Source organism: Elgaria multicarinata, chromosome 4, assembly GCF_023053635.1.
Source record: "Elgaria multicarinata webbii isolate HBS135686 ecotype San Diego chromosome 4, rElgMul1.1.pri, whole genome shotgun sequence".
Taxonomy (NCBI): Eukaryota; Metazoa; Chordata; class Lepidosauria; order Squamata; family Anguidae; genus Elgaria; species Elgaria multicarinata.
Genome location: NC_086174.1, coordinates 139197706 through 139341884, shown reverse-complemented (window position 1 = coordinate 139341884; position 144179 = coordinate 139197706). Strand labels below are relative to the sequence as shown.

At 42.5% G+C, this 144179-nt stretch overlaps 1 protein-coding gene across 4 annotated transcripts; it reads right to left on the bottom strand.

Annotated features, from left to right (window-relative positions):
- Positions 1–40043: 40043 nt before the first annotated feature.
- FBXW11 (F-box and WD repeat domain containing 11) lies at positions 40044–138480 on the bottom strand. Of its 4 annotated transcripts, XM_063125283.1 has the most exons (15): positions 138276–138480; positions 123756–123835; positions 109019–109120; positions 81302–81364; positions 78388–78613; positions 67566–67752; positions 66490–66580; positions 57156–57293; positions 55471–55589; positions 53839–54088; positions 51687–51805; positions 49779–49889; positions 49587–49665; positions 46576–46763; positions 40044–42477 (listed from the first exon to the last, which is right to left on the bottom strand). In XM_063125283.1, the coding sequence occupies exons 3-14, from the start codon at positions 109067–109069 to the stop codon at positions 46602–46604; spliced, it is 1596 nt and encodes a 531-aa protein (XP_062981353.1). In that variant the 5' UTR covers positions 109070–109120; positions 123756–123835; positions 138276–138480; the 3' UTR covers positions 40044–42477; positions 46576–46601. The 4 variants fall into 4 exon arrangements, with proteins under 4 accessions (XP_062981353.1, XP_062981355.1, XP_062981352.1 ...); XM_063125285.1 differs by lacking the exon at positions 109019–109120; XM_063125282.1 differs by lacking the exon at positions 123756–123835.
- Positions 138481–144179: the final 5699 nt, after the last annotated feature.

Genomic DNA, 144179 nt, shown 5'->3' with positions numbered 1-144179 from the left:
TGCAAAGGAACGCATACTTTTACCATTCCTCTCAGGCTGCCCTTGAAAGGTTACGATCAACCTAAGGCTAGAGTGCAACACAATCTTGACACAGCCCCTCTTTGGTCCCAAGATCAGCTCTATCCCAACATGTTCAAATATCAAAACAAACCCAAGGGTGCGCGAATGGGGTTTCCGAGGTTCATGGGAACACAGACGGTGCGAGATAACCAAGCATTTTGGAAATCCAGCGTCAAATAACTGGATTTTTGATTCTCATTCAGACTGGGTTGTTTTTATTCATCATCTCCTATAGCAGGGGTATAGAATCTCAGTCCCATGGACCAGATCCAGATCCCTTGAAGTCTTCACTGCCCTCACTTTCTCCACTGCTGATAGTTCGGTGGTTTTCCGGCATTTGCATTGATTCCCCCCCACCTATTCTAAATTTATTTATTTATTAAGACATTTGTATCCCGCCCTATATCACAAGGATCTCACTGTTGAAATGCCTCTGCTGAGGCTTGTTATTGGCAGTAAGAGATTTAAGATAACCTATGCTAATATTTGTGGTATGTTGCCTGGTCCCAAGTTCAATCCCAAGCATCTCCAGATAGGGCTAGGAAGGAATCCTGCCTGAAGGAAATCCAGCAGAGCTGCTGCCAGTCAGTGTCAACAATACTGAGCTAGATGGACCAAGGGCTGGACTCAATATAAGGCAGCTCCCTATGTTAGCAGTTTCTGCACTAGAAATTTTTTGGAATAAGACACAACCTGAGCTGCTGGTAGGTCATAAATACTAGGAAGATCACCCAAATTTAAACAAAGAATTAACAGTGAGTAACAAGACAACAGCTGAAGTTCCTGCATTAAGCAGGGGGTTGGACTCAATGGCCTTGTAGGCCCCTTCCAACTCTGCTATTCTGATTCCATGAAGTAATATAGCCACTTCTCTTTCTGGGGAAGTATAAAGTGTTGGTTATTACCTTTAAAGCCCTACATGGTTTGGGTCCAGGTTATCTGCGAGATCGCCTTCTCCCGTACAATCCGCCCCGCACACTCAGGTCCTCTGGGAAGAATGTACTCCAGTCAACAAAAACAAGGCTGACAACCATTACCCAGATGTCCTTTTCTTCTGCTGCTCCCAGATTGTGGAATGGCCTGCTGGGAGAGATCCGTCAACTTAAGTGTCTTCTGGAATTTAAGAAAGCAATAAAGACTGATCTCTTCCGGCAGGCCTACCCAGTTGAATTTTAAGATACCTTTTAATAATGTGCTGCCTTTTAATAATGTATTAGTTTTATATGTTTTAATCAGTTGTATGTATTTTATGGTGTTTGCATTTGTGTTGTGCCCCGCCTCAATCCAGAGGGAGAGACAGGTAACAAATAAAATTATTATTATTGTTGTTGTTATTTTTATTATTATTATTATTATTATTATTATTATTATTATTATTATTATTAAAAAGTAACAAGAAGGCAACAAGATTTGAAGTGTTCTGTTGAGCCTTATAATAACAAACTCCAGTCACAGTATCATGGCTCCCTAACAGCACTTAACAGCAAAAATAAAATAAAATAAAATAAGGTTTCTTTGATTCATTCATGCAGTAGTTAGGTTTAGCAACCCAGCCATGTAGTATTAGCTGTTTAGATTGCATCTGGATGTTTAATTCCAAAAGAAACAACTATCCCATTTATTTCTGTTCCATTTGCAGATTCTCTCTGCAGTGCTTTCAGCCACTTTCTGATCTTGTACTTATTCAGCACTTTCCAGATACAACGGAACTTCTTTAAACGCCAAATCCTATCCTCAGCCAGAGAAATATAACCAGCCAATTTGGAGGCTGACACCACAGCTGATCTCAGCACCCCTTTGCTATGCCAGCTCACTCACACCTCCAGGAGTCCTGCGGCTGGCCCCTTGCCAGACAGGGACAGCCAGTACCACCAAGGAAAGCAGAGTTTGCATCTTTCCCCCATTTTAGTTTAGATTATGGCACAGGCTTGAGCAAATGGTGCCTGGATCAGGCAGAGCAGATATTAAAACAGATGAACCTTTGGAATGAAATTAACACTCTAAAAGAAAATATATACAAAGCTATGCTAGTCAACCACCTGTTAAATGCTAGAACAGCCTTCCCAAACCTACACTACAGTTTTATAGCAGTATTGAAGTGCACTGATAACTGTCAGGGCACATTACACATCCCATATACTGCATTTATAGTGTTATTTCCTGCTTTTTATTCCACATTATCCCAAAGATCACAACAAATGACTGTGTGTGTCCTACGAGGCATAAATGCGCAAGAAGGATATAGCGTTACCATGACGGGATTGTAATGATTTGAACCAAGATGTAGATCTGAACCTGGCGTCCTCCAGATGTTTTGGGCCACAACTCTCAGTGTTCCTGACCACTGGTTGTGCTGGCTGGGCCTGATGGGAGTTAATGCCGCAAACATCTGGAGGGCACCAGGTTGGGGAAGGCTACCCTAGTCACTATAAAACAACCCAAAGAAAAACACTAAAATACTCAGTTCCTTTATTCGTTGTAGTACGTATCCTTATGGAGGTTCTGGAGCAGGCAGCAAAGGATCTAAAGGGCTAGAGACAGATAACATGGACTAAGATGGGCCAATTGCCAGGTTCCTGAGCAGGCGTGGCAGGGCTGTTCAGCCACTTCTCCCATAATGAGTAGCTCACACTGAGGAGCTGACTAGGATGTCAGGACTTCATAGGACATAAGAAGAGCCCTGTTGATCAGATCAAGGGACTACCTAGTTCAGCATTCTGTTCCATACAGTGGCCAAGCAGATTGCTCCGGACATGTGTAAGGACTGGGTGCAGGAGCACTCCAAATCGGTGTGGCATCAGAGTCAGAGGAAGAAGAGGGAGAAGGGGTAGTTGAGTTACCAGGGTTGCAGGAGACAGAACAAAGCCACAGTGGCAGAGAGATGCCAGCTAATCAGTTGGATCAAAGCCAGCCAGAAACCTCTCCATTTGTGGGAATGCCAGATCTTACAACAGGGATGGGTTGGGAGTGACAGACTCAAGAATCAGATGTCAGGTGAGGAGGGAGACACAACTTTGGGATGTGAGGCGTTCTAAAAGATTGGCCGCTCAGAAGAGGTCCCTAGGAGAAGACCCTTCCTGAGGACAGCTCTGGAAAAGCTAATCAGGTTTCGTACTCTCCACTGGTGCTAGTTTTCATTGCAACTTCCTATCATAGTGTAATTCATCAAAGGTAGCTTCTTGTAGTCTAATTCGTATTGTGAAAAGCTGTTGTCAATGGAGTGACTATTAGTGGTTCCTTTTGCTGCGAAAGGCCAGATCTACCCCAAGCAGGATATTACACTTTGAAAGCGGCTTGAAAACAGTTTATGAGATGTGTCAAGCGCCCCAACAGTTCTCAATACCATTATAAAGCAGTAGTGTAGATCCTGCCAAAGTCTATTCTTTTGGCAAAGAGATCAAGGGGAATCAAGAGGGTTGCACTCCCATTGTCTCTCTCCTGATAAAGGCCATCGATTGGGGAGGGGGGGTATGAGGGGGGCAACTAAGTCCTGACCAAGTTTGAAACCAGATTGGAAAGGGTCTAGATTACCCCTTTCCTCCAAGGGCGCCTGGAGCTGAATCACCTCTGCCCTCTCAAGCACCTTACCCCCAAAGGGAGTGTTTGTTACCAGATGGTAGTTATACACCTCTGGGTCCAGGGTGAGCTTCTTCGGGAGCAGACACACTAATGTGTCTTAAGGCAGACAGGCACTGCTCTGTAGGAAAGAAGGATTTACCATATCCTGGGCCCACTCTGTCTCCCCTGCACACCAGCCTCCTTGACCCACCCAGCCAAGATGGAAATGGCAGCCTGATATTAGGGGCAAGGAGAGTAGCCCCCTGCTTCCTGCCTTCCGCCTCTCCTCCACTTTCCCCAGACCTTGAAATCATAGTGGCACAGCAACATGGCAGCACTCTGCACTTTTATTCAGTCCAGTCCCCATTTCTCCCCTACCCCTAATTTCTGCCAACTACAGGGGTAGGCAGGTGGGCCTTGTCTAGGAGGACAAGTTGTAGTGGTGTTCTGTTGAATGCCAGGTGGCCACCATTATAATACCCACAGTGCCCTAGTATGCTGCATGCTGATGCCAGGCCTGATACAGGGAAACATTACACTATATAGGCAGCCTCCAAAACAGTCATTTCCAAATCCTCCATAAGAAACAAAGCCCATTCTTGCCATCTATCACAGTATCTGGGCCTTGATTCATCAAAAGTCCCCATGATTTCGATGGGAAGCATGTAACTCATCCCACACAAACCTCCCCTGTTGATCGCCCTCTTCGCTCACTCCCAGGAAATCGAGAGCCTTGCTAAAGATCTGAGGCCCTGATACCTTGATCCCCTTACAGCTGGTATCAGAGATAACTCCTGTTTAAACAAAACCTGTATTTTTATTGGCGGGGACATATTATTTTGTGACATGCCTCACATGCTAAATTTGAGAAGTTGTCTCTAGGGAAGAGGAAGTCATTTATCTCGACAGATAACAATATAGGCCATTGGGCTATTTTAGCTATATGAAAAACTTTTGAAATATACAATCAATTGTAAATGGTCTGTTAAACTATTGCTTATTTTAACATTATTATACTTAGCCTGTTCTTTTTTCCCCCTTGTATCTTCCTTGCTTTGTGTTTTTAGTCTGACGTACTTGCAAAAGGATGATCAGCTACTGAACAATAGACTATCCGTCTACAGCAGGGGTCCCCAACGTGATGCTTGAGGTATCATAGTGCTTTCAGGGACCTCCGGTGGTATCCACAAAACTCTCTATTCCCTACCCCCTTCAAAAGAATATTTTCAATTAAAAAAAGCCTTCCCAACCATCAGAGCACCACGTTTTCCTTCCTGTTCCTGAAGGAAGAGAAGAAAAGAATTGCTACTTCAGCCCACACAATCTTCTTCGGTCCACACAGATTTTCCCCCTTTGCTCTCTCTCCCAACTCCCAGCTTCTAGCCTTGCTATTTCTCTCCACCCATCCCTTTTTCTCACTATTTCTCTCCCTTCCCTTATTGCACCCAATATTTTAATATATCGTGACAAGCTAAAGACAATTATATCATAAAAGTGTAAAAATTGAAAATACGTTAAATAAATCAATTTGCAGTTTCTGAGTTAACTATTGAAACATTCCCAGGCGTTTTCTCAGTATTACTTAGGTATTTAAATAATTCTGGCCTTTCCAATGCAATTAAGGAAAATCCAGATAGTCATTAGATACACTGAGTTTGGAAAGTATGCCTCTTCCTAGGCATATTAGTATGAGGCAAGTAACAGATGTTAAGACTTGACATGTGTAAAGGGGGTAATGGGCTTTGGGGAAAGGAGGGGGGAACATTGAAGTATGGGGGGTACCTTGTAAATTCTTACACAAAGTAATGGAGCTGATTAAGGCAATCAGACTATCGTATTTGACCAAACTCAGACTTGTTGAGTTGGGGCTTGAAATATTAGTCACAAATGGAAATTGTTGTTTTTATACTTTTAGTGGTTTTAAATTTTGTATATCTGTTTTGAATGTTCATTTTTTTAACTTTTGTAAATCGCCCAGAGAGCTTTGGCTATGGGGCGGTATATAAATGTAATAAATAAATAAATTCCCCATCCCTAGCCACCGTTTTTCTCTCCCTTCCCAAACCCTAGATTCACTCTTCTTCTCCCACTCACCCATTTATCTTGCTGTTTCCCCTCCCTCCCAGCCTCCAGCCTCACTACTTCTACCACCACCACCTGTTTACCTCACTGTTTCTCCCCCCATCTTAGCCTCATTCTTTCTCTCCCCTCTATTCCTTTGCCTTGCTACTTGCCCGTCCCTCGCAGCCTCTAGCCTCACTATTTTCTACCACTCCTTTGACTAGCCAGGTCCCCATGACAGCCATTATGTAACCAGCCACATCCTCCATAGGAGCCATTTTGTAGTGGTGCCCATGGATCCAAAAAGGTTGGGGACCCTCATCTACAGAGTTCACCTGCCTTGATTACCCCAGTTGTAGAATGTCATCCTGCCCCCAGACCCATAATAACACCTGCTGCAGAAGCCAGTGAAGGAACAGGGGTACTGCAAAGTAAATTAATGAGTCCATGTAGCAGGAAGCGAAAAGTCTTCAGGAATGTATAATGGTGAAGAGGGAAAGGTGTCAGGACTGAGCCCATTCTCCCTAGGGTTGGGGGACTGGGTATCGAACTCGGAGATGATGATGATGATGATGATGATGATGATGATGATGATGATGATGATGGAGGAGGAGGAGGAAGAGGAGAGGTGAAAGTACACCAGCCAACACAGGAAGCAGGGGAGGAGATTCTCCAAGACTCTTCAGGAATCAATGATGAATCTTCCCAGGAACTTATCGGATAGGAAACCAAAGGCTCAGAGACAATTCTCCCCACGCCACTGAGACCTCAGCCTCTGTCAGAGTGGAGGGACATTGGAGTTGACAGTTCCCAGAGACTGCCACAGGGTCAAGTGGGTGAAGTTGAGAGGACATGAGAGGCAGTCCATTAGAATAGCCACTCCCCATTGGTTTCAGCTCAAGGACCTTCCCTGAAGTAGAAAAAAAAAAAGCCTGTTGGCATTGCAGGGAAACTGTCCATTTTAGATGATAGGCAACTGCCTTGCTTTGTTGGGTATGGTGACCAAATGAAAAGGAGGACAGGGGTCCTGTATCTTTAACAGTAGAAAAGAAAAGGGAATTTCAGCAGGTGCCATTTGTATGCATGCAGCACCTGGTGAAATTCCCTCTTCATCACAACAGTTAAAGTTACAGGAGTCCTCCCCTCTTTTGTATCTGGTCACTCTAGTATAGCTCCTGCAGCTTTAACTGTGGTGATGAAGAGGGAATTTTACCGGGTGTTGCATGCATACAAATGACATCTGCTGAAATTCCCTTTTCTATGCAACTGTTAAAAAGACAGGAGCCTTGTCCTCCTTTCCATATGGTCACCCTATTGTTGGGTTAATTAGTTTTAGAGGATACCTTCTAGCTTTCACACTCCATTCAGGTCTATTTACTGAACAGAGCTTTGTGGAGCGCACTGCGGACCTTTTTATTGTTTCACCGCCTGGCGGGAAGGCTTGGAATTACGGCAGAAGGGTTGCCATGTACACGAGAATGTCCTGGTTGCCACCTGTGAAATGGAGGAGCATCTGTGATCAAAAGGCCACTTTTTCTGTGATCTGATCCCACAGTCATCATTATATGACTTTTTAATCAGTTAATTAATCAGTCGATTTAACGTGCATTACATTCGCATGAAGAAAAAGTCTATGTTGTTTTTAGATCATGCCTTCAACACAAGCCCCATCCTTGCAAAGGCAAAACTCTCCCTGTGCAAGAGAAGGAAAACCACTATATGCAGTGCCTGCCATCCAAAGTTTTAAAAAGATAGATAGATAGATAGATAGATAGATAGATAGATAGATAGATTACAAATAATCACTTGCTTTATAAATATCTGCTGCCCAATTAATGTGGTAAATTAAAAAAAAATCAGTGAATCTAACTGATGAATTGACTAAGTGCTATGGCAAGTTCATTGAACTCCTATGGTTCCAAGGTTCCAACAGGTATATATGAAGTGGGGTGGGGGTGCCACGACACGGGCTCTGAACACCAGGCCTGGCTGCGGCTACTCCCTGCTCAAGCCAAGCACCACCGCTTGATACGCCTGAGGTGAGGGATAAAAACCACCTTCCTCCAAACTATGTGGAGAAAGGGGTTAATTGGAGAAGGATTTCAATATATAAAATAATGCGCTGTGAGTTATATGTGCTGAGGTGAATGATTGTCAGAGTGGGTGCTAAATGTGTAAACTTCAAATGATAAATGCCAAACAGACACGTGGGATTTTTGTGGTAGTTAAAAACAAAATAATTAAAATTTATTTTTAAAAGTTCACAAGCTTTGTTTCAAATAAACATTTAAAAAACGGTTTTGAAACCTTTCATCCAATCCTTTCACTCATTCACATACGCGCTTTCCTTTTTCTCCCACAATCAATCTTGAACTTTCTTTATTATCAGTATTGATTAATATACATCAACTATGTGCACACCACACTCCAAAGACACCACTCTCTACACTAATCCTCAAATTTCCCAGAACTTAAGTACCCTAAACACAGAGAGCACTAAAGACTCTAAGAGGACCTAAAAAGTCCCCCACGATCCCCTCACTCATTCCCTTATATATATCACTCCTCCCCTTCCCAAGACATTCTAACTCCGCCCACTCAGGCCAACATTCTAAAACCCACAGACTTACAAACTGCAGACATACATTTGGGAACTGACTTGTGGGGTGTAATGCCACAGGTGGGGGAGGAAGAGCTGGGAAGGAAGTGACCATAAAAGGTGAGGTTGACATTTTCTCTTCCAGTAAGCAACCTCTCCTTGGAGCCATACTTCTAAAAAAGCATACTTCACTCCAAACCACATAAACATTGGACACTGGGCCAGTGTATACATCCAGCCGAATCCAGTGGAAAAAGATCTTGCTGGGCTGTGACATTTCAGCTTGCAGGTGCTGGGATTCATGTTGCATGTTGTTGTTGTTTTAAAAAAAGTTTATTTCCCTGCACAAAGAAAAACAGCATGTCAGGGGGAAAAGGTGGTCTGGGCCATTCTCCCCAACATGCTAGATGTCTGCAGACAGGGAGTATTTCACACGACTGAGCATTCCAACATGCAGTCTCCCTGAAACCAGGAAAAGACCTGCCATGTCATCCTTCAGAGTGTGTAATAAATGGAGTCCATCAAGCACTGAAAGGGAGACTGGGAGGAAAGCAGGTCTATTTGGGCCGATTCAAAGAGGTGGGAATATATTTACAGGAAACGTATGGAATATGGAAGGAGGGAGACAGTAAGTCATACACTAGGAAGGAAAAGGAAGGGAACGCAATATGTTTGCACGGGGACAGGAAAGAACACACATGGCAGGGCAAAGTTTTCATCTGGCACCCACTGGCCCAGCTGCAGCAGCCCTGATGTTGGCTTACACCTGCTGAGGATCGGAGCCAAGCGATAGAACTCAAGCAATGTCGGGACGGCGACCCTTTCCCCCACCCTAACCAAACAGGCAGCACAACCTGTTTCCTGAGCTGGCTGCCGCCCAGTGGGAAAGCTTCCAAGCACCTGAACATTCCATGTGTTCACTGAGCTAATGCCATGACTTCGCCAGTCCAAACGTCTTTGCCAGGAAGAGGCCTTGGACCTTTTTCAGTAGAGAAACAATGACATCCAGCGGACAGTTCTGTTAATCACAGGGGTGGGGAGCGGTGGAGGCTTTCTAATTTTAAACAAGAAAAATATCGCCCCACCTAATCCTGTTCTCGAACTGGAAGCTTCTCTCCGCTGCCAGCAATACTTCACTCCTTACGAAAGCAAAAGGCTTTCCTGGCTGCCAGGAATCACCTTGGAGGATTCCCGACTCCCTTTCAGCATTCTTATCTTTGGCAGCTGGGTTGTTTAGGATGCAGGGGTAGGCAACCTGGTGCCCTCCAGATGTTTTGGCCTACAACGCCCATCATCCTTGACCATTGGCCATGCTGGCTGGGCCTGACAGAGGGGGTTGGACTCGATGGCCTTGTAGGCCCCTTCCAATTCTGCTATTCTATGATTCTATGATAGTCCATAATATCTGGAAAGCACAAGACTGCCTTTCCCTGGGCTACCATGAATATGTCACACTCATATTAAGACAGGGTGAACATATGTAGAGCATTTTGTAGAGTGACCAGATACAGAAGAGGGCAGGGTTCCTGCAGCTTTAACCGTTGGGATGAAGAGGACATTTCACCAGGTGCCGCATGCATACAAATGACACCTGCTGAAATTCCCTTTTTTATACAACTGTAAAAGAGACAGGAGCCCTGTCCTCCTTTCCATATGGTCACCCTAATTAAGAGAGCTTCACTGATTGCCAGTTGCCTTCCAAGTGCTCGTAGAACTTAACTTAAAGCCCCAAAGTGTCTTGAGACCACAAGAACCTTGTTGGGTCAAGTCAAAAGTCAATCTAATCCAGCTTTTCCCCACCTGGTGCCTTCCAGGTGTTTGGGACTACAATCCCCATCATCCCTAGCCAGCATGGGCAATGGCCAGGGTTGATGAGAGTTGTAAGCCAAAACATCTGGATGGAACCAGGTTTGAGAAGGCCTGAACATCTTATTTCCAAGAGTAACCAACCAGATGCTTTGCCCACAAGCAGGGCACAGAGACAATAATCGTCCGCCATTATAGCCCTCCAGCAACTGGGATTCAACGGTTGGCCCGCTGCCTCTGGACCCAAAGGTTCTATTGAGCCATCATCAGAGGTGAGTGTCTCTGCTTATGTAGCCAAAATGGTGTCATCCAAGCACAAGATGGAGGTATCAGCAGGCTTGGGGGAACCCCAAGGTGTGTAGGAGTACAAACCATCTTTAGGAGGGAAAGGCCCTAAGGGGAGGACCCCTAAAACAGCCCAATGAGGACTGAGCATGTTCAGTAGCCGGGCTGTTGGTGGGACTCCTTCAGTGGAAGTCTTTCCCTAGGGAAGAGCATCCGTACCATTTTACATCTGCTGTTAGACATCTGGTGGAGACATTTCTTTATTTTAAAAAGCAAACAAAAAAACCACTTTTAGTTAATACAGGCATGCTGCTGGGCTTTTTTAAAAAAATGCTAGCTTTTAAAAATGACATTGTTGTTTCTTTGTGTTTATAGTATTTTTATGCTGTGAATAGCCTCGAGGGCCTGGCATGAGCCAAAAGGGTCAGTATAAATTCATCATTTAAATAAAGCAAAAAGGCTCTCATCCAGGACACAGTTCAAAGGAAGTGGATAGTCCAACTCTGACAAAGATCCGGGATGGGGAGTATTATCCCTCCTCCCCCTTCCACAGGCAGTTCCAGGCATTCAAAAAAACCAAGATTATGGCAACCAGCTTGATTGATAACTGGCAAATAGAGGGAGAAAACGTGGAGGCAGTGACAGACTTTGTATTTCTGGGCGCAAAGATTACTGCAGACGCTGACTGCAGCCAGGAAATCAGAAGACATTTACTTCTTGGGAGGAGAGCAATGACAAATCTTGATAAAATAGTTAAGAGCAGAGACACCACACTGACAACAAAGGTCCGCATAGTTAAAGCAATGGTATTCCCCGTAGTAACCTATGGCTGCGAGAGCTGGACCATAAGGAAGGCTGAGCGAAGGAAGATAGATGCTTTTGAACTGTGGTGTTGGAGGAAAATTCTGAGAGTGCCTTGGACTGCAAGAAGATCAAACCAGTCCATACTCCAGGAAATAAAGCCAGACTGCTCACTTGAGGGAATGGTGTTAAAGGCAAAACTGAAGTCCTTTGGCCACATAATGAGAAGACAGGACACCCTGGAGAAGAGGCTGATGCTAGGGAAAGTGGAAGGCAAAAGGAAGAGGGGCCGACCAAGGGCAAGATGGATGGATGATATTCTGGAGGTGACAGACTTGACCTTGGGGAAGCTGGGGGGGGGGGGGGCGACAGCCGACAGAAAACTCTGGCGTGGGCTGGTCCATGAAGTCACGAAGAGTCGGAAACGACTGAACGAATAAACAACAAATATACATTTATAATATTCCCCCTTCTCTAAAAGCAAATCTGAGGTCTGGGAGGGGGAGGCCTGAGCGTGGGCCAGTGCCTTTCCCCCCCAATCCCCCACCAAATGCAGCTTGTGAGTTGAGAAGTCCAACACACGCTTTCACTCCTTCTGAGGGCCTCGAGCAACCTTCCCCAATGTGGCACCCTCCAGATGTTTTGGACTACCGCTCCCACCATCCCTGACTACTGGCCATGCTGGTTGGGACTGATGGGAGCTGTAGTCCAACACACCTGGAGGGTGCTAAATTGGCCGTGTTTGGTTTAGGTTGGGATAGGCAACCAGGTGCCCTCCAGATGTTTTGGACTAAAACTTCCATCACGCCTAACCATTGCTTATGCTTAGCAGACTTTATGGGAGTTGTATAGATCATCCACTAAGGCAACCAAAAGGGTAACCAAAGCCATTTCTGTCTCAAAGCAAGGCCAAAAGCCGGATTGCACAGGAGCCAAATAACCAGTCATCAGGTGCAAAACCATTGTGTAGACTGAACTCAAACAAATCCCATTTCTAGTAGCAGTGGAGCTAGGGACTGAGGGGAAAGAGAAGTGAAATGTGAGCATTTTATAGTCTGTTTCTGGTATAATAACTTAATGGTATTATGACTGCTGCAGACCATACATTGTAAAGGAGATTGCATGCTAAAAAAAAAAATAGTCCAGGAAATAGTTGGAGAAATCTCTCTCACTTTCTCTCCCTCTCCAAGTTTTCAAATATGATTCCCATCAGAGCTCAGAAAAGGTGACAATTTTTCAGCTGAAGGGAGGGGGCAGTAAACACGTAGCTCAAAGCTTCTTGTTGTTGGTTCAGAGCTGCTTGTCACACTGAGCTTCCTGCCTGGGCATGAAGTCATAGGCAGGGTGACCATATGAAAAGGAGGACAGGGCTCCTGCATCTTTAACAGTTGTATTGAAAAGGGAATTTCAGGTGTCATTTGTACATATGGAGAACCTGGTGAAATTTCCTCTTCATCACCACAGTTAAAGCTGCAGGTGCCCCGCCCTCTTTTAAATCTGGTCACTCTAGTATAGCTCCTGCAGCTTTAACTGCTGCGATGAAGAGGAAATTTCACCAGGTTCTCCATACAAATGACACCTGCTGAAATTCCCTTTTCTATGCAACTGTTAAAGATACAGGAGCCCTGTCCTCCTTTTCATATGGTCACCCTAGTCACAGGCCACAGTTACAGGTGCATGGACACAAAGTACATTTGGTTTCCACGGGGACAGGGAGAAGGGAGGGGACTGCCTATCCCAATACCTTGGATGTATTTGCAGCTGCCTGACTCCCCAGGCCTCATTCAAGATGCACAGAAAATGGATTCTCTCATCTGTAACTTAAGCACCCCACAAATCAGCTCAGTCAGGGGTTTTGGTCCTGCTTCAAGCAGTGTCAAGGCAGAGAGGCTAGAAAACAGCACAGGTAAATACTGAGAGCAAGGTCCAAAGACACAGCATCCCATAGAGAGCAAGGTAACCAGGGAAACTGAGAGTGTAATCAGATGGGGGGAATCATGTTTCCTTACCGTTGTTTTCCTCCCTGCTTCTGTCCTGTGCTACTTCCTCTTTCTTCACACAGGGGGAAAAAGAGGAAGTAAACAATGACCAGATGGCCCATTCAGTGGCTGTTTATATCGCGCCACTTTTCCTGCACACAGCAGGAAATGGCGGCACATTCTGTTTGGGGGGGGGAACAGATTTAAAGGGGTCTATTTTGTAACAAAGTAGGTAAGCAGACGTCATCGTCAAAAGGACCTGCGAACATCCATAAGCGGGGAGTAACAGCATGTGATAAAACGGTCGCTTGGAACTGGTGGCTTTTAAGCGTGAGCATTCAGAGCTCACCTAGGCACAACCTCCAGCCAATGGAGTCACCTGAGGAAGGTTCATCTGCACGAGGAGAATCTTAGTCATGAATAAACTCTTTACTCACAAGGAGTCTTATTCCTGAGACGGGAACTTCTTCACCTGGAGGCTGACCCAGCCTGCACCTTTAGGTACCTGCACTCCCTCATATTAGGCAGTAGCTCAGATTCTGCCTCCGAATCAGAAAAGGGCCCTCCTTCCTCTTGAGGGGCCAGTTCAGATACTGCCTCTCCTGAGGGCCCAGGATCCTCCTGATGCTCCATGGTCCCTGGCACCTGTTCCTCCAGGGTTGCTCCAGAGGAGGCATGACCATATTATCAACCTCATTACTAACTTGGGGGAGATGCCATGAACAATTTATTGTATACGGTGACACTTGGGGTCAGTTTTAAAAGAAGGGGACTCCATGGCTTCCATATTGCCTCTGCTAGTTTTAAACTCTCCATCACTTCCCATCTAAGCCTCTCTCTTCCCAAGCAAAACAATCCTTAGCTTTTGCAATTTATCCACATACATCAACCCCGCCCAGACCTCTAACCATCCTGTGGCAAACTCTTGTCCAATTTCCAAGCCAGAAAAGGTTTCCAGAACAAACCTCCAAAACGTCTGAGGTTTCCCCATCTCTGCAAAAGCCACTTTCCAAAAGCACACTCCCTGCAATTTGGGATGCCGCCTTATACACTAAGCAGATTGTAGTCAGGAACATGTCTGGTTATATTTTATAATGAACATCTATGTTCTTGGGAAGTATTAAGCAGCGATGGGCAAGCCTCAGACACTTCCAATTCTTTTTTCTGTTTTGATCTGAAGTTCTCACAAAATGGCAGTCAGGTGGTGATTGCTTGCTTGCATGCAGTGAGACTTTTTCAGTTGACAATACTGGAAGGCTATTCTCAGACCCTGCTACCAACACGTTCTCCTTGGCTGCTAGTTTCATCAGTTCAAGTGGCACTGTCGATACAGAAAAAAACATACTCCTTGGGATATTTTCTAAGGTGAAGTGGGGGACCTGTGGCCCTCCAGATGTCATTGGACTACAAATGCCATCATGATAGCATTCTTCAAATACTTGAAAGGTTGTCACACAGAGGAGGGCCAGGATCTCTTCTCAATCCTCCCAGAGTGCAGGACACGGAATAACGGGCTCAAGTTACAGGAAGCCAGATTCCGGTTGGACATCAGGAAAAACTTCCTGACTGTTAGAGCAGTATGACAATGGAACCAGTTACCTGGGGAGGTTTTGGGCTCTCCCACACTAGAGGCCTTCAAGAAGCAGCTGGACAACCATCTGTCAGGGATGCTTTAGGGTGGATTCCTGCACTGAGCAGGGGGTTGGACTCAATGGCCTTGTAGGCCCCTTCCAACTCTACTATTCTATGATTCTATAATCCCTGACCATTGGCCATGCTGGCTGGGGCTGATTGGGGGTTGGAGTCAGATTCCCCCCCCCCATTTTAAGAGAATACATGTGTCCTTATATTCCTTTCCCACTGGGAGCTCAAAACCTTCCCAGCATATCTTGGTGCTTTGATGTTCAGGCAAATCCACCCAGGTATTGCTGATTGAACCTTGTAGAACAACGTTATTTTGGCAGGGGACTCGTAGGGAGCAAAATTGCCTTCTCTCCTCTTCCATTAGCAGAGAGATCTACTGGATCAAAAACCCTTCCACTAACTGAAGGGCACAATTGCATCCACACACAGCCATGTATCTTATCTCTAAGCAATTTCTTTGTTTCTTCATAGCACCTTTGATACAAATATATGCAGCTGCCTTACATCAAGTCAGATTACTGGAGCTGATCAACCCTAAATGAATACAAACGACACCTGCTGAAATTCCCTTTTCTAGACAACTGTTAAAGATACAGTGTCCTCTTTTCCACATGGTCACCCTAATGACTGTGCTTTTCAGGGGTTGTCACACAGAAGAGGGCCACAACTTGTTCTCTGCCATCCAGAATTGTAGGATGCAAAATACTGGGCTCCAGATTCAAGAAGGCAGTTTTCGGTTGAAAGGAAAGGAAAGGAACCTCTCGTGCAAGCACTGAGTCATTCCTGACTCTTGGAGGGACGCCAGCTTTCGCTGACGTTTTCTTGGCAGGCCTTAAAGCAGGGTGGTTTGCCATTGTCTTCCCCGGCCGTTATTACCTTTACCCCAGCTAACTGGGTACTCATATTACCCACCTCAGGAGGAAAAATGTCCTAGTGATCAGAGCAGTCACACACTGGAACCAACCGCCTAGGGAGTTGGTGGGCCCTCCATCGTTGGACAACCCATCTGTCAGCGATGCTTTCAAGTGGATTCTTCCACTGAGCAAAGGGCTGGACTTGATGCCCCAAATGGCTCCTTCCAACTGTATGATTCTATAGTTGAAGGCTGATTCTGTAGTGGAGGTGCAATCTGAACTGGGCCTGTTCTGACGTGTATCTCTCCCTCATAGCAATACTACCTAGACAGTGCCTCCATTCCCACATGCCAGATCTTGGCACATTAAGGCCACTCCCGCTGTGGGAAATGTTCTGCCTCTAGAGCCCTCTTCTACCTGAATCTCTACTCACCAGCTGGTGTTCCAAGCTGTTTAAGCAAGATCCAGTCATTTTTTTAAAATTATCATGAAGTCCAGCTGAACAATATCTGGTTTCTAATTTTAACTTGGGATAGGAACTGTTCTGTTTGGCCTGGCCTAGGCAGACAGGCATTGGCTAGTGACTGGCGGTGGTGTTAATATGTCAGGAATTTGGGCTGGCATCTGATACCCTTCTGAAGCTCTGGTGAGGATTTATTGCTTCTCGGCGAACTCTCACTTTTCCTGTCTGCTTCAGGAGGTGGCCTGCAAGAATGTCAGAGAACAGGACACTTCTAGGGGTCAAGACACAGCAGTGTTCCCAAAGTACTGCACACACCGGTGAATGAACTGTTTTGCGTGCCTCTAGGCCAGCTCCCGGACCTCAGGTGAAGCCGAGGTCAAGTTGGAACAGAGCGATCTGGGTAATGTCATGTTGTTTAATTTTGTCTCAGGGGTCAGGCAAATGTTTATTTTGAGTTTTACAAAACTCAGATTGAACATTCTCCTTTCATGATGTGGAAAGAGAGAGAGAAAGAAAATGTTTGAGTTTGTTGTTCTAGCTGGACAGTTTTTCAACCATGAAAGAATCTCAAGGTGGATTCCCACAACCACTTTTCTTGAACTTGGTTTAAAACTACCTTTGAATGTTTTTTATTATTATTATTTTATTTTATTTATTACATTTCTATACTGTCCAATAGCCAAAGCTATGAATCCGTTATACAATCAAAAAGTATGTGGTTTTCCTGTATGAGGTAAATGCACACAACGGGAGGAAAAATCAGAAAAACCCTCAGCCCCATGGAAAAATTAATGGCTACAGGATGAAGCAGTTCAGTTTGGTCATACATAGATACAGAAAATGAAATCCAGTGTTTAAACCCCAGCGCAGTCAAGGACTCTAGGCTACTTTGGACCAAGCAGATTTTCCCCTTCATTTTCTCATGATTCAACTCATTTTCCATTATTAACAGCCCAGTCCAAGGGTCTTTTCCCCCTTCCCAAGAAATTTCACAAAGAATCCCTCTTACCACTTAGCCAGCCACAGAATTCAGTATCTGCATCATAGTGGCCCCATTCAGACGACACCGGGCCTGTTCAGAAGACACCTTAAACCCTGCTGGTTAAGGCTTTTGGTTAAGCAGCAGGGTCTAAGGTGTCTTCTGTGATGCATTTTGCTAAACCCTGCTCATTCACTAACCACAGTTGGACCACGTGCAGCAGGGTTAGCAGCTCTAACCATGGCTTAAAATGTTGTGTATGACAGCACGGCGTGTGGTTAGTGCTAACCCCAGAAAAACACAGTTTCACTAACCACAGAGCCTGAAGTGTTGTCTGAACAGGCCCACTGTTAAACCCATGCTGTGGTTTAACAGTGTTGTCTGACACACATTTTCCCTAATGATGTGCTGCCGCTAACCACAATGTGGTCAGTCTCGCTAACCATGTTGTGCAACATGGTTGGTAGCACTAACCATGGCTAAAAGTGTTGTCTGACACATGTGTATGGCTAAGGGGCCAAAGACAAAGAGCGTCCAGTACAGAGGGGCCTAACTAGGCAGGGTCGCTCTAGCCAGTGTGCTCTATCACTGCTCTGGACTGCCGCTTGACTGATATGCTCGCTGTGGCTGCCATTTCATGCTTTCACTTTAGTTTTTTGAGCGATATTTGGTCTTCATAGCAGAGCATGATTAATGTATAACTTCTTAAATCCCCACTGGCAATTTCCTAATATGAAGCAGTCATTTCTCCTAGGGTGACCATATGAAAAGGAGGACGGGGCTCCTGTATCTTTAACAGTTGCATAGAAAAGGGAATTTCAGCAGGTGTCATTTGTATATATGGAGAACCTGATGGAATTCCATCTTCATCACAACAGTCAAAGGTGCAGGAACTATACTAGAGTGACCAGATTTAAAAGAGGGCAGGGCACCTGCAGCTTTAACTGTTGTGATGAAGAGGGAATTTCACCAGGTTCTCCATATATACACATGACACCTGCTGAAATTCCCTTTTCTATGCAACTGTTAAAGATACAGGAGCCCTGTCCTACTTTTCAAATGGTCACCCTAATTTCTCCTACCTCATTGAAGCACCATTACACCCCTCAGGTTCTGCTTGATGACACGGCTTGCATGTGTGTTTTGGAAGACTCCCACCTCCCATGTGATGACTGTAAAGATATAGCATGCACTTGAAATTGACTGCCCTCTCAAAATGGTTGACGGAATTGCTCACTAAATGGGCTGATGCATGTAAGTAATTGCTGCATGCACTAAAATGGCGGGCACACCTGCCAGGACTCCTAACGCTAGGGCTGATGGGATACAGGTTGAATCATTTGGAAGACTCAGGTGCTCAACGAACCAGTTTGCAGTTAGCGTGTGGTTAAGGAATCCTTAGCCACAAAAGAGTTAAATGTGTCGGCTGCAAGCATTCTGCACATGCTTTGCGTTAACCATAGCTGAACATGGTTAAGCTAAACAAAGCCCTGAGTGCTGTCTGAATAGAGCCAGTAAAACACAACACAACACGATTTTATTGTAAACTGTTCTCTTTTATAACTTGTGTATAATGGCTAACTGCTTGTAACACAATAAACTGACTCTGGCTCTGATGTAATATGGTGAGAGGTTAGGATCTTGCAATTATGTGAAATTTGGAAACTTGCACATTATAAGTGCAATAAAGGTGTCTTGTAATCCCCTTGTCTTGAAATTGTCTCTGGCACTTTTAGACTGGCAGCTGAGTGATCCTATCAGCAAGTTCCGGCCATCCCCCGCCCTTGTTAGCATGGTTAGGGTAGGATACAAACACCTGATGTCTCAGTTGTCATCTTCAATTGCCACATGGGCGGGTTCCAATTCCTTCATTGAATGGAGATGTCTGCCGAAATAGACAAAGGAAATGAAGCATCCACTTACAAGAAGTATGGAAACGAATGAAGGGACACAAGAGCGAATATTTGTAGTAGTGCCGTACCAATCATTTCTCCCACTTTTTTTTTTCAACCATTCTCAAAGCAATTGCTTTTGAAAAGAAATTCAAAGGGGAAGGATGTTTCAGAGAATTTCTCATGGGGTGTGCTTGCCTTACTTATGAAGCGCACAAATGTCCTGAGATACATTGTGCATTTGTATCTCAAGGCAGCCAATTGACTCCTCAGCTTCCCACACTGCAATAAAAGCCCAGGGGAAGACATCACGAGGTAATTCCTCCCGTAGGGCTCCTGGCAATAGTGTAACAAAGAAAACACACACACCACACTTGGTTCCCTCATAGTAACTTGGTAAGCTCAACATATATATATTCATTCATTCATTCATTCATTCATTCATAGAATCATATAATAGTAGAGTTGGAAGGGGCCTCTAAGGCCATCGAGTCCAACCCCCTGCCCATTGCAGGAATCTTCCTTAAAGCATACCTGACAGATGGCTGTCCAGCTGCCTCTTGAATGCCTCTAGTATGGGAGAGCCCACAACCTCTCTAGGTAACAGGTTCCATTATTGTACTGCTCTAACAGTCAGGACGTTTTTCCTGATGTCCAGCTGGAATCTGGTTTCCTGTAACTTGAGCCTATTATTCTGTGTCCTGCACTCTGGGAGGACTGAGAAGAGATCCTGGCCCTCCTCTGTGTGACAACCTTTCAAGTATTTGAAGAATGGTATCATGTCTCCCTTCAATCTTCTCTTCTCCAGACTAAACATGCCCAGTTCTTTCAGTCTCTCCTCATAGGGCTTTGTTTCCAGACCCCTGATCATCTTCGTTGCCCTCCTCCGAACATGCTCCAGCTTGTCTGTGTCCTTCTTGAAGTGTGGAGCCCAGAACTAGACACAATATTTATTTATTTATTTATTTCATTTTTATACCGCCCAATAGCCGAAGCTCTCTGGGCGGTTCACAAAAATTAAAACCAAGATAAAACAACCAACAGGTTAAAAGCACAAATACAAAATACAGTATAAAAAGCACAACCAGGATAAAACCACACAGCAAAATTGATATAAGATTAAAATACAGAGTTAAAACAGTAAAATTTAAATTTAAGTTAAAATTAAGTGTTAAAATACTGAGTGAATAAAAAGGTCTTCAGCTGGTGACGAAAGGAGTACAGTGTAGGCGCCAGGCGGACCTCTCTGGGGAGCTCATTCCACAACCGGGGTACCACAGCAGAGAAAGCCCTCCTCCTAGTAACCACCTGCCTCACTTCCTTTGGCAGGGGCTCACGGAGAAGGGCCCCTGTAGATGATCTTAAGGTCCGGGTAGGTACATATGGGAGGAGGAGTTCCTTCAAATAACCTGGCCCCAAACCGTTTAGGGCTTTAAATGTCAATACCAGCACTTTGAATCGGGCCCGGACCTGGACTAGCAGCCAATGAAGTTGTAAAAGGACTGGCGTAAAGTGATCTCGCCAGCCAGTCCCTGTTAGTAAACAGGCTGCCCTGTTTTGTACCAGCTGAAGCTTCCGGACCGTTTTCAAAGGCAGCCCCACGTATAACGCATTGCAGTAATCCAAACGAGAGGTTATCAGAGCATGGATAACTGTAGCTAGGCTATCTCTGTCCAGATAAGGGCGCAGTTGGTATATCAGCCTAAGCTGATAAAAGGTGCTCTTTGCCACTGAGTTCACCTGTGCCCCAAGTGACAGTTCTGGATCGAAGAGCACCCCCAAACTATGGACCCGATCCTTTAGGGAGAGTGCAACCCCATCCAGGACAGGTCAAACATCACCTCGCCGGACAAATGAACCACCCGCTAACAGTACCTCCGTCTTGTCTGGATTGAGTCTCAGTTTGTTAGCCCTCATCCAGTCCATTACCGTGCCCAGGCACTGGTTCAGAACAGCCACTGCCTCACCTGGGTTTGATGAAAAGGAAAGGTAGAGCTGGGTATCATCCGCATATTGATGACACCTCAGTCCACATCTCCGGATAACCTCCCCCAGCGGCTTCATGTATATGTTAAACAGCATAGGGGATAAGATAGAGCCCTGCGGAACCCCGTGGCTTAGGTGCCACGGCACAGAGCAATAATCCCCCAGCACCACCTTCTGGAATCGGCCATCCAAGTAGGAGCGGAACCACTGCAACGCAGTACCTCCCACTCCCAGCTCAGACAACCTATCCAGAAGGATACCATGGTCGATGGTATCGAAGGCCGCTGAGAGGTCCAGGAGAACCAACAGGTCGCACTCCCCCGTCTCTCTCCCGACAGAGGTCATCCCACAGGGCAACCAAGGCATTTTCCATTCCAAAACCAGGCCTGAAACCCGATTGAAATGGATCTAGATAATCCGTTTCATTCAAGAGTGCCTGGAGTTGTCCAATACTCAAGATGAGGCCTAACAAGTGCTGAATAGAGAGGAACCAGTACCTCACGTGATTTGAAAGCTATACTTCTATTAACGCAGCCCAAAATAGCACTTGCTTTTTTTGCGGCTACATCACACTGTTGGGTCATATTCAGCTTGTGATCTACAACAATTCCAAGACCCTTCTCATTTGTAGTATTGCTGAGCCAAGTATCCCCCATCTTGTAGCTGTGCATTTGGTTTCTGTTTCCTAGGTGTAGAACTTGGCATTTATCCCTATTAAATTGCATTCTGTTGTTTTCTGCCCAGCACTCCAGCCTATCAAGATCACTTTGAAGTTTGTTTCTGTCTTCCAGGATATTAGCTATCCGACCCAATTTTGTGTCATCTGCACATTTATATATACACCCTGAGAAAGAGGCAAAAAATTGAAAGCCTCTTTCACAGGGAAGAAAAGTTTCAAGAAATTGGAGGACAGATTTTGGCACAGCACTCGCCTCACCTCTTCTCTGGAGCTGGACACAGAACTGCCAACCTCATACCCTTTATAAGGCTTTAGGGGAAGTAGTGATATTACAAACATCTGCATTAAAGACAAGATCTACAGTCACCCCTCAGAAATGTAATGTTTGGAAGACCCAGGAGAAGGTGCTGAACCCCAAAGAACGACAACTATAGCGGAAAGCCTTGTAGTTGGCAGGGTAAGAAGGCACCGCTGTGCAGGCGTGGATTGAGAGGCTAGATCTGGTGCTGATAAAAATGATTAAAATCTTTAATAATTCTTGTCTGTGTCTGGAATGCTCAACGTTTCAGATTAGAAATAATCCTTCTTCAGGAGCTACAATCAATCAGATTAACACAGTTTTAAAACCTATTTACAAAACCAAACTCACATGGGATACAACACCTATGGTATTCTTAACATTTCAATAGCTGTTTATTGCCTATACAATCAAATTTAGAGTTTTTTTAATATATATAAAAAACTCTAAATTTGATTGGCATATATATATATATATATATATATATATATATATATGCCAAAATTTCTCAGAAGACATTTTTCTTAGAAACATTGACCCTGTTCAGATGACACACTAAACCATTTTGAGCTAAACATTATGGCTTAGCGTGTCATGTGAAACATTCCTAGCCATGGTAGGGTGACCATGGAGGACAGGACTCCGGTATCTTTAAGAGATGTATAGAGAAGTGAATTTCAGCAGGTGTCCTTTGTATGCATCCAGCACCTGGTGACATTCCCTCCTCATTGCATCAGTTAAAGCTGCAGGAGCCCTGCCCTCTTTTGTATCTGGTCAGAGAGCAGGGCTCCTGCAGCTTTAACTGTTGTGATGTAGAGGGAATGTCACCAGGTGCTGGATGCATACAAAGGACACCTGCTGAAATTCCCTTTTCTATGTAACTATTAAAGATACAAGAGCCCTGTCCTCCTTTCCATATGGTCACCCTAAACTATGGTGGTTGTAGAATCACAATTTAAAAATGCTTGCTAGCCATTTGCTGCCAAAGGTGGCCTAATTATGGCTTAGCATGTGGTCTGAAGAGGCCCATGGTTAGGTTTTTCTTTTCTTACCCCCAGCCCTAGAAATAACAAGCTGCATTGCAGAATTTCCTCTGAATTTTCTTCACCTTTGTGGTGGTGGTGGAGGGGCTGCCTTCCTGTGGGTCAAGGTGCCAATACCATTGCTCGTGTTGCTACTTAGAATGGCCGTGCCAAACGCACACACACAGAGGAACAAAAGAAAGAACTGGTGCTAAAATCCCTGTCAAAGGTGAGCCCTACCTGTGAGAAACTGTTGAGAATTTCTCCTCCCACTAAGAAATTCAGTGAAATTGCCTCTGCCCTCAAACAGAGTGGAGAATTCCGAGAGGTCATTTGCACACAGCTCTAGTTTGTCGAGTGAACAAAGTGGGGGAGAAGAAATGAGGGGTTTAGGGACAGAAAAGGAAGGAAGAAGGCCAAGAGATGCTCCCGTTATGGCTTCTTGCAACATGGCCCAGAAGAACTCTTTCCATGTTTATCTTGTGGTATCTTAGCCATCATTAACACAGCCTGGAAAAGCATCTGCCACTCTAAGCCGAGAGACTGTGATGGATCCAGGAAATATTAAATCCAACGGCTGTGGATAAAATGTGTTTTATCAAAAACCAAAAAAATCCATTTGATTTATCGTCTAGACTTGGAGCCCAGACGAAAGCACTAAGCTCTGCTATCTAATGTGGTCGGACGTGGACTTCTGTCTGGGCATTACTCACTATGTTTGCTTTTCTCCCTTCGGCCGTCTTACTCATTTGACCCCTCCTTCCTCATTATTGCTTTGGTCTACTTGATAGATCATAATTTATATGTTATGAGGTGAGGCTTTCGTGCCTTTGTCTGTAACTTGAGCTGAGGAACCAAGTTATTTTTGCCCATCCCTTCTTGCCCGTCTGGTGCTCACATCAACTGGAATCTTACCTACACTTAGAACTTACAGCTATGAAGCAGTAGCCAATAACTTCACAGGGTCATTTAAAAATCTGCTTAACTTCCATGGACAGAATGTGTTAGTATTGGATTCTTCTTATTGCCATGACTTAGCAACTCTAATTCATCATAAGGAGATAGGGTAACACAACGTGAGTAAAAGACACACTGTTTGCCCTTCCCTCCCCCCTCTCCCCTCCCCTAGCAATTATCTCTGGGCACAAATACATAGAGCTTCTCTACATGACTGATTTATTGCATGCTCATGATTGGTCATTCATGGACGTTTGCAGGTCCTTTACATAATGCCATCAACCTCCAGAATGCCTTCCCCCAGCAATCTCGCTTTTAAAAAGGTCAGAGATAATGCAGTATTTAAAATTATCATGGGATATTGCAGGCCACTAGATGGTGCTGTTTTGTTTAACTTTATGGAACAATTGCCAAGAGGGGAAGTTTTTGATTACAAATCATTTGGTCGCCATTTGAAGGAGCCACAGTCAATGTAGAAAGACCCCAGAAGAAGAAAATGTAAGGGTCTGGGCTTTTACCTTAATGTAGAGATGCTCAGAGAGTTGTATCCAGTGTTAGTATAATTTAAGTCCTATTCATTTCAATGGGTGAACTTTACATAGGACTAACATTGGATACAACCTGTAGGAATCTGACTTATTCCAAGTCAAACCATTGGCCCCTCGAGGCCAGTATTTTGTAGTTGATTTGCAGTGGCTCTCGGGAGTATCAGACAGAGCTTTTCTCCACCACCTGATCCTTTTTTAAAAAAAAATTGAGAGAGATGCCATTGATTGAACATAGGAGGGATGTCATGCATGTGTTCTACCTCTGTGTTATGGCCCCTCCTAGGGTGACCATATGAAAAGGAGGACGGGGCTCCTGTATCTTTAACAGTTGCATAGAAAAGGGAATTTCAGCAGGTGTCATTTGTATATATGGAGAACCTGATGGAATTCCATCTTAATCACAACAGTCAAAGGTGCAGGAGCTATACTAGAGTGACCAGATTTAAAAGAGGGCAGGGCACCTGCAGCTTTAACTGTTGTGATGAAGAGGGAATTTCACCAGGTTCTCCATATATACACATGACACCTGCTGAAATTCCCTTTTCTATGCAACTGTTAAAGATACAGGAGCCCTATCCTACTTTTCAAATGGTCACCCTAGCCCCTCCTTCCCCAGGAGCACAGCTGTTATGAAGTATGCTTTAATTTACATGGACATGCATCTCACATACATGTAAACCAAACACATACCTCAGAGATCTTTTGGCATTGAACACTGAAATCCCTAAAAGCTAAGAGTCAGAGACCACAACAAGGTCTTTCAAAGCAATTCTTTTATTTATTAGAGAAGAATTTTAAATGAATTAAAATCACACATCTGGGGAATTAGAATCATACATACGTTTGGGGAATTTGAATCATACATCAACAGTGAGAAAGTTCCAGATAATCAAGCAGTTAAAGTCGATATTGAAATTTAGGTACACTGGGATGCATAGAAAAGTGTGTGTGTGTGTGTGAGAGAGAGAGAGAGAGTTTAAAATAGGTTTGATAGAAATGCAACAAAGAGCTGTTTTGACTCTTAACAAGGTATGTGTGTGTGTGTATAGCTCATTATGGGGAGGGAGGGAAGAAAGAAAGGCCATATGGAAAGGAGGACAGGGCTTCTGTATCTTTAGCAGTTGTACAAAAACGGGAATTTCAGCAGGTGTCATTGGTACGCCTGCAGCACCTGGTGAAATTCCTTCTTCATCACAACAGTTAAAGCTGCAAGCGCCTGGCCCTCTTTTGTATCTGGTCACCAACAATGCACAAAACAGAGGCTTAAAATACCTCTGCTGCGGTCACAGAGGGCCTATAGAACTGGACCATAGAACTGAAATATGTGGGCTGTGAGCAACCCCTGAAAAGTTAAACAGACATTTTTAATGGACACCCTGTGGGTGAAAATTGGTTCAGCCTGAAAAAAAGACAGACAATACTTCCTGCTTGAAGGGATAATGCAATTTACACTAAGTTAATCCTTTTTAACCTCTCTCTCTCCTCTGAAGGAAACGTATATGTAACCTCATGCAGGATCAGCCAAAGGAGAACTAGATTTGCTATTTCTATATCTATATTCCTTAAAAAATATATATTTTAAAAAGTCTCTCCGCTTTATTAAAATCCTGTGGGATTGCCTTTTTCTGTTCTGCCAGGAATATTTCTTCCTATGGATAAGTAACATACAAGAAAGTGCTGCTTCAGAACCAGTCACCCATTTGGATGCCCATTTGTTTGTTGATTGCAATATCTATATCCTGCTTTTTCTATGCCAGGGCAAACATACAGAAAAAAGTGGCATGCAGAATAATAATTTTTAAAAAACTATAATGAAATGCAGTCTAAATAATTCCAATAATTGCAGCAGCAGCAGTAAACAGCACTTTAAAACACACCAGCAAACAGAGGATCAAACAGTAATGCTAATAACATTTTGTTGCAAAGGAATGCAACAAAACAATCTAAAGAGCTCACTTAAAATTGGGCAAAGAAGGGCACAGATGAGCCTCTCTTGGGATGCTATTTCAGACTTTAGGTACCACGGCTGAAAAAGGGCGTCTTCTGGTGGTCTCCGCCAACCTTCAGCTGACAAAGGTATAATTAGTAGGTGAAAAGCTTGAGTAAGTTCATATAGGAGGAGGCGCTTCCTGGGATAACCTGATCCCAGGCCACTTAAGGACTTAAAGGCAAAGGCAAGACTTTCAATTGGGTTATTTACTCCAGAAACAAATTGGAAGCTGATTCCACTGGTACAAAGTTGGCATAATTTCATCTGTCATGCTGACCCCTGACGACATTCTAGTTATCACGTTCTGAACTACTTGAAGCTTCCACACTGTATCACATAAAGCACATTACAGTGATATTTTATTTATTATTTTGTTTATTGAATTCATTATATTTGTCACCCAATAATGTACGTTCTCTGGGCAACATATAATTGAACCATTTAAAAAAATTAGAACATAGAATCCATAAAACACAACCACAATAATCACTGCCTCCTTCCCCCACCCTGCCATCCACACACTTGGTATCTTCTTTGTTTAACCTGACTTTGCTGCAGGTGATGCATTTAACATTACATCTAGTTTGGCTTATTATTATTATTATTATTATTATTATTATTATTATTATTATTATTATTATTATCCTGCACTTACATGGGTCTCCCATGCAAGGTACTGATCAAGTTGAAGCCTGCTTAGCTACGGCACCATCAGAAGAACATACAAAGAGCCCTGTTGGATCAGACCAAAGGTCCATCTACTCTAGAGTATTGCATCCAGTTCTGGGCTCCACAATTCAAGAAGGACACAGACAAGCTGGGGTGTGTTCAGAGAAAGGCAACCAGGATGATCAGGGGTCTGGAAACAAAGCTCTATGAAGAGAGACTGAAAGAACTGGGCATGTTTAGCCTGGAGAAGAGAAGACTGAGGGGAGACATGATAGCACTCTTCAAATACTTAAAAGGTTGTCACACAGAGGAGGGCCAGGATCTCTTCTCGAGTGCAGGACACAGAATAACGGGTTCAAATTACAGGAAGCCAGATTTCAGCTAGACATCAGGAAAAAATTCCTGACTGTTAGAGCAATATGACAATGGAACCAGTTACCTAGGGAGGTTGTGGGCTCTCCCACAGTAGAGGCATTCAAGAGGCAGCTGGACAGCCATCTGTCAGGGATGCTTTAAGGTGGATTTCTGCATTGAGCAGGGGGTTGGACTCGATGGCCTTGTAGGCCCCTGCCAACTCTACTATTCTATGATTCCATCATTCTGTTCACGCAGCTGCCCACGGGACACCCACAAGCAGGTCACAACAGCACCCTCCTGCCCATGTTCCTTGTTCATCACGTTCCACATTCATCAGCTATTCCTAGATCAGCCTTCCCCAACCTGGTGTTATCCAGATGTTTTGGACTACAGCCCAGCATTCCTTGCCATTTGGCCAGGCTGACTGTGGCTGATGGGAATTGAACTCCAAAACCTGTGGGAGGAACCAAGTTGGAGACAGCTGTCTAGACCATTCACTGAGTTTGAGCATCAAGTTCTGTCCACCAAAGCCTAGATATCTTTACTCAGAAGTAAGCCCCACTGCATCCAATGGTGCTTACTCCCAGGTAAGTGGCTGGATTGCAGCCCTAATCTGATGGGTGAGAGTTTGAGCTCCTGCTCAGGCACAAAAATTAAGCCTGGCCTTTCTTTCTGGGTGGTTCTTCTATGTTCTTACTGGCTAGGCGGCAGCCTGCCTCTAGATGTCACAGATTTTGCCTTCATTGTCCTACCTGTGGCATTCCTGGAAACATCTAAGTGATCACCACTGGAAACAGGATACAGGGCTGCAGATGGACCTGGCAGGGCTCTGCTTATGTCAGGGACAGGGAAATTATGGCCCTCTGGGTGTTACTGGGCTGCCACTCCCATCATCTCTCACCACTGGCTATACTGGCTAGAGCTGATGGGACTTGCAGTCCAACAACATGTCTGGCAGGCTACGCATTCCCCACCACTGCCTTATATTCTTGCATTCAACATTTCTGGGCTTACTAATTTTTACTGCATATTAACGCATCGGAAAATGACAGCAATTTCTTATCAAAGGCTGAAGATATTTTAGGGTCCCTGTCCCTTATTTTTAAGGGGAAACATGCAGAACATTTTATTTATTTATTTATACACACAAACACACACAAACAAACCCATCCCCACTATATCTGCATTTGTTAATTTGTTGGAGCATTTCTCTTTTAAGACTGAAAGCATGGTATGTGTTCTTAAAAATATTTCCATATGCTGAAGGTATGCAAGCTTATGCCAAAAAGACTGGCTAGAACAGCAGACCAAAGGGTGGCTTTTTTTTAAAAGGGTGGAGAAAGAGAGAGAGAGAGAGAGAGAGAGAGAGAGAGAGAGAGAGAGAGAGAGAGACTAGGTATTCACAGAGGAACTAAACCAACCCTAACTACAGTCACCTCGAGATGACCTACAAATCCTCAAATTACAAAAATGAAAAGGTTATTAGTAAATCTGAGGCCAATTAGGGGTTCTTTTTCCTGGAGACATGATGAAATTTCCTGAAACAAAAAACTTTTAGCAAACTCTATAAAACATTTCTAACTTTGGTGGAAAAATAAATAATCACCTTCTTCTTCTGTTTTTTATCTTCTCATTCCTGAGGTGCAAAGCTAGCCCGTTTCTGTTTATGCAGATGGAGGGGAAACACCCCAAGAAAGAGCCAAACTGCAAAGTTCTTGGCATGAGCAAATCAAAATGTGAAGTTATTTTCAGGGCTGCCTATTTGTCGCTGAAGCAGGAATCGTTCTGTGATGAGGGTGCTGGGGGAGAGAAAGGCACAGGGGGATATAATGGAAGGTGGACAACAAGTTCCACAGCCAGTATTAAGTATTCACACATCCAACTATTACGATCTATTCTTATTTACACCCTAAATTCCCTTCAGGGGACCTAAGGCAGGGTACACACTTACCCTTTTCCACCCCGTGTTATCCTCACAACAATCTATGGAATTTCCTACCACAAGATGTAGTGATGACCACCAATTTAGATGGCTTTTAAAAAGGAGATCGGACACATTCATGGAAAATTGGACCAATTCTTGGGAGGGGCCATGGCCCAGTGGAAGAGCCCCTGTCTTGCATGCGGAAGTTCGTGAGTTCAATCCCTGGCATTGCAAGGTCGGGCTGGAAGAGCTCCTGCTTGAAACCCTGGAGAGCCATTGCTGCCAGTCAGTGTCGACAGTTCTGGGTTTAGATGGACCAATGGTCTGACTCAGTATAAGGCAGCCTATGTTCCAATTAGGATAAGGCTAGGAATGACTACTAGTCCTTCTGGCTCTGTGGTACCTCCAATATCAGAGGTAGTATGTCTGTATACATCAATTGTTGGGGAAGATGAGTGGGAGGGTGTTGTTGCACTCAGGTCCTGCTTGTGGGCTTCACATTGGCATCGGTTGGCATTCCGTGCAACCAGAATGCCAGACTACATAGCCCTGTGGTCAGATCCAACATGGCTCTACTTATGTTCTTATTCCTGTGAGGTAGATTAGGCTAAGTATAAGAGATGGTGACTGGCCCAATATTAAACCAGATGTTTCATGGCTGAGTGGGAATTTCAGTCTGGGTCTTTAATCACTACATCATACTGGTTCTCTATCTGAACCATCTGAATTAATCACATATTGAGCTCCAAGACACCTACTTTTTTTCCTGGTATGCACCCGCGATTTTGACCTCCGTTTCATTAGCGCAGCCAATGCTGGTCCCTTTCATGATTGTTGCTGTACCAGGGGAGTCTCTTTTCACTTATTTGCTCCCCCATTGTTGCGCCTGCCCCACCCCGCCCCTTCTCCTTCCCTCTCCACTTCATTGGTCCTTGTCGGGTGATGGATGTGGGAGCCTCTCCCCCCCCCCCCCGCACGCCCACTCTGGCTTTGTTGTCTTCCAGCTACATATGATTAAATCAGTTTAACCTCTCTTTCCACATACTTACATTTGGGGGGGGGGGGGGAGAAGAGAACCGAAATCTATCTATCTATCTTCCTTCCTTCTGGATTTGGGAGAGGAGAACTAATAGCAAATCTAAAGGGGATGGAGTGTGCCAAAAGAGAGTAAGGTGGTTCCATTTGTTTGGAAAGATCCAGGCAACAGTTTAACGTTTGAGGGACTTGTCCCTTTGCCCAATTGTGCACGTTAAAATTACCAATACGGGAAACCTTGCAAAAAACAAAACAGAACAAAATGGAGACACATCCTGTCTTTCCCCCGGGTAAAACTTCGGGTGCGTTTGGAAATGGCAAAATACTCAGGCAATCCAATGGATTTGCTTGGCGGAGAGTGGGTGCTTCTGGTCTCTTGTTCAGCTCAGCTCTTTACACCCTTGACGAAGAAGAAAGTGCTTCATTTGATAGCTTTGGGGAGAACCAACAGTCCGTTTTAATGGGCTGGGCACCATTTCTGCAGGCAAGGAGGGTGGAGTTGAAGCAGCAAAAGCCCGTTCAACCAGCTCAGAACAACCCCACCCCCCTCTTTTGCCAGCAAACATATGTTCAAAGCACACCCACCCAAGAAATGATGTAACACAAGGATGGCAATGCAAGGGGGCAGAAGGGTGCTTCAATCCCGCTTGGAGGAAATAAACCTGACTTTCCCTGCTCCAAAATAAGACGGAAAAAGGAGGGGAAGAGGCAAGATAAGTGCAGGACAGTGCTGATGTCATGTGACTGAGTACCACGTTGCAAAACCACAAACCAGGCATGGCGAGAGTGTGATAAAACGCTGGTGTAATGGAGCCCAGCATCTCATGTGTGAGCATGACTGTACATGCATGCATGCGCGCACACACACAATATATATATTCCAAGGGTGCCATAAGAAGTGAGCAGGAGCAAAGGATGGAAATGTACCTTGATTGTCTGCTCAGCAGATATCCCATTCTATGGTGGTCTGATCTATCAGGGTCCCAGATGTCATGCCACCACTGGAGTCTTCTTCAGAGGAAGAGCCACAACCATCAGAGCCAGTTGGCCCCTCAGAAGACCCTGGCACTAGCCAAGATGGTCCGGGACCCTCAGGGGTGAGGCCTTTGAATCTGCTTCCTAGAGAAGCCAAGAGTTCCGCTTCAGGGGCAGAGGAAGTACGACAATGGAACCAGTACGACAATGGAACCAGTTACCTAGGGAGGTCGTGGGCTCTCCCACACTAGAGGCATTCAAGAGGCAGCTGGACAGCCATCTGTCAAGTAAGCTGTAGGGTGGATTCCTGCATTAACCAGGGGGTTGGACTCGATGGCCTTTTAGACCCCTTCCAACTCTACTATTCTATGATTCCAAGATGCTGGGCCACCACCTAGCCCGAGAACACTGGTGCCTTAAAGTGCATGAGAGGATGGTCGCCAGGCAAAGGAGTGCTCGCCTATTGAAAATGAATACTCATGAGTTGGGCCTTCTTCATGAGGAGGACATCTGACCAGCCTCTAATGCGAAGCAGCTGATTACTGGGTGGTGTTCTAGTAGCTTTAGCTATATCAGCACCCACTGAGCTGCTGGAAATAGTGGCTGTGCCAGTTCCAGTGTGGGCTACCTTGCTTCCTGTGATGGATCTTCTGTGCCATTGACCCTTGGGCTGTTTCTTGAACTGGCTTCTGTACCAAGCAATGTAGCTGATGGATTGACTGTGCTTGACCTTCTGTTTGTTACCTTAATCCACTCCTGCTGTTGCCTGATCCTCATTGACTGACTGACTGTGTTCTGACTGCTGCTGGCACTTTTGACCACTCTTGCCTTAGCCTAACCCTCATTGGACTAAACCCTGTTTGCCAAACTGACTATTCTATTGCCTAGGTCTCTGTCTGTGCTTGCAAAGAGCCAGGACTCAGTCTAGAGCAGGACGTGATCTCTCTGAAGGAATAGCAGGATACTACTATAACTGAAAACACACAGAGACACAGAGTTGTCCCCCATCTTCCTTTGTTCCATTTTAGCACTGTGTTAGACATATAGTGTCTCTGAACATGATACTTTGCTTTATTGCTCTTTAAGACCTTTACATAACCATTTTATTGACATTTCTTGCCTGTTTTTCCTCTTAAAAACCTGGGCTAGATCTACACTAGTGCTTTTTATTAGTATTGGAAGTGCACTGATAAGTATTGGGGCACATCATGCATTCTGTATATTACTTTTCCAGCATTATTTTCTGCTTTTTATTCTGTATGATCCAAAATACCACCTCAAATGTTATTGTGTGTGCTATGAGGCATAAATGCGCATGAAGGATATAGCATGGGATTGTGTCAATATGACATGAAGCATAGATCTGGCCCTGATTGCCTTCTGCCCCTGCCTGATTTCCCTCCATCCCCTTCTCCTGCTGTGGCCTGGATTTTTCCCAAGGACCTTTTCTTGTAAGGCCCCCTGACCTTGCCAGAGGCTTTGGGGGCATGCAGGGGGTTGGGAAGAAGGAGGTGGGGGAAACCTGATCTCATTTGCATATTTATCTTTTTTTTCAATACAGGAAAAGGCTGTGAGTAAAATTGTGATTGCACTTGATGTAGTAATCCCTGCATTTTAATAATGCTCTACCGAAGAGATCAATCAATCAATCAAGTTTATTACGGCAAACAGCCAACATGTCGGAGCAAATGAACAATAAAATACAGTTAAAAATGACAACAGTAAAATAGAGTTAAAATTGAGAGATGAAAAGTCAAAATATACAGGCACCTCAGGAGAAACATGACAAACCCATCTGTAGAGCATTTAACAATCAGAGCTTGCCATTTGATTGGTCAAGGGGTTGTCTATATGCCCTGTGGCTGCACAGTGGTGCTGTGTTGTTTATATGATGCAGCCACCACCTTGCAGCCACCACGGGCTTTCCCCCCAAAACTGCCATTTTTAAACATGCTGACTTACTGTGAGTTTTTCCTTTGCTGCAAGGTCATCGCCTTCTTTCCTCCGTCTGTTGGTGATGACCTCACTTCAAGTGGAGGCTGTGAGCATTCCTGGGGGTGGATTGAAGCCCAGGGTAGGTAACGGGAAGGAAGGGTAGAGGACAACTCCATGTATGGCTGCTGGCACTGCGGCTTTTCAGGCCAGATAGCTCACACTCCCTACTGCCATCGGGATTTATTGTCCCCACCCCGCTGCTGTGATGCTGCGAATTTTGTAGGAACAAGCATCAAAACAGCATCATAAAGACATCCCCCCCAAGTCCCTAGTTTTCAAATACCTCACATTTTTAAAGAGGATTTGATCATTCTAGACCAGTTCATTGTTCAGGAACATTTCCCATTTTCTTAGGGGAGCAGTTTCCACATTCATTACTACTCACACTTCCTCTGAGTTTGAAATCCCATGGAATCCCCCTCATCATTCCTAGCCAGGGAGTAGGAACCTCTGCCAGACCATGCCATGCTTAGGAGAGGCCATAACTCAATGGTAGAACAGCTGCATTGCATGCAGGAGGTCCAACGTTCAATTCTCATCGTCTCCAGGTAGGGCTAGGAAAAGCTCCTGCAGAAACCCTGCAGAGCTGCTGCCAGTCAGCATTGACAATACTGAGCTAGATGGACGGAGGGCTTGACTCAGTACAAGACAGCCCCTTGTGTTCCTATGCTCCTTGTCTTCAGAGTCAGAACTGGAGAACCGCCCAGAGAGCTCCAGCTATTGGGTGGTATAGAAATGTAATAAATAAATAAATAAATAAATAAATAAATAAATAAATAAATAAACAAACAAACAAACAAACAAACTTGCCTTAGCTGTGAATGTTCCTTCCGCTTGAACACCACCCAGTGGTCCTGGCACAAGCATGCTCTCTCTGTCCATCTCTCTGCTGGGTGTCAGGTGTTTGTTGTTGTTGTTTGTTTGTTTGTTTGTTTGAAGAAAGACTTGACCAGGGCCTGCACTGGGAGGCAATTAACAGTTCTTCCCTTGATCCAGTCTTTCTCCTGCCTCTGCAGGGAACAGGGCCAGGTTCTGGGCCTGGTGAGCCAATTCTTTCTGATGAAATCTTTCTTTCTGCACATCATGCCAGGTTCATTCAGAACCTACTCGCATCTCCTCCCCTCATACCTGACAAAACATGTGGCCAGCCTCCACCTCTTGGTCCTGTAATGTAATGCCAGCATTTAGGGTGGCCATGTGTCCTACTTTGCAGAGATCAGTCCTCTCTTTGAAGAGCAGTCAAAAGACAGTCCTCTCTTTGAAAGCATCCTCTGTGTCAGGGGGTGGGTAGTGTCAGTGTGGTGCAGTGGCTAAGGTGTTGGACTGGGAGTTGGGAGATCCAGGTTCTAGTCCCCACTCAGCCATAGAAACCCACTGGATGACTTTGGGCCAGTCACAGACTCTCAGCCCAACCTACCTCATAGGGTTGTGGTTGTGAGGATAAAATGGAGAGGAGGAGAATTATGTGCACCGCCTTGGGTTCCTTGGAGGAAAAAAAGACAGGATATAAATGTAATAAATAAATAAATAAATTTGTGGCCTTCCAGATGTTCTGACCTACAACTCCCATTATCCCTCCCAATTGGCTATGCTGGCTAGGGCAGATGGGAATTGTCGGCCACAAATTGCTTGCCCCTTCTCTGTTTGGCACCATCCAAGTCCAGTTTAAAGAGGAAGAGCCATAATAAGGCAGAGCAGGGAGGGGCCTAGAAGCTGTCCATCAACAGTTTTAACACCTGGACAGCAGACTAAGCAGGCCCACAATTGATTGTATTTTTTGAAACCACCCCCATGGTAACAAATGCTCTTACAACTCATCTGGCCACAGTCTTCCCCATTATGGGGTGATGTCTTGTGTTTCTATTTACATCCTCATAATTCTTTCTCAGTTTGTATCTGTAGCATATAAATTATCCTATGCACATTTTATGTAAGTTGGTGCCCTCCCTAGTCCATTTTTGTTTTTGTTTTGTTGATGCGTTTCAAGGAGCCATCATACCTGCATTTTGACTTTGGAACATGCACATGAGATCCCACTATAACCATTTGCAGATCTGCTGGGTAGATTTATTTTTATAAGCCTGAACTAGAGAAGAAAACCACTTGCAACCTGGGCAGGTCGAACTGCATATGCTGTCGCTCCCACACCCGCCATTTCCTTAATTTTTCACCAATTATACAGGCTGAGCTGGAGCTGTTCAGCTGCAAGTGCAATTCGCTCCATCATGCTGCCTCATAACTGGCGTAAAGACTGCATGATCTTGCCCTCCACAAAACCCTGGGCTTCCAGCTCCTGGCACATAGATTTAGCCACAGATTTCCTTTACTGGGTCTTGGTGGTGGGCAGCTTGTGGCTCTCCTGATGTTTTGGCCTACAACTCCCATAAGCCCTAGCCAGTGTAGCTAATGGTGAGGAATGCTGCGAGTTATAAGCTACAACCATCACAGGAAACACGGACATGAAAGCAGCAGGTAGATCACCCTCTTTTCAGACTGCTTATTCATCTCACTGTAAGCAGTCATCTACCATGGTTGGACTTTCAGTGGTGCTGAGCTCCACCAGCTAGAGCAGCTAGCGGCTGTACTGAAGGATGCCAGTCTCTTCCAACTGCAGCTGAGGAGAGAGCAGGATAACCCCAGGTGAGCACCTGGCCAAAGACCACTTTGTAAATTCAAACAGCCAAAGTAGGTAGCTTCTTCTTCTTCTTCTTCTGCCATTGGCCTGTTGGGATTCATTCAACATTATATGAGCGCATAAGAGCTATGCTGGATCAGACCATCTAGTCTAGCACCAGCTGTTGACCAGGGAACCACAAACAGGACATGAGTGCACCAGCACCACCACCCCTGCCCCATGTTCCTCAGCAACTAGTGTATACAGGCTTACTGCCTGATACTGAAGGTTGCGCTCAGCCATCAGGACTCATAGTAAAGCAGCTTAACGTCAATTTCTGGCCAAATCATACACATTGTGATACAAGTGTGAAATTTGGTATGGTGGCATTTATTACCATGTAGATTAAAATTAGATATAGGAGGCATCTCAGGAAATCATCGTAACAGCCGCCATCTTGGAAAATGGCACTCAAAATTCAGTTTTCTCACAATAACTGTTATTTTTAATCCCACAGAAAAGAGGTCTCAGTCGCAAAATGAAAGAGCATAAAATTTGCTACAGAAAAGCTCCCCATCAATCTTTTCTTGGAGCGACCGTTACCGAGATAAGGTTTCATTCCTACCCGTTTGTCTGAGAAAACAAGAAGATGCATCCTCTCACCCTCATTTCAATCTTGCACTTTGTGTTGCAAGCCTGAAACTTTCAGGGGTCACATTTTACACCTTTTGGAACAGGAATATGTATTGAGGCATCAAGGGGGTGGGGAGATTGTGAAAATAATGTGACATTTCCATAAGAGGCTGCTTTTTACTAGGGCTGTGCACGGACCCACTGATCCGCTCCTCACCTGATCCACAAATTCCGGATCGGGTCCACTCCGCCCCACGTCGATCTGCCTATGGTCCGCTCCGCTCTGGAGCTCTGGATCCGAATCGGAGTTCAGCAGCAGCAGCGGCAGTGGCAGCAGCAGGTAAGGCCCCCCTCCCTCCTCCCCCCTTACCTGCATCCATCACAGTCCATCAGCTGCTTCAACTGAGCCCAAGGACTCAAACCAGAAGACCAGGACATAGCCGCAGCCTGGTCTTCCGGTTTGAGTCCTTGGGCTCAGGTGAAGCCACTGCCGGAACGCGATGGACTCAGGTAAGACCCTTTCCCCCCCGCCCCCTTACCTGGCTCTGCCGCCGTCACCACACGGACTGCGGCAGCGCCAGGTAAGCCCCCACTTACCTTTTTTTTCAGAGCTCCGGATCGAGGCGAAGGATCCGCTTGGTCTCAATTCTCTTCGCCTCAATCCGCAGCCCCCCAACCCGCTTCGTCTCTGCCTTTGTCGGAGGCAAATCAGGCCGAAGCAAAGCAGAGCACAGCCCTACTTTTTACTTAAGATTGATCTCAGGTATAATATGATGTATTCTTCTTATTTTTAACTTTTCTTTCTTTTTTCTTTCAGATTAGATCACAATGAAGTTTACAATGGAAAAAAGTGCCAATGGGTTACTTATATAAGGTACATCCAGATCAGGCCCGCACCCTGACAGAAGTGAAATGGATTGGACAAAATGCATGTTTTGCCAAGAAGACAGTTCCTATGATCTTCAGCGCCCTGCTAATTCCAAAAGAAAAGATAAAGGTGCTGGTGATAAAACAGATGCTGAAGAGCTGATTTCATTTGATGAACTAGGAGCTTTACCACATAATATTACACTCACAAGATTGATTGATTTTATTACAGTCATATACCAGTCAGTCAGCACTTTTCTGTGTGATTAAAAATAACAGAATTATTGTGAGAAAACTTAATTTTGGGTGCCATTTTCCAAGATAGTGGTTGTTATGATGATTTCCTGAGATGTCCCTATATCTATGGGGAAGGCAACGGCAAGCCGCCCCGCTACAAAGTCTGCCAAGAAAACGTCAGCGAAAGCAGGCGTCCCTCTAGGAGTCAGCAATGACTCAAGTGCTTGCACGAGAGGCTCCTTTCCTTTCCTTCCCTATATCTAAATTTAATCTACATGGTAATAAATACCACACCAAATTTCACACTTGCATCACAATGTGCATGGTTTTGATGCTAAAGCACTCTATTATAGTAAGCCATTGATAGCCTTCTCCTACAGGAATTTATCCAAACCCCCATCCCTTTAAAGCCATCCAAATTGGTGGCCATCACAACTTGTGGTTGTGAATTCGATAGTTTAACTATGCGCTGTGTGAAAAGGTACTTCCTTTTATATCTCCTAAATCGCCCTCCAATCAGCTTCATGGAATGACCTCAATGGGTTCTAGTATTATGGAAAGGGGAGAAAAATGTCTCCCTATCCACATTCGCCACCCCATGCAAAATTGGGCGTACACATGCCTCCCCTTAGCTTCCTTTTTTCCAATCTGAATCATCTCAGCTGTTGTGACCTTCCCTCGTAGGGGAGATGCTCCAGCCCCTTGATCATTTTAGTTGCCCTTTTCGGCACTTTTCCCAGCTCTACAATATCTTCTTTTTGGGGTGGTGCCCACAGTATTCGAAGTGTGGTCGCACCATAGATTTGTATAAAGGCAGTATGATACTGGCAGTTTTATTCTCAATTCCTTTTTTGTAATGCCTAACATGGAGCTTGCCTTCTTTACAGCGGCTGCACACTGGGTGGACATTTTCTTTTCATCAAGCTATCCACCGCAACCCCAAGAACTCTTTCTTGGTCAGTAACCACCAACTCAAGTTGGGTTGTTTCTCCCTCCTACGGTCCCCCAAATCTGTTCTAGAAAGTCCGCCTAATCCCCTGGAGCAAATTTGGGGGGTCAGGGAGGGCAGGTGGAAGCCAGTGGGGATTTGGTGGAGTCCGCTGGCATCAACTCTAGGTTGGGGAGGGTTGTGCACTAAATAGATGGGGGCTAGGTGTGTGTGAGGGGGGTTGGGGTAATCCAGTGAAATGGGGGATTTTTGAAGGATCCTGAAGAGGTGTTGGCGTGACATTTTGTGCACTTGCAGTGGAGGAAATGGGGGGCATATGGGTGAAGGCATGATTGGTACATTGTGTGTGTGTGAGAGAGAGAGAGAGAGGGAGCACATGTGTGTGTGGCTGGCGATATGGGTTGAGAAAGAAAAAGCTGGGGGGGGGGTTCTCTGGAAGAGCTGGAAGAGAGAAAATGAGTTTGCCTTCTGTGAAATAAGTTTCTGTCGGCACAGAAAACTGTGGGTTTAAAGGAGTAGCTTTGTGGATTGGGGCTCAAATGTTTTGCTCAATTTTATGTTTAAGTTATTTGCCCTTTGTGACCAACTGCTCATAGCACCATTTTGGGGTGGTACCTAGGAGAGCTTCTCAAATTTCCAAATGTGGCTTGACAACTTAAGTCTTGAGTCAACACTTTTTATATTTCTCTGCTTCAGTTCTAAGCTTCTCACCTTCAATGTATTTTCTACCTTTGCTGTTCCTCCTCCTTTCCCTCCCCACCAGGTTTTGCCCATTTCACAAGCTCCCTCTGTGCTACTCTCCTGAATTGTTCACCTCCTCTTCTTCCTGTTTTTTCTTCTTTTGCCTCATCAGTGAGGTTACTTCTCTTTGTGAGATTCCTAAACTCCACTTGCCTGTTCACTCAAACCTATCTGCTTCCAAGTCTTGTTTTCAATCAGGAATGTAACTTATCTCCTGCCACACCCTGGTTTGATTCTTCAGGTTTGTGTTCAACTGTGATTGAAGCTGTTCCAAAGTTGGTTGTAATTCAAAAATGGAAGACAATCATTTTTGCAATCCATGCATGCAGGTTCATCCATCTCCCATTGACTCAAATCCTTCAACTTTATGTCAAGACATGATTTTACTTTTATGCTTATTTACTCCAAAGAATCAATGTAGATTTGGGGCTGGGATGCAAAAACTTGTTCAAAACTCTACAGGAAACACAAGGAACATCTTATTTCAGCTATCGGAAATAGAATATTCAATTCATACAGTTTAATTGTGTTTCCATCTAGCTAGAAATATGGACAGTGAAGTTTAGATTTTTTTTTATTAAGCACATTCCACAGTACAAAGCCTTATATCATGAACAATATCTGTACAATTCAACATTTGTCCAATAAGCTGTTCATACACAAACTTTCCAAACAGGTAACTGGCAAACATAATTACAAGTTAGAATAAGACTATCCCAGTGCTTTGAAACATTAATCTAGCAGTAACATACAGCTGCTCAGTTATGATTAGCGAAACAAAGTCCAGAGTACAGCCAGTACTATCATTAATCCCAGGAGCAAAGTTCCTTGGGTGCCAGTCACAAACTCCACAGCTATGTTACACCAAGCACAATCAAAAGTAGTTTAGGCTGCATCTTCAAATACCATTATTTCCCATGGAAAAAAACATGAATTTCATCTTACACATGCATTAAAAAAGGATAGTTCTCCATAAATATCTGTGTCTTCAGGGACTGCAATAGGAAGTCGTTCATATTACAGCTATTTGATGACACGGGGGGGGGGGGGGAGAGGCAGGGGGAAGTAATCCACTTCCACAACTGTCAACAGTATTAAAAACTGAGAACATGGGAATGTGTCCTCGTACAGGTTCTGTGAGATTTGATCATATCCACGTCACAAGTCTTATTTTTGCGGTGTCCATTCAGAAGGGGAATTTACGAGCTCAAAACAGTAGAATTGTAACTTGTAGGGAGGTAAAGAGTGGAATACCAGAAGCAGCTCAAGTTGCGCCTTCTTCACATCTGATGTGTGCTTTATTTTTTAAATTTGACTGACAAGCTGGCAGGTGTGTGCGAGTGAAATATCCAGCCACAGCTGTTCCACTAAATAAGCAATATTCATTCATTGGTCATTTAAATTGGTTATCAACATTCCTTGACCCCTCAACCAAAAGGGGGTGGGGGGGAGAAGAGAGAGAGAATTCAGGAGCGGCAGCAAAGAAAAAAACAAATACAAACCCATATGACTAAGGAATGACAGTGTCCATATTCATGCCAACTACAGCTCCTAGACCAATCAGTATTATATTTTATTAGTTAATAATTTCTAAAACGAGCATTAGAAGAAGCCACTAAATGATGTTGTCCAGCAATAACTTAAAGAAGATACACAGGCAGTATGCCTAGAGTGTTTGCTTTCAAATAGGGGGAAACGTGTGACTAGTAGCCATGGCCAATCATAGGGAGAAGAAAGTCCAATGGTGTGTGCGAGGTTTCTCCAAATAAATGGTAAGGAACAGCAATCCTCTCCTACAAGGTCACAGTGGAATAACAATTCATCTTCAGTTCAGCATAGAAGCATGGTAATCCAGGACTATTTGAATGGATTTTAAAAGGTGCTACGAATATCTGCAACTTTGGCCATTGGCTTCAGACGATTTGCAAACACTGCAGCAATGGGGGGAGGGAAAGTGGAATTCAACTTTTATTTTATTTAGAGAAGTTAACATTAAGATAATGCATCCCATATTTTATTTTTAAAAAAGGAAAAATCCTAATGAATACCAAAATCCTCCTTTTGTCAGAAATTATTTCTACAGGAATACATCCCAACCCCATCTGGTGCCAGTAGTAAGAATGCCTGGGTGCTTAAAAGCGTATGCCTCGGCTTCTGTATACAGTATCAGGAGGCCCAGACTTCCAGCACTTGGAGGTTACAATGTTTTATGTACATTATATCTACATGCTTATACAGTTACGGTATTGGAAATAATGAGGCAAGCACACGTGAAGGATCCAACTATACCAAACATTAGGAGGAGGAGGAGGAGGAGGAGGAGGAGGAGGAGGAGGAGGACGGCTGTGGTACAGAGCACAATTAAAAGAAGAAGAAGAAGAAACAGTGCTGTACACCTAGTTTAGATCATCTAGCCCAATTTACAATCTTTAAATTAAAGCAAATTACTGGTGCAGAAATAAGTAAACTATCATCCAAAATATTACTGATCCATTCAGAAATATTTCTACCAGTCCAATTGATACTCCTAGCAAACAGAACAGGATCCGCATCAGTCATGAAACGTACAGTCTACAGGAGGAGGATGACTTTGAAAGTAAAGCCCTGTACATTCTGGGTATGTGTTTGGCACCCACATTTCACTGAGAATGTTTTTCTTCTTCAGAGTCAGATAAAAGTGCAAAGCAAATATAAATTAGGTCAAGTCTTTCCTTGACATCTGATTTACTCCCGGAAAAACAAGCCATCAGTTCAGTGTATATGGGCAATTTACTCATGAAGCTTTGGATCTTGCATTGCAGTGAAGGATAGACTGAATTTCTTCTACCTGGACTCAGTGAATTCCTAGTCAATTCCTTAGAGACCATTGAGTGAAGGAGGACCGGAAAAGGTAAGTTTAGATATAGGGTTGTGCTGCTTTGCATCTACACAGCACCTAGAACCACTTCTGACTTTAGCGCTGGCTAATGTCTTCAGGTGTGTAATCGCCAAATGTCCAGTAGTTCAAAGACTGTGGAATCCTACAAAAAAAGAAAATGAGAAGCTTGAATTAATTTCAACCATGGTCTATTACAGTCAGACACAGGACACACATCTACAAAGGCCAATAGCTGAAGTTCCTATTTAAGGCCTTCTCTGGGGCTGCACCCAGGCTGTGGAGCTCCCTGCCTTAGGGGATCAGTCTGAGATACTCCCCAGTGACCTTCACTATCTTTTAAAGAAATATTTATTTTTTATAATTCCCTTTAAATCTATGTGGTTGATCGTTTGAGGAAGTTATTTGTTATTCCATCCTCTTTGGAATCGTGTATTCTGTGATTGGGTTAAATTTTGATTTGATATTGACTTTATTCAGACACCACGCTAAGCATTTTGAGCTAAACATTATGGCTTAGTGTGCCACGTGAACCATGACTTTGCATGTTGCGTGAACCTTTCCTAACCATGGGCCACATACCCACAGTTAAACACGCTCACTAACCATTTGCTACAAAAGGGTTATAGCAGGCTAACCATGGCTTTTCATGTTGTCTGAACAGGCCCATTGTTAGATGTTACAGGTATCCTCTGAAAGATGGGGTATAAACCTACTAAGAACCACCAAATAAATGTCTAATGGGAAAGAAAAGGCACAACATTCAGAGTTGGTAGAATGAGATTTGTGTAACACAGATGAAGTTTCTATTACACCAGCCTTGCATTTAACTACTCGCCTGGTCGCCATAGGTGACAATGAATTCCATGCAAGCGAATAAGCAAGCTGGCAGATAGATGGGAGTCTTCTGCCAGTCTGCTTGCTTTCAGTGCTGGCCACTGAGGAAGGGAAGGCTGTTCCTCAGCTCCATCCATCCTCTGCCAGCCTGCTTGGTAGAAGGACATTTTTTACAACCCAGCTAGAGGCTAGCAGCCCGCATTTCTACTTCCCCTGCCTCCTTGCCCAGTATGCAAATGTAGGATATTAATCTCTGAGCAAGCTAGGATTTTTTAAAAAATATGCTACAAACTTTTGTGGGCTTATTTAGAAGGGCTGCATTACACCATACACAAACAGCCTTTCCCTTTAACTCCGCAACACGCAGAAAACACCACTTATAGGCATTTCTGCAGCTAGATGCCACAGGGAATAATTGAAATGTATTTTTCACAGTAAGGTCTCAATCTTCAAATTGCCCCTCACAGTTCCTTTTACATTTTGAACTAATTATCTAGAAAGATTCAACATATCGGAATAATGACCTTTTAAAAGCAGACAGGGTATGTTTGCTTGGCAATATTACACTCTTGTACAAGCACCATGCCTTGCTAGCTCTCTGAAAACTAATACAATGTCTTGCAATTAAGCACAAAATAATTAAATCTAATCTGATATTTCTTTCTCCCCGAGGGGGGGGGGGCGGACTTTGGTGGTCAACTATGGCCATGGGAGTGTCACTGCTAAGAGGTTAAACATTTTTTAGTTTTTGTTTAAATGTTTAAATAAAGGATTATATTAGATTATCATATGGTAACAATTTTGATCTTGTTACAATAAAAAAGGAATTCAACAGAAGGCAATAAAGTGTGCTTATAGCCAAAAGCGCTAGGGTTGTCAGAAATGATAGACTTTAAAAGGCCTATTCATTTGGGACACTATTAAAAAAAAAAAGTGCAGGGTTTGGTTAAAAAATTAGAGACCTGCGTTATTTGAGCACAGCATATAAAAACGGTTCCTCTATCATTAGTAATATTTGCTGTTTTATGAAAGAGAGCAACGTTTCTGCCCTGTGATTTAGAAAACACTGTAGAACAGTGGTTCTCAACCTTCCTAATGCCGCGACCCTTTAATACAGTTCCTCATGTTGTGGTGACCCCCAACCATAAAATTATTTTCGTTCTTCTCTACACGATCCATTGTCATGGGATGGTTTGCTAATGAAAATAATACATAACAATAGCTTTAATAATACAAAAGATGATACATGACATAGTTCAGTCAATACAGTTTCCGAAGACCATCGGAAATATGTGTTTTCCGATGGTCTTAGGCGACCCCTGTGAAAGGGTCGTTCGACCCCCAAAGGGGTCCCGACCCACAGGTTGAGAACCGCTGCTGTAGAATATATATGAAGCTGCCTTATAGAGAGTCTGACCATTGGTCCATTCAGCTCAGTACAATCCACTGGGACCAGCAATAGTTCTCCGAGCCCAGCCCTACTATGCAACATATCCTTTAAGTAAAGACGCCAAGGACTGGGGCCTGGGACCGTCTGCTTGCAAAGCATGGATGGTTTTCCCTAGAAGGCCCTGGATCCTGCCAAGGCAGAACACACTTAACAGGCCATTGTCCAATGGCGTCCCTTATGTTACCTGCATCTCTCTATGGCAGGGACACACTGCTATGCAAACTCAGACATGAGCCAGGGTTTGGAAAGTAGCTAAGCCTTGTAATGTAACGGCAAAGAGGTACGGCCCTCCATTAAGAAACACCTCCTGTGGCAATTCACTCGACGCTCATTAGTTCATGCTTCTCAGCTGACTGGTGCCCACTGCATAGGGTGACTATATGGAAAGGAGAACAGGGATCCTGCAGTTTTATAGGAAAGGGAATTTCAGCAGGTGTCATTTGTACGCCTGCAGCACCTGGTGAAATTCCCTCTTCATCACAACAGTTGGAGCTGCAGGAGTCCTGCACTCTTTTGTATCTTGTCACTCTAGCAGAGCTCCTGCGGCTTTAACTGTTGTGATGAAGAGAGAATTACACCAGGTGCTGCAAGTATACAAATGACAAATTCCCTTTTCTATACAACTATTAAAGATACAGGAGTCCCGTCCTCCTTTTCATATGGTCGCCCTACCACTGCAAAAGGAAGGGAATAAGACCCCTTTGCTGCTAATCCCTCCCTCCGCAAACACATGTATCTATCTTGCAATTTGTGTCTCTCACCCAAACAGCACGTATCTCAATATGGCCAGGGGCAGGATTACCTGGGAAGGGGATGTCATCGCTCCTTGCCTTAGTTCTCCCCATAGAACAGCTTTCCCCAACCTGGTGCCTTCCAGATAATTTGGACCACAACACCCAGCATTCCTGACCATTGGCCATATGTCCAAAACATCAGGAGGGTACAAGGTTGAGGCAAGGATGCCTCTTACTTGAAGCACATACTGCTTTTTTTAGGGTAAGGGAGAACAGAAGGAGAGGAGTGATTACCAGTGCAGATTCAAACTCGCATGAATTTCTGAACATATTAAACATTCTTCGTCATATACCTGGGGTTTATTTTATTTTACCCCAGGACAGGGCCCATTCAAGTTATGCTAGAGGCATGTTGCAATTAAAATCTGGCCAGTTCAGTCACACTTACCTCTGGCAGATTACTTTTATACACTACTAAAAGTGCAGTTATTGAAACACCACCCAGAGAGGTCTATACAACAGCATCTACTACACACGGCACGTAATACATCAAGAAAGCAAGACAGTGTCACTCCAGGGAAGAGAAATGGGACGGCCTGTATATTGCCGAATTCAGTTTGGCCATAAATTATATGACCTCAAATCAATAGCAAGTGAAATCACAGAGGACAGATCCCATAAAACTAGAGAACGGAATTTTTTGCTACTTTCAATATCTTCTCGGATTGAGTGAAGGAGAGAAGGAGTGGTTTATAACAACTAAAATAGTTGCTAGTAACCAATCTGGAAATAAGTCACACCAAGCCTATTTATTTCATTGGCAGAACTCGGTTAGCATATAAAAAGAAGGCAACTGCGCTATAATCCCCCAAGCTTAGCTAGCACAAAATATCCTTGTCTACATAATTATACGTAAACTTGTCTATACATAACAGCATCACTAGGAGCCCATGAAGACCCCACTTGAAAAATATCAAGATGCCACTGTGAGAGAGTTACTACAACACAAACCTGGAAAATCTAAACATGCAGATTCAAGTCTAACTCCAATACATATTAAGACTAGCCAATTAATTGGTTACAATGTCAAAACAATTTCCACTTACTCTACTGGACAACCTCATTAAACATATTGAAGACAATTAACCTTTGTGCCAGGGCCACTACCAGGAATGGATGCAGTGACTGGTACAAAAAGGACCTACTTAAGATAGAGGCTTACCTTGGTGAGTAGTAAATTGCAGACTGTTATCTGGAGATGTAAGTGTATGTTCTGGATGGAGAGCGTGTCTCGTTTTGTGCATTAGGGGGCACATTTAAAAAATCCCAAATCAAAATGGTATCATCATGGGAACTACTAATGATCTGAAATTCATCAAATTGGAGTCTAAACACACGACCTGAATGTTCCTGAAAAAAAAATGCCAATGGTTCATAGTTAGTAGGGCAGACAGCTCTGTTCATCAGGTGTATACTTCTTCAAATACTCGTTTCTACACAAAGTTGGAAAGGTCATGGATTTAGGAGCGGCTTCACACTTTACGTGGCAACAGTGTTCGTTGCAGACACACTGGTTTCCCCCCGCAGCAAGCCTGCATGTAAAGTGCAGGTGACAGGTGTGCATCTGTATACATGGAGCGGCTTCATGCCCACCCCATGCTTGGGTATACTGAAGCGGGCCCCTGTCGACGTTCTGCTTCTGGGACTAACAAGACAGGTCTGAGCCCAAGAGACCAGGGCTTCTGAATACATAGAGGCAAACCTAGAAAGACCATTGCTAGGAATTAAAAGGGCCACTCAGCATCTCTTGACCTGTTTCCAGAACTACCAAGCAGCATGACAGAAAAAAAATCTCGAATGGGACTTAAGTCAAGAAATACTTTTGTAAGCCGCCGTGAGAGCCTTTTTTGGCTGAATGGCGGCATAAAAATCCTTAAATAAATAAATAAAAATAAATAAAGTTGCATTAATATTGGATACATCCTCTTAAAAAGAAAATGTGAAGGCGTTTGACAGTGCCCAGCATAAGACAAATAGCTGTCTACGGAGGTGAACATCTGAAAACTCTTTTCATATCAGCAGAATAGGAAAATAAAAGGGGTATCAGGATACAAGTTATAAGACTGGATTAAGTGTGGGTGGCTTTTTCCCACTGTGAATGGCTCTTGTCATGAAAGGTGTCCAACGCGTGCCAAGATGCTATCACTGCTTCTCCATATCCTCTTCGAAACTCCAGGATGGAGAACACCTCCTTGCTGCAGAAGAGAAATTGGGGAACCAGCAGAAGCATTTTTGACGCACAGCGCTACCTTGGAGGACAAGTTGAAATGGGAAGAGGGGTGGGACAAGGCCAATGATGCTGCCGTTGCATAGTTCTGAAGCTTAGGTCCCCTATGCCTGGGAACACATTTCTCCAGGAAGGACTCGGAAGTCTCAGAGGTACCTGCCTGTCTGGGACTACTTTGGGGAGCAAGACAACTCTCAGTGGCTCTTAGAGGATGGCAACAAGGGAGAGGGCCTTTTCAGCGGTGGCCCCCCTATTATGGAATGATCTCCCCGGTGAGGCTCGCCTAGCACCAACATTGTTATCTTTTCAGCGCCAGGTCAAGACTTTTCTCTTCTCCCAGGCAGTTAACAACGCTAAGTTTGTTTGTTTTTTAATGGACCCCAGAACTGTTGTTTTTAAATGGATACCGTTGTTTTTATACTGATGGTTTTTTATGGTTTTAAATTTTGTATACTTTTTAATGTTCCCTGTTTTTCACTTTTGTAGACTGCCCAGAGAGCTTTGGCTACGGGGGCGGAATATAAATTTAATAAATAAATAAATATGCCTGAAGGATCGTCTCCTCCCATATACACCTGTCCAGACCTTAACATTGTCCCTCAGTAGTCCTTCTCCAGGAGCCCCACCACCACCAAAGGAAGCGAGTCGGTGGCTCCTAAGAAGAGGGCCTTTTCTGTTTTGACATCCCGGTTATGGAACGGGATTCCCACGGGAGCTTACTTGGCACCTGCCTTATGTTCTTTTTGGCAGCAGGTGAAGACTTCCTTATTTTCCCAGGCATTCTAGTCTTTCAGTTTCTGTTTTAAATCTGTTACTTAATTTTAAATCTTTGCACTGCTGCTCGATCTTTCTTTGGTGCTTATTTTATACTGCAGTTTTAAACTTTCATATTGTATTTTGCATTTCATGTTCCATGGTTTCAACTGTTGTGAACAGCCCAGGCAGCTTCCACTGTTGGGCGGCATAGAAAGGTAATCAATAGAGCAGATGCTGCAATGCAATGAGGAGTACAACCATAAATCAAAGCAATGACCAGAAACAAAAAGAGGAATGTATAAAGTGATTCACTTTACATTTTGTACGCTCATATGCATTCCCGGGTACAAAACACATGTTCCAGCCAGTCTGAAAGGAAGGAGTATGTGCAAAATTTAGCACATGTCCCTTTGAAACAACTAAACCCCAGTTCTTAGAATTTTAAGAATGAGACACACATATTAATTGCACACACCCTTCAGTCGTGATGAAAGGTACCAGAGAGCCCAAGAGACTACCGCTATTGGGCGGTATAGAAATGTAATAAATAAATAATAAATAAATAAATAATACCATCTCAGGGTGCAAAACTTAAAGTGAGAATCAGTCCAGAGTCTTCTTTCAGTGTATAAAAGCATCTAAACTTTTCACTTATAGAACTGGGAAGCAGAATTAGGGATGTTAAGGAGGGACACATGGAAAATTTTATAAAAGCCAAGAGGGGCAGTATATGAACTATCATTCAGAAGACACAATGACTGGAGTAAAGTACCACACTAGCGATGTCTCGGGGCATTTTGAAAAGTGATCAGGAGGACTGGGACACAGACATGCTAAATCTTTGCTTTCAGATCCAGTTTTCAGAACAGCACAAAATTTCCACTCTATTGCAAGACCCTCGGTAGATTTACAAAGAAATTCAATACGATTAAAAAGTACTTCTGTTGAACAACTATACAAATATATCAATAGCCATCCTACCAGGGCAGGTGAGAGTGGGAAGCAGGGCGTTTCCACCAGTTCCCACCCCGAAGAAAGACTTAATTCCCCCCCCCCCGCCCCCACTTCCCTCCCCATCCCTTTTTAGATGGTCAGGAACTGCCTTGTTTTACTGACTACATGTAAGGAGCCTTTATGGTTGGAGAAGCACGATAGAAATACTTTAAATAAATGAATTTATCTCTACATACCACCAATGTACGTAAGCATAGTGTACTTGCTGGGGCACGAGGGTCAAGAGCAGCTTGCAAATCCCAAACTTTGATTTTGCTGGGAAGTGAAGAGAGAAAGTTGGTCAGGACATTCTGCCGTACATGCAACTCTCCCGCACCGCAGAAAACTAATCTCAGAAATGGAAACAGAACTGGCTTTAAAGCACGTACCCATCATAGGCTCCGCTTACAATCCTCTTGTTATCAAATCGGATGCATCTAACCAGTTCTTCGTGGCCTTCTAGCACTCTTAAACAGGCCCCACATTCGATATCCCAAAGCCTTAAAAGAAAGATCACATACAGCTGTCTTAAAACATGCATCCCCTCTTCTATACCTTGCTATTGCTGTCTGAGCACGACCGGCTGCTTTCGGAAAAGTCTACACTCAACTCGAGGTTGTCTGTGGAATCCCCCAGGGCCATTCTGTTCAGATCCCCTGGGAGAAGGAGTACATTCAGAGTCGGCCTACAGAGTTGGTATGTTTACTTTGATTACTTGGCTCAAAAGAATTTAAGCTGTATTCAGACCATTTTTCAACACCCTTTCTTCCCTCCTGATGCCGCATGAACTTGGCTGAACACTGTGCCCCGGGGGCCAACGTCCCCCATTTCTCTCCCAGCCCTAAGAGCCTGGCTGGATTTGTGCAACAAACACCCATGCAACGGGCTGCTTCCTCTTCTAGAAGATGACCGGAGGAATAGTGCAGTTTTGCCTGCTAGGGTTCAGCTGGGGCTAATCGCTGCTTGGGCCAGGTGAGCAAGCTTGCCAGAAATAGCAAGCTTAGCTTATAATGGCTGAGAAAGCCATATCCAGTAGAAATCTGTACAAGAAACTGGGGGCAGGATAAACTTGATGCCAGCCTTTTCAGAGATCTTCAGCTTAAAAGTTCTCTAACACCACAACCCATGCAATTAATTTTGTTGTCATCAATATGTTTATTTTGGGCACTTAGATTTATATGCTGGTTTCTTTTTGCCATAAGATCCATCATTACTCATTTATTGTATGAACTACAAAGTTGCTTCAGCGTACAGTAGAGCTTTGCTAGCTTCAAGTGGCCTGCTCCTGTCAGACTGTTTCACCATGAACCCCTCCCCAGTAGCCCACAACCACCATTGCACACATGGCCACAAGTGTGGAAGGTCAAGGGGAAAGCCAAGGCCCCATCCTAAGCAGCCCAGCTACCCTTCTCTAGGTCAAAGCTTTATTAAAGGAAGTGTGACTTCTTGGGAGTTAGTACCTATGAAAGGGTGCAAGAATAACCTTTGGTGGTGACCAAAGAGCAACTGGACAGATAATTGTTACTGTCAAGAAAAAAGGGCCTACAGGTATTGGCTTGACTTACCAGCCATCTTCCTTTTTGTGCTTACCATCAACTTCCTTTTGTGCTCACCACTTCCCTCCCTGAAATCCTCTAGCATATGCAGAGAACTTGGGGTAGGGCTAGTAATTTGACTCATTTGTGCTGACATTTGGAGAAGGTTAAAGAAAAGCCAGAAAGCGGTTTCTCAACTTCTCTGTACCCCAGCACAAATGAGAGCTTGTGGCAGGGGTACAAAACGTCATCTGGCCTTCCTGGGTCTCAATCCAGGCCTCCAGGCTTCCCCAGGTGGCCCTGCCCACAAATCGTTTGGTGGTTTCCAGGCTTGTGTGCATTTCACCCCGGATCTGTGATGCTTCTAAGGCTCAGTTACTGGCAGTAACAGCTTTAAGCTCGAATATACTGGCATTCTGGACCCTCCCTTTTTGCCTCCTGTCCTACCCACCACTGGAATGTGGCCCCCAAAAGTTTCTCCAAAATGTAATCTGGCCCCCAGGGGGAAAGAGGTTCGACGCCCCTGGCTTATGTTCCTGGAGATCCTTCTTCCTAAAGGGCCAGGACACTTGCATTCGTGGCTGCCCATAAAGGATCTTAAAAGAAGGCCATGGAAACAGAGGGAGGCACACTCCTAAGGAGCGAAGGAAGAGAAGAGATGACCTTGGAGGTCTGAAGGGTTTCTCGATCCTCACAGCACATGGAATATACTTCCACTCATGTCAACGGCTTTGCCCTAACGCAAGCAAGGCTGCTACCTACCTAATGGTATTGTCCGATGATCCACTCACGACGAGTCGATCCCTGTACTGAAGGCAGGCAATACCCCGCTTGTGCCCGTTGAGAGTGCGAACAAATTCACATGTGCTTGTGCTCCAGACCTATGGGGAAAAAGAAATATTTAGGCCAAGCTTGGATGTTTTTGCATTCTGCCCTGTAATAAAACATGGCTCAGCAGTATTATGAAACACAATATACATGCTACTGAAGGCAAAAAGAGTTTTCATTGCAGAAGGCTACTTCTAATTGCGTGGGATGTGTTCCAAGGAGCAAGCCACGACGTTGTCACATTCAGTGTAGCGTTCAATAAGCTGACAGCGATCAACATTAGCTCAGAGTATGCAGTGGGGTGTTTAGCGTTACATGAGGAGTGGGACCGCTTGTACAACAGGGCTTTTCCACTCCCAGTGCAGCCCCCTTCGCCCCTGCCCTCCACCAAGCCCCGAGAGATCATCGGGGTCAAGAAGTTCTGGAGTGTGGCACAGTGGGAGGGGGAAATCACAGAAAATTGGAGAGAGGCGGCTTGCCTGAGCCGAGAATTGCTTGTGCAAGCTTCTTCTGCCTTACTTTCAGCTATCACCACCACCCCCAACCCCTCTCCTCTCTTCCCCCTGGTCCTCTGCCACCACTACAGCATCTTCATGTCATATACCTGTCTTTGATGAAGGTTTTCCCACCCTCAAGTTTTTCCAGGGAGCTGCAGCACGAAAGAGGAAGGCAAGGAATTGCCCTTGTGTGAATGCCCCTGTGCTAACCATGCTTTGGAAAGCCCTGCTGCACGAGTAGACTTCCGCTCATTGGGTTTTTTTAAAGTTGTAATCACAAAGCATTTCATAGGCGATTTTTCAGAATGGAAGGCAGTATTTGGGGGCAGAACTACTTTTGGCACACTCTAAGCAGCTCTTTCTGGGGGATGCACCTCACGGTCAGGCATAAACATGGCCTTTGTGCAGAGCGTTTTAATTTCTCAAAAGAGAACAAACTTTAAAGTTGCTGCTGAGGAAGGAAGCTGGGAAAAGGGAACTCCATGTAGGTTTCATGCCGAAAAGTAGGGTGCCAACTGAAACAGTAAAAATGGTATTTGAAAAATAAAAATGAAAAGCTGTCTTCCTTAGCTGATTTCAAGAGCAAATTTGACACGGATCTATTAGGGAATTTAACTAGGGTGACCATATGAAAATGAGGACAGGGCTCCTGTATCTTTAACAGTTGCATAGAAAAGGGAATTTCAGCAGGTGTCATTTGTATATATATGTATGTATGTATATGGAGAACCTGGTGAAATTCACTCTTCATCACAGCAGTTAAAGCTGCAGGGGCCCTGCCTTCTTTTAAATCTGGTCACTCTAGTATAGCTCCTGCAGCTTAAACTGCTGTGATGAAGAGGGAATTTCACCAGGTTCTCCATATATACAAATGACATCTGCTGAAATTCCCTTTTCTGTGCAACTGTTAAAGATACAGGAGCCCTGTCCTCCTTTCCATAGGGTCACCCTAATTTAACCTCATGACAATAATGTGACAGAAGCCACAAACAGAAGTACAAAAAAAGTTTAAGCATCTGCACAATGATGCTTTAAAAAGCAGAAGCCATTAGAGCATGGGTAGGGAACCTATGGACCCCCAGAAGCTGGTAGACTCCAACTCCCACCAGCCGCAGCCAGCATGGCCAATGGTCAGAGATTATGAAAGTTGCAGTCTGGCAGTATATAGCGGGCCACAGCTTCCCCATCCCTGCATTAGATGAACAGCCACAGCTTATCTTCCGAAAATACTCCAAAGGGGATTTCATTTTCATCATCATCATCATCCCAGACACATGCGATTTTTTTTTTTTATTATTTATTACATTTATATCCCGCCTTTTTTCCTCCGAGGAACCCAAGGCAGAAAACATAATCCTCCTCCTCCTCTCCATGTTATCCTCACAACAACAACCCTGTGAGGTGGGTTGGGCTGAGAGTCTGTGACTGGCCCAAAGTCACCCAGTGGGTTTCCATGGCCAAGCAGGGACTAGAACCCGGATCTCCCAACTCCCAGTCCGACACCTTAGCCACTGCACCACACTGGCTAAACTGATGCTCCATCATTGCTTTATGAATTTGCCGTTTCAAGTAACTTATTGGCAACTCACTTTAATGGTCCTATCACCAGAAGCAGATACAATGTACTTGTCATCAAAGTCGACCACGTTTACAGCAGCCCGATGGCCAACTAAGACCCGGCGCAGCGTGATGTCAGTTGGGGAGGCCATATCCCAGACAGCAATTGATCTGTCCTTTGAACAGGTTACCATCAAACCATTACTGAAACGCAAGTGAAGCACCGCCTCATTGTGATGGATCAGTGTGTTCAGGACTTCGCCTGTGTTCACATCCCAAACTCTGCAAAACATAATAATTATAAAAAGGATTAAATAGTATGAAACCAACTGCAAGTCTCCTGGGAGAAAAAGCTCTCACCCACTTTGAACTTAGACTGCTAAGCTCCCACAATTTCTGAAAACATAGTTTGCGATATGAAACAATTAAATCAGATGTTAGCTGTGGTGGGAACAACATGTATGTAAAATCACATCACCTTATACTCTTGGTCTGGGATTTTATCCTGAAAATAGGGCTATAAATCAGCCTTCCCCTCAACCTGGAACCAGGTTGAACTACAACTCCCATAATCCTAAGCCACTTCAACATCTAAGGTCCTCCTCCGCGTGCTTACTCCAAGGGAAGCTCAGAGGATGGCAACAAGGGAGAGGGCCTTTTCAGTGGTGGCCCCCCCGATTATGGAACAAATCACCCTGATGAGGCTCGCCTGGCGCCGTTATCTTTTCGATGCCAGGTCAAGACTTTTCTCTTCTCCCAGGCATTTAACAGCATATGCTGAGCCTTCTAACTGACCCCAGATCAATATCTGTTGCAACGGATATTGTCTTTGTACATGATCTGTTTTATGTTTTTACGGGTTTTAAATTTTGTATATCTGTTCTCTTAAATGTTCAATGTTTTAATCTTTGTAAACCGCCCAGAGAGCTTCAGCTATGGGGTGGTATATAAAACAACAACAACAACAACAACATCATCATCATCATCATCATCATCATCATCATCATCATTTTATGGAAGTTGTAGTCCAACACATCTGGAAGGCACTAGGTTGGCGAAGGCTGCTAGAATTCTATAAAAAAAATAAAACCTTTTGCTCCCATCTCTTTATCCCAGCGTTCAATAAACTCCTGTCCACTTTCAGGGATAACACCCCCCACGTTGTATAAAATTATTTTAAACAGGCTACTACGCTAGTGGCCGGTCCAGAAAGCCATGTTGTTGTCAAACAGCTACGACGTGGCAGGGAGAGGGGAGCGAACTGCCATGCAAAAGTGGCAGGTTGGAGAGGATGCTTAACCCTTCCCCTGCCTACAGCTTTTCTCCTGAAACCATCTCCCCACAGCTACGTTGCCCTCCCCAAATTCACTGAGAGAGGAGGGGAGGGGAAGGATCTCCCCCCTGCCTCTCCACAACAAATCGTCCCCATCCCAAGTGCTTTCTAGGTGTTGGGTAGAGACCCAGGTTCCCCCATCTGTGCTTGCAAACGTAATGATAGAAACCACCAAGCGGTATTTAATGAAATACTGAAACGTTAGTAGGTGTAAGATGAGCCAGTAAAAGAAATGCCAGAGAATATCTTATTCGAGATTTTGGTGAGCAACCATGCATCTCCTTTACCTCAGTCCCTTTTCTGCCATATATGTAACTACAAAAATGCTCACCTCACAGTGGAGTCAGATGATCCAGTTACAATGACTCTTTCATCATACTGCAGACAGAGAACGGAGCCAGTGTGTCCTGTTAGTATTTTCAAACATTCCAATCCGTTTTTATCCCAAATCTGCCAAATAGAAACACAGGTGAGTTACTTGAGTGCAGAATCAGTTTCTCTCTCTAGCTGTAAAGCCATGGCAAAAGGAACCTGCAGTCCATTCTGCCAGGAGAAGACACAGGTTGTTCCATTGGGTTCAGCATCTTGTGTGTCTTTTGGAAAGAGGCAGGAACATATTATGCGACTGAGTACCTGAATTACACTGTTAGAGCAGAAGCCGGGACTGGGGGAGTGAATCCAAAAACCATGAAATCTAGAGAAACAAGGTTTTATGCCTGATTTGCAAAAAAAAAAAAAAAAAAAAAAGGTGACTGCTTAGATTCCTCAGTCTTATGACATTTTACCACTTATAAGACCCTTTTTTAAGCTCTCATGGTTGCAAATAATCTTGAGAATGTATCTCTCCCTACTCAGTGTTTCAATCAGAAGCACACAAATTTAAGTAAATGTCATGGGACTGTAAGCATGGAGTATTTTGTCTTGATTTTTTTTTAAAAAAAAACTTCTGTTGAGATATATTGCATTCCTTAGAGTTAGGTTTTATGATGTTTAAACACTAACCCAGTTCGCATGTCACAGCGGCAATTCCTGGGCTGTTTAACCCACAAACTACGGTGACAGACAAAGCATGTTCATTATGCACTTGTCACTTCTGCTTTTAATCAATAACCAAGGAAAGCTCTGTTGTTTGATGAAGTGCAAACCCAGAAACTCTGGACTGTTTGTTGGTTAAACAACCCAGAATTAACCCAACAACAAAACACAGGTTGTTTAACCTCTCTGGGTTGTTAAACAGAAATGGTTCATGCGCTCCACCAACCTCTGAAATTCCTGGTTTAAACAACCCAGTAACTGCCACCATGACATGCAAACTGGGTCAATGTGTTAGCTGCCTTGGGTATTTTTTTTAAAATGGAAAGATGTGGTAGAAATCCTTCAATAAATAAATAAACCTCTGACATAGACCACAAATTTCTTAAATTATGTCCTGTTTTCCAATCTTCACTTTTTTATCCTCAGAAGTAGAACGTAGCCTAAGTTCAATGGACAGCATTTTGTATTCTAAACTATTAGAATACAGATGTTCTACAATGGTGCAGCAGCAGACAAATAATCCTACCAGAACCAAGACAAGATAGGATAATCTCCTAAAAAATAAAAATAAAATACAAGCATCCATACTTTTAAAGCTCAGCTAAAAACTTTTCTTTTTCCTAAAGCTTTTAAAACTTGATGTTGTTCGGACTTTATACTGTTAGTTTTACCCTACCCTGTGCCTGTTTACCCTACCCTGTGCCTGTTGGCATTCTCTTCCCCTCCTTATTGTTCTACTATGATTTTATTAGATTGTAAGCCTATGCGGCAGGGTCTTGCTATTTACTGTTTTACTCTGTACAGCACCATGTACATTGATGGTGCTATATAAATAAATAAATAAATAAATAAATAAATAAATAAATAAATAATAGCACAAAGCCAAACTACACTGACCCACTCATAGCCTCTGAGACAAGAAAGAAAGAAAGAAAGAAAGAAAGAAAGAAAGAAAGAAAGAAAGACAATAAATCCCGTTACCTTAATGGAGTTGTCCCTTAGGCCACTGATAATTTTCTCATCGTCATACTGTAAGCAGTAAACACCTTTACTATTTTCAGAGCGGCACTGAATCCTTTGCAAGTTGTGCCTTCCACATCGCCAGTTAGATTCTATAGTCTACAAGAGATCAAAAAGAGGTTGGGTGATGTACAATCCTGTCACATTTTTTACCACTGATATTTAAGTTAAAAATGTTTATTCACTCCCCACAAAAATATCCCATCAGGCTGTAGCAGAGGGGACAGATTGGGAGTTAGGTCATTCCATTGTCTTTGCTGAGAAATCAGCTAGCTCTTCCTCTCCGTTTCCACTGCAGCTGGTTTAGCTTTAAGAATTGTTGCCTGAATTTCCTTGTTTTCCTCTTCCCTCCCTATCCTGCTTTCTTTTTGTGCCATGTTTTTTTTAGATCATATTTAAGTTGCCCTGGGAGTCTTTTCAGCTGAAGAGCAGGTAAAAATACTCTAAACAGACGAAGTTATTTCTGTTATATTCTGCACAGTTCTCTTACATCAAGTTGAAGGACATGCCTGATTTAATTAATCTAGTATTTTATTTTTCATTAATTTTGGTTAATGAACCTAATATTATAACTCTGATTGTAGATCCAATCTGGCCAGTCATAACCAAAAAAAGGGAGAGGCACATGACGTCACTCAAAGATTGTTTAAATCAGATCTAAAGCAAAACTCTAATCCAAGGAAAACTTCTTTCTGGTTCGATTCTTAGTTTGGGTCTTTTCCATCTGATAAGGACAGATAAAAAACCAATAGGTTCCATCCAAAGTCATGTAAGTGGACTTCTTCTTGTTCTCCTTCCCACATGCATTCCCAAATTTGATCAAGTGGGGCTGCAGGAGGGAGTTAGAATCAATTTCAACAGCAGTTTCTGTTCTGCTCATTGAAAGGCAGGACTGGAACTCAATGTTGTTTGTTTGTTTGTTTCAATTCAAATTAGATTTTAAAAGAACACCAATTACATTAACTAACATTTTTAAAGAATGGCTTGGTGTAAAACAAAATCTGAAAGTGATACCAAAATGCTAAATTACATACCTCTCAAATATCAATTCATGACCTTCTAGCAGAGACATTGAATTAAAATCTGCTTTATTTGACTTCTAAGGCAAGTCTTATACATATGAATAGTGGGACCCTGCAATAAAATGGTGTCCTATAGCCCTGGGCCTGAGGCCAAGGGGAATGAGAAAAAAACAAGCTCTTTTTTAAAACAAAATACGTTTTTGAACATTTAATGCAGCCAGTTTCTACACAGCTGAGTGCTGGATTTGGCCTGGGAGGAGGTCAGAGGAACCAATTTAAGTAGATTTACCTTTGCTACAACCAGAATGGTATTGAGGATTTTTGACTAAGGCCAAGTTCGCACGTTTGGGGAAGGGAAAATAAGATATCATAGCTTATTTTCCTGCCCAACATGTGCTGGTCACATGCTGCATCATTACCACAATTACCTTCACTGGGCGTGGCTTGTTGTGTCATCCAAACCCGGTGAAAGTGTGTAGCAAGGCTGGGTTACAAACCACTCCACAACCCTAGAACGTGTCATGGGTTGTGGGGGCGGTTTGTAAACTGTGCCTGGCGAGGGTAATTATGATAACAATATAGCACATGACCAGTGGGAAAATAATAAAGTAGAATGGCTTATTTTCCTTCCCCAATTGTGCAAACCCATATAAGAGCCTAAAACAGCCTCAACCTCACCTGACCTATCATATTAATGGTGGACTACACTGCAGATCTTCAAGCAAGGGATCAGTATTCTTGCATGTGATCATACAGCCCAAGAGAAACCCATTCATTTCACAGCTGTCCTCCTTGCACAGACATAACTGGTTTGCATGACTAAAAGTTTTGGTACTCTGAAAATATTCAGGAAATGCTGGTTAAAATCTCCTTGATTTAAAATCAGCTTTCCCCAACCTGTTGCCATCCAGGTGTTTTGGACTTCAACTTCCAGCATTCTTGACCATTAGCTATTCTGGTTGGCGTTGATGTCCAGAACATCTGGAGGGTGCCAGGTTGGGGGTAAGTGGGTTTAAATCAATCTACCCCGAATTGGATGGGTTCTAATCCAGAAAGAAGGAGGTAGTATTCAATATACAGACCCAGTTAAGAATTTAACTGGCCAGTGGTTAAGCACATGCACGTGCAGCTGTTTACAGCTTCCCACAGCGGCCGCGTGGGCATCATTTGAACTGCTCCGAATATACTAGGATGTCACTCATTCTTGAGGCACTGCATGCAGGAGTCAGGTTCACCGAATCAAACCCTAGTCAAAGCAATTCTATTTACGTGTTTAGAGAGAAACACGCTTTCCATTTTGTGCAATTTTCAGGTTGGGGTTTTTTTGGGTTTTTTTTTTTAAGCTTTTTATAAAGTTACCAGACGTAAATGCGGGCTGCAAATCAAAGCAACTGGAGTGTGTTATTCATCCCTAGGCCAGATTGCTGTGAATCAGTAAGATCCATGCAGGTGCAGAGTTTGAATTCTAGAAGTAGATGTGATTTCAGACACATATTAATGTGGTATTGCTACTGTGGGAAAATATTTCATATTTTTGAGAATTTGTAAAATCCCTTTTACTGTGTCAGTTGCCAGTATACTGGGAAAGTCGCCACAATACACAAAAAGTATACAGCTGTACAGAAATTGGCAGGAGCAAAAATACATGAGAGTACAAAGTGGGGGGGGGGAGATTTGAGAGAACTAAATATAGCTGAGTGGGTGGGCACTTGGGAGGACCATCAGTAAAGGGGCCTGCTGAATGCAACCCTTTGGAACCCAAACCTGAGAGTTGGTTCTGAAATTTCCTTCTAATATGTGCAGACTTGATCCAGATATCAGATCTGGATTTGCCATACATGAGTGAGTGAGTGAGCGAGTGTGCCATCTCCTGCACTCTGCTCACTTCTGCTTTTAACCAATAACCTATCATCGGCCTGGTTGTAGGTTGTGAGTGTATTGTACAAATCTGGAGCACTGGTTTGTTTAGGGGCTCAACAATCAAGCGGCTAACCCATGGTCTGCTGTTGGGTTATCCACTGGGTTGTTTAGCCCCTAACAACCCAGCGCTCCAGATTCACGACCTACAACCCAGCCGATTGTAGCTGCTGATTAAAAGCGGAAATGGTGCCCGCTCATTCTCCCCCATCCCCGTCAACTGGTGAGTTAAATAACCCACAAATTGGCATTACGTGCGGACTGGACCACTGAGGTAGAAAGTCTGGATCTGGGGTGACGATTTCAGTACAGGTGAGTGTTCACCAGACAGAACACTTCTTCCAAAAATAAAAACCTCCGTCAAAAAGCATGCATAGCCTAGACTTTTCTCTGTTGTGCTACTTGTCTGTGTACAGGGAGGGTGGCGGTGGTTGGAAAAACGTTCAGTCACGTGTACCCTCAGCTGCAGATTGAAGTGATGCAGCCCAGATAACTGCATGACCAGCTCAGTGAGGAATTCTAGGCCTTAGAGCAGGAGTGGACAATACAAACCTCCTCGGACTGCCTGTGACCCCCACTTCATGACCGCTTTGGCAGGTCCCGGGCCTCTGCATTTGCCACTGTGGAGGCGGTCGTGCAAGGAAACAAGGCGTGCCAGGAACACACGCTGCGTTTGGAAGCAGCACCACGCTCCCAGGAACATGATTCTACTCACAAACAAGGGATCCACTCCCTGCACAACTTGTTTCCTTGCAAAGTCACAGCAGCAAGTGTGGCAGAGTGCAGCCCCCAGGGGGGTTTGGAGGAGGGCAATCCAGTCCTGACCCTGACCTTAGAGTTGCCCTCTCCTGCCTTAGAGCAACTGACAGTGGAGAATGCAGCGTCTACCATCCTGCGTAAAAACCATCGTGCTGTGGATGGAGTGCTGGTTGTTATACCATAATAAACTTACTCAATTCAATTCAATTCAATCGTACTGTGGAAGCTGCCCAAGAGGCTTTCATTCTTCCATCTAGCCTTAGAGTTACTGTCACTTTGGTTAGAACAAGATGGGAACATGCAGAGTAGCCTCCATAAGCAGGCTGGGAGCTCTATGCTCTGGTCTATTCCCCGGTCTAGATAACTCCACAGCAGCTGCAAGCAACACCTCCTTCATGCCGGAGGAACTTCACTCAGTTAAGTGTTTACAAGGCCGTAATGCTATTATAGTCTCTTTAAGAAGTGTGTTTCTACAATCATTTTCTTTCTAGCACAGCTGGAAAGAAATATACCTCTTCCAAAAACTGAGGAATTAGATTTCCCCCAAAAGTCCATGTTGTGCAGGGTGGGCAACCTGTTGCTCTTCAGGTGTTTTCGACTACGACTCCTATCATCCCCCAGTCAACATGGCCAATGGGCAGGGATTATGGCAGCTGTAATCCAAAACATCTAGAAGGCACCAGGTATGTAATGGGTAACGCACTGCAATCTAACTGTGTATGAATAGGGGGAGTGGGGGAATCCATGCTTCATCTTATTTACATTTAAAGGAAGCAAAACAGGACCAATCTTTTAACTTTCCCTCTATTTGGGGCTGAATAGAGGGAGTCCATTTAATGGCCTGGTCTCATTTACCTCCCTCCCCACCATCCCAAAATCTTTTTTTTGGTGTGTGTATGAATCTCAAACTATAAGGAGAAAGCATCTACAAAGGTTATGCGTATTGTGGGGGGGGGGGAGATGGAGGGAGCTTCCATGTGTTATAAGATATGGGAAGAAAATAGTGTTTGCAACTGCTCATGAGGAATATATTATATCTGTACTAATTCTAAAGGAATAACTAAGCAGTTGGCCCAGCATCATGGATAATATGGAAAAGGCCCAGGGATTTGAAGTTGGGGGATCAACAGTACACCTGGCAATTTGCCTATTAACACAGTCTGCTAATAAGAGTCAAATTGTACTACACTATTTTGGGATGGCGTCCAAGCACATGATTAACTGAACCAAGTCAGATTTCCACAAAAAACAAGTTTTGCATACCTAAATAAAATTTCCTGGGAAGAACCCAAAACTAGTCTTCTCTTTAAGGGAATTCCTCAAACACTTAAATTTGGCAGGTCAGCACAATGGATCCAGGCGGTATCAGAAGTTACTGGACCACCCGGAATGCAAGAAAGCCTCTTGTTAAACAATTGCCCTCAACTACTTGCCACTATGGAAGCAGAGAAGCAACTTAACTATTTCTAAAATCTTTGTCCCCACTCTCTCGAATGTTATGTGCTTTCTATTTTATTTGAGAAGTTTTAGCCAGCAACACTGTGTTCTTAATTAAACCGCCCAGAGAGCTTTGGCTATGGGGAGGTATATAAATGTAAATAATAATAATAATAATAATAATAATAATAATAATAATAATAATAATAATAATTCTTACAAGATGCTTGCTGGGGACTAAAGACGCCCTGATGCAAAGGGATTCAAAAAAGGCCAGGTTACACTTGATTCTGACAATCCATAATTTTTCTCTCCCATTGCGCCTAAAAAATACTTTTTAAATGGCATCAATGCATTGTATATTTAATGCATTAAAAGAGCTAATCAGTTTCTCTTCACATTAGAAGTGGGGGGAAACGTGGCTCAGATTGCATCTTTCCCTGTTCCCCATTAGCAATAGCTGCTCACAACCGTGACTGTGTGTGCGTGTGTGTGTGTTTGTGTGCATGCTTCATGGAGATTTGCCAAACCAGCCCTAAGCACCTTTTGAAAAACCTTTTTTTTAAATTATTTTTGGCAGCCGTGCATACAAGAGAGGGGAGCTAGGTAACAGTCTTTTTAGAATTTTAATTTAATTCGCTGATTTATTTTCTATTATTGTTTTAAAAAGAATGATCTGATTGAAGCTGCTGAGACTGAGCAGGATGCAAATTTTAAAGACTGAATGCTGGAATGTCAATAGATATAATAAGAACTATCTGCAGTATCTGGTTGAGCTTTTATATTGTATTTTATATTATGGTTTTATACTGTTGTTTTATACTTTGAATGGTTTTAATTTTTGTGAACCGCCCAGAGAGCTCCGGCTATTGGGCGGTATAGAAATGTAATAAATAAATAAATAAAATAAATTAAGTTATGCCATAACGGCAAAACTTTTCATCAGAGATTTCTTACTTATATACAATTGTGACACTTGAAAATCCAGATATCTTCCAGAGAAGCTAGATAGGTTATCTTCTCCACAGTCAGTTTTCTACTGGCAGTAATGGGAAAATCAAACACCAGATTTTTTTATTGTTGAGCCATGGGCAAACTACACCTCCACACTTCAAAACACTGCTCTTCAATGGATTTTTAGCAAATGTTGCATTGCAGGAGAGTTACAACTTTAGTAAAAAATAAAAACCAATTTTAATTCCCCCCTCCCAAATGAAAGTAAGACCTTCTAAATTTCTAAATTTTTCATTGGGATTAGGAGATCAAATTCATTTATCCACAATTTTCTAAAACCCTGGGTACTTGCCCTTTAAAAATCCAAAATATTCACAGGGAAGAATGTATAGTTGCTTGGACTGAATTTTTTTAAAACACATATTTCCAAAGGATTTTAGAAATGTTTAACCCTCATGACCCCAAAAGAGTTCAAAATAATGACACCTAATTTCAGAAGGGAAGCTGCTAGCCTGTTGCAGCAAACACAACATAGAGAGACTTGTAGCATCTTAAAAGCTAAGAAATTTATTGTAGCATTGTAGTTCAATTAACTAGAGCCTACTTCATGCATCTCACAAAGCAAACTCTGGCCAGAAAAACTTATGCCACAATGGCCTGGTTCACACATAATGCTAACCCATAGTTTATCTAACTCATGGTTAAACCATGGTATGTTGTCCTACCCAAGGTTTGACTGGCAGACAACTGAACAAATGTGGTTTGTTTACTCAATCCCTGGGTTGTTTGTTTCCCGCCTCTTTATCCCGTTCCCTCCTTGTATCCCAAATATCTTTGTGACCGTTTTTGTTTCGTTTTTTAATCCCTCTTGCCCACCACCTCTGTAGCTTGGCAAACCAACTCATGAACAGTCTAGAGTTCTGGGTTCACATGTAAAGACAACCCAAACTTTAAACAATCCAAAGTTCAAAACCCAGAAACAAACCACAGGTTGTTTGCAGTTAACAAATCACGGTTTGATAGCATGGCTGGGTTCACACATTATGTCAACCCAGAATTCCTCAACTCATGGGTTACAGAAATGTTGGTTTATTGTTATGTACGAACCAGGTCAATAGGTTTGTAAGTCTTGGAAGGCTGTTGTGTTCTTCCTTAAACTGCACTAGTGTATTTCACGGCTGGGATACCAAACCCATGGGCATGCCCAGTGGAATTTATGACTTTTTCCTTTGAACAGCAGATCCCCATACCGTATCATAGATTGCTTTTGGAAACTCCCCTCCAATTCACAAGAGTTTTGCCATGCAGCCCCTGTGGGCCCAACAAAGGCCTCCTTGAGCCTTTGTCATGCAGGTCTTTAGATCCAGGCCCGTGCCCTGCTAAAATAAAGGAAACGGCTCTTCTGTGTTGCTTCAAATCACCTTCCCATTATCCTTTTTTCTTTTTCTTTTTTTAATTCGAGACTTTGAGTCAATTAAAGTTAATGGTATAAAATGAAACACTGCATGTCCAAGGTATCAGGATCTAAATGGCCCCAACATTGGCAGAAGCCATTTAATCCAATAGTTATGTCAATGAAGCAGTTTAGGAGGAGGAGGTGTTCATCATTTTTAAAATTCATGTCACTAGAAAGCTGAAAGGAAGCACACAAATAAGGGATCAGGGATCATCACAGATTCTAGATACCAACCTTGCATAGTTGTACCCTTGTACTCTGAACAATCATACAATTTCATACTTTTTCTTTTCAACTGGAATCACTGTCAAACAAACCCTGTTTTTAAAGTTATGATTTCATTGGGGTCCCAACTCCAAGCTCTTTTTACAAGCACAGGAGGACTGAAAAATGTCTCTCCAGAAAAGAGAGGCAGGGTTACCAGTATGAAACAAAGGTACAAGCGCATGCACCGAGTGCTAAAGGCATGCCTCCAAAATCTAACTATATCAGGAGGGGAAGGGGTCGGATTTAAAGTTTTTCCCTCCCATATAGAGAAAAAAAGGTGCCCAAGAGCATATCGTACTGAAACATTACTGGTTGCATTATCCTGTCAATGAACAACATCTTATTGTAATACAGTTTTATATTACTGCACTTGTGGGCAAGTAACTTTGGCTGGGTAAATTGGCCAAGAGGAGTAGTTTCCTAGGCTAGAAACAGGCATGTTTACTTCCCCTCTCACCCCAGCAGTTTAAACACACTCTGGGAGGATGAGCAAAAAGTAAAAGACAATAATCCTCCTCTTCGCCCCTCCCATTTTTGCACTCTGCTGTGTTTTCACCTCCAAAAAAGCATAACAGCTAAGGTAGAATTCTCGTCTTTAAACATACTCTGATCATCCGGCTTGAAAAAAGGAGTATGAGGGGTCATATTACTAAACCACTGAGGAGAAATGCAACGCTCAAAGTGTTTGTTTTTAATACTTGTATTTATTCGCTTGTAACAGAACCAGGTAGGCTGCTCTATTCTGATAACAGGGCAGGATTAGTGGCTAAACAAAATTCTCCTACATTCTGTTTAAGTAGTCCTAATGGAGGAAGTGATTTGCAAATATTGAAACTCTGCTTTATTCAGCTTGTTCTAAGGCAGCCTTCCTCAACCTGGGGCGCTCCAGATGTGTTGGACTGCATCATCTGGAGCGCCCCAGGTTGAGGAAGGCTGTTCTAAGGCCTATGCCCTGATCCAGATACCTCTCCTGGGCACAGGAATGCTGATGTGCAAACACTGCTCCTATAGCCATACAGGAGAACAAAGGAATAACACAGAGATCTTTTGCCTCCGTTGAAATAAATGGAGCCACCACTGTGTACAAAAGAGTTCCCTGTGCACAGCTGAGGCATGCAACGCTCTGTACTGACGTGGCATGCAATAGCTTCTTCTCCGGGAACTCAGTAAGTTATTTTGCATATACGATATTTATTTATGCTTTGATACTTTCCTATTTCTCAACTCTGTATTTTAGAGCATTTTCTTAAATCCACACTGCTACAAATCTTAAATCGACTCGAGAGCTGCTGGTTCTCAGGGCTCTTTTTAAATCATTCTACCCGGACAACGCCCTTACTGAAACAGGTCGGACTCCAAGATCAAAGTCGAGATCCTTATAACACTAAAACACATTTTTAAAAAGCATGGCGAGAGAATGAAGTTGCGTGAAGACGCAGCTTCAGACTCAATACAGTTTAAAACAATGTTTTTCAAAACATACCTCTATATCTTGTATTATCTTTGGGTACAGTGACCTGTAAAATGAATTAGGAGGGCCATCTGTGGGTCTGTTTTTAAACAGGTACTGATCCCTATAATAACAAAAAAGAGAGCGGTGAAAGTTTGTGTTTAGAAACAAAAATCCTTGCAAAATGCACTAAGGATAAGACGCAGCAGCAGCAGCAGCAGCCATTAAACTTGCTTACTTGGCACATCATTTGCTGCAATGCCAAGAACCAACTAGGAGCGGAGGGAGTGTGCCCAGTTATCCATGCCTACCTTCCGTGGAGTCCGGCCCTCCTGCTCACGACCTGGAGGCAGAGTCAACGGCTGCAGTTCCAACTCTCCCTCCAGGGTAAGACCATGTGTGTGACTGCGGCGGAGTTCGGGCCTGCAGAGCTGGGGGTGCTGCTTCGCCTCCCATTTTGCTTTTCCTTCCGGCTCAAGCTCTGCTTCCATAGCGAGAGCAAGGGAGAAGGGAAGGGGAACGGAGCCCCGGGCGGGGGGCGGGGGGGTGGGGGGGCTGTGCCCCACATAGTCCCTCCCATAACTTGGAGAGTGTGCAAAGGTATGACTGTTATTTTGGTGGGACCAGCTCCAACATTCGTGCTGCCGACTAGACACAATGTCCACATTGAGCTGAAGATAGGCCCCCACCTAACAGAAATGCACACTTGAGGCTGTTGGCAGAGCTGCTATTTACAGTTATTTATTGGCAGCATGGTAAGAGAGCCAAGGCTAAAGACTGAAAGGGGAATTGGAGTACGCAAGCATAGCTTTTTAAGTAATATTTGCCATAGCCTTGTCCATCCTTCCCCCAACCTGGTGCCCTCCACATACATTCGACGGCAATTCCCATAATTCCCGGTCAGTGCCCATGCTGGCTGGGAATTATGGGAGTCGCAGTCCAACACATCTGGAGGGCCCCAGGTTGGGGAAGGATGGACTGCTCTTCCTACTGCGAGTTCAAGTTGATCCCAGTTAGTGACTAATCCAACCAGATGTACCCAGTGTATTTTAGGAGTATTTATGTTTTAAAGGAGGACGAAGGTGTGCAAGTTGTGCACAGATACCTACCAGCCCCTTCTTTCCGACAGCCCCTTCCAGAGCGGATCAGTTCGTACCATCCTCTCAATAAGCTTCTTCCATAGCATGCCTTCCGAAATAACTCGCTGCCATTCCTTACAAACGAGCTCCGCTGCACAGAGTGACCTGGCATCAAGGTAGGATAGGATGTTTTCTGCTATGTGATCTAAGCCTTGTTCTACCAAACAAGAGAAGAAGAATACAACTGTCAGTCTTTCCACAGCAAACCACTCTCCGACCTGCAAAAAGTATTCCACATCATGAAGCTGTATTGCGCCTGGGAACTGGGCGGGGGGAATACTACAGCTTTAACCTTGTCCAGGTATTTTTGTACAGCCTCGTATTGTGCCATTGTAGATAAATACCACGAAACACTATGCATAAAACATACTTACAGAGGACTATGATTCCATATGGCAATCTAAAGTCATCCATTGCTTCTTTTTAATTTTGTTTTAACTGTTTTTATTCTGTTTTTATTTTCATTTTACCTTGTACACCGCTCTGAAATTTTTCAATGGGGAGCGGTATATAAATATTCTAAATAAATAAATAATAATAAATAATCCAAATGAAGAGCTAAAGGAACTGTTTGGCCTCTGAATGAAAAAGTACTGACAGATCCAAATAATGTTATCTGAAATAAATGCCTAGACTGGGAAACAGAGAGCTACCTTAAGCATGTCCAAAGGCTTGCTTGCACCCAGTGAAGTTTTTCTTCTTTTATTTCTTTTCTGGGGACAGAGCCCCTCCCATCAAAAAACTGCTTTTGAAAGTGGGTTGCGGTATAGCTAGGGGCCTGCTGTCCCAGTCCAAAGCTCCCCTCTTCTCACCCACCCCACTCCCAGGCATTTCTGGTTTATGCACCCTGGTTATCACGCCTCTAAATCAAAGGCAAAGACCTTAAAGTAGGAACTGGATCAGGTCAGCATCTACATGCAAGTGCAAGTATAAGGACCCTTTTTCAGAATATGTTTAAAGTCACTGAACAACCACACAATCCGCATTTGCTGGTCTTTTCTTACATGTCTAACCTTTGGCCAAGTGTTTAGCCCATGAATTCACTTGCCTTGTGGATTTCATGAAAGTGTCAAAAAGGTTGAATTGACCAGCATTGATTTTGCCCCTCCATCCACCCAGGGAACCAACTGGGATTTTCTTAGCTTTTCAGACTTTGTTACCAGTTATTTAAAAGAGCAGAGCTTTTGGGCTGTGTGTCTTTTAGCTGCTCAGACCAGTTAAACAGCAAACTGAAATCTAACCTCAACTGTAGAACACAGATCCAAATCTTTAAAAAAAAAAAAAAACACCGCTTTCCCATGTCTTATACATCACTAGAATAAACCTTGGGGGTAGCCCCCAACCGTTGTTCCAAAAAGGGGTCTTGTGATAAATAACTTGGGTCAGGGAGGCACCATAGTCTTCTCCACTAGAATATGGGGGACAACTTCCCAAGAAGATATTTTCAGCTGTTACTGCTATTTGATTAAGCACTTAGAACCAAGTTAGACAACTCTCTGAAAAAATAGCTTGCAATGCAATGACCGTACTTATCAGTACTTAAGTGTCCAGAATTTAGCTTGCTTCTTTATTTCCGCTTATTCTGAGATTATTTAATGGATCTCTTTTAGGGGATCTGAAGCTGTATTATACAAAAGATGTCTTCAGCCAAATTGACTGTTTTCCTCTCTTTTTATCCAGTCATATATGTAAATGACCCTCTAGCCCTGGGGGGGGGTGTCTTTATAACATAAACTGTGCCCTTTGGGATATCCTCTTCCAAAATATGGAGGATTCGAGTCATAGCCCACTTGTTGCAAACTGCAATGTGTCAAATAAATTTGAGGCCCAAATAAAAAAATAAAACCTCAGAGAAGACAGCTGTATAAAAAGTATGATATATTTATTTGGTACAAATTTCTGGGGTAACAGTCTTCCTATACCCTTCCTGAGAAAGTTGGGAGTATTCCCCAGATCAGAGATTTTTGTTTTGTGTTTTGCATCCTTTGCTGGGTACTGATTTTGGGATGCCATCTGCAACATGAACACAATATCTGGTGCTACCATCTTGAACTAGACAATCCCCTCCTTAGAAATTCAACAAGCACAAGCCTAGCAACCGATGTTATGCACATTCTACGCCAGCGTAGGAAAACCACCACATAATTTGGCACTGGCTGCAGAATTCAGTAGCTTGAGAATCTCTCCTTTGATGTTTAGAAAAATGTCAAGCCCTTAGGACTGCAGACAGACAGACTTGGGAAGGTGTGGATAATGCCCCTCTGGAAGCCAGAGAAGAAGCAGAGAAGGGTCCCCAGTGGTCAGTAACGGAGCTTCTGATCTATGCCCAGCTTTTGTACCTCGCCATGCTTAAAAACAGAATAAATCCTGAAGAACATATGCATATTTGCTTAGTTTGTATAACTTGCCCACAACTTCTCTTGGCATAGAATGTTATGCACACACAACCCTGTCAATACTCTTTGAGCATCTGAAGAGAAAGTTTCAACAGGTGGTTCTGCCCACTCAGGAAGACATTAGAACATCTTTCCTCAACCTGTGTCTCTCCAGATGTTTTGGTCTACAATTCCCATCAACACTGGGTATTGCCCATGCTGGCCGGGGCTGATGGCACACAACATCTGGAGTGCCCCAGGCAGAGTGAGGCTGCATTATGATGTAAGCTGATAGTCCTTTCCAAAATTCTTGGAATCTACAGAGTGAGGCAGGATTTGTTTGCTAAACAAGAAGGAGCGCAAGTGAAGTCTGAACACAGAGCAGGCCCTCAAAATAGTAGAGTTAGCTTTTTCACGATGGTTGGCCTTAGTTAAGAGGCTAGAATATGTAACAGCAGGAAGGGCTAGAACATGGTCCTGGAAACCAGATGAGTCTTTGTAGAGTTTAAAACCGCAATAGAGGAACTCAGATTCACTACCTAGGGAAAGTTCAAGGCATCCAAAACCTGAATATGGAAGTCCTAATTAAATGTGGCTAATTCTGAGGAAAAGAATTAGTTGAAGGATTCGTTGAATGACATTTCCGTGTTACACTTTCAAACATGAGTGTGATTTAGCTGAGCACTTCCATGACAGGAAGGAGTAACATAAGGAACAGCCTACTACAGCTATAAGCAGTAAGGCCTTATGTTTCCTAATTTTGACTCAAGTACTGCACTCTTGCACAATGTATAGTTCTGCGGCAGTGGAAATCAAAGGGCAAAGCTTCCCCCCGAACATCAATGGAAGAAGAAAGCAAAAGTGCCAACCACAAAAGCTATTTGTATTTTAGTGTGCCAGCGGCATGTAACCAGTACAAGTTTCCATGGCGACTTTATTAGATGGAAAGACGGAAGTGGCAATAAGCTTTTGAGAGATGACAGAAAAATTTTAGAAATGTTAACAGCTTGTGCATTTCAAAAACAGTTTAATTTCCTTCAGACTTCACAAGCATCCTCTCTCTTGTGGTAAAGCAAAATTGGCATTAAGCAGGTCAAAACAATTCTATAATCCAAAGTTAATGGATGAAACTAAGACTTTATAATGGAAGCGAGCAGCAGGTCACTTTCCAATAGCAACAGTAGAGGTTCGAACACTTGGTTGCTTATATAGGCTGAGGCTGCAGTTTATGAGTAATCAGATCCCAAATTAAAATCCTAAATGCTTTACTTTCAACAATAATAGTACCTAAACACTTTAGTTTCTATGGCTCAGGGTACTCCAACCCATCTCCTATGGATCTGGGCCAGCAGTCATATCATATGAGATGTTACCTTCTCTAGCCAATAAGAAGCAAACCCGCCTGAATCCTGACAGGACACAACTAGGGGGCTTTATTTATCTCCACTTAACTCTCTGCACCTAGAAAGTTAGGGGTGTGATAGAAGTCAGACTGCATAAAAACACTGACCAGGGTCCAAAGGACCGTAGAACTGGTTCTGTGTATTCAATGGAGCTCTGAACTTTGGTTTCTCAGGTACCAGTGAGCCATGAAATATAACAAACTGCTCTGAAGTCCAGGAGGGTTTCCAAAGCACTGCATGACAGGGCACGGGCATTTTCTCTTCCAAGTTTGTTTTTTGTTACGTCCCATTGGGCTCAACAGAATCCTTGGGGACTCCTCGAGGAGCTCTTTGTGAAGTCTGTTGCCACTGCCTTTAGTCACCTCTGTTGCCCTCCTCTCAGCGGTTTTGACATGATACATTTGAGTATTAAGGAGTGGGCCTTGGGGGTTAATGTTTAAAAATTATTACTGATTATAGTAAATATGCTCAGAAGATAAGTGATGGTCCAGAGAAGCAATGGTCAACTTGAGAAGAGAACCGCCCTGGCCAAGCTGCCGGGGGGGGGGGGGGCTCCATCAGCCTCTGCATGCCCGATTCTGTCCTGGCTCTGAGAAGTGGGCTGGATGTTGGTACAGTGTCTCTGCCAGGTCAACAGCAGTGCCATGTGCTCTGCTTTTGTCCTCCATCATATAAGTTCAAGCCAAAATCACCTGGGGAGTGACATTGCACTGGCCAAAAGCAGCATGCGAAGCTCCGCTTCAGACTTGGCAGATATTCTGTGCCAAGCAACAGCAAGCTCCAGAGGTCCATTTCATGCAGGGAGGGAGCTTGCCAGGACAGAAGCAGTGGGCAAGCTCCGGCCATGATATTTTGGGCCTGGGTAGCACGTTTTCTTGCGGTAATTTGCTCAGGTGTAGGGCAAAGCAGCCCACGAGAACCAAGTACTACTTTCTGGCATCGTCTTCTAGCGTAGATCAGCGCTGTGCTTTTTGGAGTGGTTGGCTGGAAAGGGGCAGGCAGCTCTCGCTGCTTGAAAGTGTAAATTAACATTTGTAGCCATCTTGGTCAGCTAAATATGCATTTGATCAAAAGGTGATATGCTCCTAGAACATACACACATATGCACGCACACTTTGCAACCTCTCTTTATGTTCATGTTTGACTTCCTTTCTTCACGCCAGACAACTACAAATATTCTATCACATCTAATTAATTAGCCCCTTTATGCTAGAAGTCGTGGACGGGCCTGTTCTGGATGGGCTCACATACCGCCCCCCTCCCCAAGATCACATTCATTGCTTGTGCATGCTCCTGGATCTAATTTTCCTAAATTCACAGGTGTGACCATAGCCAGGAGTGTGTGTTTTCAGCTGTGGCAGATAAGCCAGCAGTATTCTTTCATGGGAAGGAGAGAGATCTCTCACTTGCATACCCTGGTCACCTCTTAGATCTGCTTCTTCAACGTACGGGATGTTGGGTCTCCCCTTGAAGAGTTTGGAAACCTCAATTGCTCCAGCATTCAGACAGATGTTAATTGCATGGAATGCAACACAACCATTTTTAAAGAGTTTAAGTGGTTATCATTTTGTGTTTCTGGGCTAAAGGTGCTGGCCCTATGCTTTGAAATCCTTATATAGCCTGAGCCTGGGATATCTGCGGGGGCATTTACTTGTACATGAATCTTGCTGTTCACGAAGGTCTAGCAGTTCCATCAAAGGTAAAGCTGACTTGAACAGCTAGTATAGCATTTTCAGTGGTGACCCAGCATGAATGTAATTTGCTGCTATCCAGCAATCTGCTATTCAGCAACCTGGAACGTTGAGGTATGCAGCAGGTACTTCGTCTAAACAACAGTTAATCTTTAGCATATTTGCATGTTGAGCATTTTATCTGGCTACATTTTAATTTTTCCTGTTTTGTATCAGTTCTCTTTATGGATTTTCATTCTGATTTTGCTCTGTTTTGGATTGTATAGCATTATATGGCTTTTCCAGTTCTGGAAACTTGTGAAAATTTAAATGTATGTTATAAATCCCTGAATAATGCAGTGCTCGTTATTAGGTATTAGTTAAATCGCTTCCTTTCCCTCTCCGTGTTTTATTTTAACTAAAGCACTTTAGACAAAATTTAGCAATTGATCTCCTGAGGAAAACAACCAATCACAAGAAATAAATGCTTGATGACTGATCTAGTGTGGTGATGGATCCCATGTGGAATAGAACTAAAGACTGCCTTTCAACAAGGAAGTCATTTTACTAAGATTAGCTATGAATCTATGTTTGTTGAATCACCATTTCCATGATCATCCATCTCTCTCTGTGTGTGTGTGTGTGAGAGAGAGAGAGAGAGAGAGAGAGAGAGACTATTTATTTGTTCTACTGTGAGAAGGGAACATGCATTGCTTTCTGGTCAAGTATCTGTAAACTGTTGGTAAAATGTCTGGCTTCTAGCATTTATCATCTTATCAGTAGAAGCCAGTATTCTGTTCCTAAAGTATGTCCTTTTTCCCAAATAAACCTTAACTTTGTTTATTACAATTATTTGTTTTAACCTATTATTATTATTATTATTATTTATTTATTTATATAGCACCATCAATGTACATGGTGCTGTACAGAGTAAAACAGTAAATAGCAAGACCCTGCCGCATAGGCTTACAATCTAATAAAATCATAGTAAAACAATAAGGAGGGGAAGAGAATGCCAACAGGCACAGGGTAGGGTAAGCAGGCACAGGGTAGGGTAAAACTAACAGTATAAAGTCCGCACAACATCAAGTTTTAAAAGCTTTAGGAAAAAGAAAAGTTTTTAGTTGAGCTTTAAAAGCTGCGATTGAACTTGTAGTTCTCAAATGTTCTGGAAGAGCGTTCCAGGCATAAGGGGCAGCAGAAGAAAATGGACGGAGCCGAGCAAGGGAAGTAGAGGCCCTTGGGCAGGCGAGAAACATGGCATCAGAGGAGCGAAGAGCACGAGCGGGGCAATAGTGTGAGAGGAGAGAGGAGAGATAGGAAGGAGCTAGACCGTGAAAAGCTTTGAAGGTTAACAGGAGAAGTTTATATTGGATTCTGAAGCGAACTGGAAGCCAATGAAGAGATTTCAGAAGCGGAGTAACATGGTCAGAGCGGCGAGCCAAGAAGATGATGCCCGAAACATATTACTTGATAAAAAGACAACTAAATAGCACAGATGAGAAGACACCAAAATTAGCCACATAGACCTCTAATTTTTTTTTTTTTAAAAAAAGTCCCATCCTTCTGGCTATAAAGAAAAGGATTGGTTTGGAACAGATGCTTCACACTGTTACTTTACTTTGATACACAGTAGCAAGTATGTTTGGTCACCCAGTGCTCTCTTTGGAAACATGATGCCAAACCCAAGAACTAATGAGCTAGCCTATGTGTAGCTGCTCTCCAATACCCAACAAGTGTCCTATCACAAAGTGCCCTTCCCTAAGCAGTGGAGCCTAGTAAAAAAAAAAAAGGTTGCGAAGGCACAGTTACAAAGCTGTAGCACTCCCCAACTTTCTAGCACAGTTCCTTTCTTGTGTTCCATGAAAACGTACACTGCAATTCGACTTCCAAAAACTAACCCAGCCCTAAGAGGATTTGGAGCCATCTAAACCCAACACCTGCAGGTCCAATTGCATCGTATGGACCATGTGACACTGCATCTTGCCTCGAGTCTGAAGCATACGCCTTCATCATAGCAAGCTAACCACAAACTAACTTGACAAGAACAGACTATGCAGACTAAACATTCTACCACCATTTGGGGGCAGGGGGAGGAGGACTTCATATCATAATTATCACTTTTTCCACTAAAAAGAAGCCAGAGACCACAAATATTTTCCATTTCTTGTGTATGTGGACAGGTGCAAAATCCAGAATGGATGGTAGCAACAGGGAGCTACTGAAGAATTCTTTAAGTTTATATGAGACTATCTTTTTCAGAACATTTTATTTTAATGTAGCATTAGCCAATTAAGGGATTAATTCAGAACAGCTGACAAAAATAAATTGCCAAGGCCCATTTACGTGTGTCATAATCAGGACTATGCAAACGAGAGAGAGAGAGAGAGAGAGAGAGTTTTTAAGACTGCACCAGAACATAAATCTTTCTATGCCAATTAGTACTCACTCGGAGTGCTAGTAATATAATACCACCCTTAAGATCGCAAAACTAACGAAGCGTGTCACGGAAAATGGAAACAGCTCTTCATACATAATGCACAATTTTGTATTACATACTGAGTTTCATGCATCCCAAAGGAATGACAGGCGTTTAATTGCTCAGTGAAGATAAACCAAACAAAACCTTTGTAGAAAGTATATTAAAAGGCAAAATACTTCCCCATCCCCCATTCAATTTTCAAAGTGTAACAAATATGATTAAAGATTCTAAAGATGGTCTAACATTTCCATTGAAAAAGCTGTCGGAGATAAATCATTTTGTTGGCTCAGAAAAGATGTAAGGACTACTGAATTGGTGTGGTCCATATATGTTAAAGGATCACACAATAAGAATACAGGTTTAGGCAAACTTTATCCCCATTCACCAATGGGAGCATAGTGAAGTGCTTCTATTCTAGTACTGGGTTGATAGTACAAGCCATTTGAACCAACAAGTATAGAATTCAGAGAGGGGAAAGACTTCAATCTGATATTGCTCAAATCATTACATCGTTCAAGTGTAGCAGGGAACGATCTTGGTGGCCTCCGTGGACAAAAAATACAGTCCGTTCAGGCCGCAGCTTCCATTCTCACAGTGGTTGATGGACACATTGACAGAAATCACAGACACAATCTATTATGCAGCACAAGTTAAAACAATTGAGATAAACAAACTGGTGAAGAGAAATGGTGTCCAAAAATAAATATGATGTATTACTTTATCTATGCAGACTAAAAACATACATGCAGAGACAACAGAGGGCACTACAATACAGTTGTGCAATAATTATATCCTGCAATACAAAGAATAACCACTACCCTATTCTTGGTTTTGCAAGATATTCTTGCACAATTGCATTGTGTTCTCCTCTATTGTCTCTGAATATATCTTGTTAGCTTGCCGAGAAAAAATAATATTATCGGATTTCTTTGGACATCATTTCTCTTCACCAGTTTGCTTATCCTAACTGTTTTAACTTATCTTGGTTTTGTGTTGGGATATATTTCCTGTTTTGTCTGGGTTCACTTGTCTGGGATTTTGTAACCTATTATGCAGCCCTCCTGCAAGAACGCACATGGGAACAAGCCGAGTAATGTATAGACAAGAAAACGTAATGTTTGAACCAGTCCTATGTTCAATTTCCTTAAAGGACTGGAAGGAAGAAGCTTTACCTATGGGTGAAAAACACTGTTTTAATTCTATCTTACTCAGCTATGGTGAATAAAATAGCATTTTTAGTGTCAATAGAGCCCAGTATACACAAATCAGTTTGCAGTTTTATAAGGTGTGCATGTTGTTTGTTTGTTTTTAGAAGAATAAGAAGGTCAGATTCAAGATTTTTCAAAGCTCATGATTATAAAGAAAAATGATATATTCCATACTGGCAGACCATATAACATGCATAAAACAAAGAAGGCTGTGAAGATGAAACTGTCAGGAATTAACAAATGTGTGGACAAAGCAAGGAGAAATCAAAGAGCAGTCATGGCAGTTCAGAAAAAAAAAAGATGTAATTAAAAGGAAAAGGCTGTTGAAGAACTGAGTATTGTGGAGAGCCTTGAAGGGGTAAGAAGGTTGCCTGACTGTTGGGAGATTTAGTTCCAGGTGATGGAAAGAAACCCATGAAAACAGAACTGGGAAAAAGGAGAATAATGGCAGATGAATTTATATGCAAGGGAGAGAAGAAGGAACAGCAAGAGAGAAGATAAGATAGAATAATGGAAAGTCTTACAAGAAAGAAACAGAAGCTTAACCCCTATGGACACCATAACAAGGAGCCAGTACATCACTATGGCCCTGTTCAGAAGACACCTTAGACCATGGCTTTAACCACAGTGAATAATAATAATAATAATAAAAAGCTTTATTCACCATGGTTAAAGCTGTAGTTTAAGGTGTCTTCTGAACAGGCCCTATGTGGACTGACCCTCTAGCACTGCTCAGTCCAAATTAATTTCTTCAACTCATCCCACCCTCACTCCTACGGAGTTCGTCTTCACTAAACCTTTTAGGAAGATACTTGAGACTCCCTCAGAGCACCTCCTGAAGATACGACATTGTAAGAACAAACTTCCCTATTTCCTCTCTCTTTATTTATTTATTTATTTATTTATTTATTTATTTATTTATTGCCTTTTTATACCGCCCAATAGCCGAAGCTCTCTTTCTTTAGAACATTCCTGTAGGTACACAGGAGTCCCAATAATTTGGGGGAAGGACAAGCAGATGTTTTGGATGGGCAAAGGAACTTGCTCAAGATCACAGATGGAATTTCTGGAAACTCAACTAAAGCTTGCCAACCTATTGCAAACCACGAGGCTCCCTTTCTGTCAGTGAATCTAGAACAGTGATGGTGAATTCTGCACTTAACAAATGTATGGGACATTTCCTTTAACAAGTTCTGAAACAAAACAACCAGAAAAGAACCCTAATGGAACTAAGCTTTAAAATAATGGACCAAGAGCACGAAAACCAAAATACTAGATTAGCTGAAAAAAGCAGGCATCTTGGTTTACATCTGAAGCAGTTTCTAACAACAGTTAGGAAACACAGCAGTGAATAAAATGCAGGGGCAGACTTTATATGCCAAATTTTGCATGTAGGTTTGAGTATAGAAAGATATTTAAGTTAAGTTTGTACTACAGATACAATCTCATTTAAAACATACACACATCCCAGTCTATATTTAAATGGAACAATACTGGCATCCAGTGGCCACTGCCATTATTCAGACAAAGATGATGTAAATGCTTCAAAATATGCAACATACTGACTCAGTTAGCAACTAATGAAAGATATTAGGTGACAGCAGAATGTGAAACCTATGTTTATATTTATTTTGTTAGATATTATGCAACTTACCTGGTAAAGCAGTGATGAAATCCCTTTGCAACATGGGCTTTAAGTAAGAATTAATATGTCCATGCTGATAGTGACACATTCGTGAAATAAGGTGTTCCACAAATTCAACTTGATCTGATTCAGACCACTGGTCAAAATATTTAATACACAAGTCTTTTTCCTTTTCGTAGTTTCCTTCAGATGGTCGTTTCCTTGAGACTATCACAGATGAAGTTCCATTGCTTATCTGTTTTTTTAGGAACAGAAAATACAAAATTAAGTATCAGCATATCAAACTTCACTTTAACTTTTAGAACAGTAGACAGATGTCTAGTGGCTTTATGCTGGTAGTCAAATGACAAAATTAAAGAACTTAGGATGCTATCGTTTGCATGTTTAGACAGAAAAAAGTCCTACAAAACTCAGCATGGCTGGCTGGAGAACGTTGTGAGTTGTAGGACTTTTTTCTGTCTAAACATGCATAGCCTGTGCCCTTAATTGTTCTCCAAGTATCTACTAAGTAGCCACTGCTGCACTTTCCCCCCTATTCTGGATTAGTTTTCCCATCCAACATTAATTTGTATACTACTTGATATGGTCTTTCTACATTTCATTTCCACTTGGGCACTATTATAATGTTTAGCATTTGAATTACCATCACTCAATTTATTCTTTTCTTCAGTCATAGGATAAACTGCTGCACTTCACACTAGCAGTAGTTTAAGATGAGGGCTTTTTGATGACAATTAAAACTGCTTACTTATTGCTGTGTTTATACAAAAAAGCAAAAAACATCTGGGTAAGCTTGTGGCCATTAACATTTACCACATAAGCAACGTACAAAGGTTCTGCAAGAGCTTGATCCAATTTCATACAACTAAGCTACCATAAGAGCTGCAGCTTGTCACAGAATGAATATGAGTGTTTTGAGAAAAGCTGACCCTGAACAGATTAGGTGAGTCACTAAATGAAACATCTAAGTACATATGGAAATTGCATTAAGTCAAACACCAGCCCATCATCCTAACTTGATGATTTGTAGTCTGTGCAATTTTTTCTAGTCTCTACAAGAGGATCTACAGGATCTACAAAACAAAATATTATCCAGCACAGGAGAGCTATTAGATTTATTTTTTACAGCAATTATATTGGTGCACTAAAAGTGGTGTGTCAGTATTATTTCCTAATCTTTGTTGAGAATTTCTATCATTGTAATCACAGCACCACCTAGTGACTGCAGAGAATTACGAGCACTGCTGCAAAAGGCATAACAGATACTCAACAATCTGTGAAGGTAAAGGGGACCCAGAATGTGACCTGGTTTACACACAAAGCTAATTGAGGGGTTAAACAACCCGTGAACTGGCAGCACAAGCAAGAGTGCTGCACTCACCACCTCCACTTTGCTACACAACTCAGGAACAATGAAACAACCCAGAGATTTAATCAAACAACAAGCCATAGATTCAAATTCTGGGTTATTTAAGTCTCAACAACCCAGAATGCCAAGTTTGGACATCACAACTGAAAACCCTGGATCAGGATGTTCCTGGGTTGTTAGCAAAGTGGGTGCAAAGAAGTTCTGTGTGGGTGGGAGGCTCGGCCCTGAAAACCCATGGTTTAAACACTGAAATTCAAGATCTACAGACAAAAGTCAAGGCACTATGTACAGAGACACTAGACAGTGTCATGAATTGCTTGACTCCCACAGAGAAATTAGGGATTAGCCCACTGGGGCTTCAGAAATTAAGCAAGAACTTTTACTAATTCTATCCAGTTTGGAACTTTCAGAAAATGACTCCTGGTATGTGTAAACATGAACCTTATGGCTACTCCCTGATCCAATGATACATTAAATAAATTCAGCTTTATAGAAATAGGTTATAGTGCTGCTGTGCAATTTACAGTTGCCTGGAATAAGTAGCCATTGTCATTTGTATTGCAACTAAGTGGAAAACTGCACCCACTTACTGTCCCACCACCATGGCAATAAGCTACACTTCTTGGCCGGGAAAATACAGATCATCTGCTTTCAGCTCTCTCTCTTTTGGCCTTAAAGAGATACAGCAAAACTCTAAGAACGTGGCTGCTATAGGGCTGCATGTCCTGTGATGCTCCACCTTCCCACCAGAGCAGCTAGTCTCATGCACACAACACTGTTTCACCCACCCACTGAGAAATGCCAACTGGCGGCAATGCAATGAATGTACCTGTTTGTTTCCACAGGGGTGGCATTTGTAGCTGAGCCAATTGTTATTTCTGCCAAAAGCAATGAAAACAAGTATTTTGGCCAAAACAACAGTGATGCTGTGATTAGCAAAAGCCCCAGTTGCAAACCCTCCAAAATATAATATGAAACTTGTAATACCTTATCTGTCCACATTTCTGTAACCCTATCCTGTAGACCGGGGTGCACAACCTGCAGACCATTACTGCAGCAGCAGCCCCAGTGTCTTGACCCCATATCGCCACCAAATCCCTCTCCCCACAATAATTTCCCTGCTGCCTGTACCGTCCAGTCCTTCCTCCAGAGATCCTCATACAGATCACTCTTTTCCAGCAAGAGAAGAGTGATCTGAATCCGTACTGCTGGTGTGCGGGTGCGGATGCTCACCCACCCCTGCTGTAGACTATCTAGAAACCGAACAAAGATTGAATTATAACAGCGCAAAGCCAGAACGTCAAATGAAGCATTGTTGAAATGTTGAGATAGCTGTCAGTTCTAAAGAAATTATATGGCAAGCCCTTGCTTATGTTAAAACGTAGACCATACCAAGAGCATTTGAAGATACTACACAGCTGGGTACATGCCCAAGGCAACCGTATCCTTCTTTAGTAACACTTTATATGAATTTAATGCATTTTATAGCAAATACTACCATACTCTGTTGGGGATTTGGGGGGAGGGAGAAGAAGAGAAAAGAAACAGATTTACCTGCCATAGTGTGTTTTTCTTTGGAGACTCATCTTCATTTTGATCCTCCATTACTGATGTGTTCTAAGGAGTAGAAACATAAGCTGAATTTTCTTCTGCATGTATTTTTAAATGTTATGCAAATTTTGAAAAGTAAGCCCCAAAACCACATAATCCTACTTTCAATAATAATAATTGAGTTTCTAATTGTTGACACCTGAATTGATGGATTGAACGATAAACCAAAGAGTATGGAACGAACAGTAATGGAATTTCTTTGATCATTTGTCATCTGGCTTTTCAATGGAAAGTCCATTTTAGACTGGATTTCTAGGGATAGGGGAGAAAATAATTTGGTTCACATTTTAATGCAAACAGACTTAGTTTTCATTTGCTAAACTAATACACATGAACTGGACCACAATTATCTTTCACTTTCACACGTCTCCAGATTCTGGATACAGTTCTCCGATCAAAAACAAAAATGAGTACCAAAAATGCCTCCATTATGTGAAACGCCTACAAAGACATATGCATTTTTGTATGCATTTCTCCCATTATATGGACTAAGCGAAATACATGCAAAAATGCATACAATGAGAGAAATACATATAAACCGAAAATGGATTTATGTGACGACTTATTACTAAAAGATTTGCAAACTGATGCAGAAATGGGACAGAACAAACTTGTGCTTCAAAAAAGTTTGAAAGTTGTAGAAAACAAAACAGGCAGATTGGTCTGTCCCTATGGATTTCTCATTCAAGAACTAAGTGCCGAAAAATTGTTAAGACATCTCCCTTATATGAAAACAAAGGACTTAAAAACAAACACTTTAACTTATAATAAAAATATTGAATGCAGAACTTGTGCCTATATAGCACTGACTCCTTTAAACAGATTCCTCCCACATACTAGATTTAAGATCCACACTTACATTTCACGCTACACTGTGACTATATTAATAATTTAATTAGTTCATAAAGCTGTAGACCAAAGCAAGTGAGTAACAACTTATTTGGGACTCCATCCTGGCCATCCTACAGAAAAGGAGAGACTGTTCTAAAGCCAAATGCATTTCTCCTTAGACCCCTTCTCCTGCACTATTTTGACACAAGATCTCCTGCCCACTTTTGGCTAGTCGTGTGACTGCTGCGAAGACTGATAGGCAGTAGAAGAAAGCTAAGGCAGCGGTCCCCAACCTTTTTGGCACCGGGGACCGGTTTCGTGGAAGATAATTTTTCCACGGACTGGGGGGTGGGTGGGTTTGAGGGCATAGTTTTGGGAAGCCCCCCGCCCCCCACTTCAGTGTCCTGGCTTCACTTCGGCTGGGTGGGTGCCCAGCCAAAGTGAAGCCAGGATGCTGGGGCGGGTGGGCGGCTTCAGAACGGCACGCCCAGAAGTCGCTCTCCCAGAGAGACTTCCAGCCAGGCACACCGTTCCGAAGCCACCCCACCCCCACCCCAGTGTCCTGGCTTCGCTTCGGCTGGGCAGGCGAGATGGTGCCCCGCACCCAGGTCCACTGAGGGGAGGTGAAAGCAGCTCACCTGCGTGGCCCGGTTCCTAACAGGCCACGGACCGGGACCGGTCCATGGCCTGGGGGTTGGGGACCCCTGAGCTAAGGGACAATCTCCATGTGATATTACTCATGTGTTTAAATGAGCATGCATTTCTTAGTTGTTCAGTTGTATTTATTTAGTTATGTATTGCTGTTTTATACCACACAATGATCCAACTTCTGTGGGCGGTGCACAGATAAAATTTGTCTTTGGAGAAAAAGCAGCCATGGAACACCAGTCTGGAACATGCTCTTGATCTGGAGCATGCCCCAGATCTGGATAAAGAGCATGCCCTGCACTACTGGTCTGATGAAAATTACTCCTTGATTGCTTTCCCCAGCTCCTGAACAGCATCCTTTGGGGGCAAATAGCCAGGTAGAGGGCAATTTTTCAGCAATCTAGATCAGAAGCATGATCAGGATTAGGATGCTTCCCCACCGCACCCCACCCCCAAAATCAAAGTGACGATGTTATACATGCTTCCTTAAACATGTGATTAAAGTCACATGTAGTTTGGCCCTGAGAAAGTTTTCAAGCTAGAGAAGAATCACAGTTCCAAATGGAGGGGATCGGTTTGTGAGGAAATATTATGATCGAATCGCCATCACATTCCTTCCTCTTTTCAATAGTGTGGACAATACTGCTGCAAGTTCATGGAGCTGGAGGAAATAAGTTTGGCCTACTGAGGAAAGTCAGCTTCGACTGGTGCACACACAAGATATATAAGCATGCCCACGTAAAGCTAATGTGCATGGCTGAGTGCACTCTGTGCTAAAAATAATAATTGTGCACCCGATGTAAGCCAAATTTCTGCAAAGGCTGATCTATGAAACATATCAAAGCTTATCTGCTTATTGCATCACTTTTTTCAATTACTGATGGGGAGAAGCAAAGAGCTATGTAGAGCACTAAAACTCGGGCCCAGTTCACTAGAAATCCTACAAATTCCCATGGCTTTTAAGTTTCCCCCCAAATACTACCCACACACTTTCAAATCTATCTTCATTTCACTTGCTTGTTGTGGTCGGCAGGTGGCTAACATCAATTGAGCTATTAAGCCTCTTATGCAATATGAGCCCAATACTCTGCTTAGGTTCACATATTGTCTTTTCTTCTTGGATATTACTACTATAGTTGAAAGTTACTCATAATTCCCCAGGAACTTTTCAGAGGTAGTCTTCCCAACTGGAAAGTGTCTACCTCAAATGATTCACAGGTTACAGAAACATAGTGTATAGATCCTCTGAAGATGTATCCTGCCCTTGCACACAGAACCAATTGACACAGCTGCTCACACCATAGACACAAGTGCTCACTCAGAGACGGGTAGGATAGGAGTTTGCAGCCTATCGGCCTGACCAGAAACCAAATCCAGCTGGGTGGTGCCAAATGCCAGTCCCAGAGGAAACAGGGTGTGGATAAGGGGTCTAGCTGCCAGTTGGGGAGAAGGCCTTGGCTCACCATCACTCAAATCCCTACTCCAGTTGTGGCCCTCCAGTAAGACTTAACGTTGACAAGGAGTTTAGAATTTCCCACTTTGCTACGAGATGATAGCCTTGAAAAATCCAGGCTGGAGAGATCAGCTCCACCACACTGCTCATCCAGACCATAATCCATGGGTAAGCAACCTGGTGCCCTCCAGATAACTTTGACTACATCTCTCATAATCCCTGAACATTTGCCATGCTGGCTGGGATGATGGGAGTCGTAGGGCACCAGGCTGAGTACCCCTGCCACAGTCAAAGTCCTGTACAGGGCTGTACTCCACATCTAGATCAGTGTAGAGACCTGCTATTGATGGTTTATGTCAGGATTACTCCTGGTCAGACAGCTATGCAGCCATGCATGGAGATAGTCTTAAGAACTGAAGGAAGTCTACATTTCTGGGGATGTGGCTCAGTGGTCGAGTGCATGCTTTGCATACAGAAGGTTTGTGGTTCAATTCCCATCATCTCCAGGTAGGGCTAGGAAAGACTTGCAGAAACCCTAGATAGCCGCTGCCAGTCAGTGTTGACAATACTGGGCTGGATGGACCAATGGTCTGACTCAGTATAAAGCAGCTTCCTTTGCTCCTACGTGCCTGCAAGAGGGAACACTCTCTTCCACCAAGTGACTCTGAGCAAAGTAGGAAGCTGTGGCTGCTGGTGGCCTACTAGGGCTGTACATTCTCATGAAAAAGTACAACAAAGACTACTGGCGATGTACTGTCTGTCTTACTCTTGCACTGTTTCTGGGCCTTGCCCCCACCTCTTCTTGGGAGCTATTTTTGGGAGATTTTTGGGGAAACCAATTGATCTTTAGGTAAGAAGTACACATTTGCCCCCTGAGCCAATTCCACTTGTTGGAACAGTTGGAGATAGAACTGAAGTTGTATTCTGAGGCCACACTCAGCCTCAACTGTGCTTCAAGCATGGCCTGAGAGGCTGGCTGGAGAGACAAACTAAGTCAAACCATGGGAAGAGGACCTTTCTCCTGCAGAGCAGCCAAGCTCCCACTGACAGTGTCAGGGAAACTGAAAGAATGCTGTGCATCAGCCATCATTGCAGTGTGTGCGGGAGTACTACGTGTAGGTGAAATGATCTAGACAGATAGGATGGACCACAGCTATGATCCTTTCTCCATGGGAAACTGAGCCTGTTATTTTTGCCGCCCAGACAAAATTTCCCAGAATCAGGGAGATGTTGCCATGGAACACCAGCTCGCCTCCATTTTGTCCTCACATTTCCCATCTTGTCTGTAACAGTCAACAGGCAAGAGCTAACTATCCCAGATATGCTGTGTTTGCAGGACCAGTCACCATCCTCTATTGACTTGGACAAAAGAGCATCCTGGCCCTCTATGCCTCGGACGAAGGAGCTCTTGGACACACAAAAGCCAACGTTCCCCACATCCGAATGCAAACAGATCATCTTGCCACTCATTAATTGACTATTGAGAGCGCTGATTGAGTTGTGTGATTTTCCATCAAAAACACCAAAACACACCCAATCCAGTGTTTAGTACCTTCTATTCTGAAAAGTACAGACAACTGACCTCCCATTTTGTTCCCCTGGAAAATCCCCTTTCAGCTGTCACTCTGGTCTTGGCCCCCTAAGCTCACTGTTCTTCACTCTCCAAGCATTCATTCTTTTCTCCCCTTCATCACGTGTGTGTTCTTTGTCCCTTGTTCTGTCGGTTGCTGCCATGCTAGCGAGTGGTCGTGCTGGCCCCTACGTTGCCCACAACCCTCTCTCCCTTCCAAAGACCTCATTTAGGTGCCTACTTTTCTGGGTTGTTTTTGCTTTCATCCTTGAGAGTGGTATGGCAGGCAGCTACCATTGCCTGACCTACTTTAGGGAGACCAGCCAAAGTGGAGGGAAAGGGGAGGAAATGGCTTGCGCACTGCTGCCACTACCTTGCAGTGGAGGTGGGCAAGGACACAAGTGGGGGTGTGGAACCTCACTTAGCTTACCCAAACTTTATCTTGAGTGTGGTTCACTTGCTTTTGATGTGTGCAACACATACTCCAAAAGAGATTGAGGCCCATTAGCATGCCACCACAGCCCCAGATCTTTGATCCACATTCCCACCCACCCCAACCCCCATGCTCCTGTCTGAGAGGGATGTGGGTGGCTGGGCCTAAGCTACTTATGCTTCTTCTAGGAGAGAGCACTGTAATTGGGATTCGTTGCCACTCCATAATGGTCCTACCTTGCTTTGTTGCTGCAGCTTGAGTGGCCTTCACAGGAGCAAAGGAAGCATCTCCTGGTACTGGTGGCTGTGTCTGCTCCTCGCCAAGAGCCTGCTGCCTTCTAACCCTAACCCTAAGAGATCCACCTCCTAAACTATAGCATCCGCCATGTCAGACAGCTTCCTGACATGCTGCTTAATCCCCTTTTAAAGATTGTTTTTGTATAATTTGTATACTTCTCCAAACTTTGGGGTCCCCCAAGCTTGATGCCTCCATTTTGCCATTTTGGCTATATAAGAGTCCATACCCAGAGAATAAAATAATTATTGCTCTACAGGATGACAGATTTATTGATCCTCCTAAAAAGCCATCTGACCAGAAGGTTCTCTGATCTTCTTTATCCATGGTGCTTACTGACACAGAGCAATCAAAGGGACATATTTTATTAATAACAAAGAGTCTTGTGGTACCTTAAAGGCTAACAAGTTTATTCTAGTATAAGCTTTTGTAGACTAGAGCCCACTTCATCAGATGAATGCAGGTTCAGGTTTATATACAGTACATATGGTGGGGGAGGGGGGGAATTGGAAACAGTGAGGTCTGAAGAAAATTAAATGCAGAAAGGACTGACAGCGACAATTACATTGTTAAGTGTAAGCATTCACAATGCAATTGTTATCAATAAAACAAACATCCTGGCACTTGGTAAATCAATTAACAGATGTAGGTTGATTTAAAATATCCTTTATCTCAACCAAGACATCTTGAGGGCACTAAGTTGGAGGAGGCTGCTCTAGGGTAAAAGAAATTGCAGGTCAGAGCCCATCCACAGCTACGAAAGACAGCAGAAATCCAAACACTCAGTCTCTCCTTTGTCTTTTACTGAACATATTGATCACTTTTTTTTAAAAAAAGGAGTCAAACATACACCAAGCAAGAGATGTGTGTACTTGATCAACTCTATATCAGTTGCTTTGAAAATGCAGAATTTACTACTACTTTTGTGGCATTTATACTATTGCTTCTCTTTCCTATACTCAAGAATATATTTTATGCTGCCTCCCAAACCGAACTCTTCTAACCAAATCTTAATGAGAATTCAATACTGTTCTATATTTTGCCAGCCAGCTGATGAATGACAAAGGTGTATTATTAGGAGTTACAAATGAATGGAGGTGGGAGTTGTGGTACCCTTCTCTATTATAAATAATGGGCATAGTTGCACAAGAAGGTACGCAGGGTACCAAGACCACCCTTGGTAAGCATAAACAGACCATCTTCAAATATCAACACATTCCTTTATATATTTCAACACTGCATCTCCACCTGCTCCAGTACATCTTTTAGAACGAGGTAGATTCATTCTTATTAGCCATCCTAAATATCGGAACAGCAAACAACTAGCATAAATAACGTGACAAGATGCCCGGTTTGCATGGAATGACAATGGCTTTTTTTAAGTACATGTTGCGTTGATATGAATGTGGCTGCACACTGCCTGATTGCTCCCACTGCAAGCAGGAGTGGCTAAACCACAGCTGATGTGTGAATCAGGACATTTGGCTTGTTGGGGGAGACAAGCCAGCGTTACAGCCCAGGATTTATCTTCACTATAACTTTAACCATGGTTTGTGTAGGGTGCAATATAATTGTGTAAGCTAAACCTCCCATAACCATGGTTAACACAAATAATGAGAGATGATTTGCATTTGAAATGGGAGAGGAACATGATCTCACAATTTGCTCCGGCTCCCTTAAAGGCCAATTGCAGTTATATTTGCACCAGCCCTGTACCAGCCAAAATTCCCTGATTTCCTGTAGTACTGTGGCTTTAATCTAAGGCCCTTTCTACACCTAACGATTATCCCAGGAAAATGGAGGGATTGTCCCTGCCTGCTCCCAGGATCCCCTGTGTGTCATTTGCGTGCACAGGGTTGTTCCCGGGACAATCCCAGGAAAAAAGGCAGGTGTAGAAACAGCCTGTTTGAGCTTTCTCCAGTCTGTCTGTTACAAATGTTCAGGGATCACATTTTCTGTTCAGCACCTCACTGTGGTGAACATTTCAGCATCCTCTTGGGCTGGCAAGCAGAGGAGTCCCAGCCTTCCTCTCTAGCTTGTAGCTGGGGAGGGGATCGTCCCACAGTTGCACTGAGCTTCAGTGGGCTCAACACGATGACAAGGAAGATCCCTGCCTTTCCCCCCAGCTACAAGCTAGAAAGGAAAGCAAGCGGGGTGCAAGGGGTGTTCAGGTGTTCAGACTGCCTGCTGCCCAAACAAGAACCAATTCTTCTTTCCAGCTCCAAGCACATTGGCTACCCATTGCCAAAACTACAGAGGAACACACAACACACTTTAAGGTGTGTTTCCTGCTTGCTGTATTGGAGATGCACATAAAGGAACTTTATGCATTATCAGTATAATCTAGTCTAATCACTAGCCCTATTCAAGCATTCAGAATCTGACTAGAACCAACCCATGAGGAGAAGGAGTGCTCCAGCCACACACACACCCTCCACGCGTGTTTCCATCACCCCATGCACGTGTAGGGCGACGGTCTGAAGAGCACCTCCTCTATCCATTAAGGTGCTCCACATGTTCAAGAACCCTGGAAAATCAGTAAATGGACAGGTACATCATGTAAAATTTCGATTCTAAATTATCTGTTCTAATAAAATGTGCCAAGTGTACCTTACTCAAACAAATTTCACCAACATAAATGACTATCATGAGCAGAGGTAAGACTAAAGTTTCAATTCCAGTGAGCCATTTTCATCCGCCGTCCCCCATTTAGAACTGTTCTAAGAAGACATTGTAACAAATAGCCTAAAAACTAGAAGCAAAATGCAAAATGGTGGTTTGCAAGGTTGTCCACCTTGTCCCACAAGTGAGACACTTCGGCTTCTAAGGGAATCAAAGACTTTGCACTATTAGATTATTTTTTTAAAAAGTGGAATTGTCAAGACTCTTACACTTTGTATGACGGCAGGCTGGATTGGACCAAGGAAGAGACCATCAAATCAGTCCAAACAGGCTAGAAAGAACTGAGTGTACTGTTTATTCCATGCTGGGAATAATTAAGGCAATTAGAAGTTTCTATGGCATTTCCAGAGATCTCAGTCTGAAGACATATGACTACAAGACAGTAATTCATGCTTATTAACGAAGCAATTTGAAGACAAGCTATGTTTTACTGAGATATTCATTGATGCTGTTTTATTTGCAATCACCATGGATTTGCTAAGCTTTAATTGACAACAAAAAGTTAAATTACAAGGAAAGGCATCTACTGAAGAAGCATTTCTTATCATAGCTATACAAATTCCATATTATTATTTTTAAAAGACATCTACAGAGTAAATAACTGTCTGTTCATTTCTGAAGAGTGAACACTTATAAATAGGTGGGTGCAATGCAGAAAGCCCATTGTCACTAAAGTAATGACATGCCATGATTACTGATGTGGCAGCTAATATCTGAAAACAGAAACGGTTCACAGCACAGTCCTGCTAGTGCAACTTATACCCTGTTTACATTGATGCATTTTGACAATGGATCCAGCCAAACCTTGGACTGTTGCACATTAATCCCCACAATGAAAATGTTCTTTTTTTACAAAACCTGCACAATACTTGACAATGGGCCACACTCTGCTGATACAAGGACCTCCCCTTCCTCTCCTCTCCGCTGCACCCCCAGTCTCCCAATTTCCCAAAGCATATTAGGAAACATGGGAGGATGCAGGGGGGAGGGGGAATCCATTCCACCAAAATTGGTATCCTTCAAGAATGACTGTGATTGCCCCACCACGACTCTCTCAAGAACCTTCTCCCAAAAGGGGGTACTTGTGACCAAGTGGTAGTTGACAGGTATTCTTAAGGAGCAGTCGCATCACTGCCTCTTTCAAAGTGGCAGGTAATGCCCCCCTCCCACAAAAATGCATTCACTACCCTCAGGACCCATCTGGTCAAACTTCCACAACTAGTTTATATCAGCCAAGAAGGGCAATGATTGAGAAAGCAAATAACTTGTCCACATCCTCAAGTCACAAAAATGGAAACTGATCCCACAGTATCTGCCTGGACGCAGTGTTGAATGACTCAGTTGGAAATAAACTGAATGCAACATCAAGGTTGCTGTGAAGACGGGTGATTTCGTCCTCAAAGCGCTGAGCAAACAACTCACAGCAGGCTTCAAAAGGAGCTGGGGCTCCGCTTACCGGAGCTGATGTCAATAGTTCCCAGACCACCTTAAAAAGCTCCACTGGACAGCTACTCAAGGACACAATGGAGGAAGTGGAATAAGCTATTTTAGCAGCCCTTGCTGCCACACAGTATACACAATTATGTGCTCTTACTGAAGGTCCTTCAGCTTTGGACTTCTGCCACCTTGCCTTCTAACCGTCATCCGGTCTGTTTCATCACTCTCAGTGTTTTAGATCTGGCTCCATAGTGCCAGAGGGGGCCAGACAGAAGAGGCTGTATTGATGGCTTATGTCATCTTTGTTGTTTATTTGTTCAGTCGCTTCCAACTCTTCGTGACTTCATGGACCAGCCCACGGCAGAGCTTTTTGTCGGCCGTCGCCACCCCTAACTTCCCCAAGGTCAAGTCTGTCACCTCCAGAATATCATCCATCTTGCCCTTGGTCGGCCCCTCTTCTTTTTGCCTTCCACTTAACCATTCCAAATTAAAACCAGGACCTCAGCAGGATCACCAGCATTATCCACCTTAAAATCCCCCAGAGCATTCAGGAATCCATTGGATTACCTTAGTCTCCAGGGGCCATCCTAATTGTTTCCCTACCAATTGGGCCTCCAGCGTGGGTAAACTGGAGCCATAAATCCAAACTTAAAACAGGAAGAGGTCTGACCCTGTTAACAGAGTTATGACAACCCCCTCCCAACTACTTCCAGACCACACTTCTCTCTGCTCAGACCTATGTCCTGTTTTATGTGTAGGACTGACAACAACTGGAGACATCCATACTGATGCCAAAACATCATGAAGTCCTTTAAATCTTGGTATTTTTTATATCGAAATATAAATTTGTCTATTTTTTGCTAGAAACTATGCACCCGTGTCAGCATTTGCTTCGGTATGAATACAAAAACTAGATTGGGGGAGGGGGGGAAGAACAATGTCAGGAAGAAATATTCTGAGAAGAGATTATTCCTACAGCATGTAGAATCCTAATGTAAATAAAATAAAGGGCCATTCCCAAATTGTGGCATTGAGTAGAGAGCAGATGGAGGAAGCATTCCGACCACAACAAATGCAAAATATTATTTCTCATATAGAAGGAACACGGAAGAAAAATATGCATTTATGCCATTATTAATGGACATTTCAAACATGATCTATTAAGCAGTGTTGATTTGATTTAAATCAAATTAATTTAAATCATGATTTAAATGGCTTCTCTGAAGGAGTCAATTTTCATGATTTAAACCACAGCTTAAATTGCACTAAGATAGTTAATTCTTCTGGTAAGTTTTCTTCTTCCACAAACAACATTAACAAAACACACATGGATTATTAAATGGTTAACTATTTCGGGTTTTTTGAAAAATTGAAATTTCATTTTTAAAAACAAAATTTAGGTAATTTCAACCACAGCAGGAACAGAAAGAAAATATTCCCAAATGGGGTCTCTTTTGTGGCCTGCTGCTGCCATATTAGATATTCCCTTCTACAGTCGAGGATTCCTCAGGAGTCAGGACTGCATGAATATATTCTGTTCACTTCTGGTTTCACTTTCCATTCCCCTCCCCTATCCCCTGTAATTATATCCAAACTCCTTCCCCTTGTTCAGAACTACCCCATCTTGCCCAATCTCTATTCACTGTCTATCTTTGCACTTAGAGACACATCAGGCCTTGAGAGAAGGTGGGGTGGGGAGAGAGGGTGCACTTCTGGATACCACCAGCTTTTCAGAATAGGGCTCATCAGGTTATCTCCCATCTCCATAAACTGCTATTATTTATTTATTTATTTATTTATTTATTTATTTATTTTATTACATTTATATACCACCCCCCAGCCGAAGCTCTCTGGGCGGTTTACAACAATTAAAAATAGTAAACATTAAAAGTATACAAAATTTAAAAAAAACATAAAAACAGTATAAAAACAACAACAGTATCCATTTAAAACAACAATTCTGGGGTCCATTAAAACAAACTTAACGTTATTAAATGCTGTTAAAATGCCTGGGAGAAGCTTGACCTGGCGCCGAAAAGATAACAACGTTGGCGCCAGGTGAGCCTTATCGGGAAGATCATTCCACAGGCGGGGGGGCAACCACTGAGAAGGCCCTCTCCCTTGTTGCCATCCTCCGAGCTTCCCTCGGAGTAGGCACTCGGAGGAGGACCTTAGATGTTGAGCGCAGTGTATGGATAGGTTCATGTCGGGAGAGGCGTTCCATCAGGTACTGTGGTCCCAAGCCATGTAGGGCTTTATAGGTTAAAACCAGCACCTTGAATTGGGCTCAGAAACATATAGGCAGCCAATGCAAGCGGGCCAGAATCGGTGTTATATGCTCAAATCTTCCTGTTCCAGCTATCAATCTGGTCGCCGCATTTTGCACAAGCTGCAGTTTCCGAACCGTCTTCAAAGGCTGCCCCATGTAGAGGGCGTTGCAGTAATCTAATTTGGAAGTTACCAAAGTATGGACAACTGAAGCTAGGTTATCCCTATAAATATTAACATATTTATAGACTATAATCCAGAACTTGTATAATTAGAATTCACGGTGTTATCTTTGACCTGAGCTCTTTTTTCACTGATTGTTTTAAGAAAGTTTTGAAATCTGATTTAATTTTTTAAAAAAATAAGATTTAATTCTTTTTTTAAAAAAATCATTGATTTTTATCAATCCTGCTATTAAGTACAGAATTTGAAGGCATACAAATGCCATTCTTGCAAGTAATTATTTGGGAGATGGTCACCCATGTTCTATTCGTATTGTATTTATTCCATTTTTGTTAAGTCCCTGACCTTTTTTGCCTTATGTACAGCACTTTGTTAGAAAGTGGTATATAAATTATTATTGCTAGAAAGCGGTATCATTATTACTGTATTTCTTCGACTGTAAGATGCCATCGATCGTAAGACGCACACTAATTTCAGTACCACCAACAGAAAAAAAGCTTTGATTCTAAGAATAATAATCACACCCGCGATTCTAAGACGCACCTCGTTTTTAGAGATGTTTATATGGGGGGGAAGTGTGTCTTAGAATCAAAGAAAAATGGTATTATTATTATTAGTCACTTGCCTGTCTTCCATCCTTCCCTCCAACAAACCTTGCTTTACTTCCCCTCTTTCCAGCACCCTTCTTTGTCCCCCGAACACACACTCTATGCCCCCAGAGGCACATGTATTTAGCTGAATGCTTCTGCTGCTATATTACAGAAGGCATAACATTAAGTGCACTGATGCACTGATGCACTCCAAGAAAACAAAGGTCCTTCTAACTTCTGGCCACTAGGAGAAGAGTTAGACCAGCATATCTTCTTCCAGAGCATGAGCATTATGTGGTCTGAATCCATACACAACTGGACTCTCCTTCTTTTAGTTAACATCAATGGGCCAGCTCCCTTCCCCATGGCTACTCCCCAAGATTGCCCACCAAGCAGGAAAGAAGCAGGAAGTATTGCAAAATTTGCTTCCCTTTCTTTTAGGCCACAACTTGCTAACGTAAGTTTGTGAAGATGGGCTAGTAAACATTTTGGTGGACTCGTAATTTACAAAGCTCCACTAACAAGAATTCAGGACAGCACTCTGCCTAGTTATGTGGGGCAGAAGAGTTTCCAGCGCTTCACTTTTCCTCAGATAATTTTCCATTTCATACGTTTATTAGTAACAATGAATGAATGCAAATACAATAATAGGTAAGCTTAGCAGTATTAAAGTTTAATTAATGTTTTTCAGCTGATTATTGCTAGCAAGTATATGAGAAGACATATATGTCATTGAAATAGATCTATGACTCAGTGTGAAATGGAACTAATAAGCAGCACAAGCGAAACTGAACCTGCCCCAGGAAACCGCAGTGGAAGAGAGCTGAACTCTGTTGAAACACCTGAGCCACTGTCAGCATATCACCCACTAAAATTATTACTGTTTTCAGTACCATTTTATTCCGCCTTAAATTTAAACAATGAGAGGTAAGTACACGCTATGATCAAAATAAGCCAAGGTGGCTTATTTAAACAGCAGCGCATGCCAGGTGCAGCTTATCATGTCATCCAAACCCAGACGCAATGGCGTGTTGGAGGGGTAACAACTCTCCAATAACCCATGGATAGTGGTAGGGTTATTAAATCGTTGTTTCTTCCTCCAACAAGCCATGCTGTCTGGATTTAGATGATATGACAAGCACATACAGGCGGTGATTATGGAAACTGCAGCCAGAATGTGTGGCAAGTTAAATAAGCCAGGGTGGTTTATTTTGATTGGGCAAACCGATCCACTGCCTTTACATTGTTATAGGTATTCCAATTTTTAAAAATCTACATAACATAACATTTAAATCACAGTATGCATTCCCCCCCCCCTCAAATATTTCAGGTCAAATACTGGTGGTGTATTGAGATGAAAAACAACATTGGGTATCTTTTGTTTAGCATTGTTTACAAAATACAAGTAAAATAAACATGCTAAAAGGACGGCTAGCGGCCGACGGTGCTGGTGGTGAACAACGAATCTGATGTTCTAAAGATCAACACACCATAGGAACCTGGAATGTAAGATCTATGAGCCAGGGCAAATTGGATGTGGTTATTGGTGAGATGTCAAGACTAAATATAGATATATTGGGTGTCAGTGAACTGAAATGGACTGGAATGGGCCACTTCACATCAGATCACCACCAGATCTACTACTCTGGACAAGAGGATCACAGAAGAAATGGAGTAGCCTTCATAATTAATAATAAAGTGGCTAAAGCAGTGCTTGGATACAATCCAAAAAATGATAGAATGATCTCAATTCGAATTCAGGGTAAGCCATTTAACATCACAGTGATCCAAATATATGCCCCAACCACAGATGCTGAAGAAGCAGAAGTAGATCAGTTCTATGAGGATCTGCAGCACCTACTGGATAATACACCAAAAAGAGATGTTATTTTCGTTACAGGAGACTGGAACGCTAAGGTGGGCAGTGAAATGACATCTGGAATTACAGGTAAGCATGGTCTAGGAGAACAAAATGAAGCGGGACATAGGCTGATAGAATTCTGCCAGGACAACTCACTGTGCATAACAAACACTCTCTTCCAACAACCGAAAAGATGGCTTTATTCATGGACTTCACCAGATGGCCGACACCGAAATCAGATTGACTACATCCTTTGCAGCCAAAGGTGGCGGACATCTATACAGACAGTAAAAACAAGACCTGGAGCTGACTGTAGTTCAGATCACGAACTTCTTATTGCACAATTTAGAATCAAACTAAAGAGAATAGGGAAGACCCACAGATCAGTTAGATATGAGCTCACTAATATTCTTAATGAATATGCAGTGGAAGTGAAGAATAGATTTAAGGGACTAGATTTAGTAGATAGGGTCCCAGAAGAACTATGGACAGAAGTTCGCAACATTGTCCAAGAGGTGGCAACAAAAAACGTCCCAAAGAAAAAGAAAACCAAGAAGGCAAGATGGCTATCTGCTGAGACACTGGAAGAAGCCCAAGAAAGAAGGAAAGCAAAAGGCAACAGTGAAAGGGGGAGATATGCCCAATTAAATGCAAAATTCCAGAGGTTAGCCAGAAGAGATAAGGAATTATTTTTAAACAAGCAATGTGCGGAAGTGGAAGAAGACAATAGAATAGGAAGGACAAGAGACCTCTTCCAGAAAATTAGAAACATCGGAGGTAAATTCCAGGCAAAAATGGGTATGATCAAAAACAAAGATGGCAAGGACCTAACAGAAACAGAAGAGATCAAGAAAAGGTGGCAAGAATATACGGAAGATCTGTATAGGAAGGATAATAATATCGGGGATAGCTCAGACGGTGTGGTCAGTGAGTTAGAGCCAGACATCCTGAAGAGTGAGGTTGAATGGGCCTTAAGAAGCATTGCTAATAACAAGGCAGCAGGGCACGACGGTATCCCAGCTGAACTGTTTAAAATATTGCAAGATGATGCTGTCAAGGTGATGCATGCCATATGCCAGCAAATTTGGAAAACACAAGAATGGCCATCAGACTGGAAAAACACAACTTATATCCCCATACCAAAAAAGGGAAACACTAAAGAATGTTCCAACTATCGTACAGTGGCACTTATTTCACATGCCAGCAAGGTAATGCTCAAGATCCTGCAAGGTAGACTCCAGCAATTCATGGAGCGAGAATTGCCAGATGTACAAGCTGGGTTTAGAAAAGGCAGAGGAACTAGAGACCAAATTGCCAATATCCGCTGGATAATGGAGAAAGCCAGGGAGTTCCAGAAAAACATCTATTTCTGTTTTATTGAGTAGTCTAAAGCCTTTGACTGTGTGGATCATAACAAACTGTGGCAAGTTCTTGGTGGTATGGGGATACCAAGTCATCTTGTCTGCCTCCTGAGGAATCTGTATAACGAACAAGTAGCAACGGTAAGAACAGACCATGGAACAACGGACTGGTTTAAGATTGGGAAAGGAGTACGGCAGGGTTGTATACTCTCACCTTACCTATTCAACTTGTATGCAGAACACATCATGCAACGTGCTGGGCTTGACGAATCCAAGGCTGGAGTTAAAATCGCAGGAAGAAACATTAACAATCTCAGATATGCAGATGACACCACTTTGATGGCTGAAAGCGAGGAGGAGCTGAGGAGCCTTGTGACAAAGGTGAAAGAAGAAACTGCAAAACCTGGGTTGCAGTTAAACCTCGAAAAAACCAAGATTATGGCAACCAGCTTGATTGATAACTGGCAAATAGAGGGAGAAAACGTGGAGGCAGTGACAGAGTTTGCATTTCTGGGCGCAAAGATTACTGCAGACGCTGACTGCAGCCAGGAAATCAGAAGATGTTTACTTCTTGGGAGGAGAGCAATGACAAATCTTGATAAAATAGTTAAGAGCAGAGACACCACACTGACAACAAAGGTCCGCATAGTTAAAGCAATGGCATTCCCCGTAGTAACCTATGGCTGTGAGAGCTGGACCATAAGGAAAGCTGAGCGAAGGAAGATAGATGCTTTTGAACTGTGGTGTTGGAGGAAAATCCTGAGAGTGCCTTGGACTGCAAGAAGATCAAACCAGTCCATACTCCAGGAAATAAAGCCAGACTGCTCACTTGAGGGAATGGTATTAAAGGCAAAACTGAAGTACTTTGGCCACATAATGAGAAGACAGGATACCCTGGAGAAGAGGCTGATGCTAAGGAAAGTGGAAGGCAAAAGGAAAAGGGGCCGACCAAGGGCAAGATGGATGGATGATATTCTGGAGGTGACAGACTTGACCTTGGGGGAGCTGGGGGTGGCAACGGCCGACAGAAAGCTCTGGCGTGGGCTGGTCCATGAAGTCACAAAGAGTCGGAAACGACTGAACAAATAAACAACAACAACAAAAACTCGATCGTACTCTAGTCTAGGGCATCATGCAAACTGAAAATTTCCCTATGCAATTTACCTTATGCAATGAAGCGTAATTTGCATAGGCAATTTACCAGCATTCAAATTTCCTAGAAAAGTCATCTCAGTAGCAACGCCTATAAACATGCACTGAAAGAGGGGGGAACTAACCTGTTATTCACTTCCACCACCCTGTTTCTGAGTCCAAATATAAAGAACTGTATTCAGAGTTAGCTAATTTATATTCAATTATCTCACGTGTGCTTTTGGTTCTTCATCTCCCATCCATTGATTCCCCCTCTCTTCCTCATTGGCAGGCACCCTTTGACAATCCTTTTTAGATATGGCTCTAAAACAAACCAAGTAAATTCAACCAGTAATATTAACCAACTTATTTATCCCCTGCCACCCAGGAATTTGAAATAATCTCCTGGTCGTGTGCATACATGCGGAAGTGTTTTAATTTCACCACACAACAGCTCTCCAACATCTTAGAGCAAAACAAACTCCTCTTGCTTTCAAAGGCCAATGGCCAACACTATCCATTGGATCATGCTAGAATGCATCGTTTGCCATTTCATAAGCAGCGGGCTTCCTGTAAAGCAAGCATAACTATATATATTGGGGTAGAAACCCTTCCGTAACACCTAAGCATTCAAGCTCCAAAGTAACTTTTACAAGAAGAGCAGCTATCAAGAGAAAGAATGGGTGAAAGCCAGATTGCAGTAGATTCATGCATGGAGGCTTTTAAACTTCTGCCTCCCAACAGCAGTTCCCTGCACCCCATGAAAAACCAGCAACCCCACAAAGTATGAGGGGCTGCCACCTAAATGAAATATTGTTCCTCTTCTCTGAAAAAGCATTTTCCTCACACGCTTGGAGGATGGGTGGGGAAATGGCAATTGAACCTCAGCCCATGTGCATTTAATCAATACACATCCAAGGCTAGAAAAATAAAGTTTTGGAGATTTACAAAGTGCAATGTTAACACAACACTGGAAAACACCTAAGACAATAGCCCTAAACTACAAGTTCGCACACACATTACAGCACTTTCTTGTTCTAGCAGCTCCAGCGATAATCCGTTTTTTCCCCTTGCAAAGTTGTTGCCACTCTGCATTGCAGCCACTGGCACTTTCTGTCAATTATACAGATGCTACTGAGTTGTAGACTGCAAGGTTTTTATTCTCCTGAGAATTTCACAAGACCATTCTACTGCAGTCTCAAAAGCATTCGCAGAGCAGCACCCTCAGTCTTGTGATGTAACGAGTGAAAATCAAAGAAGACGCTGTCACCATGATTTAAGGAGTAAAAATTTCAAGAAGGAGGGGGTATTATTATTTTTTAAGTGAATCTTTAACGGTCTCCAACTTGAGGAGCAGGTGTGGGGAGAGAGAATCCAGGCTGTTGCGACCCCTACAAATCCAGATTCCCTGTGTTAAAACAGTAGTTTAAATGCTGAACAATCTTGATTATTTGTGTGTGATTACGAGAGCAAGAATAATGTGGAAATTCCTTACCCTACAAGTTGTACTCTCAGTATGTGTAATGAATTTCCAGTCTGTAAACCTTTCCTAGCAATTGGGAGGAAAAGGTCTCCTGAGAATTATAACGACTGACTCAAAGCAAGAAAAATCCCCAAAGCAGATATAAAACTTTTACCCATCCATATTAATCAAACAGATCCAGTTAAATGTTTTTATATATCTATATTTATATATGTCCAAACAACTCTTCAAAACACAGGGGTTACCTGTTGCATACAGTGAGCACTACTGTGAATATATCAGATTTATAACGCAGAAGGAATAGAGAGACCGGTGCTCAAGCTTTCTGAATACTGTACCTCACATGTTTTCTTGCGAACTATCAATAAAAAAAAGCCATCTTTGCAGCTGAGAAACAGGAATGGTGAAAGACCTAAAAGACTATTCTCACCACACAGTATACATATCTTTTCAGCTACAATTCCACTGTCTAGTTTATTACATCTGAATAACAACTCTCCTCCTAGGACAGCATACATGGATATTCTTTTGTTGCATTTTCAGGCCAAAAGGCAGTGTTCATCAGTGAGCTTCATGGCTTAGTGGGGATTTGATCCCAGTCTAAGCCTAATACTATCCCAATACCATAGTGCAGAGGCACAGAACATTAGGACTGCAGACGAAATCTGTCCCAACTGGGATACCAATCTAGCCCTCTGAAGTTCCCCAGAAAGCCACACTCCTTCCCCCTACCCCCCCACAATAATTTGGTAGGTTTCCTGCTTTCTGTGCAATTCTTTCCCCATTTTAAAAAGGGGGAAATGCCTCTCCGAAAAGGCTTTGTTTCTCGCAGTAAGATCTTTAAGCTAAAATATGCTGGTATTTTTGGCCCCTCCCCTCTTGCCTGGCCCACAAGAGGAATGCAGCCTTCAAGAGTTTCTCCGAAAGGGAATTCGGCTCTTGGGTTGAAAGAGGTTCGACACCCCTGCCATATTGGCTGCGTAGAGTGCAATACAAAGTGCAGAGCATGAAAATCGGCCTTATCCCAAAAGGGGTTTCTTTCTTCTTAATTGTTATCAGCTATCTAAGCTTGATTTTATCATGCCAAATTTTACACTTCTTGAGATGAAGGTTGAATTTGGGGAGCTAAGAACCAAATCAACACAGAACGCTGTCACATGTATTAAAACAAAACAAAACATACACCTGGCTATAGAGAACCATCAGCCTTGACAACACTGGATTGTAGTGGAGAAGAACCCTCGCCACTGTGGCAAAAACTGTTGGGCAGTGAGAAGGAGAATGCAAGTTTTGTCTTCTGTGATCAAGCAAGAGGCAGGAACGAGGATCCTAAAAGCCTGTTTTATGAGCCCAAATACATGTGGCAAGCATCACAGCAGGCAGACCAGTCGGGTTCAGCAGCAGACATAACACACTCTTTACCGCAGTATCCCCAATGGGGGTGCCAGGAAGCACCCACTAGATTTTTTTAAAAAATGTCCCCCCAAAGTATGTGTACATGGATTTGTATATATCTGTAGCATTGAAAACAAAGAAATACATACAACTTTCTAGCAATTATACATAGGCTTCAACAAAAACGGACCAAATATCCAAATAAGTATCCATTTGAAGATGAAGTCTGTTTGACACCCTTTCAAATATTGAAAGTGTGGTAAGGTCCTCAATCCATAGAAGGTGAGTGTTTATCCTTACAGTGTTGTAATATCAATCTTTTAGCTCTTAAAGGGGTGCAAAAACTCAATTTACACTGAACATTTGCTAATTTCCATGAAACAGGTAAATAATTTAAAAACATGCCTACCTCAGTGAATATTAAAGAGCCTTCCAGTATTTTTTTTTAGTATTTTAGCATTCTAGTCTTTTAGCTCAGCTGTTTTAAATTTTGCTGCTAGGTTTTATTCTGCTTGCACTTTAAAATATAAATGTTTTAAGCTTTTGTATCTTATATTGTTTTTATGCTGGACTTGTGATTTTAATTTCTGTTTAATAACTTCCTCAGCCAAAAGAGGCAACTCCTGGACACTGCCAAAACATATATTTAAAAGAAGCGTTAGCTGTATTGCTCCACCAGTAATTAGCTGAATTAGACAATTCCTTATTAGAGAGATGTTGTGAAACAACACGAAACAAATGTTTTTTTCCTGAATAAGAGGCAGCCTAAGATTTATTAGAGGAAACAGGTAGAAACTGAAGCGGTGATCCACTGATTAAGCACTTTGGGGTGGTGCTTACAGCAGTTTCTCAAATGCTCCCTAAAAGGGCTGGGGACCCTTACTCTACAGCTCAGTCTTAAGCAATAAAGCAGGAGATCAGTCCAGCTTGCTTCTGATAATTTAAAGTGATAGATTTTTCATCTCTCTAGAGCACAATATGGGAGCTTGACCATTCGAAGGTTGCAAGTGGCTTTTGACCGGCAGTTTTAGGCCACCATCCTATGCCTGTTTAGACAGAAAAAAAGTTCTACAACTCCCAGCTTTTCCCAGCTAATCACACTGGCTGGGGAATGCTGGGAGTTGCAGGACTTATTTTCTGTCTAAACATGCTTACGTTTGTGCCTTAATTATTTTAACCTCCTGCAATACACTGCAAACACATGCTTCAATGTATGCTAAATATCATGCTTGAATGTCATTCTAGAATGCTGGCATCTGCAAAAGAATGTCTTCTGCTTCCCAATGACAGCAAACATCTGGATATAAATAACTCTGGAGATTATTTATACATGTAACAAGAAAAACCCTGAACACCAGACGGTTCACACAATCCTGCCCCTTTCCCCACTAAGCAAATGGGACAAAAGGTAGTAAGAACTGAAACAGAAGTTGACCTAGTTTTGTCACGCAATTACTATGGCAAATGTAGGTCAGTAGAGCACCAAATAAGTGGGCAAGGTAGAATAGCAGGTTATCACACATCACCTCCCAACTCCACTCTGGCATACATTCCAAAATCGAGGATAAAAGCAGCTCTTTTCTTTACATTTAACTCCCAGAATGATTTGCTGTTTAAAACACTTGACTACTTCAAAACATTTATTTAGCACCAAGGTGTCCAACAGTGTGCAAAATTACAAAACTGACATGATTCCTGCCCAGAGGAATTATAAACTTAATTTAAAACAGGACAAACGAGAGAATGGACAGATCTCAATTAGAGGGGATGGGTGGGACAAAGAGTTTGAACTGGTAAAGAAAATAAAAACTGAAAATATGGTGGCCTTGGAAAATCTTTATGGAAACAGGTTTGCTAAGGTTGAAATCACTCATGCATTTTAAAGTTTCCATCACCACTCTGGAATCTTTCTGCAATTCTGTTAATGCATAATATCACAGTTCACAATGTATTTATCTTCCCCACTTTAGATATCAGATCCCTCCAGGTAATGAAGGAAAAGACACTCCCCGTCTGTCTCCTGGCCCAACCTGCCCTCCAGCAAGAATAATGCAACCTAGTTAACTTTCTAGCCTACCCTGCAATTTTCTTTATTGACCCTCTTCTGCTCTCCAGTGAAACTGACATAGTCAGGGGCAACCCTGTCAGTATTACCACTGCTTCTTGATTTTCTTTCTTTTTAAGTATTACTGGGCAATAGTACTAGTACATATGCATTCCTTTTTCTTTTAAGAAAAGGAAAATAATTCTTCACTGCAGAGTAACTCCAATGGTGTCAGGAAGACTGGGTGGGTGAACGTTCCACAACATTAATAAAACTGTGAACACCATTCTCCCAACCTTGACAGGTTAAGAGGAGAATAGAGGTGGGTGCCCTGTGAAAAGCTGCACTTGTGAAACTGACATGGTTTTCCAACCACATTTCTACACAGGGAAGAGAGCTTAAGAAAGAGAAAAGGCCCATTCCAAACATGTACAACGCTATAGAAAAATGGTTGAACTAAAGAAGTGCTTCAAGTAGAACTCGTCTATACATCACAGACCTCTCTCTCTGACACACAAACACACACACAAAGGTTGAAATGTGATTATAAATCCACCTTACAGCATGACCATCAATTGATTTAAAAGTCAGGTAGAAGCATATTTAAAATTGCATTTCTGTCTTTCACACATGCACATAACAGAAGGGGAGAGAGATTGAAAAGCACTTGAAGTGGCACATGTGAAATCTTTAAATCAGATGAGGGTGCTGCTTAATGAAAAATGGTGGCGGCACAGGAAGTTAGCATTTTGATGAATTTTCATAGCGATGAAGGTGAGAGGACTAGACTAAGATTGTCGAGATGAATGAGAATGTTGATCTAGTTCGCACGTAATGAAAACCCACGTTTCAATTAACCCATGGTTTGTTGTTGGGTTAACCACTAGGTTGTTTAGTCCATAAACAACTCAGTGGTCTGGCTTCAGACGTAAAAGCGGAAGAGGTGCATGCACTACAGGCAGCACACCCATTCTCTCCCACTTGGGCACGACAACTCGTTGTTTAAAAACTATGGCTTGTTGCTACATGAGAATTTTGCCCATAGAGTCCTGGGCAAAGAACTAGACAACAGAACTAGAAGCAAGATTACGGGAGGTTCTAAGTCTAATTCAAAGCCCTAAATGGCTTGAGACCCAAATACCTCCTCCCATACCAATCACTCATGCAATAAGAGCATCAGAAGACACCCTTCCCCAAGTGCCTTTGGCAAGAGAAGCACATTATAAACACATGGAGGAGGGGGCTTTTTCTGTACTAGCACTCAAAACTCTAGAACGCCCTCCCAAGGGAGATCTGACTGGTACCAATGCTGTACTCTTTCAGGCATCAGGTTAAGGTGTGTTATTTGCCCAGGCACTTTATTTACAGCGTAACATTGTTCATATGATTTGCAGCTGGTTGATTAGTTGATTTATCCCTCCCAATTTTAGGCTTGATGTTTACTGCCTCTTATTATCAGTCCAAGGTCTATTTTATCTTTGCACCCAAACCCCCCCAGCTAAAAACCACTTTTGTGGGTGAAGGACAGCCTAGATTTTCTATACCGCCCAGAGATTTTTGTGAACCGCCCAGAGAGCTCCAGCTATTGGGCGGTATAGAAATAAAATAAATAAATAAGTAAATAAATAAATAAATAAATAAAATCCCTATTAAATCATAGCCAACAATATACCATGCACAGTCATTGACACTTTTGACGATCATAGCAACAACCTCTAAATAAATTTATTCTCTAGTTACGTACTGTAGCATTCCCCATTGCAAATAGTAGGTAAGAGAGCAGCAAACTGTCCCTCCTATTAGCCACCTAGCTACTCATGTCTGTCACCACACAGCTACTGAATACATATGGCTGTAAAGATGCCAAAGATCAGGTCAGTCCCACTAGCCCAGTATTGTATACTCCGATCAGAAGTAGCTCTCCAGGGTCCCAAGCAACTGCATTTCCCAGCCGTGCTGCTTGAGATTCTTTTTCGAACCTCAGATGCCAGGGATAAAGGTCTGGTCATGCTCTGGCTCCCAGGGTCGGGTAAGGTGGGACTGAACCTGGCGCCCATGAGCACAAGCGTAAGGTATTAGTGCAACGAAACCATCACCCCAAATACATTTGGTGCTTTCCCCAGTCACTGAAAGCTGGCACTGGCATTCAAGTGGTAGCCATTTTTTAAAAAACACAGACGCAAAGTTACACATGCATAGCATTGTCCTGGTCTTTCCTTCAACTTTAAATCCAGATGACAAAGGCGGTAGGTAACACAGGAGCAGCTGCATTAATGCTGAGCCACAGAAACAGAACACAGCGCTATAGGGACTGCCTGCCCTGGCACCAGGAGAAGGAAAGAGCAAATGGGAGGTGGGGCGGGGGGGGGGGGGGAGATTGTCTGCCTCCCGATTAATTATTCACAAAGTTGATATCTCCTATGCTTTCATGCAGTCTTTTTAATAGCTCTTTCTGCCGATATCTACCACAACATCCTATGACATCGAAGTACTTTGTTTGGTTGCTTCCATCTACTATCAGTCAATGCTCCTTGTGGATGACCCTGAGTGTTTGTGTTTTGAAACAACCGTTCTCCCGTGTTCACTTTCTATTTTATAAGCATATCTCATGGTCTGAAAACAGGGATGGGGAATGGGTAGCCCTCCAGATGTTGCTGGACTGCAACTCCTATCAGCCTTCACTGCTGGCTATGCTGACTATGGCTGATGGGAGTTGCAGTCCAGCAACAAATGGGAGGGCCACACATTTCCCATAGTAGAAAAACTTCTATTTAGGCTTTTCTTCATGGTAAGAATGAAGTCCATTTTATTTGTCCCTTTTATTGTTTCTACCATTTATTATATACTTTCAGATTGGAACAATGTGAATCGCAACTTATATTCTAACTATTGGTGAATCTATCCATACACATAAAACTGGACTGGCAATTGCTAGGAATTTATTCATTTTCAAGTAATTCTTAATATTACATTTGCCTTTTTCATTGCTATAACCCATACAGCTGGCATTTTCAGTGAATTTTGAACTGTGATCCCAAGATTTCTCTTCCACATAGTCAAAGTCAATTAAGAACTTGGTATGCATAGGAGGAGGGGGGAGAAATGGATCTTATCTAGCATTCTGCTTTGAATGCTTCTTCATCTGAAAAAGGTTAGCCATATCATCATTTATCCCACTCTATGGATCATTTATGTTTAACACACACCGGAAGAAGGTTGAAAACTCTCTGATGCTACAGCACAGAGGATGGCACATAAAATAAGAACATGAGAAGAGCCATGCTGGATCAGGCCAAGGGTATATCTAAGTCTAGCATTCTGTTCACATAGTGGCCAATCAGTGTTGACCAGGAACCCACAAGCAGGACACAAGTAGAAATGCACTCTCCCACCCATGTTCCCCAGCAACTGGTGCACATAGGCTTACTGTCTCTGCTACTGAAGGTAGCACATAGATATCAGGACTAGTAGCCTTTTCCTCCAAGAATTTATCTAACACACTTCTAAGTACTTCCTTTTATCTGTCCTGAATCTCCCACCAATCAGCTTCATGGGATGACCCTGGGTTCTAGTATTTTGAGAAAGGGAGAAAAATGTCTCCCTATCCACATTCTCCACACCATGCATAATTTTGTACACCTCTATCATGTTTCCCCTTAGCCTCCTTTTTTCCAAGCTAAACAATCTCACCTGTTGCAACCCTCTCTCATAGGGGAGATGTTCCAGCCCCTTTATCATTTTAGTTGCCCTTTTCTTCACTTTTCCAGCTCTACAATATATTTTTTCAAAGTACGTACACAGCATTCCAAAAACTGAACACAGTATTCCAAGTGTGGTCACACTATAGATTTGTGTCAGGGCAGTATGATATGAGCAGTTTTCTTCTCAATTCCTTTTCTAATTAGCCCAAATATGAAGTCTGCCTTTTTTACAGCAGGTTGACGTTTTCCTTGAGCTGCCCGCCACATCCCCAAGATCTCTTTCTTGGGTTGTCACCACTAGCTCAGATCCCATCCGTTGGAATTTTCTGCCCCCACGTGCAGCACTTTACACTTGCTTACATTGAACCACATTTGCAATTTTGATGCCTCTTCTCCCTGTTCGGAAAGATCCTTTTGGAGCTCCTCACAATTCCTTTTGTTTTAATTACCCTAAATAATTTGGTGACATTGACAAACTTGGCCACTTCACTGCTCCTCTGATTCTGTAGATTTCTCTCAACGAAATGACACCCTCTCCCTTGCCTTTCTATCACAGAGTTATACTTGCTCCCCATCTATTATATTCAAGTATCATTTCTGCAATAAACAAATATCATGAGTTCATAGATAAGCAGGAAGATGAAAGCTAAAAAATACAAAGCTAAATGATCAGAATGAGAAGAAAATCATTTACAAAGGAGACTGAAAATGTAAGGCTGTTTTTCATGCATATAAGCTCCCATTACCAAACAAATTCTACATTGTCAAGCATAACATACTAACAGTAGTCTCTCCTGGTTTTAACATATCAACACTGATTTCAAGGACAGACTCAGGCATTTTCAGATAGTGATCAAGGATGGATTTATCCCTTAGAAAAATCTATATGAAACGACCATGTGTGTACAAACACACATCAGTTTCCCTGTGTATTCAATGATTTGTTTTTGAGGCTTGCTGAATTTATGGTCACGGAAGCCATGTATGTGAGAAACCCCCATACATGAGCAGAAGAGGCCTTAGGAGATGTGGCCATTGGGATGAATGAAAAACAATTACCTAATAGAAGAAGAAATAATTGTGCTAGTCAACACTAAAACTGATCCTTAGATTACCAGAAAATACAGGAAGTTCTCTCTTGAGATATCTAGCAACTGTATTAACTGGTATTTAACAGGGTTCAAATCAATCATTGGGTCCTGACTCCTGTGACACTATGATGTGCATTTCATATAACATGCACTTTTTGGTACTGATGTACAAGAACTATTTAGCTTTAGTGTTGATACAATAAATGATGTAGACACAAACACTGTCTTGTGTACTTCCAAGATATACTGTGGTATCACATTTATACCATCTCTCTCACACACAGCATAAATGCAATATCAAGAACAGATGAAAGGCATTTATGAAATACTTATGATTTAATTGACTGTTCTGATACACACACACTATAGCAAGAATAGCAAAACAATAGGAACATTTTGCTGTACCATGACTGGTTGCTTTAAGATTTTTGTAAAGCGTATTGCAAAAGAGAGATTAATTTGAAGCAGGAACTCTATAGAAAGAAATATATTGTACTTGTAGATAATATTATAAATGATTTCGTTCAGTTATTTTGTCAAATAACGTCCTCAGAAATTAATAATATAGTTGCACTACACACTGCCTATACAAAGCTTCATTTATAATTGTTAGAAATTACAGCTTGTAACCTTGTTATTTGCACGTTTTGTCCCTTCTCAGTTAAAAAGAAATATATGCATCCCTTTGAAAGAAACTCAGGGCAATTGATAGGATTCCATGCTAACACCATTGTAATAATTTAATGCTGGTAAGAAAGAGCCATTTATTCCTTTTCTTGAAACATTCCTAAAACCTTGTCGAGAATATTTGGTGTGAACATTGAGAAGTCACATTCCTGTCAAAATGGAATTAAACTGGTTTATAAATTTGCTTGTTTGCTTATTTACATTTAAGGATTTTGATACCACCCTTCATAAATTGTTCCAATGCTTTCAAGTGCATAAGCTTAAAATAAAAACAGGCAACATGGAACCCTTATTTGCACCACAACTTGAAAAACAGGTAGAGTAAAATGCTTGCCACTTTCAAATTAGAATGGCTTATCTCATGCAGAGCTCTCTTAAGGAGGACTCCTACATAAACGAATGAGAATCATACAGAAAACATTTAGGAGACTATACAATTCATACTGAATCCAGAGAGATTTTAACAATGACCACAGCATACGCATAACACATTTACAACAAGAAAGAAGAAAGGCACCTGGAGACATCTGACACTGGGCATGCTCTGCAGGCATCTCAGTGCGCACATGCTCTCTACCAGGTTGGAGCAGCCTAGCCACAAAGACCTTGGCACAGAACACTGCAGGATGACAAAAAGGAAGGAAGAGAAGAAGCAGTTAGATGCCACAAGTTACTGAACGCAGGTAACTTATTAGTATGTTAAAGTGGATATGTAATTAACCAATGGTAAGCAACCAACAACATCAAATCCCATTCTTAACTGCTTAGCCAGTTCATCAATCAAGGGCTCAATCCACTAAATACTACCACTGCATATATAACCTCCATATTCTGAACCATACTCTGGATTGGATCTAGACTAAATTAGTCACACATAAATCCTGCTGAGATCAATGGGAGTTCAGTAAGCCATGACCAGCCGTTCACATTGATTTCAATGGGACCCAGGTACAACTATCTTAGTCTGCATCCAACCCACTGGAGCTTGCACCAAACTCTAACAAAATATAGATTGCGAAGTAGCAGTTCTTAGTGGATTGTGCTCCAAATTATCTAGCAAGCTTCATTGGTCTAACCGCTTCACTGTAAGTGAGCTCAGAAAGGAAATAAATGGGAACTGTACATTGGAAAGTGGAGCTCAGAGCGCCCTCTTGAATGCTAATTAGCTTCTTTTTTTCTTCTCTTTTCTTTTTTTTAACAAAGCTACCCTACAAAAGCAGGCCTCGTATCAGGACGCAAGTTAGGGACTTGATTCAGTGTTTTATTCATAAGTTTCTTGCTACTAATTTAGACTTATGTTAAAAAATAACTTCCTGTTGTATTATATGTGTAAACTTGACATTAAATCAATTCATTTCTCTGCAACTATTTCTGATGATAATTTCCAAATCTCATCCTTTACCAGGAATGAAACTATTTATTTATTTTTGCATTTATATCCTGCCTTTTTAACTCCAAGGAGCCCAAGGCGGCATACATAATCCTCCTCTCCATTTCATCCTCACAACAATAACCCTGTGAGGTAGGTTGGGCTGAGAGTCTGTGACTGGCCCAAAGTCACCCAGTGGGTTTCCATGGCCTAGTGGGGACTAGAACCCGGCTCTAGCCACTATGCCACACTGGCTCTAGGCCCAATATTACAAAGGTCCACTGTAAATATGGGAAGAAAGGTGCTCAAAAATAACACTTTTTAAGTAACTATGCTGGGTATCAGGGATTTCACTTCATTCTGAGGGAGCGTTCCATTTTAAAGAAAAACGGGATTGTCAACGATTGACAATGGGGACAATAAATAATTAACAGCTTATATCGCACGTACTCCTACCAAAAGTAAATAGGCAAAACATTTTCACAACATCAGATAATAACATTCGACTGGCCAATTTATGTCCTAACAGGTCACATCCCTCTTACTATTAAATGCATAAGGAGGATGGTACTTGATAGAATCTATATGATCCTTCACCACATTAAAAAGAGGCAGGTTCAGGATCTATGATCCTCCAGATCCTCCACTTTCAAACTATAAGACCTCAAAGAGGGTCATGGGCTTCCCAATTAATCTAAAGACAAAATGTATTCAATGATAAGCAGCAGGTGTGCTTTAGATTTTGCCGCATCTCTCACCTAAATACACCCATTCACTTACACTAGATTTAGTTTTTCCTACACCTCCAAAATGAAGGAATGTCTAATAATACATACAGAAAGCTACCTTACATTGGGCACAGAAGACAGTACATGTCTAATGTGACATTTGTTTGCACTGCAAAAGGCATATTATAAGCTGCTTTTGAAGCCCCCTTGAGATTCGAAAGCAGTTTGTTATGCTGGAAGGGTGGTGGGTTGCAGTTTGAGAAACACAAATCTAAAGCTACACTGAATGCAAACTAGCCAAACATTTCTCTGGGACTATGGGCCAAAGATGGCAAGGTTGTAATCCTCAGCACACATGCATAAGATGGCTCAAAGTTTCCCCCCACCCCAATCACTTCCTTTTCAGCAACTTCCCCCAACTTCATCCATAGTCCTACTTTTAGAAGTTTCTGAGGGGGAACGGGGCGGGGGGGAGAGAGAGTGTCTACACAGAGCAATTGGTTCTATTTTGTGGTCCTCCATGTGATCTGGCCTACAACTTCCACCAGCGTGGTCAATGGTGAAGGATCACTGAAGGTGCAGGCCAAAAACATCTGGAGGGCCACAAGTTGCTCACCCCACCCCTGCTCTAGAAATAGCAGCACATGGATATAACCTTAAAGAGTGCCATAAAGCTATTTATGTACTGAAACAAAAGAGAAGGATCTGATGTAGATGGTAAAAGGTAGCCTCTGGATTTTTATATCACTTCTCTTGAAATTTCCAGAATAAAAAAGGGGGGATGTTGATATCAAAGTTACCCAGGTTCTCTCCAACTGTATTTCGAGACAGGGCTGGAAAATCCCAAGTACTTGGTCAACTTGACTCCTAAAACATTTGAGGCTGGCTCCTAGAAATACAAATTATTTTCCAGACCACCACAATGACTGGATTCATTCAGAGATGTAATTCAGCAGCACATATTTCACTGGTAGAGCACATGCTTTATATATAGAACATTCCAGGATTAATACCTGGCATCTCCAGTTAAAAAGGATTTCAGGGAGAAAGGCTGGAAAACGCCTTTAGCTAAAGCCTTAGAGAACCACTGTCAGTCAGAATAGACAAGACAAACCAATAATTTGACTCTGTATAAAGCAGCTTTATATCTGCTGCATCCAAGCGGGACCTTTAAAAACAGAAGGGCTCCTTCTCTTTGCAGAAGCGACCAAGATCCAGTAGAGACTCCCTGCTGAATGGGTGGAAGGCGATTTTTGCCAATTCCTGCTTTCACATGCAGTCCGTGGAACAACATTCCAAGCTGTTCCAGAGGGCCCTGTGATCCTCCACAACAACTTTTAAGGGAGCTCTTGGGAGAACGGGGAACTGGTGAAACTTGCCTGCACCCCTTGAACAAGAGTTCTACTTATGGGTAGTTTGGATCCCATCAAGTGTATACTGATGTTCTCAAGTAAAATAATTTTATTCCAATATTAAAATAATGCTATTGCTATGCCCAGAACTACTTGTATTTGAATACTCTGTAGCTTTGACTTTGCATAAAGTATTGAATCATTCCACCTTGTATTTCAATCTAAGGCCATAATACACAGGGTCACCTAAGGCTTTTGTTGCTACCACTGGCCTATCACAGGATACCCAAGTGGACCAAACTGAAGTAGCTTAAGGAGCAAAGCTTAGTTTTTAAGTCTGTTAACAACTTTGAGCCTGTCCTCAAAAAATCAATGAAGAAGTCAGGTAACTTCTTCCTAGTTAAAGAAAAACTATAACCCAAACAGGATAATTTAATTTCTGGAAGGACTCAAGGTTAGTGATCCTTTTCCCCATTTTTTTCAATTACTTTTTTAAAATGTTCAATAGAAACCACTTTGGGAGGGTTCAAGTGCATATTCACTCAAAATAGACAGGACCTACCAGTCCCTCCCCCAATTAATCCAGATCACAGTGGACCCCAAAACAAAGGTAGTGCTTGCACAGATGTCAAGGCAAGAAAGTCAAATCAAACACTTCAAGAGAAAACAAAAAGGACAACACATTACCCCTGCCAGCATTACTGGCTGGTCTGACCTGGAAAGAAATGTTTTCCAAGACCAAAATATGGCCGTCAGCTATCACATATGTATTTATGTAAGCTGTTACTGGCATGCATTCCACCTTCTTGTACAATTTAGTTAACTGATAATTGTAAGCATTCTTGGCAAACAAGTTTACTCTAAGCACCATATTTTTCTTAGTAAGGAAAAATAGGCTAGCTTGCATTGAGTAAATTTGAGTTGAACAGCAGGAATAAAAAATACTAGAGAGAACATGCATAGGTTAAGTCCAAAAGAATCAAATTTAGTTCTAAAGCATTAAACACGATCATTTCATGCCACCTTTAAAGAACATGTGAATGTTTTGAATAGTGAAATGTGATTACAGGATTTGGGGAATTAGTTATTACCACAAATTAGACCTGCTTTAATGTGGTGAAAGATGTACATTAGTACAACTTGGTGCAATTCTTACCACTACACATCGTCTAAGTTCTGACTAAGGACAGATGATTTATATAAGGCTTTATTTTCTGATGATCACCTGATGAGCTAATGTTCTCTGAAAAGTTAAGACAATGTTATGCTATCCTCCTTTTGCATCTTTTTCTTTGTAATGTGGCCAGTACATTTGTAGGGACTCATACAAACTGTATTTTCATTCACGTTTTGCAGACCAATTTAGTCATTACACTCAGCAAGCACTTCGAACGTGTAAGGATTGGGCCCAACATTTCTGAAGAAGCACTTCAAGAAGATGTGGGAGCAGATTCAGAGTCAGATGAGGAAGAGGTAGTGGAGCTACCAAGGTCACAAGAGATAAAGCAGAGTAACAGTGGCAGAAAGGAGTCTCCAGATTCTGGTTGATGAGTTGGATCAAAGCCAGTTTGAGACCTCTCCATCCATGGGAATGCAAGATGTTAGGGTGGGGAGGAGTTGGGACTGATGGACCCAAGAATCAAATGCTGTGTTAGGAGGGAGAAGCAACTTGAGGATGTAAGTCATTCTAAAAGATCGGCTGCTCAAAAGAGCAGGGGAGACCCTGCTCAGGGAGGGGGAGACCCTCCCTGAGGATAAGACTGGAAAAGCTACTCTGGTTTTGCATTGTCGGCTGGTACCAGTTTCCTTGCAGTTTCCTATCATAGTGTATTCATCAAAGGTAGCTTCTTGTAATCTAATTAGTATTATGCAAAGATGACTAGAAAACTTAGTTCTGTGTTTCTGTATGCTGATTACATCAGTAACCTGAAGCGCTCTGGCTGTGGCTTGCATAATAAAAGCTATTTACTAAGCGATTGTCTTCACCTTGTGACTACAAAGACGACCAGAAGCTTGGCACTCGACAGAATGGTACTGCTGCTATAAAATGAACACATGGAGCTGCCCTACAGACCATTGATCCACCCAACCCAATGGAAGCCCTCCTAGGTGGACTCTTTTCATTGAGGACTGAACTGAAGACCTTCTATATACTAAGCAGGTGCTCTTGTAGTGTAGGATGGACCTTCTCCAAAATGAAAAGAGGAGGGATGAAGAAAATGCAAGCCTTCAAACATGTTACCCCTTGAGGACAAGGATAAACCATTTACATTTTCTGACAAGTGATCCTTTTAGATATTTTCTTCATAGCTAGGGAGCTTGCGCAAAACTTTAAAAAATCAAGTAGACAAGGTCAGCTTCTTTGAGGTAAGTAAGAGCTTGCTTGGTTGCTACCTTTAAGGGGGGAAAGGTCCCCTCTAGACAAAGGGAGATGCCATAATTCTGGCCATTTTAAAAGGATTATATGTGTTATTTCATGCCCACGCAGAAAACTGCTTCCCTTTCAGGGTTTAGCTGCTTAAGCTCAGTAATTCAATGGAGTTGTCCTCTTCCCAACTATATTTGTCAAGCTACTCTGGATAAAAGACATAGGGCCGTTTTAGGGTAGGAAACCTACTTCTGAAACTTTGTGATTTAGACAATTTATCTTGATTAAGCTTCAGCTTGTTCTCCCTCAACCATCCTAAAACTGCCTCCAAGCACCTATTAAGGAGCTCCATATCCTCCCTGGGATTAATAGGTGGAAAATAATGTAGAGCTGCATGTCATCTGCATATTGCTGACACTGCAGCCCTAATCTGCATAAATCCCCGCCCACCCGCCATTTCATGTAGATGTTAAATAGAACAACGAACAAGAATGAACATTGTGGTAACACACAGGCATCACCTTCTGAAACCCACCTGCCAGGTAAGTTCAAAGCCATCATAATATCATGCCCCCCTAAACCCAATCTAGTCAGGCAATCCAGATTACCATGGTCAATACTACCGGAATTAGTTGAGAGGTCCAGGAGAACTAGCAAGGTTGTACTCCTTCTGACCATTCCCTGACATAAGTCATTCAACCAGGACTAGCACGGCTGTTTCAATCCCAAAACCAGGCCTAAACCTAGATTGGAATAATCAGCATCTTCCAAGACTCTATGGATTTGAGAAACCACTACCTGTACCAGAACCCTTCTTAGAATGGAAAATTAGATAAAGAGTGATAATGATTTTATCAGAGATTTTAGAGCCTAACCCCTGCCTCTTTTAGGATTTTTTAAATAATTAAATATAATTATAATACAAGACCAATAATACAATAGTACTGTTGATAACAGAGTTACAGATTTGCATTTGTAAACTTACAATCTTGTTTATCAGATAAATGACTACATTTCACATAAAGTCCCTCCCTCAAACAAGCATTTGTCACTTCTGATGTCTAGCCCTGCCCTGGCAGAGTTTAATAAAAGCCAAGACGGGCAAAGATCTAGGATATAGGTGGTTGGCCTCAGTCCTCCAAGATGCTTGTCTACGTCCTAAATTGAACAAGCTGAAAAGTCTTTATAACAATAGGACTAGACTGTGTCACAGCTACATCCATCTCAGACTCGATCAAAAGCATGGCATCCGAGTCAGCATGAGTACGAGCGATTTTATCCACAAATTGCAAGCAAATTGGTCATAGCGAGTAGAGGGTTCTCCAACCTGAGCCTCATGATCTACATTAAGCAGGCCTTTCACCACTCAGAATAGCTCTGTTGGACAACACGGTATGGATGCAATGGTGGCCAGAAGACCCCTCCAAAAGTGGTATCTTACTTGTGTATAGTTTTATTTGCTGTGGACTTTTCACCACCTTTAGTCGTCAATCCAACCGTTTCACCACCTTCAGCTCCTCCAAATACCAAAGAGTTGACTTGGCTCTTATAACTTGGTCATCATGAGCTGACATCTCCCCTGCCCATAGTGCCATATACTGAAGTGCTTTCAAAACCCTGTTGGTTTCAAAAACTCATCCATGCAGAATGGCAGGCTGTCATTGGAGAAAAAGCCTAAAGCCCCCTTGAGCTTGTGGAATTAGGTACACAGTTCTTTGGGTCCTGCCTATGACTCCACCCATCACTTTCTACCGAGCCTCTTTCAGCTGCAACACCACTGCCACAGGGTGAGAATGGAAACACCTTCCCCTTTGTTCACCCTGAACCAGCATTACCACAACCCCATAAGCAGCGAGAGGCAATACATCACTGGGCACAGAACTCTGGGAGTGGCATTGCCCCTTCCAGATCTTGCTCGCATCAAACTTCCAATAGGTGGGGATCCCCTACAGCGCATACATTTATATGGAATACTATGCCCAAGCACATGTGTGCCATCTGATTGTGAAGCCCTGACTGCTAAATAGGGCCTTATCACAGAGCTGAGCACTTTGGGGGGGGGGATGCATAATAAAATCTTGAAAAACTGGATAGAGTGCCCACTTCCAACTGGGACAGAAACTAAGGCCTCAAATTGGTCCTCTGGAGTTGCCTAGAAGGCCAAATCCATTTCCCTCAGCCACCAATCCTGCAGTAATTTGCTGGTTTTTATGCACCTCTCTCTAATCGAAAAGGTTGAAATGCCTCTACTGATGCTTAGTTACTGGCAGTAAGAGCTTTAAGCTACAATAGGATGGTCTTTTTAACCCCACCTGTTGTTCTGTTGGTCCTGCCCACCACTGGACTGTGGCTCCCAAATGGAATTTGGCCCTTAGGCTAAAAGAGATATGGCACTCTTGAACTAGAGGAGATACCACACCAGAAGTCAAGCATTACAGGTGGAAAAAAGTACCAAATAGCACGCGCTCATGTATGTGTGTGTACACACTCACACACATACACACTTATATTTTCATCTGCTGAACTCTTACGAAAGTGCAGAAGGTTATAACACAGTTCATAGGCACATTGTTCTCAGGTCACAAAAAAAGAGTTTTCTTCTTCAAAGTGGGACTGTCTTTTTCAAGTAGTGGAAAATTACAGCAAATAAAGTGAGACACAGAACTACCTACATTTTCCTCAGTTTTCTCTTTAGCTTCCAGGCCATCTACACTCAATGCACATCGTGGGAGAGTTTCCAGGACAGCAATTTCATACTAAACTAAGACTCATTTAAACTTCGGCTTCTAGAAGCATTTCTTCATGAATCCTCTCTTGCACCAATGAATTTGTCAGTTTAGCTAACATTTCTAGGGCCTGCTCACCAACGTACCAGAGGACAGAAGTGACCTGCTTTTCCATCTTATTTATTTGGATTTCAAGCTCATCCTACCCCTTGCTTTGATGGAACAGCACCTCCATATGTTCCCCAGCTCTGTGCAAACAAGATTACCAGCAATATTTAAGTGTTAAAACTCAGCCCATACTGTGGACTCCAACAAGGCTCAACAGAGCCCCTTCTCCCCACCCCCAATTTTGCATGTGCAGCCAGCGCGACAAAATGAAATGGATGAGGATTTCAGAGGCATTCACACTTCCCACTCCCCCATTGTTCTGTTGCATGCACACAGGGGGGACAAAACTTATTGAGTCCTGTTAGAATCCTGAGCGCTCAGAAGCTGGACCTGCAATGCAAATGGATAACACTGCTAATATTTTAGAAGTAGAACACTGTTGCAAGTATTATATATTCCCAACAAGTAATGTGTGCATTTGCATTAAATGGGAAGACAAGTCACAGGAGCAAAGCATTTAAAATCTAGGAACGTGCATGCAACAGGACATTGTATTTAGAACACCAAGATGCCTCTAAATTATGTGAGGTCCAACAGTTGAAATCTCTGCAAAGATACTGAGCTGCTTTGAACATAATATTAATTAACAGTTTAGAGTAAAGAGGAGTGTAGCTTCTTCCTGAGTATGCACACTCCCCTCCTCCTCTGGCAATCAAGGGGATGTTTGGATTATCCAAAGCTTGCTGTGTTGTCTGAACTCATATGAACTGTGATTAATGGAAGGTTAATAGAAACAAGCCAACTTCAAACCACAGTTTATGAAGCTAGTTTGTTTTCAACCACAGTTTAGGTTTCGGGCAACATATGAAAGCTTTTTATTGCCTCCTTGTGGCTGCACTGGAAGAGAGGGGAGAGAGGAGTGTAAGAGCTGAGTGTAAGGCCAGGTTCATTGTTGTAATGCTAAACAATAGTTTAGTGTTATATCCAAATGCAGCAATTATTTGCTTTCCCTTTAAGTAGTTAGGAACTAAAAAGAAGCTTCATGGGAACCACTTTATACTTCTTCTTACAAAGAATCCATCATGAAAGCTTCTAGACAATGGGTAGGTGACCTGGTGCCCTCCATATCTTTTGGACTACAGCTCCCATCAGCCTCATCCAGCATGGCCAATGATAAGGGATTATTTTAGTTGTAATCCAAAACATCTAGTGGACACAGGTCTGCCTACTCCTTTTCTAGACCATTTCTTCAAGCTTCCATTTGTGCATGACTCAATCGTATCTCTCAGGTTAAAATGTGCTGCTGTTCTTTATAAGGACCACTCTACTACCAGCTATTCTAAGAGGCCAGCTTGTGGCCCTTCAGAGGTTTTGACCTACTAAGCAAAGCCAATGGCGAGAAATGATGGGAGTTGTTGGCTAAAGTACCTGGAGGGCTACAAAATCCCCACTCCTGCTATATGGGGTGCCACAAATTCACCACAAATTACTCAACAATGCATTGCCATTCTGCTTTCAAAATCTTCATCTATGCTTCATGCAATGGAAATCCAAGGTAGCAATGGGACAAAATCTCTCTATATTTCATATGACAGCTAAAGAAGAAGATTGGAAGATTTACTCCAGTCAATAAAATAGGCATATTAAGTCTTCAACTTCACAAAATAGCTAACACCCAACTCAGTAATATTTCAAAGGAAACACTCACCTAAAATGTCTGTTACTAACAAAACGGCCGTTTAGCAATGCTTCAGCTGCCATTGAACAACAAGAGACATATTGACCTATTTTGCACATAATGCTAACCCATGGTTTATTTAACCCACAGCTTGTTGAATTCTGGGTTGCTATAATGTAAGAAACCAGCCATGAATCATGAATAACCCAGAAAAAAGAACCCATGGTTTACTGTTGGGTTGCAAACTCTGGGTTATTTAAACTCCATTGTTATGTGTTAACCAAGAACAGTGGGTTGATCATGGGTTGCTTTGTCAGAGGAGGTAGACAAGAGTGGTCAAAGACAAAAAACGAAAAAACCCAGACACTTTAAATGCCAGTACTTCAGTGTTCCAAAGGCATTTGGGACACAGGGAAGAAGCTGAAGATGGAAGGAAGAAAGGAAACAACCCAGGGATTGAGAAAACAATCCACAGTTTGTTCAATCATCTGCCAGACAAATGATGGCAACAAACCATAGGTTTAATAAACCAAGCATTAGCATAATATGTGAATCAGGTCAATGCCTTCCCAGGGCTGTCAGGAATTAAGCTTCTGGAATCTAGGGGTCCCAGTTGCAACAGAGGTCTCTCTCTCCCTGGTTTATCCAGGCTCCCTAAAGCACAGAAACGCCAGACTACACAGGGAAAGGAGGCAATGCTGAGCCCAAGCCTTTTAGTCTGCACCTTGTAAACAAAACCTAATGCTACAAAACAATACATTTCTTTAAGCCAGGCTTCCTGAGTTCCCCAAAGGGCAGCTGATGCATTTGTTTAAACCCAGCCCAAGCCCCACTACCTATAAAGCAGGAGCTCACTTTGAGTATCAGGGCTTGGCTGAAGAGAGCACTGTCCAAGACAGATACCATGCAGGGAGTTAAGCCGTGAGAGGGTTCAGCACATGAACACTCACCCATGCATCCCTTTGGCTACAAAGGTCAGATTCCTACGTCTGTATGCATAGTTGGGGCTGACCAAGATTTAAACAAAATGGACCTGCCACCATCATGTCTAGTCTGGTCCTAAGCCCAGACTGATCAGCATGTTCTTTCACAAGCATTCCTCTTTATGTCACTACACGGAGGACAGACATAGAATCATAGAATAGTAAAGTTGGAAGGAACCTATAAGGCCATCGAGTCCAACCCCCTGCTCAACGCAGGAATCCACCTTAAAGCACACACACACACACACACACACACACACAGAGAGAGAGAGAGAGAGAGAGAGAGAGAGGGTGCAGCAGAACAATCTAAGCCAGAGATGGGGAACAAATGGCTCTCCAGATGTTGCTGGACCGCAACTCCCATCAGCACTCACCAATGGCTTTGCTAGCTAGGGCTGGTGGGGAACTGCAGTCCACCAACACATTCCCCACCCCTGATCGAAGTCCATATCTGGTGGCAGGCTGTCTGTGGCATTAAATGTCCTGCTTGCTCATCCCTGGCTGATGGCTGGTTGGCCACTGTGTGAACAGAGTGCTGGACTAGATGGACCCTTGGTCTGATTCAGCAGGGCCCTACTTATGTTCTTACAAGAAGCATTCTACCCATCCCAGTCCGCGTGCTTCAGGGCAGCTCCTGACCTTTACATCAGCTTTAATGTTTTACAATAAGAATGTGAAGTGATTCAGCTTGTGTAAATAAAGATTATCTTATTTGCTATTATACAGTGTCCCAATAAATGTGGTATATTATGGTCAAGGAATTTACACTGCTCGTAGCCACCATTTAGGGGTTGAGTGCTAAAATAGCTTATTTTCCAAATGGAAGGGTGTTTCCATGATGGCAAAATTGATTTGTTTACTCATGCTTAATTGGCATGTATGTATCTGTAGACTCCAGTTTTTAACAGAGCCACTACTATCCAATTTAAAATCTAATTCGGGGATACAAACAGCTACTCAACTGAGTTAAGCAGAACTTGACCCTAAGCTATCAGATGCTAGCAGCAACAATACTGATACATAGCATTTATACAGTACTTTAGGCACTCAAAGAATTTCACATACATTACGCTGCTTGCAATCATGACGGATGACAATCCTGTAAAATAGTCAGTTATTATCTCTTTTTGGGGAGTGGGGGGTGCTGAGAGAGAATAACTTGCCAAACGACTTCATGGCTGCGGCAAGGTTCAAACCAGGTAACTTTCTGATTCACAGCTTGGCATCTTATGAAATGAGCAGAACCAGTGCTAGCCTTCTAAGAAACAAAGAAATCAGCTGCACGTGCTGCATTCAGCAATGTGTTCATTGTCCAGAATCAGCAGATCTGTGCTGACACATTCCCTTTAAAGAAAAAACATTCACAAGTGCAATCTATAAAAGTAGATCTACTCTCAGATTCAAAAACTCTAAAATGATTCTGAAACGTGCCATTCCCTGCACGTACTGAACCTTATAGTTATAAAGCACCCCCACCCTACTGCTGCCTTATGATGTAGACAATGAGCTAATGGCATTTTCTTTAAGCATGCAAAGTTAATGGGTTGGATCTAGAGTTCTGCAGAGAGGAACTCCAGAAAATGGATGTTCCGGAGGAGGAAAGAGGGAAGGCAACTTTCAATTTCCCCTCCCACCTGCAGACCCCTATGCTCACTCCAAAAATCTGTTCTGGAGGGCAGCAGAACCCGCTAATACAAGCGTGCAAGGCAACGCTGAGGGCAACAGGGGGAAGAAGGCCACCATGCCTCCTTCCTCCTGTGGTGCGCCTCTATGGATCCCAGTTCCCTTCACGAAACAAAGGAACCCTTCCATTTGTGGAGGGGCAAGTCTGGATCCAGCCCAATGTTTTCAACCAAGAAACTGCTAGATCCACAGATTTATAGAGCAAGGATTTGGATTTAAAGAAACCTTACGTATATGAAAGACTGTAGACATTCTGGCAAAACATTCAAAAGCTTGCTCATAGGTGGTGTTCCCCCACTCCCCTGCTGCTGAAGCAATTATGGATGCGTATGGACCCATGTCCAATCCTCACTCTAGGCAGGGAAATTGCCTGCAATTCATAAGGGATGCATTTGACCGAAACGGCATGATGATGATGGTGACGATCATGTGAAGTAATTTATTGATCTGACCTTCCTACAGCTTCTGCCTTGTAATATCAGTTTAGCTTGAGAGAAGAGGTAAAAATCACTTAACAGAATTCCTATCTAGAGGCTAGGTGGAAAACCAGCTTAGCATCTGTGATTTCCCACATGTCCAGAAATGCAGCAAATAAAACTTGGAAATGCAACTTTAAAAAAGAAAGCGAAAAGAAATGGATAAACAAGTTCAAGGCAAGTGGTGAATTTTGCATTGTTTAAGATCAAGAATGCAAGAAGTCCTACAGTAAACACTGATCATTCAGATGAGAATTTCCTTGCAATAAAAGTGATCTACTTTCTACTGCTAAAACAGGGGTAGAAAATACAGTTAGTAAGCAGCCACTTTTAGGTAGCCTTGTGACTGATGATACAGAAGGGGGAGATCACTGAATCAGCCTTTTATCCAGCTTTTACAGGAAATATTTAGCTCTGAGCACTAAGGCATGGAATAGAAGAACTCCAGAATGCAGACTTTTCTCATCCTATTGTTATTAGAACATATAACTAAGAAAGACCATAGCCTAATGCCTATCATATTATATGTCGGAGTGGGGCAGTAGTTCTTATCTTCTAAAATGACTTGTACCAGAATCAAATCCCAAAAATAGCTTTTGTAAAAATCAATCAGTCAATAAAACTGGATTCTATAATCGCACTTGGATTTTCCCATTTCTTTTATAGAGCATCTATAAGTGGTTTCAGCTTATAGTCACTCCACACACACCCCATACCCCAGAGGGGGGTTGCAAAACTATTTCAAGAATCCCAGAATGAAATGCTTAAAGTACCAGCCCTGTTTTCCAAATGCTTCTGACATGGCATCAGCATGAAGCCTCTAGGCTGGCAACGCCTGTTCACTCAATTTGTCCCTTTGTCAAAGGGAGTTGTTTGCATTTTAGATTCATCAGTGTTCTAAAGTCTCAAATGGAGACTGATGTAGAATGTATATATTGTACAGAGACAAGGAGCAGGGATTTTTTTAAAAAAAACAGTAAATCACTATTATTGTAGAGGTGATCCATAGCTGCTGCTTGTAAAAAAAACGAAAAAACAAACGAAAAACAGCCATTTGCAGCAGAAGTAGTAAGATTTGGTCTGGAGACAGCAGAATTAGAGACTTTGTGCTTTCAGAGTGGTAACAAGTTGCAGTGAAGACAAGGTTTTATAGTGCCACATGACTCCCTTATTGTTTTAGACTTTGGAGTGTGCATCTAACTATTCAATGAAAATGAATAATCACATCTAAGCCCAGAGTGTTGCAGATTTGACAACTTGCATTTTACATAAATAGGGACAAATTTCAGGTGGGTGTTTGTGTATATATAGCCGCATGAAAATTAATGAAAGGGCTAGTTACTATATGTAGTCCTTTCAAAGATGTTCCCACTCTCCTTAGTTCAGTCAAAACATGTCACAGCCCTGTACTACAAGATCAAGTTTCTTTATGTTGGCTAAAAGTTGCTAGAAAAGCCAACTAACCCCACTGTTGGGTTTATGAACTATTCACAACCATTATAGTAAAAGATAGCCCTCACACTACACAAAGCCATAAATCAGACATTAATTTCCCTTTGTTCCTTTAAGAGAAGAACCATATATTTTACTCAGAACCTACACCCGACTTTTCATTTCATCAGGAGGTAAGTAATTTAGAAACCCTATCCATCAAGAAAAAGGTACAGTGTGTTACATAAGTGGCAAGTCTGTACAGTAGAAGCTTTAATATTTTGTGAACTTTATGCAGCAAAACTTGTTTTGGTTAACCAAGTAACACTATTTAGTACAGGGAATTTCTTACCTGAAACTCTGTTTCTGTGCTTCAGATCCACCAATCCAGAATGAATGGGAATTCGAATGGGGTTTCCTTTTCACACTTGTCTGTCAAAAGAGAGCAGCCAATCATCTTCAGCTTGGTGTATCTACTTCTTTTCTTGAACGAAATCCCAATATGCACTTCCTAATGCTGTTAGAAAGACAAGGAAACCTGTACTGCTAGCAGGGTTCCAGTAGTCATTAAATCAGATGGGTCACCGGATTGGTGGATCTAAGACAAGAAACTAAATTAAAGACAAGAAATTGCACTTTCCCATACCTGAATCAACCAATCCAGAGCAAATTATTTTGATTATTTGCTATCCACATGAATCAAAACAAATAACTATGATACCTCAAACATCAGTCTAGAAAAATCATTAGCTACAATTTTTAAAAGATTACATACACACAAGTTTCTTCTTAAAATATAAGGTACCAATAGATATTCTGTTATAGTAGACCTGCAGACAATGGCCGAGATCCAAAGTGTTCATTTGGGTTTGCATAAGGACTTGGACACAATCAACGGGATTTCTGATGGGTTTTCTTTGAAGAAAAGACCCCCATGGCAAAAATTGCAAAGTCCTTCTGAAAATCCCTTCCGTTTCAAAAGGGGACTGGCATAGAATTGGAGGGTGGGGATGTTCCCTTGGGTTCATGGAATTAGTTCCTGTTCTTTGGACCATAGCCTATTTTTCGAGTCAAGTATACCCTTCATAGATTTTACTGGTTAATACAAGCACATGGCTGCATGCAGACATAATGCCCAAACCAAGAATTGGCATTTTGTCCCAAGGTAACCTGTGATTGTTATCATTCTCAAAAATAAGCACAGATGAAAAAGAGGTATGTACCTCTCTCAGCCAAAGTGACCAATAGCACCTTTAATAGAGAAGAAAATAGTACATTTGCACCACGAGAAACTAAAGTAAAGGAGGAAGCAACCCTATTGCATTCCTCAATTGAAGCAAGCTAGAAATTCAAGCTAGGCCTTTGAGAACTTAGGCAGGGCATAAATACTCCAAAATGAATGAATGACGCTAATTCAGTTTCAGCTAAAAGGGATAATTATGTGTATCCTTACTTGTCTTTTATGCAGGCAGATAGCAAGACTGGGCTACCTGTTGACAAAACTTCTGATGCTATTGTTTTTTTAAATGCCAATACAAATGCATACCTATGGTCTACATGAGGGGTGGGGGTGGAGAACACATCTTCATCATGTCTACATTCCAGTACCAATGGTGCTATATAAAACATTATTATTTTAACAGGATATAAGTATGACTTACTCTGATCATGAAGGCCGGCCTATAATCATGTATAACTCATCATATACTCCTTTGTGTCACATTTATGTACAAGTGTGCTTTCATATGAATAAAATTATGTAAATAAATAATATTCCAATACAGAACAGGTATTCTGATTGCACTGGAAACATATTGGTGCACCAAACCCTCCTCAATTACTATATATCAAATTTAGCTCCCTGGATATTGCACAGCTTTAGATTATACAGTTACAATATTTGTTATTATGTTGCCCAATAGGCAGAATATGACAACATTCATGTGGTGAGAAAGGAAACCCCAAAGAAGCTTTTTAAGACACACCCACTCCAAGAAGGGGAATAACTGAGAATAGCAAGAGATGCCACCAACTGCACGGTGTGTGCAATCAATCATTTTGGATACTCCCTAGCGCTAGCAGCAGGGATGATCCTTCCTTCTTTACCTGTACCTGATGTCATGATTATAGCATGGCAGCATTTAAGAGAAACGGATGTCATGTCAACATCTATCAGATTCAAAATTTCAGTAGATTCAATCTTGAGCAGGTGGCTCCCAGTTTGAGAGAGAGAGACAGACTGACAGTTACACCAGGCAAGAAAGAACAACCACCATGCAATTTAAGCAATACTGAGACTAGGACAAATGTCCATTGTGATATTTTGAAGTTCCCAGCAAATGTGGCTTTTTGCTAAATGAGAAGAATTATAACAGACATACAACCAGATGGCCAGGTTATTTTCTGGCTAGTACCTCTAATACTTGAATAGATGCTCCAGCACAGCTAGCCAAGCACAATCAACCAATATATACATCCTTTTAAGGCAAATATAAAAAAGAGGTATAGCAGGTAAAGCTACTATACAAGACTGCATGGAATACCTGATACTAAAGGGACTGTTTAAGCAAATGCTACTTCTATTATCATGAGTACCTAAAGTTAGAAAATGTGTTATATCGTTCCTCACTTTCTTCCCCACTGGTCCTTCTATAAAATTATAGGCCAAAAAAACTACCATTCAAATAATAAAAAAGGCATGTGAAGTGAAGTGCATGGTGCAGTGTGGAGAATGGGTTTCATCTATTTCCCCTTATTTCTCAGCTGTGTGTAGTCTTGCCAGCTGTGCATATAGAACAGCCCTCCCCGACCTGATGCCCTCCAGATGTTTTGGACATTGGTCCTAGGCAGCATGGCCATGATTGGGAATGCTGGGAGTTATAGTTCAAAAGATCTGGAGGGCAATAGGTTGGGGAAGGCTAATATAAAGATAGTTAACTTCAGGGCGATGGCACAATTGAAACTTCCACATTTTACAACACTATTCCAAGTATTATGTACTGAACAGATGCCTCATGACAGAGCAAGTAGCAATGATATAGGAAACAGAGGCCTAGTGTGATCCTTGCATTATGGTTTAAACTACGGGTTGATAACCAAGAATAACCCACGAAGAGAACCCATGATTTGTCGCGCAGGATTCAAATGTAATAACAACAGATGATTCAACAACAACCCATAGACTCAGTTCAGATGACACAAAAAGCAACAGTGGGTTAAATAGTCAACAGTGGGTTATTGCATTGTCTGTTGTGACTTTTTCACACTACAGTTGGTTATTTGGCTGACATAACCAATGCTGTGCAGAGCTGATTATATGAACAACCATTGTTATCGTGTCGTGTGTCGGGCACCGTTGACTATTTCATCACACACTGTTGGTTATTTTCGGCGACTGCAGAGTCCCCTGGCAAGAGTGACCAAAACAGCAGCAGCTGCTCTAGTCCAGCTGGCAGAACTCACACAATGGCTGATGAGACACCAACTTGAGGGGGGGGGGGAAGGTCAATCAAACACATTGTTGACTAATAGTCAACTCAACACTGGTCTTAAGCCACACTTTGGCCATGGCTAGACCACGCCTATATCCTGGAATCATCCCTGTACATCCAAATGACACACAGGGGATACCGGGAGCAGGCAGGGACGACCCTTCCATTTGCCTGGGATAATCCTTAGGTCTAGCTAAGGCCTATATTTGATTATAATCATGTTGCGTGGGGAGTATCCCCTCAATAATCAAACATGGAGTTGACTATTAACCCAACATTGATTACTGTGTTGTATGAATGCAGCCATACTCTGGGTTATCATGTACAAATTAGGTTAGAGAGATATGTAACTAAGTCTCATGCAGGTTACCCACAAACCCCATCAAGGAAACAATTGCATAAAATCAGCTCCTGCTGGATGAAACCAGAAGGCCCATCTGACCCAGCATCCTGTTTACTTCAGTGCCCAACTAGATGCTTCTATTAGGCCCATCAGAAGCCATGAATGCAATAACCCTCTCCTGCTGATTCTCTCTCCAGTAGCAAATGGCTTCATTTAGCTACCATAGCTAACAGCAGTTAATAAATGCCTTCTCTTCCATAAATACATCTAATCTGCTTTTAAAGACACTAACCTTGTAGCTGTTGTTACACATTTAGTAACAGTGAGTTCCATAGATTAAGTAGTCACTGTCTATCTTTCTTTTGTTTATCTTGAATCTACTACCAATCTCATTGGCTGACCCCGATTTCTCATGTTTTGAGAAGTGGGGGCAACTTTATTCACTTTCTACACCAACATGAATAGTTGTATAAACCTTAATTATGTTTCCCCTTAGACACCTTTTAGATTAAGAAGGCTCAGATACTTTAGCCTGGGATAGGCAAGCTGGTGTTTTTTGACTACAAATCTCATAGCTAAAGGTCAGGGTTCATGGGGGTCGTAGTCCAAAATAACTGGAGGGCACCAGATTGCCTACTCTTGCTTTAGCCTTTCCACATGGACAAACTGGTGAATTTTAACTATGGTTTGTTGAAACAAGCCAGCTTCAAACCACAGTTTATGAAGCTAGCTTTTAAACAAAGCACAGTTACGACTGTACAAATTTTGGGTTTACATGACACACACAACTGTAATTAACCTAAAATGGAAGGAGATGCTTCTGATCTCATGACCTCATGGCCATGCTAGAGAGGAGGAAACTCACAAGCCTGAAATTCACTGTAGCTTATTCTCATAACACTAAGCCACAGTTTAGCATTACGTCCAAACACAGGTACCAAGACAACTGAAATTGCTTTTCCTACCTTCAAAGGACTAATAAATAAATAGTAAGAAAACAATGTAGGAAGGAATCAAGCAAAAGCAGAATATTTTTGTCCTTTTTCTACTTCAACCTAGCAGTTTAAATGGTAACATTTCTTTTGTCAGATTGCTGCATTCTAATTAAAACCTAAAGACCACATTTCAGCTGACTGAAGATCCTTGTCAAAGCTCAATGGGAGAAAACCAATGGTGCTTATCCACCAGCTGAATCAATTCCCCCTTCCGCCCCCCAAAATGACCTCCGAAGGATTGGGGGACCCTCTGGGACATTGGGTGTCACTCGTGTTTCAAGTACATGTTTGATGCATTCAGAAGTAAGCAGTAATGAGATTGATGGAGGTTTCTCCCAAGTAAACTATGTACAGGAATGCAGCCATTACACAAAAGAGTTCAGAATTTAACATACAACTGGACTCCTCCTTGAAAAACCAGCCATTCTTCCTTCATTTTTGTAGTAACATTTCTTAGACAGAACATTAAAATAGGCATCTCACTAGTTAACATCATCCCCATTTTAAGGTTTATACCAGAAAAACAACAGCATAAATTTTGTTTTTATATGGGGGTCGGGGTGGGTGGGATACTCTTAAGCATCTGAATGTGGGGGTGGGGGGAAGAGGAGAGAAAACCTTTCAAAAGCTGGGGGATGTTTCATAGGTTAAGGGTAAAGAAGAAATTTCATTTGCACATCAATTTACATAAATCATGTATTATATAACTTCACTCATTTCATCAGGCAGTATTGGTGTTGATCACTACATTATAATATTGTTGTGCAACCACAGTGGGACCAGACTTCACAGCCAGCTAATAGAAACAAATGTTTGGTTACCATGCCCAGTCATAATTTGCAGACTGCTTATATATATTCCTCAGTGGAAAGATGTGCTTTAATTAAAGGAACAGAATGTGCAATCTTACTGACCCAGGATATAACCAGTGCTGTGAGTTTTCTGGAATATTTTGAATTGATTGCTGCCCTATGTCGACTAAAATGTAGCCTATTTGATTTATATTTAGGAAATAAAACATTAAAAATAAAGGATGCCATGTCAACTTTACATGCTGTATAGATATCGGAACAGTTTTTCTAATAGCTAAAGGTAATTAAACAGAAATATATGGTTGAAGTAGTGGTGGGGATTCAATAATACACACTTAGTTCAAACAAATGCAAAGCTTTGCTTAGAAATATTTTTACTGGAATAATTGTAAAAAAAAAATAAGACACAACAGCTAATAGCATACATTTCTCTTAGTCCGGCTGCATTTGCACGTAACAGTAAGCCAAGGTTTATGTTAACCATGATTTGTTGCTTTGGCCATAAATTGTCTTGCAAACGAGCAAACAATAAACCACAACTTATTCTCCCCATTTCTGGTTTGTTTCTCTCCCAGGCACTTTGCCAGCCTTCAGAGCAGGCTAGTCTTGCTGGGTGTGTCAGTTTCGAGGCAGACAGTAGCCCAAACAAGCCAGGGATAAGCTGTGGTTCTGGGATCAGTCATCACAACAAGCCATTGTTTAAACAAGCCAGACTTCATAAGACAACAACAAAACATGGGTTCTATTTGTGGTTTATAGCTGGTAATAAACCATGGTTTGTTCGCAGGGATGGGTTCAGATAGAATGGCAAGCCAATTTCAACAAACTACACCATACTTGGCATTATGTGTGAGCCAGGCCTTTATTTATTTATTTATTTATTTATTTATTTATTTATTGCATTTCTATACCGCCCAATAGCCGAAGCTATCAAGATTTTAGGGAGAAAAATGATGAAGGCACTGAAATCATATCATATTAATCTTAGCATGCTTAAAGGGCTAGGTGCAAAGCTATGTATTTCACAGAGATAGTCCCTTGGAAAAATAATAATTACATCTTTGATTTTATATTTGACTGGTATTGTACACATTCTAATTGCTCAATTTGATGGATATTGTACTTATTTGTAAAGATACTAATGAACTTCCTGAAACCATGCACTTTTACAAACGGAACATTTTCAGTGGAATAATACTGCAATAGAAAATTTTCCATCTTGCATCACTGGATACTACTGAGTACCCCAATCCAAAATACATTTACCTGCTAAGTAAATCTCACTGATATCACTAAATATGCTTTCACGTAAACATGCCTAGGACTGCAGGCTAAGAGAAGATGCCAGGTAGCTTGAACTCATCTGCACTCCATATCCACACCAGTCAATTGTGGAAAGGAAATTTCACAGGCAAGCACTCCAAGGGCCTGTAGTGATGCAATGACATACAGCAACTATAATTTGTAATGAGACACAAAGCCATATTGCTTGAGGATATTGTTCATTTTGAGAGACATTTTAGCTAGAAAAATTACAAAAAAACATGGTTTATTGGCAGTAGGCTCACAATAAATAGGAAGTATTTCTTCATAATTTGGTTGTGGAATTCACTCTTACGCAATACGATTATGGTAACTAGTTTAGATGACTCTTTAAAAAAAGATAACGATATCATGCTAATAGCTATTGGGACCATCAAGTATATGGACAGTAAACCTCTGAATATTACAGACTGGGGGCAAAGAAAGGGGTCTATTGCCCATATGCCCTCCTTCTGGACTTCCTGGGAACATCTGGATCCAGAATACTGGACAAGATTGATCTTTGATCTGATCCAGCATGGCTCTTACGTTTGGAGATATAGGTTTTCACTGCTAAGAAAAATTCACTAATTTCGCTAAAACATGCTTCCAAATATCCTAGTTCATAGTTCAAATAGCGAGCCACCCATCAAACCTGAAACTATTACTATAAAATTCAAACAAGTGCCTGAAACATAAAAAACAGCTTTGCCGAGGAAATCCAGTCATAATGTACAAATCAAAAATATCTTAACAGAGATAATCCAAGAAAATAAATGCACATTGCTTGATACTTCACAACATTTTCCCATCTGCTTCTGGATTTCCAAGTAATAGCTTCTATAACTACTTATAAGAATTAAAGATAGTAATGAAAGACGATTCATCTTTTCTCTCAAAGGCACACAACACAATTAACATCAATTACATTTATATTTGACTACCTGCAAAGCCCACATGGGATTAGACATAACAAATAATTAAGAAAGTGATACAGAATGCAGCAGGCAGCTTTTTAGTACAACATTGTCAAAGGTAGCACTATTCACCCGTTTGAGAAACTTACAAAATGGCAGTCTAGCGACGAAATGGAACTATCAGCTCTCTCCTATGATTGTTAACCACGCAGGTGCTATTCTATGATGTGCAATGTACAAAAGCAACTTAATTCATAGTAGATTTATCCTTAAAATTCAGCCCCCCTTCTGGACTTTGGTTACATTTATTCCAAATAGCAAAATAAAAAAAAAGTTATAGACTTTGTATAGCTTGTCAGGGAGGGACAATGTCGGCGGGTACAAGGGTGAAGGCATTTCAGTTATGGTTCTTCGTTTGTTTACAGTGGACCTTTAAACATTTCTGCCCATTTCACTTTTGCTGCACAACAGCTCTACATGGCTTAAGGACATTATTTGATTAATGTAAGCAGACACACCGTCAACCATCAAGTAAATAAGAACTATAGAGAGTACAGTTTTACATATTCTTCCAAAGCCTTCATCCTCTAGTACTTATATATCATATATACAGCACAATGTTCAAGATAAGACATCCAGACAAGCTAAGGTATGCCTTTCACTGGATTCTGTTCAACTGTCCTGACAACATGGAGACCTGGTGACTTCCCAACCATGAGATTAAAACGGAAACACACACTACCATATCCAGTTGATTTTCTCTATTTGCTTAAGCATATATTTAATGCAAATTATTAAGTTGCCAGTACATCTTTCTGCGACAGTTAGAGAACCTTCATGAAGAATGAGCTATAAACCTGCAGAATAAGGAGGAAAACGAAAAATTAAGAAAATATAAGCTATTGCAAAACATGACAAATATATGAGAGTGAAAACTGGTAGGTTTTGCTGAATGACAAAAACAACTGAATACCACACAACCGGTGAGTTAGTCCAATTCAAAATCTAGACCTAGGAAATTATTCAAAATGAGAAAGATTTCATAATTTCATGAACTCTAAATTTATACTTTATATAAGTAAATCATTCAGTGCATCTAAGAGCAAGCAACTATTTGGGGGATGGAAGAAGTATGAATCCAGGCCCTCCCCGGGTGAATCAACAATATCAAAGTTAACCACTTGCAGCTAAATTGTGTGGAGTTAAAAACTTTCATCCCTCCTAGATAGACAATTTTTTCTCATTTTGTCTCTTTTCTGCATGCTTTATATTTTGATACTTGAGGGAAGGGGCTAAGCTAACAAGACACAGATCCATGGGGAGCTGTGACTTGTGTTCTGCGAGTGTGTGTGTGTGAGTGTATGTATATATGTGTATGTATATTAAAGGTGCAACATAAACCGATTTAGAATCCTGACTCAATCAATATTGGGGGAGCCAATTAACAGGACCTACACTGTGCTGTCCTGCAAAGGCCCCATTGCCCCAGCCTTGAATCTCTGAAAGTTTTTCTCTCTCTCTGTAGCTAAGTATTCATAACTGTGTTTTAGCAACTAAGCAGTTCTATTCCCAGGTGGGCTGGGTGGCAACAGATCAGGGGTCTTTCTCTGTTGGTATTAGAAGGAGTGCTAGATAGGCATGCTATGCTCTCTCCAGCAGCCCTCCTATCAGCGCCACTGCAATGATGCAGGGGCATTGGGAGCACTCCCCCATATCTTAATAGGAGCACCAGGTAGCACACGAGCAAATTCACATGAGCTAAAGCAGTGGTTCCCAAACTTTTTTCAAGTAACCGCCCCCTTGGTTCCACAAACTCATGCCCAGTGCCCCCTACCCTACACTATAAAAATCATTATTCAGAATAGTGGTTTTCAGCAACCCACTAAGGAAGATAATAACAATAAAATTCAAAACAGTAACAATTAATTGAATATTTATTCAAAATCCGAAGCACCCGCCACAGGCTTGCCAAGGGAGGGAGGGAAAAAAGAGAGCGAACACCTCTGTTTTGCACCCGGCGGGGCGGGGCACACTAAGTAGGGTATGTCTTTTCATTAGCGTTTTGGTGCTTTTGAAACATTTCAATTCACCATTAAAAGGACTCTTCTTAAACGGTATTAATACATGTGTGGATTCTTCCCTTATATTGCTTGGGACCAAACTACATTCTCCCATAAAAATGTCCCTGGGTTTTAAGACCTTCTGGAGAGGCGCTTCACGGAAAAGACCACCTCAAGCGCCCCCCTGCCACCCCCTTGCCTCTTAACGCCCCCCTATGCAATCCCATCGCCCCCAAGGGGGCAGTACCGCCCATTTTGGGAAGCACTGAGCTAAAGTAAGCCTGAGAGTGTTGAACTTCAGCCCCATCAGCGCCCCTCTAATTTTCAAGTGGATGAGAAGAGAACTACAGGAGGGACATTCTTAAGAAATGTGGAGGGTGAGGGAAGAGAGTCACATCTGGCATGCCAGTGCTGGAACAGGATACTAGCAGTTATTCTGTGCTTTATTGCGGGTGGGTTGTGGTTGGACACAGCTGTAAACACAAATGTTTGGTGCAACCCAGCTAGTTACTGGGCACTTCTTTTACTTGTTTTCGGAGGTCAGATGGAAACTCCATGTATAGCTGCCCTATACCTCTGATTTTTGTTGGTTTCTCCTACAAAGAGCTTGGCCATTGCTCACAAATATTAAAGGATGGATAAGGATACAGCTCAATGTAAACTTATGTTGTGTTCGTTCTCTCTCTTTTTGCAGGTTTTTTGTGTGTTTGTGTGTGTGTTTCAATACCGCCACAACTTTTCTTTCTTGAGAACAAAAAATATTTATAATACTTAAGGAAAAAAAGGATTTATAATGGAAATTATAATATAAAATATGTCAATATATTCTTATATAAAATAATATATAAATATAATCAATTGAGTGACAACCCTTTAAAAAACTTTCACCATAAAATCTAGAGAAACAACAAGCAAATGCACTTTAAATAACCTAGTATATAATGGCTGATCCTTACATTCAGAATGTACGCTTTTCACCTTTTCTTTTCACGTGCAAACTATTCTCTAAAATGCAAAGACAGTGAAACAAAGGCTACACTTGTTTGCACTTTTAATGTCTTGACATCAACACTTAAGATTAGCAATGGTAAAAATATGCTGGCCGAAACTGTCTGTTTGATTCATTGTACCTGTCTGTGCTTATTTTTATAGTAAATATTTTGACAGAGCGCTGTGATGCTTAAAAAAGAGCTACTGGTACATTCTCAAAGTTATGGAACACAGTGCTTAACATTTGTACAGATTCTTGCTGGCATCACACTGTCATATTCCAAACACTCACACAAATTATTTTTCATATTGATCATCCAATTACTTAAAGCCAATACTAGAGCTAACAGACAAATTCTGGGGGTGGGGTGGGGAATAATGCCTTGATCTGGTGTCATGTTTCATATTGAGAAAAGAGGTTTTTTCCCCTCCTTTGAGCAAAGTCAGTGTAAGTACATTACTGACATTAATATTCTCTAATTGTTCTGAATTTGGGCTCTAATATAGAGAGCAAAATGAAGCAAGTAGCAGAAATCATAAGAGATCTGTGATTACACTACTACATTCTTACAGGCAACATCTATGTAGCTTAAACAGACTTGAACTGAATAGCAGAAGAGCCATTAGTGAATATTTCATACACTATCTGAAGTCAATTCACTTATTTTGAACTTGCAGTGCTATTTGTGAGGGTTTATTTGCACAACCTTTTCTGAGTTCTCAAAGAGCTATACATCTCCAGATATAATTCACAGGAAAGACTATTAAGGCTTTTAGAACAGGAAAACCCTACGAACTTCCTCCTCTCCCATAGCAGTGTCATGACTCACTTACTGGGTTTCCCCAGCATTTAATAATGTACCTGGATGGTGGGCAGGAGGGAGGGAACACTCCTACAGAATCATTTGGGAGTGGGGAAAGAACCATTATCCAGCTTTGAAACCCAATTCAGCCGACTGGCCTCCAGCTAGGGTTGCAGTCCAGGCAGACCAAAGGCTAGTAGAAAGAGGGACAACTGGGGCTTATGAGATGATTATTACTCCTCCCTGGGAGTCATTGTACTAGCACACAGATCTTAAATCAGAGGTGTGCAACCTATGGCCTTCCAGCTGCTTGCAACCCTCAATCTAATTTCAAAAGCCCTCTGCTTGCTATCAGGTCTGACCTCAGGTAAGTGCAACCTGTCCTTTCCCTCACAGCCAGCTGGACAGGAAGGAAGCAGGAGAGAGAGGGGGGAGTGAGAGAAAAGGGACAAGCCCCCCTTCATTTGGCTCTGGCCCACTGCTGACATGCAGGCCCTACCTGTGAGGGAATGCAGCCCTTGACAAAAAAAAATGTTAAAAATTAGCTCATATGTTTCCTAAAGGGTGGGAAAAGTCAGAACAAAATCAGTGCCTCTAAAATCCAGGCAACTACAATGGAGAAGAGCACTAATTTTCCCCCTGACCCTCCATCTATGCCTGGGTAGCTCAGTGGCTGACACCATGCTTCACAACCCCTCTTTTCACAACCACTTGGAAAGGAGAAACTCAGCCATGCTGTTTGGGTCACTCCCCCCACTGGTGGACTATGAGCACCCATTAGCAGGAGTTCGCTAGACTACCAGATAGAGGTCTTTCCCAGCTCTGCTACCAATGACCCTTGAACTGAAAATGCCAGACACAGAATCAGGTACTTTGTATATGCAAAGCACACACTCTACTACTGAGCTGTGGTCCCTGCATTAGTATAGCAGTGACTGGTGCCATGACCCTGAAATGTGACACTACTAGCTCAATGGGATCACAGCAACCAACAATAATGAAGAAATGCAAAAGGAGTACTCATCATGGCCTGTATTGCTGGACCATGACGAGGAAAAGTCTTATAAAGAGTTCACATGTTTCCAAAAAATGGCCATTTGCTTGACGGCATAAACAAATCCCAATTGCTGTCATGTTGTAACGAAGAGTAGTGTTTAGTCAATCATTCAGCAAAACATCCATTATGCAGAAGTCTACACAAAACATGGTCCGTATAATTCACCACCACTTCCTGATCATTCCCAAATCACTTAATCCTGTTTCTGAATTTTCAAAAGCTTCTACATAACCTTATTTTACCATTGTAAAAGTTTGCTATAGCAATGTCACCCCTTCCATTCGCCCTGTGGCCATTTTGTCTGTTGGGTGCTTTTCCAACAATACAGAGCTCAACAGCATTGCATTCAGACCTTTACTAAATTCTATGAAGTATGGAAAAACAAAATGCTCTACTGAGTAAAATGCAGGACAGTCTTGTAAAATAAAGACAAGTTAATTTAACATTTTACGCTGGTCTTGTATATTTTCTGAAGTACTAAAAATAAGCTTAAGTTATTGGTATTCAAACACACAGAAAAGGAAACAAAATTACAGAGAAGTAAACAAATATTTTTGTTTCAGATCATAAATGTTGCTTTTATATGTAACAGGAAAGGGACTGAAAAAATCAGTTTCAGGCCTTGCCCCCAACTTGAGAGCCCAAGAACATATATAGAGAATTGTCCCACTCCTTTGCAACAAATGGGAACCCCCCTCATGAGCAAGCCCCCACAATGAAGCAATGAATCTAAGCACTTGTTTTTATTGTAATCCGCACTACCCTATGATGGACAGTTCCATAGTGCAGCTAGAAGTGTCAAAAGTATTGTTTACAGTCTAGCCTTTTGCTCTCAAAAAGCAGCTTTCAGTACAAAAAAGTAGGAAGCATCTTAACTAGTTATATTTCTTACACTTGCAGGACATGATTTGATGATCAGAGACTACCATACCCAAAGAGACCTAAGGCTATCAACTAACACTAAAAAAATTCAAAAACTCAGTTCAACATCTGCCTCGTATTATTTCCCTGCTTATCCACTTCAATTGATCAGTTGCCTTTGATTATACGTACATATTTCATTCAACAAAGATGCGCTAAAGGAAGGGGGCAGCTTCTCTTGAAGGTGGTCACTGTGATTATGAAATCTCAAGTTACCACACTGCAAAGAGGAAACGCCATCTTTATTAACCAGTGCATCTGTGCAAGCCGGCATGACAACTAGGCCAGTCTACAGTCCTGAGGCCCAGAGTCTCTGCTCATTGTCTACCCGGCAAGGGGGGGGGGGGAGGAGAGAGAAAACGAATCTAACGCACTACAAAAGCTGTAAATGTTGAATCACCTCGATGGATCAATCAAAACTTGCAGCCCTAAGGGACCTGGAAATAGAAGAAACTCGTTTCAGCCCACACAGCTGCTCCTCAAGCCTTTGGTGAAACTAGGATCTTGTGTCACAACGTAACTCTGCACGCTCAGAGCATCCCTAAGACGAGTTTAGAAAAATCAGGCGAATGTCACCTTCAGCCCGTGGTGGAAAGTGGGGAGGGGGAGAGCGATATGCAGCCCCTGCACCTGCAGGGTCCCCACACCTGCGTGGCTTTGTCCTGGCTGCTTGGGATGCGGCCAGGCGCGGTGTAGAGAGCGGGGAGGGAGGGGGCGACCCCTCCCCCTCCAAATGTGCACGTGATGGATACCGGGAAATGGGGGGGGGGGCTTTTCGATGCGTCTCCTTTAAGAAGGAAAACGGATTTGTTCCTTTCATTAAAGTGGGGGGGGGGATGGGAGGGGGGGAGAAGAGGAGGGTCAGAAGGGAGCAGCGCCTCAAGGCCCGCCCCCTCCTCCGCCTCACCCTCTCTCATTGCGGGGCCGGGAGAGAAAGCGGTGGGGAGGCAGCGTCGCCGAAATCGAGGCCTACAAAGACCAGCTCCCACCGCGCCGGCGCCTCCCCTTCCTTTTCTTTTCTCCCCCCCCCTCCTCCTCCTCCTCCTCCTCCTCTTCTCCCCCGTTGTGGCGTCTCCTCTTCACTAAAGGCCTCGCTCTGCCTCCCTCCCTCCCTCCCTCTTTCTGGGCCTGAGGAGAGAGGGGGAGGGGCAGGGGCCTGCGAGCCCCTCACACTCACTCACCATCAGCTCGATGGTCTTGTCCTCGATCACCGACTCCGGCTCCATCGCGGCGACTGTGGCTGTAGTGGCGGCGGCGGCGGCGGCGGTTCCTCCTCGGCGGGGGAAAGAAAACCCCGTAGTGACCCCCCTTTGCCCAGGGAGGAGGAGGAGGAGGAGGCCGGCTCCGACAGATCGACCGACTGACCCGCCGCCGCCTCCTCGGCCGCGCGCCCGGAAGAGGAAGTGAGGTAGCAGGCCGACGCAGTGGCGGTTGCAGCGGCGGCAGTGTCGTCGTCGCTGCTTTCCTCTCAGCCGCAGCGGAACGGCAACCGCTACCACAGAGGAAGCGTCGCTCCCGAAAGGCCTTGCGGTAACCGGCGGGAAAAGACTACAAAGGCCGACATGCTTGGCGGCCCTGCTGGGAAACAGGCCGAAAGTACTCTGCGTCCTCTACGGCAACGGTGCCCAACGAACTACGTCTCCCAGCATACAAAGCGCCGCCCTCTTTTCTTTTTTTTCCTCCTCTTTTGGAACTTGCTCGAAGGAGGAAACGGCAGCGTGTTGCCTTCAGGCTCTTTCGCCTTCCTCCGTCGAGGCCTACTGGCCTAGTCTTTAAGGACAGAGACGTGTGGGGCTGCCTCATGCCGAGAGCTTTGGCCCTTCTCTTGCCCAGAATGGTCCGAACACGGAACGGTAACAGCTGGCCTCGGCCTGAGGCAGGCGGGCCTTTCCTAGCCCGGCTCCCTCAGGCGTCAGGTCAGGGCACGCTTGTTGAAAGCCTCGCCAGGACGAAAACATTCCCTGTGTGCTCCAGCCGCCGGGGTGGGCGAATTTTGTATACTTGTTTTTAATGTTCACAGTTTTTAACTTTTGTAAACCGCCCAGAGAGCGGTATATAAATGTAATAAATGATTGGTGGGAGATTCAGGACAAATAAAAAGAAGGACTTCTTCACACAGCGCATAGTTAAATTATGGAACTCACTACCACAAGATGTAGCGATGGCCACCAAATTCGATGGCTTTAAAAGGGGGTTGGATAAATTCCTGGAGGCGAGGGCTGTCAAGGGCTACTAGCCCTGATGGTTGTGAACTGTCTCCAGTATTCGAGACAGTAGGCCTGTGTGCACCAGTTGCTGGGGAACCTGGGTGGGAGGGTGCTGTTGCACCATGTCCTGCTTGTTCATCCCTGGCCAATGACTGGTTGGCCACTGTGAACAGAGTGCTGCACTAGATGGACCCTTGGTCTGATCCAGCATCAGGGCACTTATGTTCTTATGTGTGGCCATCCAGATGTTGTTGGACTGCAACTCCCACCATACCTCACCATTTGCTATCTTCACTAGGGCTGGTGGAGATTACAGCCCAACAACTTCATCAGAACTGAAGCCAGTGGAGATGTCACCGTTTTGGAATAAAATGCTTCATCAGCCCTAGCTAGGATAGCCAAGGTGTGGGATGCTGAGAGTTTTAGTCCAGCAACCTCAGGAGGGCCACAAGATGCCCCGACACCAGGCTAGCCACTTTTCCTGAGATGGTAGTTTGTTTCTTTCATTTTTGTTTATTTGTTTCATTTTTATATGGAGGAGCATTAAATCATGTGAGCCCACAAACACACACGTGCAGTCTAAGGCACAGAATTGGCCACCTCAATAAGAATTTGGTCTATCTCTGGGTTGGTAGGTATCAGGTTCAACATAAGGAACTGCCATATACCAAGTCAGACCACTGATCCATCTAGCTCCTTATTGTCTGCTACACAGACTGGCAGTGGCCCTCAAGGGTTTCAGGCTGGATTCTTTCCTAGCCCTACCTGGAGATGCCAAAGACTGAACCTGAAGCCTTCACCATGCAAAGCAGGTGCTCTACCTCTTTGTTACTGCCCTTCCCTTGTTATTACTGGTGAAGGAAGGGCAAAGCCCCTTTGCATGCACTGAAAAGCCATTTTCTTTAGACTTAACAGAATGCCTGTTCCCAGGTTTGTCATGAGATTTCAAGGTTTAGCCTCCATCACAGGGTCTCGAGGCAAAAGAGTTAAATCTCAAGATGAGGAGAGAGCATAGGAGATTTTATCCATTGTTGCTCCACCTCTTGGTGGCGAACAGACTCCACCCTGAGGTAGCAAACCCTGTCAGGCTCTTTCCTGACTGAACAGATGCTATTCCTCTGCCCCCGCCAGATTTCACCTGTACATGTCAGGATCTGAGCCTTAAGAGATGTGGCAATCATAGTTCCAGAAATATGCCTTTTCTCCAGCTTTCCAAACAGATTATGGATCATAACAGTAAAAACAAAAACAAAAAAGGAAGAATACACCCACAGCAGTCAAATTAAAATATATAGTCTTTTGTACATCTCTCCCTATTTTGGGCAACTTATTCTTGTGCGAAAATTTTCTATAGTAACCTTGGCACTTATTGAATTAAAATACTGAGGTTAAAAATGTGAGTAGGTACCTTCTGTGAGAACTAATGCAGTGTAATAGTTAAGAGACATGGGGCTATATCCAATGTGAGTCTCATTCATTTCAATGGCTTTCTTCCAGGGTGGATTTGATTTAAATCAATTTGATTTAAATCACTACTCAGAAAGACTTGATTTAATCATGTGACTTCCCCCCCCCCAAAAAAGTGCACTCTATTCATTGAATTTTTTTAAACTTAGCACTTAAGAGGTAAGAGGTTGATTCTGTGTACATAGATTTGCAAAGGAACAGTGGGATTGTGATCTCTGCAGACACAAATTCAGTTTTGAGAACTGTAAAACCAAGCATCTGTGATACTATCTTCTAGTTAGAAAAATTGCCCAATAATCTTACAGAAACCCCTGGAAGAGCATGACATTGTCAATGGATTAATGGAATTCATTTACCAAAAAAATTAAACATTGCATGAATATACAGCCTCATGCTACATAATTAAAAACTAATCCTTATTTCATGATGAATAACCTTTGTACTATAATGTATCTTAAATAGAAAACTATCTTTAGATAGATTTTAACTCAAAAAGCATTTTATTAAAAAAAATCCAATTTAAATTAAAAAAATCTGATTTATATATAAAAAAATCCAATTTAAGGGGAAGTCTTGAGATTCGTCCCACCCCCTCACAACACGCATGGAAAGAACTGCTTCAGCTGGCCTCCAAGGTTGAAAAAGCGACCTTGCAGAGGAGGAAAAGGGAGCATTATTTTTGTGGGGAAGATCAGAGGTGCCAGGATATGACTATCCTGAGGCCTCTCCAGTCTCCTTCACTTACCCTCTGAAGCACTGTCGCCAGACAGGTAAAAAGGCTCATCTAACAAAAAATGCAGAACAGGAGAGCAGGGAGGTGAAGATCACTTCCACTGATCCTTCTGTTAGAAGGATCAGAAGCCTCTGAGTTTGGGGGCTTTCTGGTCATTGAGGATGCAATCAATAGGATTGCACCCTTAATTTATATTTAAGTGGGAAATTGCCAAGGAAGTCCAACACAGTCACATTCGACTTTAAAAAAAACACCTCTTCTTTAAAAAGGAATTTTAAAGGAGGAATCAAGAGGCATCTCTTCAAAATGCCTGGAATTTACTCAAAATCACAATAATAAAAGTTAAGCTAGAATGTATAGCATAGGCCAGGGAAGGTAACACCAAGACCAAGAAGTTGCCAGTATGATTATCAAGCAGCATCAAGGACAAAATTATTAGCAAAAAAGAAGGCTTCCTTCAGAAATTCAAAATCTTGCCCAGATTTTGAGCAGGAAAAAAGGGATACCAACTTGTACAAAGGAGATACAAGCAGAAAATAAGAGATGCAAAAAGCTATTTTGAAGAGCTTATCAGTAATAACAAGGCTAGCAATGTTTAAATACATTAGAAGCAGGAAACTGACTAGGGAGGCAATTGAACCATTGGATAAAGGAGTACTAAAAGATGACAATAAGATTTTAGAGAAAATGAATGAGTTCTTTTTGCCTGTTTTCACTACAGAAGACAGAGCAGAAACCTGTAACTGAATTGATATATTCAGGAAGGGAACTCTGAGGAACTGAGATAAATAGTGGTGACAAGATATGATAAATTGAAAGCTAATAAATCACTGAATCCAGGTGTTATCCATTCTCGAGTTCTTAAATAACTCAAATGTGAAAATACTGAACTAACAAAAACATGTAACGTGTCCCTAAGATCAGCCTCTGTACTTGAGGACTGAACAGGAGCCAATGTAACACCAATTTCAAAAAAAGGATCCAAGAAATTACAGGCAGATTAGTTTAACGTCTGTTCCAGGTAAATTGGTAGATTGCAATATTAAAGATAAAATTGTCAAGCATATAGAACCCAGGGTCATCCCATGATCCTGAATGGTAGGAAGATTCAAGACAGATTAAAAGAAGCACTTTTGCATTCAGCACATAGTTAAACTATGGAATTTGCTACTACAAGATGTAGTGATGGCCACTGACTTGGACAGATTAAAAGTGGATTTGACAACAAATTCACGGAAAATAATGTTATTAATGGCTACTATTCATGAGGCCTTTATATTACGTCCAATATCAAAGGAGGTATACTTATGTACATCATTTGCTGGGTTTCCCACAGGCAGCTGGTTGGCCATTGTGTGAACAGAATGCTGGACTAGGTGGCCCTTTGGTTCAATTTATCATGGCTCTTACATTCTTAAATTGCTTTGTAGTAATATAATGCCGAAAATGTTATCTCCACTCTGGAAATTTAAACTATGTATGGCCTTTATGGGCTTTTAATGACTATTAGAAATTAGCAACCTGTTTTTAAATTCCACATTTAATCATTAAATCTAAGAATTGTTATTAGATATCCACAGTTAGCCTTTGTTGCGTTCAGTCCCTAAGAGGTTATATGCGTTTTGCTCACTATCATGGTGAATGGCTGGACTGTCCATAATTTGACAGTTTAAAAGGTGAAATTAATCTCCATGTCATAAAAGTATAACATATTATAGACGAATTCTAGATGCACCCCTGTATGGAATTAAACAGTTTTAGAAATATGATTGTCTGGTATACCATGAGCCATGATCTGGTATATCCGCCTCAGAACAGTGGGGGGTGGAGGGAGAGCTTGCTATAGGAAAAATGTAGGTTGGAATTTAATTAACATCCTTTCTATGATTTTTGCCAAGTGTAAAAAGGTTCTTCCTGGTTATTACAATGACTCCTTTGCCCAAATCAATGGCCCATAAAATTTAGAGCCCTTCTTTTGTGTAAGTCTTGGTAGCTAAACCTGCCACCCAGAGTGTTCCTGTTTACCTCTTTGTTAGAGATGTAATCCTATTACCTATGAAGTTCCTTCAGGAAATTACTTCCAGAGGGGTAGCCAAGTTAGCCGGTTACAGCAGAAACAATAAAGAGTCTTGTAGTATCTTAAAGGCCTAAGCTTTCATGGGCGAGAGCCCCCTTCAGATGCACCACACAAAAGCTTGTGCCACAATAAATGTGTAAGTATTTAAAGTGCCACAATACTCTTTATTGTTCAAGAAATCAGTTTGCAACTTAGAGTTTTGAAAGTTAGATGCTCAAGTTACACTGTGGGGCTCCCTGAGAATGGGCGTCTGGGTTTGGTTTAAAATTATGTCACCAGTCCCTCACCTTGACCTTTTGTTTTCTTTCTTTCAAGTTTGTCTTACAACTTTGTCCTTTAATCTGATTTTTTTTAATTTGTCTTTGACTAGGCTGAAATATCACTTATCCCAGACATTCATGCTGAATTTGTGGAATTAGGACAGAGACAGTCCCAGCTTTACTTCTGTCTGGGAAAGGCTGAATGTTACTTAACTATGTGATTATAATTCTTTGATCAAAGCAATTCAAGCTGCAATCCTGTACCCACTTAGTTGGGAGTAAACACCGTTGAACTGTTTGGTTGAACTACTTTTGAATAGACATGAGTAGGATTGCACTAA

Coding starts and splice junctions, on each gene's coding strand:
- FBXW11 (XM_063125282.1), bottom strand. CDS start 138,320: ATGGAGCCGGAGTCGGTGATCGAGGACAAGACCATCGAGCTGATG. Junction 67,753..78,387: donor TTTCATCACTGCTTTACCAG/GTAAGTTGCATA, acceptor CTTGTTTGGTAG/AACAAGGCTTAGATCACATA. Junction 46,764..49,586: donor TATGCTTACGTACATTGGTG/GTATGTAGAGAT, acceptor TTTTTTTTTCAG/GAACATTCAGGTCGTGTGTT.